Consider the following 144,179-nt stretch of genomic DNA (forward strand, 5'->3'; position numbering starts at 1 on the left):
TGTACACCAATGGTGGATTCATGTCAATGTATGGCAAAACAAATACAATATTGTAAAGTTAAAAAAATAGAAAATAAACTAATTAAAAAAAAATTAAAAAAAAATAAACATGACTGCTCATTAGAAACATATCTGGAGCTCCGGAGGAAAAAAGCAATACCTGAGCATTTGCGTTTTTCAAAGAATTTCAAGATAATTCTGATATGCATCTGGATTTTAAAAAGTGGTTACAGGTTTTTCTATTAGGTCCTAGATTTGGTGATACCGAGTTCTATTATTTTTCTGTTAATCAATCATGATACAAGGGTATTACGTGAGTAATAGTTAAATAATCACAATGGTAAAAGATGTTTATCAGTTTTCACAATCCATAGCCAGACCAAAAATAAACAATAATTATAATTGCAAGCTATAATGGGTACATGATTAACCGAACAATATAAAATAATTACATACAATTTTGGGGGGTGGGGTTCAAGCAGAGTGATATGGTAAGTGGAAGTGCATATATGCACATGTTTTCATCCACCCAGCCAGTCTATGTCTTTTGGTAGGTGCATTTAATCTATTTACATTTAAGGTAATTATTGATATGTATGATCTTATTACTGTTTTGTTAACAGTTTGGGGTTTATTTTCTGTAGGTCTTTTCCTTCTCTTGTATTTCCTGCCTAGAGAAGTTCCTTTAGCATTTGTTGTAAAGCTGATTTGGTGGTGCTGAATTCTCTTAACTTTTGCTTGTCTGGAAAGCTTTTGATTTCTCCATCAAATCTGAAGGAGAGTCTTGCTGGGTAGAGTATTCTTGGTTGTAGGTTCTTCCCTTTCATCACTTTAAGTATAGAGAGATTAAGAAACCCAGAGATTGGAGTTCCCTTGTACGTTATTTGTCATTTTTCCCTTGTTGCTTTTAATATTTTTATCTCTATCTTTAATTTTTGTCAGTTTGATTACTATGTGTCTCGGTGTGTTTCTCCTTGGTTTATCCTGCCTAGGATTCTCTGTGCTTCCTGGACTTGGCTGACAATTTCCTTTCCCATGTTAGGGAAGTTTTCAGCTGTTATCTCTTCAAATATTTTCTCAGATCCTTTCTCTCTCTCTTCTCCTTCTGGGACTACTATAATGAAAATGTTGGTGCATTTAATGTTGTCCAAGAGGTCTGTTATGTTGTCTTCATTTCTTTTCATTCTTTTTTCTATATTCTGTTCTGTGGCAGTGATTTCCACCATTCTGTCCTCCAGGTCATTTATCCGTTCTCCTGCCTCAGTTATTCTGCTATTGATTCCTTCTAATGTATCATTCATCTCTGTTTGTTTTTTCTTTAGTTCTTCTAGGTCTTTGGTAAACATTTCTTGCATCTTCTCAATCTTTGCCTCTGTTCTTTTCCCAAGATCCTGGATCATCTTCACAATCACTATTCTGAATTCATTTTCTGGAAGGTTGCCTATCTCCACTTCATTTAGTTGTTTTTCTGGGGTTTTATCTTGTCCCTTCATCTGGGACATAACTTTCTGCTTTTTCATCTTAATTAACTTTCTGTAATGTGGTTTTTGTTTTAGCCACTATGAGACTGCACTTCTTGATTCTTCTGCCTGCTCTCTGATGGCTGAGTCTAAGAGGCTTGTGTAAGCATCTTGATGGGAGGGACTGGCAATGGGTAAAATTGGGTCTTGCTCTGGTGGGCAGGGCCTTGAACAGTAAAGCTTTAATCCAATTATCTGCTGATGTGTGGGGTTGCATTCCCTCCCTGGTAGTTGTTTGGCCTGAGGAGAACCAGCCCTGGGGTCTATGGGCTCAGTGGAAGGGTTAATGGTGAACTCCAAGAGGGTTTATGCCAAGAGGAATCTTCCAGTGCCCCCGTCCTTGTGGTGAGCCCCTGCCGACCCACACCTCCACAGGAGGCCCTCCAACACTGGCAGGTCATTTTGGTTCAGTCTCCTGTGAAGTTACTGCTCCTGTTTTCTGGGTCTTGGTCTGTGAAAAATTTTGTTTGTGCCCTCCAAGACTGGAGTCTCTGTTTCCCCCAGTCCTCTGGAAGTCCTATAATCAAATCCTGCTAGTTCTCAAGGCCAGATTCCCTGGGGATTCCCATTCCCTTTGTCAGATACCCAGGCTGTTAAGCCTAACATGGTGTTCAAAACCTTCACAACAGTGCAAGAACTTTGATCTTACTATTCTCCAGTCTATGGGTCACCTACCCAGTGGGTATGGGATTTGATTTTATCATGATTTCACCCCTCCTACTGTCTCGCTGCGGGTTCTTCTTTGTCTTTGGATGTGCAGTATCTTTGTTTTGGTGGGTCTGGCATCCTTCTGTCAATGGTTGTTCAATAGTTAGTTGCAGTCTTGGTGCTCTTGCAGGAGATGAGTGCACTTTCTTCTACTCCACCATCTTAAACCGGTCTGAATGTTTCTTATTTACTCCAGGCTAGGAATGTTACAGTCCTTTTGGCTGTGCTTTACATAAAATGTTTTATTATCCTGATCATTTCATATGGACATACTCCACATAATCATTTAGCTTGCATAAAAATGTGCTCAGAGTTCTACACAGTTCACATAGAACAAATGTCCTTAACCAAAAGTTGTGTCTGAATTACATGCAGAGATTTTGAAAGTATACAAAACTGAGATATCTCTTCAAGAGATCCAGATTCAACACTTCTGGAAGTAAGCCAGGATGCATGATTTGAACAAGTTCTCCTGGAAATTATATTGTGCAGTCACAATTAAGGAATCACTTTTTGGAAAGAAGTTCATTCCTACAATATGGAAATTTTGATTCTATAAAGTCCGTAGAGTCAACAGAGTGGGAATTGCAACACAGAAGGGTAACAAGCCACTCAGACTAAAAATCATGTACTCTGGGTTTATTTGTATATGGGTTTTGAGTGAATGGGACAGTGTGTGCATGCTAAGTCACTTCAGTCGGATCTGAGTCTGTGCAACCTTATGACCTCTAGCCCACCAGGCTCCTCAGCCCATGGGGTTCTACATTCAAGAATACTGGAGTGAGTTGTCATGCCCTCCTCCAGGACTGGGACAGTAAGTAAGGACAAATGCACAAAGAAGCAAACAAAAAAAGTGTGATCTTGTACACAGAATGGTAAAGAATAAATACAGAGTGAAGCTGATAAAAGCAATTGAGAGTTATTCACGATAGCTTCTCATTTTCTGATTTCTTATTCCTTTTGGGACACCCAACTGAACTCAGACCCTGGGGTTTCCTAATATTCTCCTAAATATTGGTATTTAATTCTCCCTGTTTGGATACTTTAACCTCAGTTGGTTTCTGATGCTTGTTAATAAATAGTCTTAAGTTAAACAGTAGAATCTTCAGGTTCTAGGGAAATTATTTTTAGAGTGCCTGGTATTGATCCCTCCCAAGCTTCCCTTTTGGAAAAGACCCTGATGCTGGGAAAGATTGAGGGCAGGAGAAGAAGGGGAAGACAGAGGATGAGACGGTTGGATGGCATCACTGACTCGATGGACATAGGTTTGGGTAAACTCCGGGAGTTGGTGATGGACAGGGAGGCCTGGCGTGCTGAGGTTCATGGGGTCCCAAAGAGTCGGACACGACTGAGCGACTGAACTGACTGACCGAAGCTTCCCTTGTGGCTCAGCTGGTAAAGAATCTTCCTGCAATGCGGGAGACCTGGGTTCGATCCCTGGGTTGGGAAGATCCCCTGGGGAAGGGAACAGCTACCCATTCCAGTATTCTGGCCTGGAGAATTTCATGATCTGTGTAGTTCATGGTGGCACAGAGTTGGACATGACTAAGCAACTTTCACTTACTCCCTGGAGGAGGGAAAGCCTACCCACTCCAGTATTCTGGCCTGGAGAACTCCATGGACTGTATAGTCCATAAGGTGGCAAGAAGTTATACACAACTGAGTGACTTTCACTCACAAGCAACTTGAGCACCCATTTATAGAGAAAATGATTAATGAAAGATATATATATTTTAAAGTATATTCCACATCACTGAAGCATTTTGAGAACAACCTAAGTATGGTCAGCCTACATATGTGACTTTGAAATTTCACCTTGCTTAAATTTTAGTATTCAATCAATTGGAATGTACAGATTATAACAACATATTACTGCTTCCTAAAAGCATAGATTTTTTGAGTGACACCTTTCAATGGTACACTGAAGTATTTTGTTCTGCCTGAAATGATGTCTTCTGAAAACTTGCAACACAAAACAATACATGCAGTAGAGGAGTGGAATTAAAGAGGAAGCAGTTCAGCATATGAGTCAAGGACAAAATCTTGTTTGTATAAAAGTTTCTGTGCAAGAAAGTAAGTTGTTTGGCTGCCAAGGAATTTGAAAAAGCTAAATAAAAGTGGAAGTTGTTCTTTTTGGCACATTCAGGAGTGCAGGAAGTCTTGCATTTGCCTAGATTTAGTGACTAATAAAACATGAAAATTTAGAGAGATCCAAGATGGTGGAGTAGGTGGACATGGAGTACATCTTTCTCCAGGGATACATCAAGAATACACCTCCAGATATAGAAAATTTTGCACAACACCAGCTGAGAGTGGGCAAGAGTACCTGACCACCAGAAAAAAAAAATATATATATATAGAATCACACAATACTTGGTAGAACAAAGGAAGGAAGATGAGAAAGAAGAGAATAAGTAGGACTGGGTTTGCACCTGAGGGGTTGGGGAACTAAGTAGGGGTCAGATCCCCAAATCAGGACAACTATTTGGGACAGAGGTAAAGCAATATGAGGCTGTTGGAGAGTGCAGCAGCTGATCCGTAAATGGAGTGAGACTCACACAGACAATTCTTGCTGCAGCCGTACATACCCTGGACAGGACACAAGTACCCTAGAAAGCACAATGGTTGGGAGCTGGAGCACAGAGATTAGAGAGTAATTCCAGAGAAAGTATATTGTTGACTACAAGGAGATGACCTGAGGGGACCCTAGGGAGGAGTTCACAGTAAGAAATGTTTGTGAAAGAAAGCCAGGCAAACACGGAGGCAGGGTGATGCTCCTGGGTCACACATAGGGGTGGAGCCATCACTAGAGCCTCTCTCTCCCCACACGTCAGCCAAGCAGCTGAAAGACCTTGGAGAAGGTGGTCCTTTAAGCATCTTACGCACCAAGTGGTCTTTCTGACTTACCTCACTTTGTATACTAGGCTCTCAGTTCATCCACCTCATTAGAACTGACTCAAATGCATTCCTTTTTATGGCCGAGTAGTATTCCATTGTATATATATATATACACGACAGCTTCTTTATCCATTCCTCTGTCAATGGACATCTAGGTTGCTTCCATGTCCTAGTTACTGTAAATAGAGCTGCAATGAACATTGTATGATATTGTACGATATTTTTTATCTTAAATGAGTGTTGAATTTTGTCATATTTTTGTGCATATATTGAGATACTCATATGATTTTTATCTGTTTTATTAAAACAATATATCACATTTGGTTGATATATGTGTGTTAAACCATCTTTGCATCACAGAATAAATCTCACTTGATCATAGTGTATAATACTTTTTATGTACTGTTGAATTCAGTTTGCTTGTATTTTGATAATTTTTATATCTACCTTCATCAGAGATACAAGAGAAGTGTTCCCTCCTCTTCAGTTTTTTTGGGAAGAGTTTTGGTAGAATTTACCAGTGAAATCATCTGGTATTAGGCTTCTTTGATGAGAGGTTTGTGATTAGTGATTCAATCTCCTTACTCATTAGTCCACTAAGATTTTCATTTCTTAAAATTGAGGGCAGTGGCTTATTTTTTCCCACAAGTTAAATTATCATCTTTACAAATAAAAACTGAAAAACTGTAACTGCAGGATTAGGAAAATGCCAGGAATAAGGAAAGGAATTATGCTTATAAAAGAACAGTATTTATGTATCCTTCCTTTTTATGATCATTCTTACATTTTTCAGCTTTTATTGGCAGGAGAGCTAGGGCCAGTGGTATTTGTGAGCTATCTGTATGGATCCAGTAAGCTAAGAGAACACCCTCTCCTGTTCTCCTTTCTTGGTATTGTTACAAGCTCTATATAAATTTACAATATTCGTCTATAATAAATCCACAAGAAAGAAAATTGTTCATTCTTTCTCCTTTGGGTGAAAATTTTTAAGATTTGGTCTTTATAGATTGTATATTTCTAGAAATTCATCCTTTAATTCTAGGTTATCCATTTTGTTGGTGTATAATTTTTCATAGTAGTCTCTTGTGATTTATTGTATTTCTGTGACATATGTTCTTCATTTCTGATTTTATATATTTGAGTCTGCTTTGTTTTCTCAATTAGTCTAGCTAAAGATTTGTTGATTTTGTTTATCTTTTAAAAAAAACAGATCTTACTTTGGTTAATCTTATACTGTTTTTCTAGTCTCTATTTCATTTACTTCTTATCTAAAATTTGCTATTTTTACCTTCTGCTAACTTTGAGCTTAGTTTGTTCTTTATTTCTAGTTCCATGAGTTGTAAAGTTAGGTTGTTTATTTGAGATATTTCTTTTTGTAATGTTGAAATTAATACTACTAGTAATTTTATTATTAACAATATAATACATTTCTCTCTATTACCCTATCTTACTGACATCACCCTTGACTAGTTGATAGACATTTGAGCTGTTTCCACATTTTAGCCATTTTAAATAGTGCTACAATTAAAATTTGCAAGTGTTTATATAAACACCTGCTTTCAATTATTTTTGTTACATACCTAGAAGTGGAATTGCTGGAATTGCATACAATAATACCAAATTTAAACTTCTGAGGAACTCTTAACTATTTTCCATACAGATATACCTTTCTATATTCCTACCTAAAATTTGTAAGGCTTATAATTTTTCCACATCCACCTTAACAGTAGCCATTTTTCTTTGTTGTTGTTGTTGTTGTTATTATATACCCATCTTAGTGAGTATAAAGTGGTATCTCATTGTGGTTTTGATTAACATTTCCCAAAGGACTGATGATACTGAGATTTTTATTCGTGTGCTTATTTGTCATTTGTGTATCTTCTGTGTATTTATATTTTTTGGCTGCACCCTGTGGCATGTGGGATCTTAGTTACCTGACCAGGGATCAAACCTCTGTCCCCTTTAAAGCATGGATACTTAAACATTGGACCACCAAAGGAAATTCCTATATATATTAGTGTTTTGCTAATATTTTAATTGGTTATTTTTTGAGTTTTGAGTATTTATCTTCATTTTTAATGTACTTTATCTAACATTAAGTTTATATAGTTTAATTTTTTAATTAATTTATTTATTTTAATTAGAAGATAAATACTTTACAATACTGTGGCAGTTAACTTTGTCTTTTTTGCTGTTGAGTTGTAAGATGTACTCTGGATATTTGACTATAGAAGGTGGACATTTGAGTATTAGCAGATATATAATTTGTGAATATTTTCTCCTATTCCATAAGTTGTGTCTTCACTTTCTTGAGAGTGTTCTTTGATACACAAAAGTATTTAATATTGAAAATGTCATATATATATATATATATATATACATATATATATATATTTTTTTGTGTGTGTGTGCTTTTGATATCACATCTATGAATGCATTGCCAAATCCATGCTCATGAAGATTTACCCCTCAGGTTTCTTATAAGATTTCAATAATTATAGCTTTTACACTTAAGTCTTTGCCAACATGAGTTAATTTTGTATACAGTATAAGGTAGGGGTGCAATTTCATCCTTCTGTCTGTAGATATCCAGTTGTCTCAACACAATTTGTTAAAAAGAAAATTCTTATTCAATTGAATGAAAATTGAAAAGCAAATAACCAGAAATGTATGAGTTATTTCTAGAATCACAGTTCTATTCACATGGTATATATGCCTATCATTATGCTATTATTACACTTTTTTGATTATTGTGACTTTCTTTGTATTATGATTTGAAATCTTGAAGTGTGACTACTCCAAATTTGTTTTGCTTATTAATGTTTGCTGTAGCTATTTCTCGTCCCTTGAAAATCCATACAAATCTAAAGAATTCTTTTACATTTCTGCGGGAAACAAAGGCTGTTAAGATTTTGATAAGAATTGCATTAAATCCATAAATCATTTTGGGGAGTATTGCGATATCAACAGTTCAGTTCATTCAGTCACTCAGTCATGTCTGACTCTTTGGGACCCTGTGGACTGCAGCACGCAAGGCTTCCCTGTCCATCACCAACTCCCAGATCTTGCTAAAACTCATGTCCATCGAGTCGGTGATGCCATCCAACCATCTCATCCTCTGTCATCCCCTCCTCCTTCTGCCTTCAATCTTTCCCAGCATCAGGGTCTTTTCCAATGAGTCACTTCTTCGCACCAGGTGGACAAAGTATTGGAGTTTCAGCTTCAGCATCAATCCTTCCAATGAATATTCAGGACTGATTTCCTTTAGGATTGACTGGTTTGATCTCCTTGCTGTCCAAGGGAATCTCAAGAGTCTTCTCCAACACCACAGTTCAAAAGCATCAATTCTTCAGTGCTCAGCTTTCTTTATAGTCCAACTCTCACATCCATGCATGACTACTGGAAAAACCATAGCTTTGACTAGATGGACATTTGTTGGCAAAGCAATGTCTGCTTTTTAATATGCTGCCTAGGTTGGCCATAGCTTTTCTTCCAAGAAGCAAGCATCTTTTAATTTCATGGCTGCAGTCACCATCTGCAGTGATTTGGAGCCCAAGAAAATAATGTCTGTCACTGTTTTAACTGTTTCACCATCTATTTGACATGAACTGATGGGACTGGATGCCATGATCTTAGTTTTTTGAATACTGAGTTTTAAGCCAATTTTTTCACTCTCTTCTTTCACTTTCATCAAGACACTCTTTAGTTCTTTTTCACTTGCTGCCATAAGGGTGATGTCATCTGTATCTGAGGTTATTGATATTTCTCCTGGAAATCTTGACTCCAGCTTGTGCTTCATCCAGCCTGCCATTTTGCATGATGTACTCTGCACATAAGTCAAACAAGCAGAGTGACAATATACAGCCTTGATGTACTCCTTTCCCAATCTGGAACCAGTCTGTGGTTCCATGTCCAGTTCTAACTGTTGCTTCTTGACCTCCATACAGATTTCTCAGGAGGCAGGTAAGGTGGTCTGGTATTCCCAACTCTTAAATAATTTTCCTCAGTTTGTTGTGATCCACATAGTCAAAGGCTTTGGCATAGTCAGTAAAGCAGAAATAGATGTTTTTCTGGGATTCTCTTGCTTTTTAGATGATCCAGTTGATGTTGGCAATCTGATCTCTGGTTCCTCTGCCTTTTCTAAATCCACCTTGAACATCTGGAATTTCACAGTTCACATACTATTGAAGCCTGGCTTGGAAAATTTTGAGTAATATTTTAGTAGTGTGTGAGATGAGTGCAATTGTGTGGTAGTTTGAACATTCTTTGGCATTATCTTTCTTTGGGATTGGAATGAAAACTGACCTTTTCCCAGTCCTGTGGCCACTGCTGAGTTTTCCAAATTTGCTGGCATACTGAGTGCACCAATTTCACAGCATCATCTTTTAGGATTTGAAATAGCTTAGCTGGAATTCCATCACCTCCACTAGCTTTGTTCATAGTGATGCTTCCTAAGGCCCACTTGACTTCTCATTCCAGGATGTCTGGCTCTAGGTGAGTGATCACACCATCGTGGTTATCTGGATCACGATGGTATTTTTTGTATAGTTCTTGCCATCTCTTCTTAATAATTTCTGCTTCTGTTAGGTCCATAACATTTCTGTCCTTTATTGTGCCCATATTCCCATGAAATGTTCCCTTAGTATCTCTAATTTTCTTGAAGAGATCTCTAGTCTTCCCATTCTATTGTTTTCTTCTATTTCTTTGCACTGATCACTGAGGAAGTCTTTCTTATCTCTCCTTGCTATTCTTTGGAACTCTACATTCAGTTAGGTGTATCTTTCCTTTTCTCCTTTGCCTTTAGCTTCTCTTATTTTCTCAGCTATTTGTAAGGCCTTCTCAGACAACCATTTCGCCTTTTTGCATTTCTTTTTCTTGGGGATGGTCTGCATCACAGCTTCTGTTACAATGTCATGAACCTCCGTCCATAGTTTTTCAGGCACTCTATCAGATCTAATCCCTTAAATCTATTTGTTACTTTCACTGTATAATCATAAGAGATTTGATTTAGGTCATACCTGAATGGTCAAGTGGTTTTCCCTACCTTCTTCAATTTAAGTCTGAATGTAGCAATAAGGAGTTCATGATCTGAGCCACAGTCAGCTTCAGGTCTTGTTTTTGCTGATGCTCCATAGAGAGTGTCTCCATCTTTGGCTGCAAAGAATACAACCAATTTGATTTCGCTATTGACCATCTGGTGATGTCCATGTGTAGAGTCATCTCTTGTGTTGTTGGAAGAGTGTGTTTGCTATGACCAGTGCGTTCTGTTGGCGAAACTTTGTTAGCTTTTACCCTGCTTCATTTTGTTCTCCATGGTCAAATTTGCCTGTTACTCCAGGTATCTCTTGACCTCCTACTTTTGCATTCCAGTCCCCTATGATGAAAAGGACATGTTTTTTGGGTGTTAGTTCTAGAAGGTCTTGGAGGTCTTCACAGAACCATTCAACTTCAGCTTCTTCAGCATTAGTGGTTGGAGCATAGACTTGGATTACTGTGATATTGAATGGTTTTCCTTGGAAATGGACAGAAATCTTTCTGTTGTTTTTGAGATTGTACCCAAGTACTGCATTTCAGACTCTTTTGTTGACTATGAGTGTCACTCCATTTCTTCTAAGGGATTCTTGCCCACAGTAGTAGATATAATGGTCATCTGAGTTAAATTCGCCCATTGCAGTCCATTTTAGTTCACTGATTCCTAAAATGTCGATGTTCACTCTTGCCATCTCCTGTTTGACCCCTTCCAATTTTCCTTTATTCATGGACTTGACATTCCAGGTTCCTATGCAATAGTGTTCTTTACAGCATTGTACTTTACTTCCACCACCAGTCACATCCACAACTGGGCATTGTTTTTGCTTTGGCTCCATCTCTTCATTCTTTCTGGAGTTATTTCTCCACTCTTCTCCAGTAGCATATTGGGCATCTGCCGTCCTGCGGAGTTCATCTTTTCGTATCATATCTTTCTGCCTTTTCATAATGTTCATGGAATTCTCAAGGCAAGAATACTGAAGTGGTTCTCCAGCGGACCACGTTTAGTCAGAATTTTCCACCATGACCTGTTCATCTTGGGTGGCCCTATACAGCATGGCTCATAGTTTCTTTGAGTTAGAAAAGGCTGTGATCCATGTGATCAGTTTGATTAGCTGTTTGTGTTTGTGGATAAGGATACAAGGCTTATGGATGCTTCCTGATGGGAGAGACTGTGTGGGGGAAATTGGCTCTTGTTCTGGTGGCAGGACCATGCTCAGTAAACCTTTAATCCAATTTTCTGTTGATGGGCGGTGCTGTGTTCCCGCCCTCTTGTTTGACCTGAGACCAAACTGTGGTGGAGGTAATGAAGATAATGGAAACCTCCTTCAAAAGGTCCCATGTAGGCACTGCCACACTCAGTGCCCCCAACCCTGCAGCAGGCCACTGCTGATGCACAGCTCCTCCAGAGACTCCTGGACCCTCACAGGCAAGTTTGGGTCAGTCTCTTGTGGGGTCACTGCTCCTTTCTCCTGGTGTGAACAAGGTTTTTTTTGTGCCCTCCAAGAATCTGTTTCCCCAGTCCTGTGTAAGTTCTGTAATCAAATTCCACTGACCTCCAAAGTCAAATTCCCTGGAGGTTCTCGGTCTTTTTGCCAGATCCCCAGGTTGGGGAATCTGTTGTGGGTCCTAGAACTTTCTCAACAGTATTAAGTCTTAAAATTCATGAACATGAGATGTTTTTCCATGGACTTGGTTCTTCTTTAATTTCTTTCAGAAATGTTCTTGTAGTTTTCAATGCACAGTTCAGTTCAGTCGCTCAGTTGTGTCTGACTCTTTGCAACCCCACGGACTGCAGCACTCCAGGCTTCCCTGTCCATCACCAACTCCCAGAGCTTACTCAAACTAATGTCCATTGAGTTGGTGATGCACAGATCTTGCACAAATAACTTCAGTGAACAAATAACTTCCTTGGTTAAATGTATTCCTAAGCATTTCACTCTTTTTAATGTTATTATAAGTGGAATTGTTTTATTACTTTTTCTGAGTTGTCTATTGATACTATATAGAAATGCAAGTGATTTTTTCCCCAATATTCTGCTATTTTTCAAATTGATTTATTAATGCTAATAGTTACTTTGTAATTCTTTATGATTTTATGTACATAAAACCTTGGCATCTGAGATAGAGATAATTATACTTCTTTTCAAAAGTAAATGGTTTTTACTCCGTTCTCTTGTCAAAATGCTCTGCCTAGAAAGAACTTACAGTACTATAATGAATATAAGTGGTGAAAGCTACACCATTGTATTGCTCCTGATCTTGAGGGGAAAATTTTCATTCTTTCACCATTCAGTATAATGTCAGCCATAGGTAAGTCCATATGTGTGGTATGTCATAATGAGGCATTTCCTTTCTAATTCAGGTTTATTAGTGTTTTGTTTCTTGTCATGAAATGATACTGGGTTTTGTGAAATGTTTTTTATGCATCAGTCGAGATGATCATGTAGGGCTGCTTGCTGTGGGTTTGTCATATAGGCTTTTACTATCTTAGATAGGTTCCCTCTATGTGCATTTTCTGGGGAGTTTTTAATCATAAATGGATGGTGAGTTTTGTTGAAAGATTTATCTGCATCTATTTAGATGATATATCTTTTATTTTTCAATTTGTTAATATGGTATATCACATTCATTGATTTGTATATAGTGAGGAATCCTTGTATCCTTAGGATAAACCCCACTTGATCATGTTGTATGATACCCTTAGTGTGTTATTGGATTCTGTTTGCTAGTATTTTGTAGAGGATTTTTGTATCTATGTTCTTTAGTGATATTGATCTGCAATTTTCTTTTTTGTGATATCTTTTCTTGCTTTGGTATCAGGGTGATGGTGGCCTAATAGAATGAATTTGGGAGTGTTCCTCCCTCTGCCATTTTTTGAGAGTTTGAGAAGGATAGATGTTAGCTCTTCTCTAAATATTTGATAGAACTCACCTGTGAAGCCATCTGGCCCTGGGTTTTTGTTTGCTGGAAGATTCTTAATCACAGTTTCAATTTCAGTGCTTGTCATTGGTCTCTTCATATTTTCCATTTCTTCCTGGTTCAGTCTTGGGATACTGTACTTTTCTAAGAATTTGTTCTTTTCTTCCAGGTTGTTTCTTTTATTGGAAAATGGTTGCTAATAGTACTCTCTTATGATATTTCTGCAGTATAGTTGTAAGTTCATAAGTTCTCCTTTTCATTTCTGATTTTATTTGTTTGAGTCCTCTCCTTTTTTTTTTCTTGATCGGTCTGGCCAATGGTTTATAAATTTTGTTTATCATCTCAAAGAACCAGCTCTTAGTTTTATTGGTCTTTGCTATTATTTTCTTCATTTCCTTTTCATTTATTTCTGCTCTGATCTTTATAATTTCTTTCTAATAACTTTGCATTTTGTTGTTGTTGTTGTTGTCATTCTTTCTCTAATTGCTTTAGGTGTAGGGTTAGGTTGTTTGAGATTTGTCTTGTTTCTTGAGGTAGGATTGTATTGCTATAAACTTCCCTCTTATAACTGCTTTTGCTACATCTCATAGGTATTGAATCATCATGTTTTCATTGTCATTTGTTTCTAGGTATTTTTTATTTCCTCTTTGATTTATTCAGTGATCTTTTGTTTACTTAGTAGCATATTGCTTAGCCTCCATGTGCTTGTGTTTTTACATTATTTTCCTGTAATTGATATCTAATCTCATAGCATTGTGGTCAGAAAAGTTGCTTGATATGATTTCAGTTTTTTTAAATTTACTAATGCTTGAGAAAATGAATTTCTTCAAGAAAGCAAAAACTAAAAGAACTCAACAATATGAAATATATAAATGCATGTGTGTATAACAGAATCATTTTGCTGTATACCTGAAACTAACACAATATTGCCAATTAACTATACTTCAATTAAAATGGATATATTGTAGAATTCAGTGAATATCCCCTCTATTTTATAATAATTATAAATGGAATATTACCTTTAAAATTGTGAATCACTACATGTTTACCTGAAATATATAATGTTGTACATTAACTACACTTCAATTTTAAAAGTAAAAGAAATACCATATATATGAGGAAGTAATAATATGCATTTAGAATGCACTCAAATTTAAGAGACCATTATCGTCTAATAGACTGCTATATAAGTAGATCATTATATCAATATATAAACCACATGGTAAACACAAAGCAAAGAAACCTATAATAGAGACACATAAACTTAGAGAGAAAAGAATACAAACATAACACTTAAGAAATTCATCAAATCACAGGGAAAGGAACACAAGAGAAAAAAGGAGCATATAATAACTACTAAAAATAGAAAGCAATTAACAAAATTACAATACATATAATACATGCCTAGCAATAACTATGATAAATATAAACACACTAAAGGCTTCCTCAAGGCATATATTTATGCTGTCTACAAGAGACTCACTTTAGATCTATAGAAACACACAGTCTGAAAGTGAAGGGATGGAAAAATACATTTCATGCAGGTGAAAACAACAACATAAAAGGTCTGAGATAGCAGTACGTATATGAAACAAAATAGATTTTAAAACAAAGACTGTAACAAGAGACAGAAAAGAAAAGATCTTGCATAATAATAAAGGTATCAATTAAACAGAAGGATGTGCCAATTATAAATATCTCTCATTATCGGAGCACCTAAATGCATAGAAAATATTAACAGACAGAAAGTGAGGAATTGACAATACTACAATAATTAACAAGGGATTTTAACACTTCACTTTAATCAATTAATGAATCCTGGAGGCAGATAAGAAATAAGGAAACATTGGCACTATATGATACCTTAAAGCATATGAACTTAATATATATACAAAGAGTATTCCAGCCCCCAAAAGCAGAATACACATTCTTTTCTAGTGCACATGTAGTACTCTCCATTGTAGATCATATTTAGGACATGAAAGAATTTTCAATACATTGAATAAGACTGCAATCATGTTAAGCATCTTTTCTGACCAAGGAAGTATTAAACTAGAAATTAATTTTTTAACAAAACTCTGGAAGAAATAATCATAGAGAGGCTAAATAACCTGCTCCTATATAACTAATGGGTCAAAGAATTAACAAAAAATACCTGAGATAAATAAAATATAAACACAATGTTACAAAATCTAGGAGACACAGCAAGAGCAGTTTTAAGAGGGAAACTAATAGTAATAAAGGCCTACCAGAGAAACAAGAAAAATCTCAGTAAACATTATTTCTAGAAAGAAGCAAATAATAAAGATCAGGGTGGAAATAAATAAATGAAAACTAAAAAAGAACAGAAAAGATCAATGAAAGTAAGACTTGGTTATTTGAAAAGATAAACAAAAGATATAACTTTAGGTAGACTCAAGAAGAAAAAAGAGAAAAGATTCAAATAGATAAAATGAGAAATAAAAGAGAATTTACAATTGATACTATGGAAATAAAAAAGACCATAAGAGATTATTAGCAAAAATTATACACTGCTAAAATGAACAGGTTAGAAGAAATGGATAGATTCCTAAAAATATACAATCTCCAAATACTGAATCATGAAGAAATAAAAACTATGAGCAGACTAGTTACCAGTAATGAAATTGAATCAGTAATGTAAAAAACATTTTCAAGAAACAAAAGTCCAGGTTGTGATAGCTTCACAGTTGAATTCTACCAAATAGTTAAAGAACAGGTAACACCTATCCTTGTCAAACCATTACAGAAAATTAAAGAGGATGAAATGCTTCCAAACTCATTCTATGAGGCCAGCATTACTCTGACACCAAACCAAAGACATATGAGAAAAAATTATAGGTCAATATGCCTGATCAACTGGGCTTCCCAGTTAGCTTAGTGGTAAAGAACTTGCTTGCCAATGCAAGAGACAAGAGACATCGGTTCAATCCCCGGGTTGGGAAAATCCCCTGGAGGAGAGCATGGCAACCTACTCCAGTATTCTTGCCTGGAGAATCCCATGGATAGAGGAGCCTAGCGGGCTATAGTCCATAGAGTTTCAAAGAGTCAGACACAACTGAAGTGATTTAGCATGTATGCCTGATCAACATAGATGCAAAAATCCCCTATAAAATATTAGCAAATAAAATTCAACAATACATTAAAAGTTTCATATGTCATAACCAAGTGGGATTTGTTCCGTGGATGCAAATATGGTTCAACATGCAAAAGTCAGGCAATCTGATACACCACATTAACATACTGAAAAATAAAATTCATATGGTCATCTGAATAGATGCAGAAAAATATTTTGACAAAATTCACCATGTGTTTAAGACACACAAAAAAATTCAACAAAGGGGGTATACACCTCAACATACTTTCATGCACAACAAACTCACAGCTAACATCATACTAATTGATAAGAAACTGAAAGCTTTTTGTCTAATATCAGGAACAAGACAAGGATGCTCACTCTCACCACTTTTATTAAACATAGTATTGGGCGTACAGTACCCAGCAAACAGAGAAGAAAAAGCAACAAAAAGAATCTAAATTTTAAAGAAAATAAATTTTCCACTATTTGCTGATGACATATTATATATAGAAAATGCTAAAGACTTTACAAAATAGCTAATAGAACTAATAAGTGAATTCTGAATAGTTGTGAGATACAAAATAAATCTGATGTGTTTCTACTCACTAAAATAAACTATTGGAAAGAGATATTAAGTAACTTTCCTTTACAATTTCATTGTAAAGAATAAAATACCTAGGAATAAGTTTAACCAAGGAGGTTTAAGACCTGTACACTGATAATCATAAGGTACTGATGTAAGAAATTGAAAAAAAAACACAAATAAATGATGAGTTATTCTGTGTTTATGTATTGGAAGCATTAACATTGTTAAAAAGTCGGTACTACTCTAGACAATATACAAATTCAATGCAATACTTATCACAATTCTAATAGCATTTTCACAGAAATAACAAACAGTCCTAATATTTGTTAATACATGACCAAACAATACCCACAAAAACCAAAGTTACCTTGTGAAGGAACAAAGTTAGAGGTATAATAATTCCTGATTTCAAACTATATTACAAAGCTGAGGTAATCAAAATAGCATGGCATTGACATTAAAACAGACACACAGATCAATAAAATGGAATAGAGAGCCCAGAAATAAACCCACGCATATGTAGTGAATTAATTTTTGAGAAAGAAAACATAATTATACAATAGGGAAAGGACACTCTCTTCAATGAATGGTTTTGGAAGACACATACAAAAGAATGAAACTACACAACTTCCTCAAACTATACACTAAAAAAACCCCTCAAAATTGTTTATAGACTTAAAGGTAAGACTTAAAACCATAAGAAACCTAGAAGAATGCATCAGAGACTCTTGATGAGAAGACTCTTAAGAGTCCCTTGGACAGCAAGGAGATCAAACCAGTCAATCCTAAAAGGAAACCAACCTTGAATATTCACTGGAAGGACTGATGCTGAAGGTGAAGCTCCAACTCATTGGAAAAGACCCTGATGCTGGGAAAGAATGAAGGCAAAAAGAGAAGGAGGCAACAGAGGAAGAGATGGTTAGATAGCATCACCAACTAAATTGACATGAACATGAGCAAACTCTGGGAGATAGTGGAGGATAGAAGAGCCTGGCATGCTGCAGTCCATGGAAACGAAAGAGTTGGACACAACTTAGAAACTGTACAACAACAAACTTTGTATAGGGACAGATGGTTACTAGACTTACTGTTGTGACCAATTCTGTGTATGTGTGTGTGTGCTCAGTTGCTCAGTCATGTCTAACTCTTTGCTGCTCCATGGACTGCAAGGCTCCTCTTCCATGGAATTTTCCAGGCAAGAATACTGGAGTGGGTTGTCATTCCCTACTCCAGGGGATCTTCCTGATCCAGGGATTGAACTGACGTCCCTTGCATCTCCTACATTGGCAGGCAGATGCTTTACCACTAGCGCCACTTGGGAAGCCCCGTGATATCAATGTATGCAAATAAATCATTATATCATACACCTGAACCTACATTTCAGTAACAAAATAAATAAAAATTAAAATATTTTTACAGTATGTAAAAAGAAGGAAATTTAAACACATCCCACAACATAAATGAACCTTGAGAACATTATGCTAAGTAAAATAATTCAATAAGACTAATATTTTATTATTCTATTTATATGAATTAATACTGTAGTGGTATGCATGTAGACAGATTGTAGAATGGTGGTTTCCAGGGGCTGTGGGCAGTAGGGAATGGGAAGTTGTTGTTTAATGGATGTAACATTTCAGTTTTGCAAGCTGAAAACAGTTCGAGAGATTGGTTGTATAAAAATGTGAATGTACTTAACACTACTACTTTTTAAATGGTTAAGATGGCAAACATTACCTCAAATGAAAAAGCAAAAAAAATATAGTAAACTTTATGTTATGTGTATTTTTATCATAATAAAAATATAAAAATAAAAGAGGATGAAGTACATTGCATAGCATCATGAACCTTGGAAATATTGTGCTTGGTGAAAAAATCAAGAAATGTAAGACCATATGTTGTATGACTCCATTTGTATGAAATGTTCAGAATAGACAAATCCATTGAGACTGATAATAGATTAGTGGTTTCTAATGGCTGTGGTGAGGGAGGATTGGGAATAACTGCTAATGGGTACATGGTTTCTTTTTGGAGTGATGAAAATGTTCTGGAATCAGTGGTAACAGATGCACAATTTTGTGAAAATACATTAAAATACTGAACTGTATGTTATTAAAAGGTGAATTCATGGTATATGAATTAATTTTTAATTTAAAGAATCAGAATAACCAAAGTGTTCACAAACATACACAGAGAATTAGTTAAATAAAAAAATATGGTAAGTCCGTACAATAGGATTGTGTGCAGTTATTACAAGGACATTTATAAACGAGAACAAAGACCATGTTACATGGAAAATTCACCAAGCTATATGGTTAAGTTGGGAAAAAAAAACTACAAAAATGGTGACTATATGATCACTTTTGTGAAATGAAAAACAACAGCTATGCAAGTAGATGGAACTCTCACACATATCTGTGTGTATGTGTATGTTTGTGCAAACATATACAAATTTATATTCTGCCCCTCTCCCACCTAGTAATTACTGAAATGCAGCTAAAATGACCAACTTTGGATATTTTTACTTTTTATTTGATCTTTCAGAAGTACTAATTTTTTTCTAAATTTATACTATTTTATCTCTTATACTTTAATGTTTTGAATGTTTAGAGCCTATTTAGGCAGAGAGATAATAGATATTCTTACTTTCTTTGTATTTCATAGAATTCTAAAATATTCTTAGTGACATATTGCATCAAAAACCTGAACTAAAACACACATTAAAAAAATACATGTCATCTTCCTCCAAATCATTCTTATTTTTCATTTTATGAGAATGTTATAGGAACTCCATGGTTCTTATCCTTAGATTTGTAGTTTAAAACAATTAACAGACAAATCCTTTATATTTGTATAAGGAAAAGAAATTGGCCTTAACACGAAAGCTAATTTCCAGAAGAAACACAATGAATCAACCAACTTCTCAATTAAAAAACCCTAAATGAAAACAGATTACTACTACTCAGAGGCAGATTCAGCTTTGTTCTCTGTTGTCATCCTTTGCGCTCTTGAGATTATGAAAGGAATTCACATCTACACTACTCAAATTTGATACAATAGTCCTTCAACTTAACAGTGCCCTCTTCTGGTGCCATGTTTCACATGCAGCTACTTGTTTAGTTGCCAGTGGTGTCTGACTCTTTGCCACCCTATAGACTGTAGCTCCTCCAGACTCCTCTGTCCGTAGGATTCTCCAGGCAAGAATACTGGAATGGGCTGCCATTTTCTTCTTCAGCAGCTACTTAATCAATGTTAATAAAGAGGGAGGGGGGCTGAACTTGGAAAAGATGTTTGAGAAAAATCATTTTGAAACCTAGAAGTAAAAGGTTTTATTTTTCTATTCTAATATAACAAAAATAAACAAAAATCCAGTTGTGAGTATAATGGGGGTTGACAAGGCTGGGGAGAGAGGAAAATGGGAAGTTGTTTGCAGTAGTATTGCAGTGCTAGTTGCTCAATCATGTCCAGGGATCAAATCCAGGTCTCATGCACTGCAGGCAGATTCTTTACCATCAGAGCCACCAGGAAGATCCCAGAAAGTTGTTTAATGGGCATAAAAAATTCTCAACTTTGGTTGTACAACACTGTGAATATACTTAGCATTACTGCACTGTACACTTAAAGTGGTTAAGTAGGTAAATTTTACGTTATATGCATTTTAACACAATTAAAAATAAATAAATCCATTTGAAGTATAAATAGCTTGGGTTGATGTCAGCAGCTCTAAGTTGAGACTGTTTTCACCTCAAGTCAAATCTTTACCATAAACCAAACCTATGTGGATTTGATACAATTTTTTGATACAATTTTTATTTCTAGTCATTTTACTAAAATATGCACACATTTCTCTTAATTTACTGAGATATAGCTAATACCAGACCATCTGACCTGTCTCTTGAGAAACCTGTATGCAGGTCAGGAAGCAACAGTTAGAACTGGACATGGAACAACAGACTGGTTCCAAATAGGAAAAGGAGTACATCAAGGCTGTATATTGTCACCCTGCTTATTTAACTTATATGCAGAGTACATCATGAGAAACGCTGGGCTGGAAGAAACACAAGCTGGAATCAAGATTGCCGGGAGAAATATCAATAACCTCAGATATGCAGATGACACCACCCTTATGGCAGAAAGTGAAGAAGAACTAAAGAGCCTCTTGATGATGAAAGTGAAAGAGGAGAGAGAAAAAGTTGGCTTAAAGCTCATTGTTCAGAAAACTAAGATCATGGCATCTGGTCCCATCACTTCATGGGAAATGGATGGGGAAACAGTGGAAACAGTGTCAGACTTTATTTTTTGGGCTCCAAAATCACTGCTGATGGTGATTGCAGCCATGAAATTAAAAGACGCTTACTCCTTTGAAGGAAAGTTATGACCAACCTAGATAGCATATTTAAAAGCAGAGACATTACTTTGCCAACAAAAGTCCGTCTAGTCAAGGCTATGGTTTTTCCAGTGGTCATGTATGGATGTGAGAGTTGGACGGTGAAGAAAGCTGAGCGCCGCAGAACTGATGCTTTTGAACTGTGGTGTTGGAGAAGACTCTTGAGAGTCCCTTGGACTGCAAGGAGATCCAATCAATCCATCCTAAAGGACGTCAATCCTGGGTGTTCATTGGAAGGACTGATGTTGAAGCTGAAACTCCAATACTTTAGCCACCTCATGCGAAGTGTTGACTCATTGGAAAAGACCCTAATGCTGGGTAGGATTGGGGGCGGGAGGAGAAGGGGACGACAGAGGATGAGATGGTTGGGTGGCATCACTGACTTGATGGACATGGGTTTGGGTAGACTCCAGGAGTTGGTAATGGACAGAGAGGCCTGGCATGCTGCAATTCATGGGATCGCAACGAGTTGGAGACGACTGAGCGACTGAACTGAACTGAACTGGTAGCTATAAGACAACTTAATTTCCACTTTAACGCTTGAAGTCTTTAATCTTTCAAGATAAAAAGTTTGTGAAAATGGAATGGTTTTTGCAGTAGTCTTGTATGGATGTGAGAGTTGGACTATAAAGAAAGCTGAGCACTGAAGAATTGATGCTTTTGAACTGTGGTGGTGGAGAAGACTCTTGAGAGTCCCTTGGACAGCAAGGAGATCAAACCAGTCAATCCTAAAGGAAATCAGTCCTGAATATTCATTGTAAGGACTGAAAACTGAAGCTTTCAGTCCCGAAGCTGAAACTCCAACACTCTGGCCACCTGATGTGAAGAAGTGACTCATTGGAAATGATCCTGATGCTGGGAAAGATTGAAGGCAGGAGGAGAAGGAGACAACAGAGGATGAGAGGGTTGGATGGCATCACTGACTCGATGGACATGAGTTTGAGCAAGCTTGGGGAGTTGGTGATGGACAGGGAAGCCCGGCATGCTGCAGTCCATGGGGTCGCAAAGAGTCGGATATGACTGAGCAGCTGAACTGAACTACTTCATTTATTTCAGGAAATAATAAAATAGTGATATATATGTTTACATATATATATATATATATATATATATATATATGCATGCATGCTCAATCACTTCATTCATGTTTGAATCTTTGCAACTCCATGGACTGTACTCTGCCAGGCTCCTCTGTCCATGGGACTCTCCAGGCAAGAATACTGGAGGAGCCTGTCTGCCAATGGAGGAGACCTAAGATACTCCAGTTCAATCCCTGGATCAGAAAGTTCCCCTAGAGGAGGGCATGGTTACCTACTCCAGTATTCTTGCCTACAGAATCCCATGGACAGAGGAGCCTGGTGGGGTACAGTCCATGGGGTCGCAAAGAGTTGGACATGACTGAAATATACACACACACTCTAAGGTTTGAATTGTATGACTGGGTAGAAGGTTTAACATTCACTGAAATGAAGACTAGGAAAGGAGCAAGTTTGGAGGATCAGGGATAGACCAATTGTTCTCAAAAGGTATTATCCTACCACCCTTCCCCCACTCTCCCACCCTGTCCAGGGGATATTTGAGAGTACCTGGAGACATTTCTGGTTATCACACCAAGAGGCAGTTGGGGCAGGGTTGGAGGACATGCTACTGGTCCGGGTTGGCACACTGCTAAACATCCTACAATGCACAGGACAGGGTCTCACCACAAAGAACGATCTGGCCCCAAATGTCAATAGTGCCAAGAACGAGGAACCTTGGGTTGGAATCCTCTCTTCTGAATTTGTCCATTCGTTCTCAGCCTTTGCAGCAGGCTTCTCCTCTTCTGACCCTAATTACTCAATAGTCTGTCCTTAGCAGCCCACTTTTCTTTTCTCTACATTTTCTCTTTGGAATATCACCCATAACCTCAACTACCACATCTATGTTACTGACTCCCACAACTTTGTCTAGTCCCAACTGTTCTTCTAGCTCTCAAGCATTGTTTCTTTTGATTTCCCTTTACATTTTTTTCATTAACTTACTGCTACATCTCTTGTCTTTATAAGTAGCATCTGAAAGAAAACCACAGGGTCATTTATTTCCCAAACTGGGTATCTAGCTTGTGCAAAGGGCAACACTAGTACTCAGAGTAAGGTAGTGATGGTGGAGATGAGAGGTAATCATGGTAATTGCTTTAAATGCATTATCCTTGTAAAGCAATTATCCTCCAATTAGAAAAACAAATTAATGCATTATCCCTGATTATGACAATAGTTTTACAAGGAAAAAAATATTATCTCCTGGGAAGGAAAGGTATAAGTGTTTAATTAACTACTTGAATATAACAGTGTTTGTAAACAGCAGAGTATTTTAAAAGTCAGTTCTATTTTGACATTAAGGATTGCACTCTCTCCATTAAAAAAACACTGGGAACAGAGCTGGAAAAGTGTGTCCATAGTCACAGGGAGGTGGATGTGAATGATAAAGGTCTAAGTAGTTCTGCCTGCCTGTTTAGTTGCATCTGACTCTTTGTGAACCCATGGACTGTAGCCCCCAGGCTCCTCTGACCACGGGATTCTCCAGGCAAGAATACTGGAGTGGGTAGCCAATCCCTTTTCCTGGGGATCTTCCCCACCCAGGGATCAAACCAGTGTCCCCTGCATTGCAGGCAGATTCTTTATCATCTGCGCCACCAGGGAAGCCTTAAGACATCCTAGTAGCCTTTTATTCTAAGCGACAGTTTACCTGCTTGGTTACTTACCATATATCACAGAATATAATACACCAGCCATAGTAGGATGAATCATTATTTTCCTTAACTGTAGAGAAGGAAACAAATGACAATGAAAGTATGACATATTGTCAATTGTCAGAGATTCCTTAGATGCTGAAATATTTTTTCAAAGATAAGCCTTCAGAGATTTCTAATTTGTTAAAATATGAAGAAAAAACGTGATCTTAGATTCTATGACATACGGTGAATTTGTTTCCCATATTCAATTTCCATGGTCAGTGCCGGTTTGCAATCTGCACTTCAGTCAAGTAAGACGTTTGTATATTGCTTTCTAAAGGGTCGTAGGTAGTTTCATGACTCTGTTGTGCTTCTACAACTAGAACGTAAAGCTTTTAGCATTTCAATCACCTTTGTTCTCCACACAAACACTCCCGCCCCCACACGCAGCGCCTTTCCGCAATCTATGCAGATGTTGGCATTTAAGAGTAAACCTGTATTTGTTCTAATCTTAGAATTGCATAGATAGTATAAGACTGTTCACAGATTTAGTTACACTGGGGGCGAGGGAGACATTCTATTAAATAAACGCTTCTTTTTTTTTTTTAAGACCCATCCTTGCAGAAACGTTAAAATAGGGTGGGGTAGGGAGCGAGGGCGGAGGCAGAGAGGGGATATACGTCTCAGGATACAGGAAATACGGAAAGAGCGAAACCCAGAGGAAGATCTGTGCCTGGAGGGGACCCGCCGCCATCTCAGGTCTCTTGGCCTCGCCAGGGCCCACTGGAGAGAGCTGACACCCAGGTCCTATAATCCTTATGGGGGACCAACCTTGTACCTCCGGGAGATCCACGCTCCCACCTGGAAACACGCGGGAAACGAAGCCTCCAAAAAAGCGCTGCCTCCTAGCTCCACGTTGGGATTATCCAGAAGGAACCCCTAACGGAGGTAACACCACTCTCCCTTCCACACCTCCTCCAGCATCACCGGGCCTGAAGTCTCATCCACCTCCTCCGGAGAAGTAGTACAATATACTTCTTCCATCCTAAACCAGGTCAGATTCTTTCTCATTTGGGACAACCAGGCTCTCTCAAACTTAATTATGCATTTCCTCAGATCTCCCTCTCCCTTTCCCTATTCTTTTCACGATTTCAAAATTGAAAAAAAAATGCAGGCATTAAATAGCCCTTTCACAAAATACGTGGGGGTGAATTTATGGATATTTAATAACATTAAGTAATTATTTTTAAATATATTTTTCAGTAGACGTATCTGTTGATTTGCTTAAAAGTCAGTTGGGCCCAGGTGAGGGGTACAAATGTTAATGACTTGATAATTGTTAAAGCTGAGTGATATATACATGGGGATTCATTAAACTATTCTTGCTACTTTTGTGTATATTTGAAGCTTTTCCATTCAAAAAATGCCTGGTTCAAGATCAATAACGCCATTGTATTGAAGGCCTAATTCCTATAGCCATAGGTTTGTGCTAACAGAGTATTTTAAAGTGAGCCTTCAGAGTTGTATATTTCTCTGTGTATAACAGGAGAATTTAATGATTTAAAAAATATAATATAGTAAATCAAACCCAAGTACCATAATATTTGCTTGCTCAAGTTATTCAGGAAGCTTGGGGGATGGACCTTGAGCCATCAAAGAGGAAGGGGTAACTTTGGGTGGGCCTTAAAGGATGAGTGACATCTGCCTTGTGGAGGGGGCGGGAATGCTTTTCTGGCCTAGCTTTTCCAGAACAAAAGCCCCAAGGCAGGCTTGTGCTAGGAAAAGCTTGTCTATAATTCTGAGTGTATGAGAAAAACTAGGAGGTGAGATAGTGTTGCAGGGGTTGAATATTTATGCTAAGGGGTATGCAGTTTAATCCATAAGCAGTGGAAACCATTGAAGATTTTCAAGGAAATGGTATATTTTAGGAGTCCGGTTTTTACTATCAGGAAAACAATCCTCAATTTAGATGAGTTTACAGAATGCGAAAAATAAGGTCTGACTCAAAACTCATAGATTCTTATACTCCAGATGAGACATGGCATACTTTCTTCATTTATACAATAAACCTTTAAGGAGCTGTTGCAGTGGACTAAAGCATTATGCTGGGAACTGTAGGGGTTAGATAACTAAAGCACATAGGAGGGAAACAGCTATTGAATGAATAGGTCAATGTTTGATGGGATTACAGTGGCAACTAAGGAAGTTCTGGACTTGGGGCTTGATGGTAGTGCATAGTAAAAGAATGAGCTCCATTGTGCTTGAAAGCTTCACTCAGTCATTCCTTACTACCTGATTTCCCTCAACTTTACCTCTGTTCAAAGGGGTAGAGTTGGGGTAGAGGGGAACCATAGGAATAGGAGTGCTTAAACAGAAAACAAAGGAGGTTGTATAGGGCAAAAAATGCAAGAAATATGTAATTTCCTCCAGTGATTCAAATCATTGAAATTATAATAACAAACATTTACTGAACATCTTTATGTGCCAGACACTGTTCTACAAAACTTCCCAGAGACTATGCTCTTAATTGCTGTGCAATAGATCCCTTCTAATACTGTCTGTATAACTGTTTTTCAGGGATATATAACTGAAATAACTGAAATGGGGGTGTGGTAGAACATAAGGACTCGAGGAGGCCATGGGAAAGAGAGGGACAGTAAAAGAAGAAATGATTTAACCTTATTTTATTATTTTTCAGGCTATGAGGGATTTCAGTATGACTCCATTTCCTCGGTGTATTCATAAAATAGTTCACTCAGTGAAGACAATGAAGATTATTGACATTGCCACCCTGCTTTTTCTGATGTCCTGCACCAGGAAGTTGTGATTTTTAAGGTAATCTCTTTACCAAAAACTTACTAAAGAAGGAGGAGGAATAAGAGTTGATTATAACACATTAAAATTGTTAGCCAAACAAAAAGCTAGCACCAATGATAAATTGAAACCATTTTCTACATTATGTGAAACCATATATACCATATAATAATAATGCTATCTATAAGCTGTTTTGTTATATTCACTCTTAATTACCTTATAGTTTCTGGTATCACTGTGAAATGTATCTTTTAAACCACATTTTCAGATTATTGCTGGTAAATGGGAATATGATTGATATTGTAACATACTGATTTTATATGCTGTGAACTTTCTTATTTATGTTTGTTCTAACATTTGTAGATTCTCTGTATTTTCTGTTAATTAATTATATTATAAATAATGGAAATTTCTTCCTTTCCAATATTTATTTTTTAATTTGTCCTACTGTGTTAGCTAGGATCTTTGGTATAATAAGATATAGTAGCAGTGATCGAGGATTCTTTTTCTTGCTCCTGAATTTACAAGGGAATTTTATAAATGTTTCACCATTTTTAGTAGATTTTCTTTGTCAGGCTATGTAGTTCCTTTATATTCTTAGTTTGTTAAGAGCTTTTATTATGGATGAATATGGAGCTTCTTCTCCAAATACTGATCACATGGAGTTTTTTTCTCCATAAACATGAGACTAAGACTGTGTGATAAATTACAGTATTCAGTTTTCTAATATATTTCTTGCTTCTGGTTTCATCAGGCCCTACCATTGAATATTCTGTCTCTTATTTTAATAACTTTTCCTTTTATTTTCTTTTTGTTTGCTCTTTTTCTAATTTATTTGGACCATTAGCTCAGTAATTTTAAATATTCTTTTCTAAAATAAGAATGTATAACCATAAGTTTTCTACTATGTACTACTTTAGAATAATTTCACAGGTTTTTATATGGAGTATTTTTATTATTATTCAATTATTATTTTATAATTGCTCTTAAGATTTATTTTTTGACTCATGAGTTATTTGGGTTTTTTTAATTTACAAACATGGATATCTTTTTTAGAAATCATACTGTGAAATCATTAATCCAATTACAGTTAAACTTCACTTTATTTTCTATTTTAAAATATTTAATGTTTTTTATTCTTCTGGTAACAAAAAGCAAAATTATACACTGACTCCTCATCTCATTAGATTTCAGCAATATAAGACTTTTTATTTCATTAAATACTTAGGAAAACTGTGATTATGCTGTTCAATGATGGAGTTATTGTTGATATTTATACTTGTGGTTTTAAATCTTTTTTTTATATATGATCTATATGATTTTTTTAATTAGTTCATTTTCTATTTTTTAAATTTACAATATTGTATTTGTTTTGCCATACATTGACATGAATCCACCATGGGTATACATGTTTTATTTTGATCTAATTCTACACCTAAAGAAAAATTGTAAGAATATTACAAAGAACTCCCATACACTCTTTATCCAGGTTCACCAATTACCATTTTGCCACGTTTTCTTTATAATTCTCTATTTCTGCTTCTCCCTCTCATTCCCCTTTTATCTTTCCCTTTACTGTTGTCTCCCTCCCCTGCCCCTTAGCCTGTCTTCTACCTCCCCATCTTCCTGTCTCCTTCTTTCTCTTTGAACTGTTTAAGAGTAACTTGGAGACTTCAAGCTCTTTACTTGTAAATACTTCAATGTGTATTTTATCAGAATAATACCTTTCTCTTACATAACCTCAGTACCTGTATCAAAATAGAAATTGGATATTGTTCCAAATTTTTGTTTCATAAACCTTTATTATCAAGATTATCCACTCATACTTATTGAAAAAGGGATGACTTTGGGAGAACATATATTTCAAATGGACAATGTAAGCTCTATTATAGTTCTTTTTTCCCCCTAGCTTTATTGAAATATATTTGACATATAACAGTGTAAGTTTAAAGTGTACAGTACAGTGTGATGATTTGCTAAATGTATATATTACAAAATAAGATCAGATAAGACATCAGTCATATAATATAATTAGTATTTTTTGTGTGATGAGAACTTGTAAGATCTACTGTCCTAGCAACTTTTAAGTATACAACACAGAATTGTTAACTATACTCACTATACTATAGTATTAACGATACTATAACTATAGTTATGTAACTATATATTGATATTGTAACTATAGTGTTGTAGTATAATATACATCATGCTGTAGATTAGCTCCTCGGAATTTATTTGTGTTACAACTGAAAGTTTATATCCTTTGACCACCTTTATACATTTCTCCTACCCTCCCATCTCTGGAAACCACCAATGTACTCTCTGTTTCTATGAGTTCAGTTTTTTTTTTTTTTTTTTTTTTTAGATTCCATGTATAAGTAAGAGCATTCAGTATTTATCTTTTTCTTCACTTAGCCTGATACCCTCAAGATTTATCTACTATATCATAAGTCCCTTCTTTTTATAGCTGAATAATGTTCCTGTGTGTGTGTATAACATTTTCTTTGTCCATTAATCTGTCAGTGACACTTAGATTGTTTCCACATCTTGCTTATTGTAAAGAATGATGCAGCAAAATAGGGATTGCAAATATCTCGTGATTGTGATTTCATTTCCTCAGACATACCCAGAAGTGGAATTGATGGATCATATGGTAGTTCTATTTTTAATTCTTTAAGGAACCTCCATACTGCTTTCCATAGTAGATATTTCACTTCACATTCCCATCAAGGAATATGCAAGGGTTCACTTCTCTCTGTATCATCACAGGCATTTTTTATCTCCTGTCTTTGTTAACAGCCATTCTAAAAAGTGTGAGATATCTCACTGTGGCTTTGATTTCCTTTTCCTTGATGATTAATGATGTTTAGTACCTTTTCATGTACCTGTTGGCAATCTGTATGTCTTTGGGAAAATGTCTATTTAGGTCTTTTGCACCTTTTTGAATTATAGATTATTTGTTTTTCTGATACTGAGTTGTATGAGTCCCTTATATATTTTGGATATTAATTTCTTATCAGATGTGTGTTTTAAAATGTTTTTTCCCCATTCCACAGATTGCTTTTTCATTATTTATTTATTTATTTTTAATTTATGTATTTTAGTTGGGGGCTAATTATTTTACAATATTGTAGTGGTTTTTGCCATACATTGACATGAATCAGCCATGGGTTTACATGTGTTCCCCATCCTGAACCCCCTCCCAATCCCATCCCTCTGGGTCATCCCATTGCCCCAGCCCTGAGCATTTGTCTCATGCATCGAACCTGGAATGGTGTTCTGTTTCACATATGATAATATACATGTTTCAATGCTATTCTCTCAGAATGTCCCACCCTCACCTCCTCACTCAGAGTCCATAAGACTGTTCTATGCATCTGTGTCTCTTATTCTGTCTCACATATAGGGTTATCATTACCATCTTTGAAATTCCATATATATGCATTAGTATACTGTATTGGTGTTTTTCTTTCTTGCTTACTTCACTCTGTATAATGGGCTCCAGTTTCATCCATCTCAATAGAACTGATTCAAATGTATTCTTTTTAATGGATGAGTAACATTCCATTGTGTATATGTACCACAGCTTCATTATCCATTCATCTGATGATGGACATCTACGTTGCTTCCATGTCCTGGCTATTATAAATAGTGCTGCGATGAACATTGGGGTACACGTGTCTCTCAATTCTGGTTTCCTCGGTGTGTATGCCCAGCAGTGGGATTGCTGGGTCATATGGCAGTTCTATTCCAGTTTTTTAAGGAATCTCCACACTGTTCTCCATAGTGGCTGACTAGTTTGCATTCCCACCAACAGTGTAAGAGGGTTCCCTTTTCTCCACACCCTCTCCAGCATTTATTGCTTGTAGTCTCTTGGATAGCAGCCATTCTGACTGGTGTGAAATGGTACCTCATTGTGGTTTTGATTTGCATTTCTCTAATAATGAGTGATGTTGAGCATCTTTTCATGTATTTGTTAGCCATCTGTATGTCTTTGGAGAAATGTCTGTTTAGTTCTTTGGCCCATTTTTTTGATTGGGTCGTTTATTTTTCTGGATTTGAGCTGCAGGAGTTGCTTGTATATTTTCGAGATTAATTGTTTGTCCATTGCTTCGTTTGCTATTATTTTCTCCCATTCTGAAGGCTGTCTTTTCACCTTGCTTATAGTTTCCTTTGTTGTGCCAAAGCTTTTAATTTTAATTAAGTCCCATTTGTTTATTTTTGCTTTTATTTCCAATATTCTGGGAGGTGGGTCATAGAGGATCCTGCTGTGATTTATGTTGGAGAGTATTTTGCCTATGTTTTCCTCTAGGAGTTTTATAGTTTCTGGTCTTACATTTAGAACTTTAATCCATTTTGAGTTTATTTTTGTGTACGAATCCTGAGCTTTAGCTCTTGACCAATATCCTCTACTGATCACTATTGAAAAAGCAAAACAAAACAAAACAAAATCTATTTTATAAGAAACTGAGATCAATTTGCAGGTATTCTAACTCAAGATGTTGAGTCATCTTTATCGTGTTAGAAAGAGTTCTAGGTTCATTCTTTTACAAGTGGTTGACCAGTTTTCCCAGCTCCACTTGTTAAAGAGATTGTCTTTTCTCCATTGTATATTCTTGCCTCCTTTGTCGAAGATAAGGTGTCCATAGGTGTGTGGATTTATCTCTGGGCTTTCTATTTTGTTCCACTGATCTATATGTCTGTCCTTGTGCCAGTACCATACTGTCTTGATGACTGTGGCTTTGTAGTAGAGCCTGAAGTCAGGTAGGTTGATTCCTCCAGTTCCATTCTTTTTTCTCAAGATTGCTTTGGGTATTCAAGGTTTTTTGTATTTCCACACAAATTGTGAAATTATTTGTTCTAGTTCTCTGAAGAATACTGTTGGTAGCTTGATAGGGATTGCATTGAATCTATAGATTGCTTTGGGTAGTATACTCATTTTCACTATATTAATTCTTCCGATCCATGAACACGATATATTTCTCTATCTGTTTGTGTCCTCTTTGATTTCTTTCATCAGTGTTTTATAATTTTCTATATATAAGTCTTTTGTTTCTTTAGGTAGATATATTCCTAAGTATTTTATTCTTTTTGTTGCAATGGTGAATGGTATTGTTTCCTTAATTTCTCTTTCTGTTTTCTCATTGGTAGTGTATTGGAATGCAAGGGACTTCTGTGCGTTAATTTTATATCCTGCAACTTTACTATATTCATTGATTAGCTCTAGTAATTTTCTGGTAGAATCTTTAGGGTTTTCTATGTAGAGGATCATGTCATCTGCAAACAGAGTTTTACTTCTTCTTTTCCTATCTGGATTCTGCTTTTTCATTTTGATCATTTCTTTTGCTGTGCAGAAGCTTTTTAGTTTGATGTAGTCCCATTTGTTTATTTTTTGCTTTTGTTGCTTATGTTTTGGGTGTCATTTCCATAAAATCACCGCAAAGACAAATGTCAAGAAGCTTTTTCCCTGTTTGCTTCTAGGAATTTTAAGTCTTTAAGTCTTTCCTTGTCTTTAATCTGTTTTGAATTAATATTTGCCAGTGGTGTAAGATTGGGCTCCAGTTTTATTCTTTTTCATGTGAATATTCAGTTTTCTCAGCATTATTTATAAAATAGACTATCTTTTCTCCATTTAGTACCCTTGAATCCCTTGTCAAACATTAGTTGACTGTATATGCAAGGTTTTATTCTGGACTCTCAGTTCTGTTCCAAGGTCTATGTGTCTGTTTTTGTCAGCACCATGCTCTTTTGATTACTATAGCTTTGTAGTACATCATAAATTAGTGTTCCAATATTATTATCTAGACCATATTGCACTTTGACCAGTTTGTCCAAATAATGTATTTTCTTGATCAAAGTTTCAATCGAGGATGATGTGCTGCATTTAGTTTCCATGTTTCTTCAGTTTTCTTTAACCTGGAACAGTTCAACCTTTCTTTGTCTTTGATGACAATGACAGTTTAAAGATTTCTGGACAATTGTAGACAATTGTTTTATAGGTTGTTCCTAAACTTAAATCTGTGTGCCCATTCCTCATTATTGTATTTATATTATGGAATTTGGCAGGAATGTCAGAGAAGTAATGTATTGTTCTTAGGGCAGCATATCAGTGGCACATAATGCTGATTTGACCCCTTAGAAGAAATGTTAACCTTCATTACTTGGTGAAGATGATGTTTACTAAATTAATCCACTCTAAGTTTCCATTTTCTGCTTTATAGTTAATAAATTTGCTTGGGGTACTTTGAAACTGTGTAGGTATCCTATTCCTCATCAAACTAAAATCCACTGGCTTTAATATCCATTGATAATTCTTGACTGAATCAGTTATTACCTTAATGGCTGCAAAATGGTCATTTTCTTTCTTTCTTTCTGGCCGCACTGGGTCTTTGTTGCTTTTGCATGAGCTTTCTCTAGTTGCGATGAGCGGGGGCTACTCTTCATTGAAGTGCCTGGACTTCTCACTGCCGTGGCTTCTCTTGTTACAGAGCACAGGCTCTAGGCTCACGGGCTTCAGTGGTTGTGGCACACAGGCTCAGTAGTTGTAGCTCTTGGGCCCTAGAGCTCATGGGCTTCAGCAGTAACAGCACATGGGCTCGGTAGTTGAAGCTTGTGAGCTTTAGAGTGTGGGCTCAGTGGTTGTGGTGCACAGGATTAGTTGGTTTGTGGCACGTGGAATCTTCCTGAACTAGGGATCTGACCTGTGTCCCCTGCATTGGCAGGTGGATTCTTACCCACTGCGCCACCGGGGAGATCCTAAAATGATCATTTTCAAATGTCATCGTTTTCACTACGTTTATTACTTTGTATTCTGCGTCAAGGAAGAGGTTTTTTCCTCCTCCATTTATTTATTTATTTGTTTATATTGGTTTGGACACATAGATTTTTATTTTATTTCATGAGTATGCTATTGCTATCATTATTTATTTTAATGCTCAAATTGACCCAGTGGCAGCCTATTCAAGCTGGATTCTCTGTCCATTTGACATATTCCCATGATTTTTTGATACATACTTGACTTCAGCATTTTCTTACTTTTTAACTTTTATGCTTGTTTTGTATTCCCTGCTTCATTGCCAATTTCTCTATGGATCTCTGGTACCATTTTGCGGGAGATGGTATTTGGAAACCAAGATGTGGGTACATGGATATATTTTGAAAAAAACTTTAAACATTTTAAAGATACTTTCCAGTTACAGTCATTACAAAATATTGGCTATACTTGCCATGTTGTATGATACATCACTGAATCTATCTTACACCCAATAATTTGTACCTCCCCTTTCTCCCTACTGGTAACCACTAGTTTGTTCTCTATATTTGTGAGTCTATTCCTTTTTTGTTATGTGCGTGTGCTAAGTCACTCAGTTGTGTCCAACTCTTTGCAAACCTATGGACTAGCCCACCAGGCTCCACTGTCCATGGGATTTTACAGGCAAGAATACTAGAGTGGGTTGCCATGCCCTCCTCTAGAGGATCTTCCTGACCTAGGGATTGAAGCCACATCTCCTGCATTGGCAGGTGGATTCTTTGCCACTAGTGCCACTTGAGAAGCCCCTTTTTTTGTTATATTCACTAGTTTTTTTTTTAATTTCACATATAAGCGATACCATACAGTACTTGTTTTTCTCTGTCTGACTTATTTCACTTAGCATAATACCCTCCATGTCCATCCATGTTGCAGTAGATGGCAAAATTTCATTCTTTTTTATGGCCAAGTAGTAGTCCATTGTGGGCTTCCCTGGTGGCTGAGTAAAGAATCTGCCTGCCAATGCAAGAGATACTGGTTTGATCCTTGGTTTGGGAAGATCCCCTGAAGAAGGAAATGGCAACTCACTCCAGTATTCTTGCCTGGGAAATTTGGACAGAAGAGCCGGGCGGGCTACAGTCCATAGGGTCGCAAAAGAGTTGAACAGGGCTTAGAGCCAAAACAACAGCAACAATGGTAGTTCTATTTTTAGTTTTTTGAGAAACTTTCAGACTGTTTTCCACAGTGTCTGTGCCAATTTCTGTTCCTACCAACAGTGTACAAGGGTCCCTTTTCTTCACATATTCTCCAATATTTTTTGTGTTTCTTTTTGATGATAGCCCTTCTGGCAGGTATGAGGTGATATCTTATTGTGGTTTTGATTTCCATTTCCCTGAAGGTTAGCAATGCTGAACATGTTTTCTTGTGCCTGTTGGCCATCTGCATTTTCTCTTTGGAAAAATGTCTATCTTATTCTTCCCATTTTTAAGTTGGGTTGTTTTTATGATGTTGAATTGTATAAGCTGTTTATATATGTTGGATATTAATCCCTTATTGGTCATATCATTTGCAAATATTTTCTCCCATTCAGTAGGTTGTCTTTTCATTTTATTGATAGTATCCTTGGTTGTTCAAAAACTTTTAAAATTTGATTAGGTCCTATCTGTTTATTTTTGCCTTTGTTTCTTTTAAGAGACAGATTAAAAAAAATGTTGTACAATTTATGTCAGAGTGTTTTGCCTAAGTCTTTCTCTGGGAGTTTCATAGTATCCAGTGTTACATTTAGGTCTTTAATCCATTTTGAGTTTATTTTTGTATATGATGTTAGAGAATGTTGCGATTTGATTCTTTTACATGTAGCTGTCCAGATTTCCCAGCACCACTTATTGAAGAGAATGTCTTTTCTCCACTGTGTATTCTTGCCTCCTTTGTCATTGATTAATTTATTGTGACTGTGGGTTTGTTTTTGGGTTTTCTGTCGATCTACACCTCTGTTTTTGTGTTACACATAGTTTTGATTACTGTAGGTTTGTAATATAGTCTGAAGTCAGGGAGCATGTTTTTCTCTGTTCTTTCTCAAGATTGTTTTGACTATTTGAGACCTTTTGTGTTTCCATACAAATTTTAAGATTTTTTTGTTCTAGTTTTGTGGAAAATGCCATTGATATTTTGATAGGGAAATGCATTGAATTTGTAGACTGCCTTGGGTAGTATAATCATTTTAATAATATTTATTTTTTCAATCCAAGAACATGGTATATCTTTCCATCTATTTGTCTTCAGTTTCATCAGTGTCATAGTTTTCAGAGTACAGGTCTTTTGCCTCCATAGGTGGGTTTATTCTAGGTATTTCATTCTTTTTGATGCAATAGTGAATGGGATTGTTTCCTTAATTTCTGAGAGTTCATTGTTAGTGTATAGAAATGCAACAGATTTCTATATATTTATTTTGTATCCTGCAACTTTACTGACAATTGATGAGCTCTAGTAGTTTACTGACGGCATCTTTAGGATTTTCTACATGTAGTATCATGTTATCTGCAAACAGGGATAGCTTTATTTCTTCCTTCAGTGCACATGGATATTTTTTAGCTTAGCATTTTGTTACTTTTCTATTTAATTGCACATGTTTTAAAGAGCATGATCAATTTGTGTTTCATGTGTGCTCGAAAATATTTTGTGTATTCTAATTGTTTCATGTAGTATTCTGTAAATGTCTGTTAAACTTATTGATTGTATTGAATGTCTTCTATATCACTATTAATTCTCTTTACTACATTTATCAATTATTGAAACCAATTTAAAATCTTCCACTGTAGTTGTATAAATTCTTGTAGTTTATATATATTCAAGGATTTATTATTATGTTCATACAAGTCTAAAATAGATACACCTTTTATCATTTTTAGTGACTCACTTGAATTTAAGTTCTATTTTGTCTGATAGACTTCCTTTTGGGTGATATTTCTTTTTTCCATTCTTTTACTTAATTCTTTTTTTCCCTTTCTTTTATTTTTCAGCAAATATTCTGCCAAAAAATTGAATACACTGGTTTACTTCTGAATTTACCAGCAGGATTATAATTAGAATTAAGAATAAGCTTTATAGCTTCAAACATTATTTTCTTCACAATTTTTTTTTAAATTTTATAATACTCCAACTCTTCAGGAATGTCAAAAGACATCCTTTGTGTAGATACATCATTTGTTTTTCTACATATGTTTTTCTTTCTCTTTGTAGATACACACACACACACACACACACACACACATACACACACTTTTTTGCTAAACCATTTGAAAGTAACTTGCAGATATCCTGACACTTAAGCCTTAAATACATCAAAGAGTATCTCTTAAGAACAAGGACATTACATTCAGAAAAATTCAACTTTGATACAATTATCTGATATACCATTGATGTCAAAGTTCCCCAATTGTCTTAACAATATCTTTTATATCTTTTTATTTGTTTTGATCCAGGATCCAGTCAAGAATCATACACTGTATTTAGCTGTCACATCTCTTTAGTCTTATAAAATCTAAAATAGTGCCTTCTCATTCTTTTCTTTTTGGAGAAGGAAATGGCAACCCACTCCAGTATTCTTGCCTGGACAATCCCATGGACAGAGGAGCCTGGCAGGCTACAGTCCATGGGGTTGCAAAGAGTCAGACACAACTGAACGACTAAGACAGACAATTTTTTTCTTTATATTTTTCATAACATTGGCAGTTTTGACAAATCCAGGCAGTTATCCTGCATTCATCCCACAATCTGAACATGTCTGCTTCACCAAGATTAATTTAAACATTTTTAGTAAGAAGACTGCATAGGTGATGCTGTGTCCTTGCTATTGCATCACATCAGGGGACACAAAATGCCATTTGGTCCCATTCATTATTGATGATGCTAAGTTAGTTGATTTTATTTAAAGACATTTTTAAGAACAGTTTTAAGTTCACAGCAAAACTGAGAGGAAGGAACAGTGATTTCCCATATGCTCACTGCCCCTACACATGCATAGCCTTCTCCATTATTAACATTTAGTACCAGAATGGTACATTTTCACAACTGATGAACCTACATTGACACATCATTTGCATTCAAAGTACATAGGTACATTTTTGCTCTTGAATGATATATATTCTTGGTGTTATATATTCTGAATTTGGACAAATGTATAATGACGTATTCATCATACAGAGTATTTTCAGTGCCTGAAAAATTCTCTATGCTGCACCTATTCATCCTGCCCTCTGAACCCGTAGCAAACACTGGTCTTTTTATTGCCGCCATGGTTTTACCTTTTTCAGAATATTGTGCGGTTGGACCCATATAGTATGTAGCCTTTTCAGATTGACCTCTTTCCCTTAGTAATATACACAGGATTCTTCCATGTCTTTCCATGGCCTGATAGCTCATTTATTTTCAATGCTGAATAACATTCCATGGTCTAGATGTACCAGTTTATCCATTTACCTACTGTAGCTGGCATCCAAGTTTTGGCAAGTATGAATGAAGCTGCTATAAACAGCCATGTGCAGGTTTTTGTGTGGATATAAGTTTTCAGTTCCTTTGGATAAATATTAAGAATTATGATTGTTTATGTTTTATAGTTATGGTTATACATTTATCTCTATACGTGTACACATATATTTTTGAAACATTTGACAGTAAGTTGCCTCATGACTCCTAAACACTTCATTATGTCTTTCCTAAACACTATTGATTTTTTACCAATTATGCCAATAAATGTACTATAGATAAAAAACAAGAAAAGAAAATCTGGTCCAGGATCCAAACTAGAATCTTATGGTTGCATTTAGTTGTTATGTTTGCTTGGTTTCTTTTAATCTGCAATAATTTCTTAGACTTCCTTTGTTTAAAAAAATGTTTTTGAAGATAACAGTTATTTTATAGAATGTCCTTCAATTTCAGTTTGTCTGATGTTTCTCATGAGTAGATTCAGCTTATGTACTTTTGTCAAGGAATATCACTGAAGTGAAGTTTTATTCTTCCCAGTGTCTTATACTAGGTGGTTCATGATGTCAAATTGTTCTTGAACTTTCTTGTTAAAGAATGCTGTCAGGAGATTTCAGAATACAAGGCTTTGATGCCCTTCGGTGATTTTATAACTAGCCATGTGGATACTTGTTACTTTCCCTTTGGGAAATAGTCACATTTTTTGGACACAGGTGGAACTACAGTTTATAAATAGCATCTTATTCTTTGTCTAAATTATTTGTTTGTAGAAGCTCTCAGCATTAAAGGGAGTTCTCATGTCTATTCTACCATGATATTTTCTTGCCTCAGAGAATTTACCTAGCCTGGCTAGTTGTTCATTTCTCGCCCTCTCAGAAGAGGTGTTTTTTGTTTTGTTTTCAAGTAAAAGGTTTATTTAGGGAGATACATACTTCATAGAGAAGAAGCCCTGAGGGAAACGCACTTCACAGATAGAGTATGGGCTATTTCAGAAGATGAACGACTCTGAAATATGGCGTGGTTGGTTTTATGGGCTGGGTAATTTCATAGACTAATGACTGAAATCATTATTCCAACTATTTAGGCGAAGGGGCAGGAATTTCCAAGAATTGGGCCACTGCACACTTCTGGCCTCTTATGGTCTGCCTCAGAACTGCCATGGCATCTGTGGGTGTGTCATTTAGCATACTGATGTGTTACAGTGAGCATATAGATGAGCTCAAGGTCTACTGGAAGTCGAATCTTCTACCATCATGGACCTAGTTGGTTCTAACCAATTTATGTTGTACCCTTAAAACACATGGTTAAACATCTGATTACAGTGTAATTGATAAAGAACCTTGGTTACTGCTGTGACATACATTTCAAGATAACAGCTAGAGCTATAGCATTATGATAGGACGTGTCCAAGTTTCAGAAACTTTACATAATTTTTAAAATGTCTACATTAATACCATTCATCCATATAATATATTTTAAGTAGGTTTATTGCTCGTATGATAATGTTCTTCACATGATTTAACATAGCAAATAATACTAGTTAAATATTTTTGTTAAGATACCTCAGGGGCCCTGTAAAGCATCTCAAAGTTAGCTGGAAGTCAAAAGAAATTTAATTAAATTCATTATTTGGGAAGTTCATCAGAAAGTTTCAAAACACTTGGTCAAATAAGATCATAGGTCACTGTGAGATAATACTTATTCTTTATACAAAATTAAGATCTCAAAAGCAAATACAGATCACTTAAAGGCAAAGAAACTCATACAATCTGTTATTAAAAACAGCATTTCAAGAGAACTTTGGAGAGAGAAACTAACTCCATTCTTGCCCCAACCTATTCCCAGCAAAATCCATTTATTCAATTAAATTTCCTTTTCTTTTTCCACAAATCTTTTACAACTTTTTGTATCTATATTACTTTGTCCCTTTTCTTTCCATTTAAGAGCAACCAACTGTAGGACAAAAATGTAGTTCCCCTCCTCATACCTTCTTTTGTTCAAAACACACACCCTACTTTCCTTAAGCAACCATAAACTATCTTTTACACCAGTATTCTATAGATTAGTAAACATAAATACCAAAGATTTCTAAAAACATGTGCTTTCTCAAAGAGAATATCTCAGGGTGGCACCAAACTCTGTTTAGTAATTGATACTTCAGTGTCTTATTTCATTCGGGAATGACCTAGCTATTCAATAAATTTCCATCACTTAATTTAGAACAACTCTAAATATCAAGTACATTTTCAAATACCTAGAGATTATATTCGAAAAAAAATTTTATTGGCGTATAGTTGACTTAAAATGTTGTATTAGTTTATGTATAGCAAGGTGAATGAGTTTTACATACACATATATCTTCTCTTTTTTAGATTTTTTCCATATAGATCATTACAGAGTATTGAGTAGAGTGCCCTGTGCTATACAGTATGTATTTGCTGGTTATTTGTTTTATATATAGTAGTGTGTATGTGTCAATCCCAATCTTGCAGTTTAACCCTCCCCCCACAGCCCTTGGTAACCATAAGTTTTTTTTCTACATATGTGACTCTATTTCTGTTTTGTAAATACATACATTTTTACCATTTTCATAGATTACACAAATAAGCAATGTCCTATGATATCTTTCTTTCTATGTCTGACTTACTTAAGCCAGTAGGACAATCTCTAGGTTCATCCATGTTGCTACACATGGCATTAATTAATTCTTTTTTATGGGTGAATATTATTCCATTGTACATATGTACCCCATCTTCTTTATCCATTCCACTGTTGATGGACATTTAGGTTGCTTCCACATCCTGGCTATTATAAATAGTGCTGCAGTGAACACTGGATAGCATGTATCATTTTGAATTATGGTTTTCTCTAGATATATGCCTAGAAGTGGATTACTGGATCATATGATAGTTCTGTTTTGTTTTGTAAGGAAATTTCATACTGATATCCATACTGGCAGTACCTATTTACATTCCCACCAACAGTGTAGGAAAGTTCCCTTTTTTCCACACCCTTGAAACCGTGCACCTCAGACTGGGACTTGAACCCGTGTGCTGGGACTTGAACCTGCCCAAAACCCTGATTGATACTTGACTCCATGGTGTTTTAATTAGAATCACTCACCTGGTGTCTGGATGAACTGAGCTCAGGTTCTTTGTTTCTCAGTGCAGAACAAATTCAGCAAGAGGCAAAGTGATAGGCATGAAGTAGGTTTATTAATATAGAAGGCTTGGGAGAGATGCAAGCTGACAGGCGAGTATACTCTGTCCTGAGGATTGTGTGGGCTGCAATTTTATAATCAAAGGAAAATGGAGAAGAGAAAGACCGCCTTCAAATAGACCTGAGAATAATATCACTAGCTTCTCTGTTATAACAGGCAGAAGAGTGTCTGACCCCATGAGATCAAACAGTTCACTCGCTCAGTCATGTCTGAGTCTGCGACTATATGGGCTGCAGCACGCCAGTCTTCCCTGTCCATCACCAACTCTTGGAGCTTGCTCAAACTCATGTTCATCAAGTCAGTGATGCCATCCAATCTCTGTCTTCCCCTTCTGTTCCTGCATTCAGTCTTTCACAACAGCAGGGTCTTTTCTAATGAGTCACTTCTTCACATCATGTGGCCACAGTATTAGGGGTTCAGCTTTAGCATCCGTCCTTTCCAATGAATATTCAGGACTGATTTCCTTTAGGACTGACTGGTTGGATCTCCTTGCAGTTGAAGGGATCTCAAGACTCTTCTCTAAAACCAAAGCATCAATTCTTCAGCACTTAGCTTTCTTTATGGTCCAAATCTCACATCCATACATGACTACTGGGAAAGCCATAGCTTTGTTGGTACAGTAATGTATCTGCTTTTTAATATGCTGTCTAGGTTTGTCATAGCTTTTCAACCAAGGGGTTTTAACTTCATGGATGCAGTCACCATCTGCAGTGATTTTGGAGCCCAAGAAGATAAAGTTGTCACTGTTTTCATTGTTTACCCATCTATTTGCCATGAAGTAATAGCACTGGACGGCATTATCTTAGTTTTTTGAATGTTGAGTTTTATGCCAGCTTTTTCACACTCCTCTTTCACCTTCATCAAGAAGCTCTTAAGTTCCTCTTCACATTCTGCCATAAGGGTAGTATCATCTGCATATCTGAGGTAATTGCTATTTCTCTTGGTAATCTTGATTCCAGCTTGTGCTTCATTCAGTCCAGCATTTCTTATGATGTACTCTGCATCTAAATTAAATCAGCAAGGTGACAATAATTAACAGCCTTCAGATACTCCTTTCCCAATTTGGAACCAGTCTGTTGTTCCATATCCAGTTCTAACTGTTGCTTCTTGACCCACATACAGGTTTCTCAGGAGGCAAGTAAGGTGGTCTGGTATTCCCATCTCTTGAAGAATTTTCCACAGTTTGTTGTGATCCACATAGTCAAAGGCTTTCGCATAGTCAATAAAGAAGAAGTAGATGTTTTTCGGGAACTCTGTTGTTTTTTCAATGATCCACCGGGGGTTGGCAATTTAATCTCTGGTTTCTCTGCCTTTCTAAATCCAGCTTGAACATCTAGAAGTTCTTGGTTCACATACTGTTGAAGGCTAGCTTGGAGAATTTTGAGCACTACTTTACTAGCTTGTGAGGTGAGTGCAGTTGTGCAGTAGTTTGAACATTCTTTGGCATTGTCTTTCATTGGGATTGGAATGAAAGCTGACCTTCCCACGCCTGTGGCCTCTGCTGAGTTTTCTAAATTTCCTGGCATGTTGAGTGCAGCACTTTTACAGCATCATCTTTTAGGATTTGAAATAGCTCAGCTGGAATTCCATCACCTCCACTAGCTTTGTTCATAGTGATTCTTCCTAAGGCCCACTTGACTTCACACTCCAGGATGTCTGGCTCTAGGTGAGTGATCATGCCATCATGGTTATCTGGGTCATGAAGATCTATTTTGTATACTTCTTCTGTGTATTCTTGCCACCTCTTCTTAATATCTTCTGCTTCTGTTAGGTCCATACCATTTTTGTCCTTTATTGTGCTCATCTTTGCATGAAATGTTCCCTTGGTATGCCTAATTTTCTTGAAGACATCTCTAGTCTTTCTCATTCTATTGTTTTCCTCTATTTCTTTGCATTGATAACTTAGGAAGACTTTCTTATCTCTTCTTGCTATTCTTTGCAACTCTGCATTCAGATGGATATATCAAACTAGGATTATCTTAATGCTGATTCAAATCAGTAGAAGGGGGTCGACATTTTTCTGTCACCTAATGGCCTGGGGCAAGTCTCATAATTTTATTTATGGTTTTATAGATAACAAAGCCTGCCTCATTCCATGACATTCCAATAGCTTTCCTGATCCATCATTAACTTACAATGGTCTTCCAAAGTTTCCTAGGTTTCCCTCTCTATCAATAATCCCCTACTGGGACCTGTATAACTATCTGTTTCTTGTTACTGACTCCATACTCACTGTGCTCACTGCACAACAGGCCAGTGAATCTGAGAGATGGCGTGTTGAGGCAAGGATTATGACTTTATTTGGGAAGCCAGATGACCAAGAAGATGGCAGACTAATGTCTCAAAGTAAGCATCTTGTCAGGGTCTGGATGCCAGGTTCATTTATAGAGTAAGAAGGAGCAAGAGAGAGACAAGCAATGAGGAACTAAAGTCAAAAGGCAGAACAGAGAAGGAGAGGCAGTGAAAAGTAAAGTAAAAAGGGTCTTCAGTCTTACAAAACATCTCCAAGAGTCAGTCTCTAGAAAGGATGTGTTCAGTTCAGTTCACTTGCTCAGTTGTGTCCCACTGTTTGTGACCACATGGACTGCAGCATGCCAGGTTTCCCTGTCCATCACAAACTCCCAGAGCTTGCTCAGACTCCTGTCCATTGAATCGGTGATGCCATCCAATCATGTCACCTTCTGTCATCCCCTTCTCCTACCTTCAGTCTTTCCCAGCATCAGGGTCTTTGTCAATGAGCCTGTTCTTCACTTAAGGTGGTCAGAGTATTGGAGTTTAAGCTTCAATATCAAGATGTGGTAACAGGTCGGCAGGGTCTGATTATCTCTCTATGAGCTGAACAAAGGCACATTAGTTTACATTCAGGCAGTGGTACACTCAGTATACTAGCAATTTTTCAAAATTCACCATTGGCCACAGGACTTGAAAAGGTCAGTTTTTGTTCCAATCCCAAAGAAAGACAATGGGAAAGAATGTTCAAGCTACCATACAGTTGCACTCATTTCATATGGTAGCAAGATGGCGCTCAAAATCTTTCAAGCTAGGCTTTAACAGTATGTGAACCAAGAAATTCCAGATGTACCAGCTGAATTTAGAAAGAGCAGAGAAACTAGAGATCAAATTGCCAACATCCACTGGATCATAGAAAAAGCAAGGGAATTCCAGAAAAAAAATCTACTTCATTGACTATGCTAAAGCCTTTGACTGTGTGGATCACAACAAACTGTGGAAAGCTGTTAAAGAGATGGAAATACCAGACCACCTTCCTGTCCCTTGAGAAACCTGTATGTGGATCCAGAAGCAGCAGTTAGAACCAGGCATGGAACAGTGGACTGCTTCAAAATTGAGAAGGAAGTACATTGAGGCTGTATATTGTTACTCTGTTCATTTAAGTTATATGCACATTTTGTCATGTGAAATGCTGGGCTGGATGAATCCCAAGCTGGAATCAAGTTTGCTGGCAGAAATATCAAAAACATCAGATATGCAGATGATACCACTCTAATGGCAGAAAGTGAAGAGAAACTAAAGAGCCTCTTGAAGGTGAATAAGAAGAGTAAAAATGCTGGCTTGAAACTCGACATTCAAAAAACAAAGCTCATGGCATCCGCTCCCATGACTTCATGGCAAATAGATGGGGAAAAAGTGTAAAAAGTGAGATTTTATTTTCTTGGGTTCCAAAATCACTGTGGACAGGGACTGCAGCCACAAAATTAAAAGACCTTTACTCCTTGGAAGAAAAGCTGTGACAAACCTAGACAGCATATTAAAAAGCAGAGATATTACTTTGCCATCAAAGGTCCATATAGTCGTAGCTATGCTTTTTCCAGTAATCATGTATGGATGTGAGAGTTGGACCATAAAGAAGGCTGTGTGCTGAAGAATTGATGCATTCTAATTGTGATTCTAAAGGAGACTCTTGAGAGTCCCTTGGACTGCAAGGAGATCAAACCAGTCAATCCTAAAGAGATCAGTCCTGAATATTCATTGGAAGTACTCATCCTGAAGAAGCTCCAGTACTTTGGCCATCTGATGGGAAGAGTCAACTCATTGGAAAAGACCCTGATGCTGGGAAAGATCGAGCACATGAGGAGAAAGGGGCCACAGAGAATGAGATGGTTGGATGGCATCACCAAATAAGTGGACCTCTGTTTGAGCAAACTCTGGGAGATAGTGAAGGACAGGGAAGCCTGCCGTGCTGCAGTCCATGGGGTCAAAAAGAGTCAAACATGAGTTGGTGACTGAACAACAACAACAGTTATGTATGATTGTAATAACAAAAGCAAGTCAAAGAAATATTTCCATTTTGGAGTCTGAATTGGCTTCTTTGCAACAATTCCGCACTGTCAAAGTCCATTCCACAATCTTGTGGAAAAAAAGGGTGACGACCATTTTGCTTCATCAGATGGATCTTTCTGGGACTGTCTGCCATTAGTGCCAATGTTTCACATGTTAAGATTTGTCTTCCTTTTGTTCCTCTTTGGAAAGTGTCTACTTTACAATTGTAGACTTTAGAAATACTGATCTTCAAACCCAGGAGGCAGCATTTCATATTAAAGGAATGTAGTACTATTGTAAATATAGGAAGATGCAAGAGTCAGGGCTCATTAAAATTATTTCCTTTATATGTACCTCAGCTATCTGGGGGCTTCCCTGGTGGCTCAATCTTTACAGAATCTGCCTGCAATGCAGGAGACCTGAGTTTGATTCCTGGGTTGGGAAGATCCCCTGGAGAAGGGAACGGATACCCATTCTAGTATATTCTTGCCTGGAGAATTCCACAGACAGAGGAGCCTAGCAGGCTGCAGTCCATGGGGTCACAAAGAGTTGGACAAGACTGAATGACTAAGGACAGCACAGCACAACTGCCTGGGGGTCTGTAATCTTGTATTCTCAGAATTTCCTCAGGGTTCACCATAGGAAGCGGCAGCAGTGTGATGATTGCTAGATGACAGGTATCTTCCTCGGGTTTCACTGGCTCATGTTGAAGGGCTGCAATTGCCAATTCAATTCCTCAGGTCTTCCCTTCTTGGTCATGAATTTGACCAATGTTTGGAAGACATTTCATGATCAACTTTTGTCCCACAGCACTGGGAGCCTTATCCTAGTTCAGGCAAAATTCTTGATGTGTCCCTCCAGGTGTTAAGTCTTGGAACAGGCCCCATCAATAATTTAAAATTGTCTGGATTCTGTCTAACTATAATCCAGGAGACATTTTCCCTTGTTGCTTCTTTCCATACCTAGAATCACACTATTGCAGTTATTTCACACAAATATTTTTGGACGTCTGATTATACATTGGTTACTGCAAGAGACAACAGTCTTATAAATTAGACAGGACATAAGTAATGCAGCTAGTAACATTGACAGTGACATAGTGCAGCAGGGAGACACAAAGCACTATTTGAAAACAAAAAAATTTAAACAATGATTTGTATAACTAGTTGTAATCCAGTTGTAGTAATTGAGTGGCCAAAGGAGCTATAACTGATTTAATGACCTATTTGCAGTTCCATTGTAGTGGCCATGCACATTTATGCTTGGCTTAATCTTTTGAGACAAGCATATATTACTGGCAGGATCAACTAGGTAGAGATAAAAAGATAAATGTTCCAATTCTGCTCACAAAAGGCATAATCTACCAAATTACTACAGTTCAGTTGCTCAGTCGTGTCCGACTCTTTGCGACCCCATGAATTGCAGCACGCCAGGCCTCTCTGTCCATCACCAACTCCCGGAGTCTACCCAAACCCATGTCCATCGAGTCGGTGATGCCATCCAGCCATCTCATCCTCTGTCGTCCCCTTCTCCTCCCGCCCCCAATCCTACCCAGCATTAGGGTCTTTTCCAATGAGTCAACCCTTCGCATGAGGTGGCCAAAGTATTGGAGCTTCAGCTTCAACATCAGACCTTCCAATGAACACCCAGGATTGATCTCTTTTAGGATGGATTGATTGGATCTCCTTGCAGTCCAAGGGACTCTCAAGAGTCTTCTCCAACACCACAGTTCAAAAGCATCAATTCTGCGGCGCTCAGCTTTCTTCACCGTCCAACTCTCACATCCATACATGACCACTGGAAAAACCATAGCCTTGACTAGACGGACTTTTGTTGGCAAAGTAATGTCTCTGCTTTTAAATATGCTATCTAGGTTGGCCATAACCTTCCTTCCAAGGAGTAAGTGTCTTCTAATTTCATGGCTGCAATCACCATCAGCAGTGATTCTGGAGCCCAAAATAATAAAGTCTGACACTGTTTCCACTGTTTCCCATCTATTTCCATGGAGTGATGGGACCAGATGCCATGATCTTAGTTTTCTGAATGTTGAGCTTTAAGCCAACTTTTTCACTCTCCTCCTTCACCTTCATCAACAGGCTCTTTAGTTCTTCTTCACTTTCTGCCATGAGGGTGGTGTCATCCGCATATCTGAGGTTATTGATATTTCTCCCAGCAATCTTGATCCCAGCTTGTGTTTCTTCCAGCCCAGCATTTCTCATGATGTACTCTGCATATAAGTTAAATAAGCAGGGTGACAATATACAGCCTAGACGCACTCCTTTTCCTATTTGGAACCAGTCTGTTGTTCCATGTCCAGTTCTAACTGTTGCTTCCTGACCTGCATACAGGTTTCTCAAGAGACAGGTCAGATCGTCTGGTATTCCCATCTCTTTCAGAATTTTCCACAGTTTATTGTGATCCACACAGTCAAAGGCTTTGGCGTAGTCAATAAAGCAGAAAGAGATGTTTTTCTGGAACTCTCTTGCTTTTTCGATGATCCAGCGGATATTGGCAATTTGATCTCTGGTTCCTCTGCCTTTTCTAAAACCAGCTTGAACATCTGGAAGTTCACGGTTCACGTATTGCTGAAGCCTGGCTTGGAGAATTTTGAGCATTACTTGACTAGCATGTGAGATGAGTGCAATTGTGCGGTAGTTTGAGCATTCTTTGGCATTGCCTTTCTTTGGGATTGGAATGAAAACTGACCTTTTTCAGTCCTGTGGCCACTGCTGAGTTTTCCAAGTTTGCTGGCATATCAAGTGCAGCACTTTCACAGCATCATCTTTCAGGATTTGAAATAGCTCAACTGGAATTCCATCACCTCCACTAGCTTTGTTCATAGTGATGCTTTCTAAGGCCCACTTGACTTCACATTCTAGGATGTCTGGCTCTAGGTGAGTGATCACACCATCGTGATTATCTGGGTCGTAAAGATCATTTTTGTACACTTCTTCTGTGTATTCTTGCCACCTCTTCTTAATATCTTCTGCTTCTGTTAGGTCCATACCATTTCTGTCCTTTATCGAGCCTATCTTTGCATGCACATGGACCACAGCCTTGTCTATCTCAGTGAAACTAAGCCATGCCGTGTGGGGCCACCCAAGATGGATGGGTCATGTTGGAGAGGTCTGACAGGAAGTGGTCCACTGGAGAAGGGCATGGCAAACCACTTCAGTATTCTTGCCTTGAGAACCCCATGAACAGTATGAAAAGGCAAAAAGATAGGACACTGAAAGATGAAATCCCCAGGTCAGTAGGTGCCCAATATGCTAATGGAGATCAGTGGAGAAATAACTCCAGAAAGAATGATGGGATGGAGCCAAAGAAAAAACAATACCCAACTGTGGATGTGACTGGTGATAGACGCAAAGTCCGATGCTGTAAAGAGCAATATTGCATAGGAACCTGGAATGTTAGGTCCATGAATCAAGGCAAACTGGAAGTGGTCAAACAGGAGATGGCAAGAGTGAACGTCGACATTCTAGGAATCAGCGAACTAAGATGGACTGGAATGGGTGAATTTAACTCAGATGACCATTATATCTACTACTGTGGGCAAGAATCCCTTAGAAGAAATGGAGTAGCCATCATGGTCAATAAAAGAGTCCAAAATGCAGTACTTGGATGCAATCTCAAAAACGACAGAATGATCTCTGTTCGTTTCCAAGGCAAACCATTCAATATCACGGTAATCCAAGTCTATGCCCCGACCAGTAACGCCGAAGAAGCTGAAGTTGAATGGTTCTATGAAGACCTACAAGACCTTCTAGAACTAACACCCAAAAAAGATGTCCTTTTCATTATAGGGGACTGGAATGCAAAAGTAGGAAGTCAAGAAACACCTGGCGTAACAGGCAAATTTGGCCTTGGAGTACAGAATGAAGCAGGGCAAAGGCTAATAGAGTTTTGCCACGAGAACGCACTGGTAATAGCAAACACCCTATTCCAACAACACAAGAGAAGACTCTACATGTGAACATAACCAGATGGTCAACACCGAAATCAGATTGATTATATTCTTTGCAGCCAAAGATGGAGAAGCTCTATACAGTCAGCAAAAACAAGACCAGGAGTAGACTGTGCCTCAGATCATGAACTACTTATTGCCAAATTTAGACTTAAATTGAAGAAAGTAGGGAAAACCACTAGACCATTCAGGTATAACCTAGATCAAATCCCTTATGAGTATACAGTGGAAGTGACAAATAGATTTCAGGGACTAGACCTGATAGACAGAGTGCCTGATGAACTATGGACAGAGGTTCGTGACATTGTACAGGAGACAGGGATCAAGAAAATCCCCATGGAGAAGAAATGCAAAAAAGCAAAATGGCTGTCTGAGGAGGCCTTACAGATAGCTGGGAAGAGAAGAGAAGCGAAAAGCAGAGGAGAAAAGGAAAGATATTCCCATCTGAATGCAGAGTTCCAAAGAATAGCAAGGAGAGATAAGAAAGCCTTCCTCAGCTATCAGTGCAAAGAAATAGAGGAAAACAACAGTTTGGGAAAGACTAGAGATCTCTTCAAGAAATTACTACAAGTCATAATTAAATGAAGAAGAAAATTTTTCTTACACCTAGAAAACACAGATGTAAACTGGTAGTCCTTTTAGATAGAAACCATAAAAATTACAACCATAATTACCTATTTACTCATTCCTATGTAACTAATCCTTTTTGTTAAGGGCTTTATGAAGTCATCAGGTGTTCTATTAGAATTCTTCAATTTTCAGTTCAGCATTATGTTTGGAAAGTCAGAAACTTGTATTTCTCCAAAAGTCCTTTTTAACAAATTTTTAAGAGGAGGCATTTTTGCAGTAGCATTAGAGTGAAACCGTAACTGTCTTCAAAAAGACTTAAGAAAGCACATTTAAATCTGATTACAATGCAATTGATAAAGTAACCCCAGTTGCTGCTGTGACATACGATACTTTCAGAAAATAACTACAATTATTACTGATAATATTCCACCTGTACATATTAGACTTTTGGGAACTCCATATAATCTCTAGAATATCTGTACCATTTACCATATAATGCAACTTAAAATTTATTACTCACTTGACAATACCTCTCTATTAACATACCATGTGAACCTAATTAGTTTAATATCTCCCTTTGGGGTGCCTCAGGGGCCCTGTGAAGCACCCCAAAGTTAGCTAGAGGTCAAAGGAACTTTATTATAATTTAATTTGTGAAGCCCTATCAAAGGAACACCAAAAATTTTTTAAAATACAACAGGACCATAGGTCACTGTGAAACTTAGCCAAAGTGACTCTACAAAATTTCGAAGGCAAATACATTCTTTAAAAGGTAAACTTAAATATCAAAGGCAGTTTAGCATGTTAAGAAAACTTGTCTGTTTTCACAGAGAAAAAAGCCAAATTTACATTTTGCACCGGCTTACTTTAAAGTTTCGTTTACTCAGTTAGACTTGTTTTAAACTTAGTCAGTCCTGATTGATCATGTGCAAAACCCTTTTTGGGGTCCATTTTCCATAAGCCTCTCGTTACTTGTTTTAACAAATTTTACCTTTTAAGTTGTAGAATATCTGGAGAGATCCTAAAACATGTATATCTAAAAGTTCACCTAAAGCTCTTATCTCATTTGTATTTTCTTAAAGTTTATCTAAAAAGCTGTTGTTTCATTTACGTTTCTTTATCTAAATGTTTCTTTACATTGAATTGGGTCACCACCCAGTTGTGGGTGCCTCACTTAGCATGTATTGTGGCTCAAAGTCTAGTGGAAACGGACTAGTCTACCATGTTGGACCTGTTTGCTTATAATCAGCCTTGTAATGTCCTAGGGTTATGTCATTCTTTCAAAGGTTGTTCTGTGCCCTCTTGCCTCCTGTTTCATTTCCCCTCTCAGAGATTTTACTCCCATATTCTTATGGGAAGCAGAGGGGGGATGGTCTTCTGTAACTGCTTCAAGTCTGAGTAGTGTCATGGACTCTGCTGGTCAGGGAATAAAAGTCTTTGGATACCTGATATAGGGGCCCCAGGGGCAGGACAGCTCCTTGTTTTAATCTGGATGGGTTCGAATCCTCGAATAGCCATCGTTTTGATGCGGAACTATTTAAAGGTCTTCCATAGCCTTCCTGTGAATCTCCTTGATAATAAAGCCCATTTTGTAACAGCATCAGAGTACAGATGTATCTATAAATGACAAAAGACTTAAAAGTCATAGTTAAACATCTGGTTAATTGATAAAGAAAGTTGGATAACCCTTATTCCTTAAGCAAAGTAAGCCGAGATCTCAAAGGCAAATAAAAAGCACTTAAAAGCAAAGAAACTCATGTAATCGGTTATCAAAAATGGCATTCCAAGAAAACTTTTTTCTCTGAGCAGAAAGAAAAAGCCAAATCCAAGTCTTAGCTTATTCCCAAAGCGATTCATTTACTCAGCTAAATTCAATCTAGTCTTAGGAAATCCTGATCATGCATAACTCTTTTCAGTATTTTGTTTAATTCCTGACACCTTCTTCTACTGAAAACGCATATCTTGATTTCCTTAAAGTTTTTTTCCACATTGAAGTACTTTTCTTGCTGACAAATTTTTGACAGATATAATACCTTATTTAGCTTATGTTAAGCCTAGGCACAATGAACGTGTTACACTTAATATTATAGTTAATTTGATGATGACTCAGGGCATGTCTGGAGAAGGCAATGGCACCCCACTCCAGTACTCTTGCCTGGAAAATCCCATGGATGGAGGAGCCTGGTAGGCTACAGTCCATGGGGTCGCTAAGAGTCGGACACGGCTGAGCGACTTCACTTTCACTTTTCCCTTTCATGCATTGGAGAAGGAAATGGCAACCCGCTCCAGTATTCTTGCCTGGAGAATCCCAGGGACGGGGGAGCCTGGTGGGCTGCCGTCTATGGGGTCGCACAGAGTCGGACACGACTGAAGCGACTTAGCAGCAGCAGCAGGGCATGTCTATATTATTAAAATTAGATCAACAAACTTAAACATTAATACCAGCCTCCAATTTAATATTTCCCAGTTCACGTGAGCCTGAAAGTCATTTAATTTCTCTTGTATTTAGAGTTGATTGGTTTGTCAGTATTTATTACTTTTATTTAAGCCAATTAAATAGAGCACTTTTTACAAATCAACCGCAGCAATGTTATCCAAAAACAAAGATATATGTAAATGTACATTGAGGCCTCAGTTCTTCAAGGTTTCTGTCCTGAATCAGGTACAGCAATGTAAAACCCAGTTTACAGAAGACGTTGGATTAAAATTGGGTTTCTCACAGATGGAACAAATCAAGTTCACTTGGCTAGATGGCTAAATATTAATATTTGCATAAAAAGCAATTTCTAATTACCTTGGACGAGACAACTTTTGAATTACTTTACCCTCTCTAAAGAAAGCCATTGCAAGAGAATGTTCAAATTACCATACAACTGCACTCATTTCACATGCTAGGAAGATTATGCTCAAAGTCCTTCAATCTCAGCTTCAGCAGTACGTGAACTGAGAACTGCCAGATGTACAAGCTGGATTTAGAAAAGTCAGAGGAACCAGAGATCAAATTGCCAGCATTAACTGGATCATAGAAAAAAGCAAGGGAATTCCAGAAAAGCACCTACTTCTGCTTCATTGACTATGCTAAAATCTTTGTGTGGATCACAACAAATTGTGGAATATTCTTAAAGAGATACCTGACCACCTTTCCTGCATCCTGAAAAACCTGTATGCAGGACAAGAAGCAACAGTTGGAACTCAACATGGAACAACGGACTGGTTCCAAATTGGGAAAGAAGTACATCAAGGCTGTACATTGTCACCTTGTTTATTTAACTTATATGCAGAGCACATCATACGAAATGCTGGGCTGGATGACTCACAAGCTAGAATCAAGATTGCCAGGAGAACTATCAACAACCTCAGATATGAAGATGATACCACTTTATTGACAGAAAGTGAAGAGGAACTAAAGAGCCTCTTGATGAACGTGAATGAGGAGAATGAAAAAGCTGGCTTAAAACTCAATATTCAAAAAAGGAAGATCATGGCATCTGGTTCCATCACTTCATGGCAAATAGATGGGGAATAAGTGTCAGATTTCATTTTCTTGGGCTCCCAAATCACTGTAGATGGCGACTGGAGCCATAAAATTAAAAGATGCTTGTTCCTTGGAAGAAAAGCTATGACAAACCTGAACAGTGTGTTAGAAAGCGGAGACATCAATTTGCTGGCAAAGCTCTGTATAGTCAAAGCTATCGTTTTTCCAATAGTCATGTATGGATGTGAGAGTTGGACCGTAAAGAAGGCTGAGTGCTGAAGAATTGATGCTTTCTAACTGTGGTGCTGAACAAGACTCTTGAGAGAGTCTCTTGGACAGCAAGGAGATCAAACCAGTCAATCCTAAAGGAAATCAACCCTGAATATTCATTGTAAACACTGATAATAAAGCTGAAGCTCCAGTACTTTGGCCACCTGATGGGAAGAGCCAACTTGAAAAAGACTCTGATGCTGGGAAACATTGAAGGCAGGAGGAGAAGGGTGCCATAGAGGACAAGATGGTTGAATAACATCACTGACTCAGTGGACATAAGTTTGAACAAACTCAGGGAGATAATGAAGGACAGGGAAGCCTGGCATGCTGCAGTTCATGGGGTTGCAGAGTTGGACAGGACTTAGGGACTGAACAACAATAACTCTAAAATTTACATTTAAAAAAAAAAGGCAAAGATAATGTTTTTTGAGAAGACCAGAGAAGACATTTGCTTCTCAGTGATACAGGCAATTTCTTCCTAGGATGACTTTGTTTCCCCCTTTTAAAAATATTTACATGACTCTTATGATGAATAGGCAAGATTTTAGAAGTGGTAAAAGGACTTTTTAAAGGATCCTCCCTTCTGGTGCTATAAAGACTACATTATAAAACAAGTTTTGTTTTTTCCTTTTTATTTTTATTTTTGAAAGAATTGAGTGGCTAACTTAGGAAAGTTTCACCCCTCCTTCTCTCTCATAGGGGAGAAGGCCTCCTGGGATGGCCAAGAGACAGCACTCAGGCTTCTACAAAATTAATCTGGACTGAGGGAGAAAGAGGTGAAGGCAACAGGGAAGACAGGCTGAGGAATCTGCCTTGTAATCCTACTGGGAACTTGTCTGTCAGGGGAGTGGGCTCGGTGTTTTGCTTGAACCAATATGTATCTGAGTCTTATGGAAGTTGTCTTGTTGGGGACAGATACTCTAAAACTGTGGTCCATTCCATGGTTCCTTTATCCTGTCACTGGAGTCTGCAAGTGGCAGGCACCTTAATGGCTTTTCTGTGCCTGACTTGTGCCCACATGATATTACTTGGCCTGGTCTTCAGCTTAAGGGAGGGAGAGGAAAGTCGAGCCCTCACCCGCTTAGGTGGCAGCTACTTGGGCACAGTGAGCTTTGGGCCTTCAGAACACACCAGAGAGTAACCCTGGCCAGAGTTCCTCAATTGCTTCCATAGCCACTCACCTGTTTGCAGAGGGTTCGAGGAGAAAGAAGCAAGAAGATGTAGAGGAAGCCTTAGAGGAAACAGGACCAGATGTCTATGCATTACCAAAGCACCAGAATAAACCAAAACCTAGCCAACCAGAAAGTCACATTAACTTCCAGTTCCATTAACTTCCCAGTTCCATTAGACCTGTGACCTTTGTCCAAATAGTCTTGAGTTTTCCCTCACAGGGGGAGCTCCCTAAAGTGGAGCTGATGCTCCCCACTGTCAAAGTTTCCTGGGGCTCCTGTAGGGAAACTAGAATCAGATGCCTCAAGTCCAAGGGAGCCCTAGGGCCTCTTCATTTTCAGGGTGTTCCTCTCCTTTGTGCTTCTATCTGAAAGACTGTGTAATTGTGAGCCATTCTGGGGCCATTGCTCTTCTGATCTTAACATATCTAATATATGCCCTAAAGAGCTTTCCTTAGGGATAATTGAAATATTTCCCATTTTTATAAGTTTGATAACAGCAAAACACAAAAGACATGTGCAAATTCCAAGAAAGATGGCACAGACAAATTCCAGCATCGATGCACAGAAGAACCGGTTCCCAAATCAAGTAGATACATTTACCCTATGAAACAAATGAACTAATTCCAACAAGGGTAGGCTTGTCTTACAAGAAGTAATTCCCCAATGAACTGGTTCAAGGTAGAGTCCAACAACACTTCCCCTTTCCAACAGGGTACCCCAACCAAATTGGCTTTTCCCATAAAGGAAAAGCCCAAATTGAAGTGAGGAATATATTCCTGGTGTGTACAGCAGAGCGACTTAACCTCCAAAATTGAACCCACTGACTCATAACACAAAACAGCAGACAAACAAGCAAACTGGCTGAACTGGCTATCAAATTGGGTAGACTTACCCTCGAACAAAATGGAGTCTGTTGACTTGTAGAAGTTTGTTGGTTCCTTGTTTCAACTGCCAAGTGCTGGGGCAGCTGGTGCCGCTTCAGGGAATCTTGAAGAAAAGGTCCTCAGGACAAATGGTCCCAGAAGCTGCTTAGGGCCTTGTCTCAATAGTCCCTGATCGGGGCCAGCTAACCATGAGCAGTAAGGCTCCTGTGCTGCCTCACTAAATTTGTTTCCATGTCCAAGCTTACTGTACTTGCTGCATAACAGGCCAATGAATCCAAGAGAGGTGTTGAGGCAAGGAATACAACTTTATTTGGAAAGCCAGCTGACCAAAAAGATGGCAGACTAATGTCTCAAAGTAACCATTTTGTCCGTGTCTGGATGCCAGGTTCTCTTATAGAGTCAGAGAGAAGCAATGAGGAACTAAAATTAAAAGGCAGAGTAGAGAGGGAGGGGCAGTGAGGAAGTAAAGTAAAAAGGGTCTTCAGTCTTATAAAACATCTGCAGGAAGGGTCAGCCTTTGGAAGGAGTGTGTTAATCTCTTCTATTCACAGTTGGACAGAGTCTGATTGTTTCTCTATGAGTTGAACAAAGGCACATTAGTTTATAGTCAGGCAGAGGAACAGGGTCCTTTGAAGAAGGCCGTTATGTATGATTGTAGTAACAAAAGCAAGTCGAAGAAACAGTTCCAACATGGAGTCAGTATTGGCTTCTTTGCAACATTCTATCCCTATCACTCAGGAGAGATGATTTTTAAGTAGATATTCCTAAAACATAATTACTCCTAAAAAGTTCACCTAAGAGCTCTTACTTCACTTACATTTAATTCACTTATAAAAATTTCATCATACCAAGTTATTCTTCTTGCTTTCAGATTTGCAACAGATACAGAAAGGTCTCATTTGAGCTCAAGTAAACCTAGGCACAACATTTTATTTTTTAATTAGAGGAAAATTGATTTTACAGTGTTGTGATGATTTCTGCCATACAACAACAAAAATCAGCCATAATTACACATATATCTCCTTCCTCTTGAGCCCCCCTTCCCCTGCCCATCCCACCCCTCTAGGTCATCACAGAGTGCCAGGCTGAGCTATCTGTTATATAGCAACTTCTCACCATCTATTTTGCACGTGATAGTATATAAAGACATTTATATTAATCAAACTAAAAAGTTCATACTAGGTATTGATATAATACTGAATATTTTTTAGATCACATGAACATGAAATGTACTCTCACTAGTTTCCTTCATATTTATGAGTATTTTATCAGTATTTATATACAAATCAAGATCACCTGTCTAGGTTAAATCTTTTTTTACTGGCATTTATGAAGAATACACTGAAGACTTTTATTTGTCCTCAACAAGTTCCAAATTACCTACCCCTTTTTCAAAATTTTTATTTTAAAAAGATGGCATAGATAAGGTTCTTCTAGAAAAACAGGTAGAATATTTTCATTTCAAAAGCATGAGAGGAGAAAGGCAAGTTCCTCCTGGATGATTTTGTCCCTCTTTTGTTCAATACTTACAAGCTTCTGAAGACAGATAAGGAAGGTTTTGGGAGTGGTAAAAGAATTGATGGGCTTTGGATTATTTTTGGAGCCACCCACCTGGTTGTTTTTTCCATTCTCAGATCTCTGTTCCCATACCCTGGTTTGGACCATTACCATTTTTCTCCTAAATGACAATAATAGTTTTCTAACTGGTCTCCAGCCTGTTCCACTACTGCCTGTTGACCCGTGGCACAGCCTCTAGAATAAATATTTAACCATATTTTTCCCTACTAAAAATCCTTTAATGACTTCCTGTTTTATATGATAAAATATTAGAATGATCTAAGATTCTCTATGATAAGCCTCTTACTCTAGCATTGCTTATTACTTTTAATTCCTACACTCCATCCCGGACTTCTCCAACCCTCTTCTTGTATATTATATTCCACTAGGCTTTCCTTGAATGTATTTTGTTATTCCATTCCCATCTTTTGTATATTTGGCTCTCTCCAATACCTTTAGACCCTTGTCTACCTCATGGACTTTGTTCTTTAAGCTCTGTTCAGTTGTGCTAGTCTCAGGGAAATATTTCCTCATTTCCTTTCCTCTGCATCTAGAAGTGACTAATTCCTCTTTGCTACTTCTCTGCCTGGTATTCGTCCATTACTCTACATATCATGTATACACTTGGTAGGTGCACATTGATTTCAATTGAATTCTCAGTGTAGTATCTTGTCATCTGGTTGATTAGGAATGTAAAAAGAAATAAAGTACACAACAGGAATTCATAGGTTTGTTGTATTTGTTTTACTTATTAATTGAGATATAACTCATAGAATATATCTTAAGTATATAGTTCAGTCAATTTGTATATATATATATATATATATACGCTTGTATAAATATCACAACTTAAAACATAGAACATTTCCAATAACTCTAAAGGCCCATTTGTGCCTCTTTCAAGTCAATGCCCTTGGGAAATACCCATTATTGTGACTTCTATCACCATTGGTTAGTTTTGCCTGTTCTTGAACTTTGCATAAATGGAATCACAGAATATGTGCACTTTTGTCTGACAGGTTTTTATGTGAACCCTTATAAAAACCATAATGGTGCCTATGAGGGCACAATATACTGAAATAGCCCATTGGGTAATGCTCAAAGAGGGAAACAAAGACTTTAACAACTCTTAAATCAGAAGAATCAAAATGTCTAAGAACATTTGGATGGGTATCCTCACACTGAAATAAAATGGTCTGACACATGGCTTCCCAGGTGGCGCTAGTGGTGAAGAACCCACCTGCCAATGCAGGAAACATAAGAGATGCGGGTTCCATCCCTGGGTGGGGAAGATCCCCTGGAGGAAGGCATGGCAACCCACTCCAGTATTCTTGCCTGGAGAATCCTATGGACAGAGGAGGCTGGTGGGCTACAGTCCATAGGATCACAAAGAACCAGACATGACTGAAATGACTTAGCACAGCACATATATTATCTATGATAATGCAAAATTAAATATCAAAAATTTTGAAGAAACTATAGAAAAGTTCTTCGCATTTTTCTGGGGTAGAGAAGATATTAATTTTAAGCTAACTCAGTTCTATTTAATCAATACTTACTGAGAACTTACTGTGTGTTGGGCACACAGATCACTTAACCATGCATCTGCCTTGAAGATCATACAGTCTAGTGCTGGAGAAAAAATCATCTTGTAAGGGAGAAGATAAAGATAAGAAGCACAAAGGAGGGATCATAAGCTCAGATAGAGAAGGGTTCTTGGAAGAGATAATGTTTGAATTAAACTTACTTTATCATTGAGGGACACCCAGGCGAAGAAGGTTGACAAGTTATTTCATTTTCATCCATGATGAATTTGAGATACCTGTGGTATATTCAAGTGTGCATGTTCATTAGAATGTCAGCATTATAGGCAAGGGATGTATATTTGGATGTTATCAGCATATGATGGAAGTTGTCAGCATATATATGGGAGACGCAGTCATGAGGAATGTATATTGTGAGAAGAAAGCAAGAATTGAATTCTGAAAAACACCAATGACGAAATGACTGACAGAAGATCCTACAAAGGAAACTGAATAGCCAAAGAAGTAAGGGAGGAAAGCAGGAGATGAAGTATCCTGAAACCTGAGGGAAGAGATTACCCCAAGGGAAAAAAAAATCAACAATGTCAAATATTTTTGTCATTTTGCTTAGTCACTCAGTCGTGTTTGACTCTTTGCAACCCCATGGACTGTAGCCTGCCAAGCTCCTCTGTCCATGGGGATTCTCCAGGCTAGAATACTGGAGTGGGTTGCCATGCCCTCCTCCAGAGGATCTTCCAATCCCAGGGATCGAACCCAGGTCTCCCACATTGCAGGTGGGTTCTTTACCATCTGAGCCACCAGGGAAGCCCAAGAATACTGGAGTGGGTAGCCTATCCCTTCTCCAGGGAATTTTCCTGACAGGAACTGAGTGGGGAATCTCCTGCATTGCAGGTGGATTCGTTACCAGCTGAGCTATCAGGGAAGCCCACTTAAAAGTGTCCATTGATGTTGGGGAAGAAAGGAGAAAACAGTCATTGAATTTGTCAAAAGAGGTTTGTGACTTTGTTAAGAGCAGATTCACTGAGGAGACAGAAAAGATTGTAATAGGTAGAGGAATTTGTGGAGGGAATGTGAGGAAGTGGTCAAAGAGAGGGCTGACAGTGCTTTCAAAAAGCTGAGCTATGATACATAGGAAGAAAGAGAAAAAGTTATAACTGGAGGGGAATATAAGGTAAAGGGAAGTTTTTTTTTAAGAAGGAAAAGATGAGCATATTTAAATGTTTATGGGAAAGATCAAATAGAAAGGGAGCTAGGAGAAAGTGGCTATAATTAACAGTCTGACAGAAGTGAGATCATATGAGATCAAGAGTGGAGATGGGAAAGTATGCTGTAAGAGAGGAGAGAATTGAAGGGAGGAATAGACAATAATAGTTAAAGACAAATACTTTTTCAATAATTAATAAGACATGTAGACAGAAGACCAATAAAGAAATAGCAGACTTACCACTATAAACAAGTAGACCTAACAGACAAGTATATCACACCCATGCAACAATAGCAGTGTACGTATTTCTCTCAAGTGCCAGGAACATTCTCTAGGATCAGCCACATGTTACTTCACAAATTTAAATCATACAGTGTATCTTCTCCCATGACAATGTAATAAAACTAGAAATCAATAACAGGCAAACTTATGCAGACAGAGAGAGAGAAATAGATTTATTATACACCATGACCCAAAGAAAGACAATCCCAAAGAAAAGGGATTCCAAAAGAAAGGCAGTGCCAAAGGATGTTCAAACTACAACACAATTGCACTCATTTCACATGCTAGCAAAGTAATGCTCAAAATTCTCCAAGCTAGGCTTCAATAGTACATGAACCAAGAATTTCCAGATATTCAAGCTGGATTTAGAAAGGACAGAGGAACCAGAGATCAAATTGCCAATATCTGTTGGATCATAGAAAAAGCAAGAGAATTCCAGAAAAAAACATCTACTTCTTCATTGACTACGCTAAAGCCCTTTGACTGCATGGAACACAATAAACTGGAAAATTTTTCAAGAGATGGGAATACCAGACCACCTTACCTGCCTCCTGAGAAACTTGTATGCAGATCAAGAAGCAACAGTTAGAACTGGACATGGATCACCGACTGGTTCCAAATTGGGAAAGAAGTACTTCAAGGCTGTATATTGTCACCTTGCTTATTTAACTTATATGCAGAGTACATCATGAGAAATGCCAGGCTGGATGAAGCACAAGCTGGAATCAAGATTGCTGGGAGAAATATCAATAACCTCAGATATGCAGATGACACCACCCTTATAGCAGAAAGCGAAGAGGAACTGAAGAGCCTCTTGATGAAAGTGAAAGAGGAGAGTGAAAGAGCTGGCTTCAAACTCCACATTCAGAAAACTAATATCATGGCATCCAGTTCCACCACTTCATGGCAAATAGAAGGGGGGAAAATGGAAACAGTGACAAACTTTATTTTCTTCCAAAATCACTGCAGACTGTGACTGCAGCCGTGAAATTAAAAGACACTTGCTCCTTGGAAGAAAAGCTATGACCAACCTAGATGGCATATTAAAAGGCAGAGACATTATTTTGCCAACAAAAGTCCATCTAGTCATGTGTGGATGTGAGAGTTGGACCATGAAGAAGGCTGAGCACCAAAGAATTGCTGCTTTTGAACTGTGGTATTGAAGAAGACTCTTGAGAGTCCCTTGGACAGGAAGGAGATCAAACCAGTCAATCATAAAGGAAAGCAATCTTGAATATTCATTGGGAGGACCGATGCTGAAGCTTGAAGCTCCGATACTTTGGACGCCTAATGCAAAGAGCTGACTCATTAGAAAAGACCCTGATGCCAGGAAAGATTGAAGGGGAGGAGAAGGGGATGACAGAGGATGAGCTGTTTGGATGGCATCACCTACTCAATGGACATGAGTTTGAGCAAGCTCTGAGAGATGGTGAAGGACAGGGAAGCCTGGTGTGCTGTAGTCCACAGGCTCACAAAGAGTCGGACGTGGCTGAGTGACTGAACAACAATATACCATGACAAAGTGGGATTTATCTCAGAAATAACGAAGGGTGGTTCATTACAAGAAAATCAATCATCGTAACACATCACACTAACAAAATGAAGAAAGGAAGCAATAATCACAATTGATGTAGAAAAAGCATTTGACAAAGTCCAATACTATTTCACGATTGGAAAAAAAGTCAGAAAACTAGGAATAGCAAGAACTTCCTCAATGTAATAAAAGGCGTCTATGAACCCCAGGTGGCTCAGTGGTAAAGAATCTGCCTGACAATGCAGGTGACATGTGTTTGATCCCTGGGTCAAGAAGATTCCTGGAGGAAAAGGGCAATCCACTTCAGTATTCTTGCCTGGAGAATCTCATGGACAGAGGAGCCTGGGGGCTACGGTCCATAGGGTTGCAAAGAGTCGGAAGTGACAGAGACTGAGCATGCACACACATATGAACAACAAACAACTAACATTCTTAATGATAAGTGAGGAAAAACATTTCTCTTTAGATCAAGAAGACAAGGATGCTGCCTTTCACCACTGCTGTTCAACATTGCACTGGAAATTTTAACCAAAGCAATTGTGAAGAAAAAAGAAATAAAAGGAATCCAAATTGGAAAGAAAGAAGTAAGACTGTCTCCATTTGCAGATCACATAATCCTATATAAAATCCCACAGGATTCTCACACCAACAAAAACCCTGCTAGAGCTAATAATTCAGTAAAGTTGCAGGATACAAAATCAAAATCAGCACACAGTGTTCAGCTAAGTTTCTATACACCAGCAACGAACAATCCAAAAGGAAAATCGAGAAAACAGCCCTCTTTACAATAGCATCCCCCCAAAATAAATACATAGAATAAATTTAACCAAGTAGGTGAAAGACCTGTATACTCAATGCTACAAAATATTGATAAAAGAAATTAAAGAAGACAAATGGATAGACATTCTATGTTCATGGGTTGGAAAACTTGATATTGTTAAGATATCCATGCTACTGAAAGTGATACACAGATTCAATCCAGTCTCTATCCAAATTTGAATGGCATTTTTTTTTTTGCAGAAATAGAAAAAATTCATCCTAAAATTTGTATGGACACTTAAAGGAATCCTAAACAGCTTGAAGAGTTTTGGAAAAGAACAAAGTCGTAGGACTCACACTTCTTGATTTTAAAACGTATTACAAAACTACAGTAATCAAAACAGTGTAGTACTGGCATAAAGATAGACAAATAGACTAATAGTATAGACTAGAGAGTCCAGAAATAAACCTATATGGGTCAAATGAACTTCGACAAGGGTGCCAAGACCACTTAGTGGAGTAAGCACAGTCTGTTGAACAAATGATGTTGGGAAAACTGGATATCCATGTACAGATGAATATAAGAAATTCAACTCAAAATGAATTAATGACCTAATTACAAGACCTAAAATATAAAATTTTTAGAAGCAAATATAAATCTTCTTTACCTTGGTTTTGATAATGTTTGAATAGGACACCAAAAGCAGTAGCAATAAAGGAACAAAAGTAGATGGATTTTATAAAAAATGAGAACTTTTGTTCAGCAAAGTCTATAAAAAAGAGAAGACAACCTACAGAATGGCAGAAAATATTTGCAAATCATATATCTGGTAAGGGCCCATATCCAGAATATGAAAAAAAAAAATCTTACAACTCAACAACAGAGCAGTGAACAGTACAGTTTTAAGAAGGATGGAAAAACTTGAATAGACATTTCTCTAAAGAAGATATACAAATGATCAATAAGACTTTAAAGCATGCTGAACATCATTAGTCATAAAGGAAATACAAATCTAGACCAAAACTTTACATACCCACTAGGATGGCTATAATTGGGGGGAGATAAAGGAAATAAGTGTTGGGGAGGACATAGAGAAATTGTAATATTGATAAAATTGCTAATAGAAAAGTGAAATGATGCAGGTGCTATAGAAAAAGTTTTCCTGTTTCTCTAAAAGTTAACATAGAATTGCTATTTAACCCAGAAATTCCATTCCTAGATGTAAACCCAAAAGGGTTGAAATAGATACTGAAACAAATTTTTTCACATTAATGTTCAGAGCAGCACTATTAACAATAGCTAAAAGGTGGAAACAACTCAAATGAAGAAACGAATTGATAACGAAATTGTGGTATATACCATAAAATCAAATATTATAGTTTGTGCTCACTTGCTTCAGTTATGTCCAATTCTTTGGGACCCTGTGGACTGTAGCCCACCAGGCTCTTCTGTCCATGGGATTTTTTCTTGCAAAAATACTGGAGTGGGTTGCCATGTCTTTCTCCAGGGTATCTTCCTGACCCAGGGATCGAACCCATGTCTCCTGCATCTGCAGGCGGATTCTTTACCGCTGAGCCACTGGGGAAGACCCAAATATAATATTCAGCTGTAAAAAGGAATGATGTTCTTACACATGCTACAACGTGGATGAACCTCAAAAACGTAAGTGAAAGGATGTAGACAGAAAAGGTCACTTACTGTATGATTCCACTGATATGAGATGTCCAGAATGGGTAAATTTGTAGAGATGGAATGCAAGTAGGGGTGGGTGTTGAGTAGGGAAGTGGAAAACTGCTTAATGGATAGGGAATTTCCTTTGTCTGCTAAAATGTAGAGATGGGGAGGGAGGTGGGAGGGGAGTTCACGATGGGAAACACGTGTACACCCATGGCTGATTCATGTCAATATATGGCACAACCACTACAATATTGTAAAGTAATTGGCCTCCAATTAAAATAAATAAATTTTTAAAAATAAAATAAAAATAAATAAATAAACAAAAAACAACAACAACAAAAAAGAAAGTAGATACAGGAGGAGGTCGCACAACATTGTGAATGTGATAGATGCCACTGTTCACTTCAGAAGTAATTACTTTTATGATACATGAATTTCACCACATTGAATAAAAAAGAAATAAAATAGTAACTCTTTATTTGGAAAAGTATACTCTTCAGTAAGAGGAATATATAAATCAGAAGTCAAAAAAGAAAAAAAGCAACATTTAACAAACTAAATCATGAGAAGACTTATTCTACAAAACACCTAAGAAAAGACAAGCAAGTAGGAAAGAGATAAGGTCATGTCAAAGCCGGTAGGGCCCAGGGCTCCTAGACCTCTTGTCTTTCCCATGGCAGGGAGGGGGTCCCTTTAGGCTTCTGAAAGTTACTTAGGCTTTTACTTCTCCTAAGAGCAGGCATGAAGAAAAAAAACGGGTTGGAGGCAAAGAAGGGGGAAAGGCCTGCAGGACATCCAGCCTCCTGGCCAGTGGTCATTCTGTCCTTTTCTCCCCTCCTTCAAGGGGTTGTCTGTGTTGGTCTGATAGTGGTTTTGCCTTGGAAGGGGAGTAGGACCAAGGCCTGATGGCAAGATGGGGGCAGGGTCCAGCCCTTGGTTGGCATTTGCAGAGCCATGCTGCCATCAAGCGGAGATTGTTTCTGTCAAAGCCAGTTACCTGGGCTCAAGTGATGGAGACAGCCATGGAGTGGGAAGAAACTGGCCCAGTGGGGGTTGCGGGGGGGTGGGGATGGATGTTGTGTCATCCTGAGGGTGTGCCTGGGCAATGGGCTCCTGGCTGTCCCTTTATCTGTGCACTCCATGGGAGACTGGACTGTAGTTCTGCAGCTGCAGAAGGCCCTCAGACGCCCCAGGGGCAGCCCGAGATGGCTGCCACTGGGGTTGCCAAGTGTAACTGGCCCTGGTCCCAGAACCTCTAAGCCCCTCAGCTCCTGGTGAGGAAAGGGGATGCCCGACCCCCATTGTGGTCCCAGGCAGGGCACCCCGGCACTCCTCAGCAGGGATACCACAGTAAAAGTTGCAGAATCCCTCTAGGTCCAGCCCCAGATGGCGGGCTGGGGAAGCTCCGCCCCCTGAGCTGGTCGTTCCCGGCGCTGTCGGCAAGGTCCAAGGCTCCTAGAGCTCCTGTCTTTCCTATGGCAGGGCAGGGGTCCCTTTAGGCTTCTGAACTTGCAGGGGTGGGGGTGGGGTGGGGGAGGAGAACCTCCAGCTTGGGCAGAGCTCAGAAGGCCCAGCACAGCCTTGCTGATCCCTAGAGGCCTGGCAGAAGACAGGTGTCTGCTGCATGGACTTTTGAGATACACGTTCCGCTGGATGGCACTGTGGCTCCAGAAATAGCAGTCGCCCCTTTCCCAGCCCCCAGCAAGCCTTCCTCTCCTTCCTTTAGCCACTAGACAGAGTATGGGATGGGGGTGGAGATGGGGAAATGCTCAGGTCCCCTTCCTCCTCCTCTTGCTTCTCCTCCCGCCACCCCTCCTCCTCCTCTCCCCCATCATGAGCAGCAGCAGGACCAATATCCCAATATCCTCATCACCATCGATAGTCCAGCTCACACAGCACCCAGCTCCATTTCAGCTGGGCTCCTCATAACCTTGGCCACTTTGGGATAACCTGCAGGTGTAGCTAGGCTGTTCTTGACTGCCTTCACGTGAACACCGACAACCCTGCAGAGATCCCACCAGTAGGCTTGCAGTTTCTTCTTTGTATCTTCGGGCTCCTCCCAGCCTCTCTTGCTTGTCGGCACCGCGCCTCTTCCTAGGCAGCAACCCCTGTTCTCCCAAGGATCTGGTGGGACAGAAGCAAGCAGGTCCCAGGGAGGTCCAGAAGTTTTTGATCCCTTCTGTAATAAGGGGGAATCTTTCCAGGAGTCTTGAGAGACCTGCAGAGGCCACCAGGCTGCCTCCCTGCATGGTACCTCTGAACACTCATTCTGTGCCTATGGGTGGGACTTTGGGGGATGGCATGGATCACACAGGTGGGATCTTTGGGAATGCCCCACTTGGCCTCACCTCTATTTCTCCACAGGTTTGCCATCGGGGTCTTTTCTGCCCACAGGCCTTGGTAGCCAGGCTCTCGCAGGCTTCAGTTCTGCACCAGGAGCCCATCTGTGTATCACCTTCAATCTTTCCAGGTGCCCTCCCCCTGCTAGCAATGCTATTACTTTTTATCCTCTGGGGAGTAGGTGGAGTTTAGGGAGAAGGGAGAGAGGAGGCAGGCTTGGGGATTGCAGGGGTCAGGTGGCAAGAAGGGAGCTTGGTGGATTGGTTTGCCGTGTAGATCTCTCAGCTTCTCAACCTAATCCCTGACACTAGCCTAGTATTCACCCTGGAAGCCCACCCCTGCCCCTGGGGAATTATGGATCCCCTTTAAACACATGCACAAGCGGGCACAGCAAACACGACAGGGAATCAGGGCCTTTATCCAGAGCGTTTTGGGATGTGTGCAAAGAAGGAAAACACACAACCTGAAAGCTGACAGTTTCCTTTCATTCGGGGACCTTCCTGAGGGGTACAGCCACAGGGCCACAGCCTCTCCGATAGCTCTGAGGAAAGGTTTCCCCAGAGGTAAGGAAGGAAGGAGCCAGCCTATTTTAGGAGTTTTTGTTGAAAAAAAGCGAGGAAAAAATTAAAACGTGGGGGAACACTGAAAGGTTACTGCTAGTCCACTGCCCATCCCCCCCATTCCAACCCTCCTCCCACCCCGGGCTAGCAAAAGCCAGCAAACATACATATGCACATACATATATACACAGAAAACAGCCAGACATCTCATTCTCTGTGTGGGAAGGTTCCAGAGTCTGGGCCCATTGAAATCATTCCTAGATCCACATCTGAACTATCCAGGCCACGTATCCTGCTCTTCCCCATCCTGAATCCCTCTCAGGGGGACACCTTTGGGGGCAGCTGCAGTGGCTGAGGGCAGGGCCACAGTCTTTGTTCATGGAAAAGGCCAGGGACATTGTTTTGGTCCGCGGGTGCAAGGGAAAGCAAGTGGTCACCGTGGTGTGAGTGTTTAAGGATGTCGTGCCCATGCCACCCAGTGCCTCACGAGAGACCAGTGTGGAAGGTGATCCCGAGTCTCTTTTGTAAGTTCCTCATTGGTTCCTTTCTTTGCTCCTTTGAAGTCTTCCTAGGTGTGTAACCCGAATAGGAGGGAGCTCCAAAGGAAAGCAAATCCACGTCCCAGGGATTTCCCACTCTGATAAGTATCTTAAGGACTCTTAGAACTGAGGAGTGGCAGTTTCAGACATTCTTCTACTTATGCCAAGCTGTCCCAGGAAGTAGGCCAAGATTTGAAATTGGTGAGAGAAACCAAACACACAGCAAACAACCCACGAAAACCAAAGTCACCACCTTTCTGTCAGGTAGACCTGAGGTGGATCTTTCCCAGGCATTAAACATCAGGACTCATGGGACACTTGGGGAAGAAGCAGGGAGGAAGGAAGGAGGGCAGGGATTGGGACCAGCAAGTGGTAGAATCCATACTCTCAGCATCACTTCACACCTTCCCCTGCCTTTGCCCGGGCTTACTGTCCTGAACTGGGGCACCACTCACACACAGGGTTGCATTCCTGAAGACACGCCTGCGCAGGCCCCACCATACCCGCAACCCCCATGCTGGCACCCACTTCACCAAGTCTCGGTGGACCCGATGGTTGCCTTTCCTTCCTTGTTCCCTGTCCTTCCTCCTTGCCCCTTTTCTGTTTGTCTTTCCACTTCCCAGTTGGGCACTAGGGCATCACAAAACAGGCCTCTGTCTGGACGGGGTTCGGCCCCTTGCCTACATGGCTGAGGCTCTGCCCTGGCTGATGGCTCTTCTCTTAGGAGGCCACGGCTGGTTCCACCTGCCTACTTGGGACACAGTGCACTGGAGACCCCCCTTCACACTTCACCTCCACTGCAGTTCTTTCTTGTGCTTTCACTTTGCTCTCCACTTTCAGCTCCTTCCTTTCAGTTCTTCCCTGTGTCCTGAAGGCAGGGTTGAGCAGGTGCCTGGGATCATCAACCCCACCAACACTTTTACTTTTCCTGTGAGAGTGGGGGGCATTCCCTCACAACCATCCCTTAATTGCCATCGAAGCTTATTACCTCATCCCTCTTGTGTGTGCCCTTCACCTCCCGCTTTTAACCTACAGTTCCTGGAGTCCTCCCAGCCTTTCTGAGCCCCACATGCATGCCCCAGGCTCTTTAGCATTATTCACCTTGAAGTTCACCTTGAACTTCATTTGGAACACTCTATCATCCATTCCTAGCATTAATTAATATCCTATAAATAATCCCTTCTCCATAAAGCCATTGAAAGAAGTTTACAGTGTTGAAATCCTCATTATCCCTTGCACTTGCTAGGGTAACACTCATTTTACAGTTGATAAAACCTAAGACCTGAGTCTTGAACTTTGCTTGCAACCTTTATGGAGATAACAACATTGTTATTCCTATGATCTATAATCCTCATACATTACTAAAGTCCATTCCTACTGGAAGTAAATTCTTTACCATAATGTATTTATCCAGTGTATTCTTTACTTTTCCAGCTAATAAAGGTATGTACTCAATAGCTTTTTGACTTTACTTGGGAGCGGAATCAATTTTCTGGACAGTAATGCTTCAGGGTTATACTGAGTGTCCTTATTCCTCACACATCCTGTTGGCTGTTCTGGAAGACATAAAGTTCCAAAGAGGTTTTACTTTGTTTTAATGTATAGATGATATGCTTCTTTGCTCTCTTTTTCGTGCTTCCTCACAGAAAGACAGCATCCACTTGCTAAAGCTTTTAACCTTAAAATGTCATAATGCTGCGAAAGAAAACCTGCAGTTTTCCCAAATCCATGTTTGAGAAAGCTATCTTAAATGCTGCCTCCGAGGCTTAAATTCCCCAGAAAGGGTTTCTGATGTCAGAAAAAGGGTTTCAGGTAGATTTAGATAGACTTTATGTTGCCCTAATTTTTCTAAAACCCTGTACAATGCACCAACACCAAGGTTTTCTCTGGTTAGTTATTGCTGATATTGGATTGCAGTTTCTCTCTTGTGGCTAAATGTCCATATTTTTACTCAGCTGTAACAATTTGGACCCAGTTTTATAGGAGAACTGGATCATGAAGCTTTCAAGGCCTTAAGGTAGAATTTGAGGAACCCACCTAAACTTGGGCATCCCAATTATCATATACTTTTTCCCTTTCTCTATATGAAAAGATAGGGGATGCCCTTGGGGTACTCACCTATAAACAGAGGATTCACCATAGATCCACAGGGTATTATAGCCAGCATCTGGATCCTGTAGCAAAGGGATACCCCATTTGTGTTAGAGTAATCATGGTCACTGCTTTTTTGGTGAACACCAATGAGAAAATTGTGAATTCCTCTTTAACCTTTTTTGTACCTCTTGCAGCAGAAGTGCTCCTGAAATCTAATCAGACTCAACCTTTTCTCAAGTAGCTGCTTCACCTCCTTTGAAGTCCTTTTGTTACCTGCCCTTCACCTAACCGTTTTACATTGTGAGAACATTAATCCAACTATTCTTCTCCCCTGCATCACCAACGTATTCCTTCACAATCGTTTGATCCCTGGATCAGGAAGATCCCCTGGAGAAGGGCACAGCAACCCACTCCAGTATCTTGCCTGGAGAATCCCATGAACAGAGGATCCTGGCGGGCTACAGTCCATAGGGTCGCACAGAGTCAGACATGACTCAAGCAACTTAGCATGCACATATGTCTTTTGACATAAAATAATTATTGATATTATGTACTTATTGCCATTTAATTACATGTTTTTCCAGTTGTTTTTTTGTAGTTCTTCCTTTTTCTTTATTTTGTATTCCAATGATTTTCTTTAGTGGTATGTTTGCATTCCTTTCTCATTTGTTTTTGTGTATGTATCATAGATTTTTGATTTGTGGCTACCATGGGATTCATATGTGTTGATCTATTACTATATCTACTTGTTTTAAACAGATAGTGCTTGAAGTTCAAGCAAGTCCTAAAGGACCTAAATTTATTAATATTACTACCTTCCACTATACTTTGTTTTTGATGTTATATTTTACATCTTTATGTTTGTCCCTTTACTGATTATTACAGTTATATTTGATTTTGCATTTTATTTTTACTTTTAATTTTCATACTGGCTGATTTAAGTGGTGGAATCTCAGTCTTTGCCATATATTTGCCTTTAGTAGTGGGATTTTTCATTTTGTCTAGGTACTTCTTGTTAAAGCCTTTTCTTTTCTGCTTAAATAATACACGTTAACATTCTTGTAAGGTGGGTTTAGTATGGAAGAAATCTTATTTCTTCTCAGAGAAGTTCTTTACCTCTTCTTCAGTTCTAAATCATAATCTTTCTGGGTAGATAATCCTAGGTTGCAGTTTTTTTTTTTTTTTCGTTTTAGCACTTTAAATATTTCATGCCACTCCTTTCCACCTTGTAAAGTTTGTGCAGAAAAATCAGCTGGTAGCCTTATGAGGGGTTCCCTTGTATATAAATCTATTTTTTTCTCTTGCTACTTTTATAATTTTTTTCTTTTTAAAAACTTTTATTTTATATTGAAGCATAGTTGATTAACAATGTTGTGTTTCAGTTGGATAGCAAAGTGATTCAGTTATATATAAACATGCAGTTATTATTTTTCATTTTCCCCCATTTAGGTTATTACAGAATATTCAGCAGCATTCCCTGTGCTATACAGTAGGTCCTTGTTGGTTATCTATTTTATATATTGTAGCGTGTACATGTCAATCCCAAATGCCCAATCTATCCCTGTCCCACACCCTTACCCCCTGGTAACTATAATGTTGTTCTCCAAGTCTGTGAGTGTATTTCTGTTTCATAAATAAGTTCATTTGTATCATTTTTTTTTAAGATTCCTCATATAAGCAATAATACTAATATATATTTGTCTTTTTCAGGCTGACTTACTTCATTTAGTATGATAATCCCCAGGTCTTATTGCTTAAAATGGCATTATTTTGTGCTTTTCAATGGCTACTTAGTATCCCGTTGTATATGTGTACCACATCTTCTTTATCCATACCTCTGCTGATGGACATTTAGGTTGCTTCCATATCAGGGCTGCTAAGAACACTGTGTGGATGTATCCTTCCAAACCATGTTTTTCTCTGGGTATATGCCTAGGAGTGGGATTGAAGTAGCATGTGTTGGCTCTGTTTTTAGTTTTTTGAGAAACTTCCATATTATTCTCTACTGTGGCAGAAACAATTTATATCCCCTCCAGCAGCAAAAGAAGGTTCCCTTTTGACCACACCCTCTCCAGCATTTAATGATGTAGACTTTTTAATGATGGTCATTCTGACTGTTGTGAGGTGATATGTCATTGTAGTTTTTTTTAATTTATTTATTTTTAATTAGGGCATAATTGCTGTACAATATGGTGTTGGTTTCTGCCATACATAAACATGTTTCAGCCATAGGCCTACATATGTCCCCTTCCTCTTGAACCTCCCACTACTTCCCACTCTATACCACCCCTCTAGGTTGTCACAGAGCATCAGGTTTGAGCTCCCTGGGTCATACAGCAAATTCCCCCTGGCTATCTATTTTACATATAGTAAAGTATATGTTTCAATGCTACTCTTTATTTGTCCTACCCTCTCCTTCCTCCTTTCTGTCCAAAAATCTGTTCTCTATGTCTGTGTCTCCATTGCTGTCATGGAAATACGTTCATGAGTACCATATTTCTAGACTCCACATATATGTGTTAATATACAATATTTCTTTTTCACTTTCTGACTTACTTCACTCTGTATACTAAGCTCTAGAATCATCCACTTCATTAGAACTGACTCAAATGCATTCTTTTATGACTGAGTAATACTCCACTGTATATGTATGTACCACAGCTTCTTTGTCCTTTCATTTGTCAGTAGACATCTAGGTTGCTTCCATGTCCTAGCTATTGTAAATAGTGCTGCGATGAACATTGGAGTACATGTGTCTTTTTGAATTATGGTTTCTTCAGTGTATATTCCCAGTACTGGGACTGTTGGTTCATATGGTAGTTTTATTCCCAGTTTTACTGGTGTAAAGTGATACCTCATTGTAGTTTTGATTTGCATTTATCTAATAACGAGCAGTGTTGAGCATCTTTTCATGCATTTATTAGCCATCTGTATGTCTTCTTTGGATAAATGTCTGCTTATCTGCTTAGGAATTTTGCCTACTTTTTGATGAAGTTGTTTGTTATCCTGGTGTTAAGCTGCATGAGCTGCTTGTATATTTTGGAGGTTAATCCTTTGTCATTTCTTTCATTTGCTATTCTTGTATTCTGAGGGTTGTGTTTTCACCTTGTTTATAGTTTCTTTTGCTGTGCAAAAGCTTTTAAGTTTAATTAGGTCCTATTTGTTTATCTTTATTTTTATTTCCATTACTATAGGAGGTGGGTCATAAAGGATCTTGCCATGATTTATGTCAAGGAATGCACAGCCTATGTTTTCCTCTAAGAGCTTCATAGTTTCTGGCCTTACATTTAAGTCTTTAATCCATTTTGAGTTTATTTTTGTGTATGGTGTAATATTAGGAAGTTCTAGTTTCATTCGTTCACATGTAGCTGTCCAGTTTTCCCAGCACCACTTATGGAAGAGGCTGTCTTTTCTCCATTGTATGATCTTGCCTTCTTTGTCAAAGATAAGGTGCCCATAAGTGCATGTTTATCTCTGGGCTTTCTATCTTGTTCCATTGGTGTATACTTCTGTTTTTGTGCCAGTACCATACTGTCTTGATGACTGTAGCTTTGTACTATAGTCTGAAGTCAAGAGAGTTGATTCCTTCAGCTCCGTTTTTCTTTCTCAAGATTGCTTTGGCTTTGTTGTTGTTGTTCGTTTGCTCAGTCTTATCTGACTCTTTGTGACCCCATGAACTGCAGCATGCTTTGCTTCGTTTGGGGTCTTGTGTTTTTCCATACAAATTGTGAAAAATTTTGTTGTAGTTCTATTTTGGAAGTCCTAGCCATAGCAATCAGAGAAGAAAAAGAAATAAGAGGAAGCCAGATTGGAAAAGAAGTAAAACTCTCACTGTGTGCAGATGGCATGATACTATACATAGAAAATCCTAAAGATGAAGGAAACCAAAAAATTACTAGAGCTAACCAGTGAATGTAGTAAAGTCACTGGATACAAAATTAATGCACAGAAATCCCTTGTATTCCTATACACTAACAATGAAAAATCAGAAAGAGAAATTAAGGAAACAATCTAATTCACCATTGCAACAAAAGAATAAAGTACCTAGGAATAAACCTACCTAAAGACCTGTATGCAGAAAACCATAAGATACTGATGAAAGAAATAAACGACAACACTAATAGATGGAAAGATACACCATGTTCTTGGATCAAAGGACTCAATATTGTAAAAATGAATATACTACCCAAAGCAATCTACAGATACAATGCAAACCCTATCAAACTACAAATGGTATTTTTCCCATTGTAGTTTTGGTTTGCATTTCTCTAACTGTTAGTGATGTTAAGCATCTTTTCTGTGCTTCTTGGCCATCTGTATGTGTTCTTTGCAGAAATATCTATTTAGGTCGTCTGCTCTTTTTTTTTTTTTTTTTTAAACTGAGCTGTCTGTGTATGAGATTTATTGAGCCACATGAGCTCTTTGTAAAGTTTAGAGAATAATCCCTGTTAGTTGCTTTATTTGCAAATATTTCTCCCATTCTTTGGTTTGCCTTATCAGTTTGTAAATGATTTCCTTATCTGTGCAAAATTTCCTGAGTTTAATGAGGTCCAAATGTTTCTTTTTATTTTTCTTTTCATTTTTCTAGGAGGTGGGTTCACCAAGATATTACTGCAGTTTATGTCAAAGAGTATTTTGCTTGGGTTTGCTTCTAAGAGTTTTATAATATTCCACCCAACCTTTAGGTCTTTCATCCATTTTGAGTTTATTTTCATCTAGGGTGTTAGTGAGTGTTCGTTCTAATTTCATTCTTTTACATGTAGCTGTCCAGTTTTCCCAGCACTTATTGAAGAGATTGTCTTTCCTGCATTGTATATTCTTAACCTTCTTTGTCATAGATTAATTGGCCATAGATGTGTGAGTTTATTTTGAGCTTTCTCTTTGTTCCATTAATCTATTTTTCTGTTTCTATGTCAGTACCATACTCTTTTGATAGCTGTAGCTTTGTAGTAGGGTCAGAAGTCAGGGAGCCTGATTTCCTCCAGCTCTGATTTTCATTCTTAAGATTACTTTGGCTCTTCAAAGTCTTTCATATCTCCATACAAATTTTAATGTTTATATTCCAGTTCTGTGAAAAATGCCATTGATAATTTGATAGGGATTGCAATGATTCTGTAGATTGTTTTAGGTGGTATAATTATTTTGACAATGTTGATTTTTCTGATTCAGGAGCATGGTATATCTTTTCATTTGTTTGTATCAGCTTTAGTTTCTTTCATTGGGATCTTATGGTTTTTAGAGTACTGGCCTTTGCCTCATTAAATCGGTTTAATCCTAGACATTTTACTGTTTTTGATGCGATGATAAATGAGGTTGTTTCTTTCATGTCTCTGTCCGATCTTTCGTTGTTAGTGTTTAGAATAGCAACAGATTTCTCTATTAATTTTAAATTCTGTGGCTTTACTCAATTCACCAGTGAACACCACTAGTTTTCTGGTGCCACCTTTTGGGATTTTCTGTGTATAGTTTAAAGCCTTCAACAAACAGTGACAGTTTTACTTCTGATTTTCAATTTGCACTGCTTTTATTTCTTCTTTTTCTCTGATTGCCTTGGCAAGGACTTCCAAATCTCTGTTGAATAAAACTGATGAGGGTGATCATCCTTGTCTTGTTCCTCATCTTAGAGGAAATGCTTTCAGCTTTTCACCATTGAACATGATGTTAGCTGTAGGTTTGTCATACATGGCCTTTATTATGTTGAAGTAGGTTTCCTCTATGTCCACTTTCTAGAGAGTTTATCATAATTGGGTGTTGAATTTTGTCAAAAGGTTTTTCTCTATCTGTTTGCATGATCATATAGTTTTTACTTTTCAATTTATTGATACAGTATATCACACTGGTTGATTTGCAAATATTGAAAAATCTTTGTATCCCTGAGGAACATTCCACTTCATCATGGTGTCTGATTATTTTAATGTATTGTTGGATTTGGATTGCCAGTATTTTGTTGAGAACCTTTGCATCCATATTCATCACTGATATTGGCCTGTGATTATCTTTTTGTGTGTGTTATCTTTGTCTCGTGTTGATATCAGGGTGATGGTGGCTTCATAGAATGAATTTGGAAGTATAACTTGTTTTCAAATTTTTGGAATAGTTTCAGATGGGTAGGTGTTAACTCTTTCATAAATGTTTGATAGAATTAACCTCTGAAGCCACTTTTGTTCATTGGAAGTTTTAAAGTCACACTTTGAATTTCAGTACTTGTGATTGTTCTGTTCATATTTTCTAGTTCTTCTTGGTTCCGTCTTGGGTAACTATACCTTTCTAAGAATCTGTCCATTTTTTCCTGGTTGTCCACTTTATTGACGTATAGCTACTCGTAGTATCTCTTATGATCCTTTGTATTTCTGTGATGTCCATTGTAGCTTCTCCTTTTTCATTTCTAATGTTATTGATTTGAGCCCTCTCCCTCTTTTCTTGATGAATCTGGCTATAGGTTTCTCAGTTTTGTTTATCTTTTCAGAGCCAGATTGTAGTTTCATTGATCTTTTCTATTCTTCTCTCCATCTCTCTTTCTTTCATCTCTTCTCTAATCTTATGATTTCTTTCCTTTTACTAATTTGGGGTTTTGTTTTTTTTCTCTTCCCCTAGTTTCTTTAGGTATAAGGTTAGGTTGTTTATTTGAGATTTTTCTTGTTTCCTGAAGTAAGGATGTATTTCTATAAACTTCCCTGTTAGAACTGCTTTGCCACATCCTATAGGTTTTGGATCACTGTGCTTTCATTTTATTTTGTCTCTGTGTATTTTAAAAAATTTCCTTTGATTTCTTCAGTGATCCATTGGTTGTTTAGTAGTATATTGCTTCCCCTCCACGTATTTGTGATTTTTACAGTTTCTTTTTCCTTGCAGTTGATTTCTAATCTCAGTAATTCTGTGATCAGAAAAAGATTCTTGATAAGACTTCAGTTTCCCCACTGAGTCCAAAAGCCTTTTCTTTACATCTGTGTCTCCTTTGCTGCCATGTAAGTAGAATCATTGGTAACACCTTTCTAGCTTTCATATATGTGTGTTAATATATGGTATTTGTCTTTCTCTGTCTGATTTATTTCACTCTGTATAATAGGCTCTAGGTTCATCCACCTCATTAGAATTGACTCAAATGCATTCCATTTTATAGGTAAGTAATCCATTGTACAGGAGACAGGGATCAAGAAAATCCCCATGGAAAAGAAATGCAAAAAAGCAAAATGGCTCTCTGAGGAGGCCTTACAGATAGCTGGGAAGAGAAGAGAAGCGAAAAGCAAAGGAGAAAAGGAAAGATATTCCCATCTGAATGCAGAGTTCCAAAGAATAGCAAGGAGAGATAAGAAAGCCTTCCTCAGCGATCAGTGCAAAGAAATAGAGGAAAACAACAGATTGGGAAAGACTAGAGATCTCTTCAAGAAAATTAGAGATACCAAAGGAACATATCATGCAAAATAGGCTTGATAAAGGACAGGAATGGTGTGGACCTAAAAGAAGCAGAAGATATTAAGAAGAGGTGGCAAGAATACACAGAAGAACTGTACAAAACAGATCTCCATGACCCAGATAATCACGATGGTGTGATCACTCACCTAGAGCCAAGACATCCTGGAATGTGAAGTCAAGTGGACCTTAGAAAGCATCACTACGAACAAAGCTAGTGGAGATGATGGAATTCCAGTTGAGCTATTTCAAATCCTCAAAGGTGATGCTGTGAAAGTGCTGCACTCGATATGCCAGCAAATTTGGAAAACTCAGCAGTGGCCATAGGATTGGAAGAGGTCAATCTTCGTTCCAATCCCAAAGAAAGGCAATGCCAAAGAATGCTCAAGCTACCGCACAATTGCACTCATCTCACATGCTAGTCAAGTAATGCTCAAAACTCTCCAAGCCAGGCTTCAGCAATACGTGAACCGTGAACTTCCAGATGTTCAAGCTGGTTTTAGAAAAGGCAGAGGAACCAGAGATCAAATTGCCAATATCCACTGGATCGTCGAAAAAGCGAGAGAGTTCCAGAAAAACATCTTTTTCTGCTTTATTGACTATGCCAAAGCCTTTGACTGTGTGGATCACAATAAACTGTGGAAAATTCTGAAAGAGATGGGAATACCAGACCATCTGACCTGTCTCTTGACAAACCTGTATGCGGGTCAGGAAGCAACAGTTAGAACTGGACATGGAACAACAGACTGGTTCCAAATAGGAAAAGGAGTACGTCAAGGCTGTATATTGTCACCCTGCTTGTTTAGCTTCTATTCAGAGTACATCATGAGAAACGCTGGGCTGGAAGAAACACAAGCTGGAATCAAGATTGCCGGGAGAAATATCAATAACCTCAGATATGCAGATGACACCACCCTTATGGCAGAAAGTGAAGAACAACTAAAGAGCCTCTTGATGAAGGTGAAGGAGGAGAGTGAAAAAGTTGACTTAAAGCTCAACGTTCAGAAAACTAAGATCATGGCATCTGGTCCCATCACTTCATGGGAAATAGATGGGGAAGCAGTGGAAACAGTGTCAGACTTTATTTTTTTGGGCTCCAAAATCACTGCAGAAGGTGATTGCAGCCATGAAATTAAAAGACGCTTACTCCTTGGTAGGAAGGTTATGGCCAACCTAGATAGCATATTTAAAAGCAGAGACATTACTTTGCCAACAAAAGTCCGTCTAGTCAAGGCTATGGTTTTTCCAGTGGTCATGTATGGATGTGAGAGTTGGACGGTGAAGAAAGCTGAGCGCCGCAGAACTGATGCTTTTGAACTGTGGTGTTGGAGAAGACTCTTGAGAGTCCCTTGGACTGCAAGGAGATCCAATCAATCCATCCTGAAGGAGATCGATCCTGGGTGTTCATTGGAAGGTCTGATGTTGAAGCTGAAACTCCAATACTTTGGCCATCTCATGCGAAGGGTTGACTCATTGGAAAAGACCCTAATGCTGGGTAGGATTGAGGGCGGGAGGAGAGAGGGACAACAGAAGATGAGATGGTTGGATGCCATAACCGACTCGATGGACATGGGTTTGGGTAGACTCCAGGAGTTGGTGATGGACAGAGAGGCCTGGTGTGCTGCGGTTCATGGGGTCGCAAAGAGTCAGACACGACTGAGCAACTGAACTGAACTGAATATTCCATTGTGTATATGTACCACAACTTCCTTATCTATTCACCTGCCAATGGACATCTAGGTTGCTTCCATGTCCTAGCTTTTGTAAATACTGCTGGAATGAACATAGGGGCACATATGTCTTTTTCAATTCTGGTTTTCTCAGGATATATGCCCAATAGTGGGATTGCTGGGTCATATGGTAGTTTTATTCCTAATTTTTTAAGGAATCTCCATACTGTTCTCCATAGTGATTTTATCAGTTTGCATTGCCACCAATAATGTAAAAGAGTTCCCTTTTCTCCACACCCTCTCCATCATTTATTGTTTATAGACTTTTTGATTATGGCCATTCTGACCAATGTGAGATGATTCCTCATTGTAGTTTCGATTTGCAATTCTCTAATAATGAGTGATATTGAGCATCTTTTCTTGTGTTTATTAGCCATCTGTATGTATTCTTTGGAGAAATGTCTGTTTAGGTCTTCTGCTCACGTTTTGATTGGCTTGTTCATTTTTCTGGTATTGAGCTTCATGAGCTGCTTGTATATTTTGGAGATTAATTATTTGTCAGTTGTTTCATTTGCTGTTATTGTCTCCTATTCTGAGGGCTGTCTGTTCACCTTGCTTATAATTTCCTTCTTTGTGCAAAAGCTCAGTGATAGAAGGAGAGTGTGGGATGATTTGAGAGAATAGCATTGAAACATAGACATTACAATATGTAAAATAGATGACCAGTGCGAGTTTGATGTGTGACGCAGGGCACCCTAAGCCAGTGCTCTGTGACAACCTGGAAGGATAGGGTTGGGAGAGCGGTGGAGGGGGTTTCAGGATGGCGGGGACACATATATACCTATGGCTAATTCATACTGATATATGGTAAAACCATCACACTATTTTAATTATCCTATAATTAAAATAAATAAATATTTTTAAATGATTTCAACTTTCTTAAATTTACCAATGCTTGATTTGGGTCCCAAGATGTGATCTATCGAGGAGAAGGTTCTGTGTACAATTGAGAAGAAAGTGTATCCCTCTCCGTTTAGATGCAATATGTTATAAATATCAATTAAGTACATCTGATGCAGAGTACATCATGAGAAACTCTGGACTGGAAGAAACACAAGCTGGAATCAAGATTGCCAGGAGAAATATCAATAACCTCAGATATGCGGATGACACCACCCTTATGGCAGAAAGTGAAGAAGAACTAAAGAGCCTGTTGATGAAGGTGAAGGAGAAGAGTGAAAAAGTTGACTTAAAGCTCAACGTTCAGAAAACTAAGATCATGGCATCTGGTCCCATCACTCCATGGAAAATAGATGGGGAAACAGTGGAAACAGTGTCAGACTTTACTTTTTTGGGCTCCAGAATCACTGCTGATGGTGATTGCAGCCATGACATTAAAAGACGCTTACTCCTTGGAAGGAAGGTTATGGCCAACCTAGATAGCATATTTAAAAGCAGAGACATTGCTTTGCCAACAAAAGTCTGTCTAGTCAAGGCTATGGTTTTTCCAGTGGTAATGTATGGATGTGAGAGTTGGACGGTGAAGAAAGCTGAGTGCCGCAGAAGTGATGCTTTTGAACTGTGGTGTTGGAGAAGACTCTTGAGAATCCCTTGGACTGCAAGGAGATCCAATCAATCCATCCTGAAGGAGATCAATCCTGGGTGTTCATTGGAAGGTCTGATGTTGAAGCTGAAACTCCAATACTTTGGCCACCTCATGGGAAGGGTTGACTCATTGGAAAAGACCCTAATGCTGGGTAGGATTGGAGGCGGGGGGAGAAGGGGACGACAGAGGATGAGATGGTTGGATGGCATCACCGACTCGATGAACATGGGTTTGGGTAGACTCCGGGAGTTGGTGATGGACAGAGAGGCCTGGCGTGCTCCAATTCATGGGGTCGCAAAGAGTCAGACACGACTGAGTGACTGAACTGAACTGAACTAATATGTCATTTAAAGCCTGTGTTTCCTTATTAATCTTCTGTGTGACTAATCTTCCATTGATGAAAATGGGATGTTAAAGACAAAAATGCCACTATTATTGTGTTACTGTTGACTTGTTTTTTAATGGCTATTAGCTTTTGCCTCATACACTGGGATTCTATGCTGTGTGCATGCATGCATGCTCAGTTGCTTCAGTCATGTCTGACCCTTTGCGATCCTATGGACTGTAGCCTGCCAGGCTCTTCTGTCCATGGGATTCTCCAGGTAAGATTACTGGAGTAGGTTGCCATGCCTTTCTCCAGGGGATCTCTCCCACCCAGATATCAAATCCGGTCTCCTGCGTCTTTTTCATTGCAGGTGGATTCTTTATGTTGAGCCACCAGGGAAGCCCATATTGAGTGCATATATGTTTTCAATTTGCAATCTTCTTCTTGAATTGACCCCTTGATTTTTATGTAGTTTCCTTCTTTGTTTCTTATGACAGTTTATTTTAAGGTCTATTTTGTCTTATGACAGCATATATATGGGTCTTGTTTTTGTACCTATTTAGCCAGTCTGTGTATTTTGATGGAACATTTAATCTATTTACATTTAAGGTATTTATTGATATGTATGTCTCTACCACCATTTTGTTAATATATATGTTTGCATTGCCATTTTGTTAGTTTTGTTAATTTTTTTCTATTTGTTTTGTAGGACTTTTTCTTTCCTTCCTCTTTTGTTCTCTTCTGTTTTGATTTGATGATTAAACTGAGTTTTGTGTTTGGAGTGTTTGTTTTCTTTTTTGTATGTATATCTAGTGTGGATTTTCAGTTTGTGGCTACCATGAAGTATTAATATAGCAGTCTATATATAAACAGGATTGTTTTTAATTATTGGTCTTTAATTTATTTTTTAATTGAAGGATAATTGCTTTACAATATTGTGTTGGTTTCTAACATACAACAATGCAAATGAGACTTAACTATATATATATATAACTTCTACAATGCAAAAGATGCAGGAGACCCAGATTTGATCCCTGAGTGGGGGAGATCCCCTGTAGAATGGCATGGCAACCCACTCGAATATTCTTACCTGGAGAATCCGATGGACAGAGGAGCCTGGCAAGCTACAGTCCATAGGATGGCAGAGTCAGACATGACTGAAGCAATATGTGTGTGTGTGTGTGTGTGTGTGTGTGTGTAATCTCTTGAGCTTCCCTCCAACCCCATCCCCCATCCCACTCCTCTAGGTCATCACAATGCCAAGCTGGACTCGCTGTGTTATATAGCAGCTTCCCATTAGCTATCTATTTTACACATGGTAGTACATATGTGTCAATGCTACTTTCTCAATTTGTCCTATTCTCTCCCTCCCCCACTGTGTCCACAAGTCTGCTACATGTCGATTCCTTCCATGCAGATAGCTTCATCAGTACTGTTTTCTAGATTCTACATGTATGCTTTACTGTATGATATTTGTTTTCTTTTTCTGACTTACTTCATTCTGTGTAACAGGCTATATGTTCACCCATCTCAGATCAACTGATTCACATTTATTCCTTTTTATGGCTGAGTGATATTCCACTGTATATATGTACCACAACTTCTGTATCCATTCATCTGTCAATTTACATCTATGTTACTTTCATGTCTTGGCTATTGTAAATAGTGCTGCAATAAACACTAGGGTACATGTGTCTGAATTGTGGTTTTCTCAGGGTATATGCCTGGTAGTTTTTTAAAGAACTCCCATGCTGTTTTCCATTGTGGCTGTATCGGTTTATATTCTTACCAACATTGCAAGAGTGTTCCCTTTTCTCCACATCCTCTGCAGCATTTATTATTTGTAGATTTTTTTGATGATAGTCATTATGTTTGTCTTTTAGTTTTAAACGCATTTCCAGTATCCTGCATTTGTACTCTCCTCACAATTGCTTGTTTTTATATCATATTTTTGTGTAGTTAATTTCTTACCTTTATTCTTGTCTGTATCCATCAACTTTTTTATTTGTAATGGTCTTGTTTTTTGTATTGGACTTTTCTACTTAGAGAATTTCCTTTAGCATTTGTTGCAAACGTAGTCTGGTGTTGCGGAATTCTCTTAACTTTTTCTTGTCTATAAACTTTTGAGTTCTCTGTTGCATCTTAATATGAACCTTGCTAGGTAGAGTATTCTTGGTGTGTAGCTTCTTCCCTTTCATCACTTTAAATATACCATGCCATTCCCTTCCGACCTGCAAAGTTTCTGCTGGGAAATCAGCTGATTACCTCATGGAGTTCCCTGATATGGTATTTGTTGCTTTTCCTTTGTTGCTTTTAATATCTTTTCTTTGTTTTTAATTTTTGTCAATTTGATTGAAATGTAACTCTTTGTTCCTCCTTGGATTTATCCTGGCTGAGATTCTCTGTGCTTCTTGCAATTGGGTAACTGTTTCCTTTCCCATGTGAGATAAGTTTTCAGCTATTATCTCTCCAAGTATTTTTTCAAGTCCTTTCTGTCTCTGTTCTCCTTCTGGGATCCCTATAATGCAAATGTTCATACATTTAATGTTGTCCTAGAGGTCTCTTAGACTGTCTTCATTTTTTTCTCATTCTTTTTTTTTTTCTTTATTCTGTTCCACAGCAGTCATTTCCACCATTCTATCTTCCAGCTCATTTTTCTGTTCTTCTCCCTCAGTTCCTCTGATAGTGATTCTTTCCAGTGTATTTTTAATTTAGCTATTGTATTTTTCATCTTTGTTTTTTATTTATTTTTTATTGAAGGATAAATTGCTTTACAGAATTTTACTGTTTTCTGTCAAACCTCAACATGAATCAGCCATAGGTATACATATATCCACTCCCATTTGAAACTCCCTCCCATCTCCCTCCCCATCTCACCCCTCTAGGTTGATACAGAGCTCCTGTTTGAGTTTCCTGAGCCATACAGCAAATTCCCATTGGCTATCTCTTTTACATATGGTAATGTAAGTTTCCATGTTACTCTTCCCATACATCTCACCCTCTCCTCCCCTCTCCCCATGTTCATAAGTCTATTCTCTATGTCTGTTTCTCCACTGTTGCCCTGTAAATAAATTCTTCAGTACCGTTTTTCTAGATTCCGTATATATGTGTTAGAATACAGTATGTATCTTTCTCTTTCTGACTCACTTCACTATGTATAATAGGTTCCAGGGTCATCCACCTCATTAGAACTGACTCAAATGCATTCCTTTTTATGGCTGAGTAATATTCCATTTTGTGTACATACCACAATTTCTTTATCCATTCATCTGTCGATGGACATCTAAGTTGCTTCCATGTTCTAGCTATTGTAAATAGTGCTGCAATGAGCAATGGGATACACGTGTCTCTTTCAATTTTGGTTTCCTCAGGGTATATGCCTAGGAGTGGGATTGCTGGGTCATATGGTGCTTTTATTCCTAGTTTTTTAAGCAATCTCCATACCGTCTTCCGTAGTGGCTGTATCAATTTACATTCCCACCAACAGTACAAGAGTATTCGCTTTTCTCCACACCCTTTCCAGCATTTACTGTCTGTAGACTTTTTGATGAGGGACATTCTGACTGGTGTGAGGTGATATCTCATTGTAGTTTTGATTTGCATTTCTCTAATAATCAGCATCTTTTCATGTGTTTGTTAGCCACCTGTATGTCATCTTTGGAGAAATTTCTGTTTAGGTCTTTTTCCCACTTTTTGACTGGGTTGTTTGTTTTTCTGGTATTTTCTGTTTTTTGCTTGTATATTTTAGAAATTAATCCTTTGTTAGTTGTTTCATAATCCTTTGTTAGTTGTTTCATTTGCTATTATTTTCTCCCATTCTGAGGCTTGTCTTTTCACTTTGCTTATAGTTTCCTTTGTTTGCTTTTAGTCCTTCCGCATCTTTGTTAAACATTTTTTGCATCTTCACAATTTGTGCCTCCATTCTTTTCCTGAGATCTTGGATTATCTTCACTTTCATTACTCTGAATTATTCTTCAGCATATTCCCTATCCCCATTTCATTTAGTTGTTCTTCTGGGGTTTTACCTTGTTCCTTCATTTGGGATATATTCCTCTTTCATATCTTTTTGTCTAATTTTCTGTGATTGCAGTTTCTTTTCTGCAAGCTGTTGGATTGTAGTTCTTGCTTCTGTTGTCTGCATTCTGTTGGATGAGGCTGTTTAAGGGGCTTTTGCGGGCTTCTTGGTGAGAGGATCTGGTTACTTCCTGCTGGTGGTTGGAGTTGGGTCCTGTCTCTCTGGTGGGCAGACTCTGCTCAGGAAGGCTTTACCCAGCCTGTGAACTGATACGTGGGACTCTGTTCCCTCCCTGTTTGTTGTTTGGCCTGAGACATCCCAGCACTGAAGCCTACAGGCTGTTAGGTGAGGCTAGGTCTTGAGTAGAAAATGGTGTCCTCCAGGAAGTCTCATACCAATGAGTACTTTGCAGAACTGTCATCTACCAGTGTCTTTGTCCCTGCAGTGAGCTACAGCCACCCCCAGCTCCACAGTAGACCCTCCAATACTAACAGGTAGATATGATCTAGTCTCTTATGAGGACACTGATTTTTTCCCATGGGTGCTGATGCTCACAGGGTCTTGTTTTCCCACTCCAATAGTGCAGTTTTTCTTTCTTCCTACCCTGTGGAATTCCTGTGATCACCCTCACTGTCCATCAAAGCCAGATTCTCTGGGGTCTCCTTCTCTTGTTGCCAGAACCCCAGGCAGGGAATCCTCATGTGAGGCTCAGGACTTTCACTCTGTCTCATTGCCACTTCTGTTTTGTCTTTGGATACTGGGTACCAATTTTTCATAGATTCCTGTGTTTTTTTTGTCGATTATTCTTTAGCAATCAGCTGTGGTTTTCATGTTTTAATGAGCAGGCTTTGCTTATGTCCTTCTACTCTATCATTTTGTCAGCCATCTGTATAGCCTTTATCAAGGTCACTTTGGCAGTACAAATGAGGCTTGTCTTGGGCACTACATGATGAACAGACCACACTGGCTGCCAGAATTTTATAATGTATAAAAAGGTTTTAATTGGGTTCAGTCCTGTATATAGATCATTCAGATAGTCCCAGAAACATATTACCCATATCCTTGGAGTAGCTTCTAGTGGAGGGATGACAGTTCAGTTCAGTTCAGTTCAGTCGCTCAGTCGTGTCTGACTCTTTGTGACCCCAAGAATTGCATCAACACCAGGCCTCCCTGTCCATCACCAACTCCTGGAGTCCACCCAAACCCATGTCCATCGAGTCGGTGATGCCATCCAACCATCTCATCCTCTGTCGTCCTCTTCTCCTCCTGCCCCCAATACTTCCCAGTATTAGGGTCTTTTCCAATGAGTCAACTCTTCACATGAGATGGTCAAAGTATTGCAGTTTCAGCTTCAACATCAGTCCTTCCAATGAACACCCAGGACTGATCCCCTTCAGGATTGACTGGTTGGATTTTCTTGAGGTCCAAGGGACTCTCAAGAGTCTTCTCCAACACCACAGTTCAAAAGCATCAATTCTTCGGCACTCAACTTTCTTCACCATACAACTCTCACATCCATACATGACTACTGGAAAACCATAGCCTTGACTAGATGGACCTTTGTTGGCAAAGTAATGTCTCTGCTTTTAAATATGCTATCTAGGTTGATCATAACTTTTCTTTCAAGGAGTAAGCGTCTTTTAATTTCATGGCTGCAGTCACCATCTGCGGTGATTTTGGAGCCCCCAAAAATAAAGTCTGACACTGTTTCCACTGTTTCCCCCATCTATTTCCCATGAACTGATGGGACCAGATGCCATGATCTTAGTTTTCTGAATGTTAAGCTTTAAGCCCACTTTTTCATTCTCCTCTTTCACTTTCATCAAGAGGCTCTTTAGTTCTTCTTCACTTTCTGCCATAAGGGTGGTGTCATCTACATATCTATGGTTATTGATATTTCTCCCGGCAATCTTGATTGTAGCTTGTGTTTCTTCCAGCCCAGCATTTCTCATGATGTACTCTGCATATAAGTTAAATAAGCAGGGTGACAATATACAGCCTTGACGTACTCCTTTTCCTATTTGGAACCAGTCTGTTGTTCCATGTCCAGTTCTAACTGTTGCTTCCTGACCTGCATACAGGTTTCTCAAGAGGCAGGTCAGATGGTCTGGTATCCCCATCTCTTTCAGAATTTTCCACAGTTTATTGTGATCCACACAGTCAAAGGCTTTGGAATAATCAATAAAGCAGAAATAGATGTTTTTCAGGAACTCTCTTGCTTTTTTGATGATCCAGCAGATGTTGGAAATTTGATCTCTGGTTCCTCTGCCTTTTCTAAAACCAGCTTGAACATCTGGAAGTTCACAGTTCACGTATTGCTGAAGCCTGGCTTGGAGAATTTTGAGCATTACTTTACTAGCGTGTGAGATGAGTGCAATTGTGCGGTAGTTTGAGGATTCTTTGGCATTGCCTTTCTTTGGGATTGAAATGAAAACTGACCTTTTCCAGTCCTGTGGCCACTGCTACGTTTTCCAGATTTATTGGCATATTGAGTGCAGCACTTTCACAGCATCATCTTTCAGGATTTGAAATAGCTCAACTGGAATTCCATCACCTCCACTAGCTTTGTTCGTAGTGATGCTTTCTAAGGCCCACTTGACTTCACATTCCAGGATGTCTGGCTCTAGGTGAGTTCTCACACCATCGTGATTATCTGGGTCCTGCAGATTTTTTTGTACAGTTTTTCTGTGTATTCTTGCCACCTCTTCTTAATATCTTCTGCTTCTGTTAGGTCCATACCATTTCTGTCCTTTATTGAACCCATCTTTGCATGAAATGTTCCCTTAGTATCTCTAATTTTCATGAAGAAATCTCTAGTCTTTCCCATTCTGTTGTTTTCCTCTATTTCTTTGCATTGATAGCTGAGGAAGGCTTTCTTATCTCTCCTTGCTATTCTTTGGAACTCTGCATTCAGATGGGAATATCTTTCCTTTTCGCCTTTGCTTTTCACTTCTCTTGTTTTCACAGCTATTGTTAAGGCCTCCTTGGACTGCCATTTTGCTTTTTTACTTTTTGTTTCCATGGAGATGGTCTTGATCCCTGTCTCCTGTACAATGTCACGAACTTCTGTCCATAGTTCATCAGGCATTCTGTCTATCAGATCTAGTCTCTTAAATCTATTTGTCAGTCCCACTGTATAATCATAAGGGATTTGATTTAGGTCATACCTGAATTGTCTAGTGGTTTTCCCTGCTTTCTTCAATTTTAGTCTAAATTTGACAATAAGGAGTTCATGATCTGTGCCACACAGTCAGCTCCCAGTCTTGTTTTTTCTGACTGTATAAAGCTTCTCCATCTTTGGCTGCAAAGAATATGATCAGTCTGATTTCGGTGTTGACCATCTGGTGATGTCCATGTGTAGAGTCTTCTCTTGTGTTGTTAGAAGAGAGTGTTTGCTATGGCCAGTGCGTTCTCTTGGCAAAACTCTATTATCCTTTGCCCTGCTTCATTCTGTACTCCAAGGCCAAGCTTGCCTGTTACACCAGGTGTTTCCTGACTTTCTACTTTTGCATTCCAGTCCCCTAGAATGAAAAGGACATCTTTTTTGGGTGTTAGTTCTAAAAGGTCTTGTAGGTCTTCATAGAATCGTTCAAGTTCAGCTTCTTCAGCATTACCGGTCGGGGCATGGACTTGGATTACCGTGATATTGAATGGTTTGCCTTGGAAATGAACAGAGATCATTCTGTCGTTTTTGAGATTGCATCCAAGTACTGCATTTCGGACTCTTTCGTTGACCGTGATGGTTACTCTATTTCTTCTAAAGGATTCCTGCCCACAGTAGTCAATATAATGGTCATCTGAGTTAAATTTACCCATTCCAGTCCATCTTGGTTTGCTGATTCCTAGAATGTCAACGTTCACTCTTGCCATCTCCTGTTTGACCACTTCCAATTTGCCTTGATTCATGGACCTAAGATTCTAGGTTTTATGTGATATTGCTCTTTACAACATCAGACTTTGCTTCTATCACCAGTCACATCCACAGCTGGGTATTGTTTTTGCTATGGCTCCATCCCATCATTCTTTCTGGAGTTATTTCTCCACTGATCTCCAGTAGCATATTGGGCACCTGCCGACCTGGGGAGTTCCTCTTTCAGTGTCCTATCTTTTTGCCTTTTCATACTGTTCATGGGTTTCTCAAGGCAAGTATACTGAAGTGATTTGCCATGCCTTTCTCCAGTGGACCACATTCTGTCAGACCTCTCCACCGTGAGCCGTCTTTCTTGGGTGGCCACAGACGGCATGGCTTAGTTTCATTGAGTTAGACAAGGTTGTGGTCCGTGTGATCAGATTGGCTAGTTTTCTGTGATTATGGTTTCAGTTTGTCTGCCCTCTGATGCCCTCTTTCAACACCTGTGATCTTACTTGCGTTTCTCTTACCTTGGATGTGGGGTATCTCTTCACGGCTGCTCCAGCAAAGCACAGCCGTTGCTCCTTACCTTGGACAAAGGGTATGTCCTCATGGCAGCCCCTCCTGACCTTGAATGTGGAGTAGCTCCTCTCGGCCCTCCTGTGCCCACGTAGCCCCCATTCCTTGAACGTGGGGTAACTCCTCTCAGCCACCGCCCCCGACCTCGGGCACGGGGTAGCTCCTCTCGGCCGCTGCCCCAAGTGGATGCATATTCCCGGGATAGGGAGAAAGAAGGGACCTCTAGCAAGATCTTCCAACAGTTTCATCCACTCCATGACCTAGAATTGTTTATCTTTGACTTTAGACATTTTAATTATGACTGTGTCTTGCTGTGGGTCTGTTTGGGTTCAACCTTTGTTTTCCTATAACTGAATATCTTTCCCTTTCCAGGTTTGGGAAATTTTCTGCTATAATTTTATTAAATGCATTTTTACCTCCTTATCTATCTCTTCTCTTTCTGGGACCCCTATAATGTGAGCGTTTGAATGCTTGATGTTATCCCCAAAATCTCTTAAACAGTTTCCATTCTTTTTTAATTTGTTTTTCTTTTTCCTGTTGTGCTGGTGATTTCTATTCTATCTTTCAGATAGAATGCAATGCATTCTTCTATATGCATTCTTCTGTATCACCTAGTTTGCTCTTCACTCCTTCTGGTGTGTTTTTTACTTGTTTTATTTTTACTTCTTTTAAAAAAATAATTTTATTTATTTTTGTTTGTGCTAGGTCTTCATTGCTTTATAGGCTTTTCTCTAGTTGTGGTGAGTGGGGGCTACTCTAGTTATGGTGCACAGGCTTCTCATTTTCATGGCCTCTCTTGTTGCAGAGCATGGGCTCTAGGGTGCATGGGCTTCAGTAGTTGCAGCATGTGGGCTCAACAGTTGTGGCTCTGGTTTCTAGAGCACAGGCTCAGTGGTTGTGGCATGCAGGCTCAGTCGCCCTGCAGCATGTGGGATCCTCCCAGACCAGGGATCAAACCCATGTCTCCTTCATTGGCAGGTGGATACTTTACCACTGAGTCACCAGGGAAACCTTATTCTTTACTTCTGACTGATTTATATATATATATATTCTGCTTCCTTGTTAAAATTTTCATTGTGCTCATCTATTCTCTTACATAATTTAGTTAGCATTGTTATTACTAATGCTTTGAATTCTTTATCTGGTAAATTGTTCATTTCTGTTTCGTTGGTTCCTTTTTTTCTTTTTCAATTGAGAAAAATTCCTGTCTTCTCAATTTGCTTATTCTTCTCTGTCTCTATGAAATTAAGTAAAACAATTATCTATGGTGATCTTGAAGAGATGTCCTTATGTGTGAGTCTATGTGTGCTCAGTGACTTTGGTGATAGAGCTAGATTTGATGTGAACAGAAGTCACATCTTTCCTCAGGGTGTGCTAGCATCTATCATCATGGTAGAAGATGGGGCTGGAGAGTCAGGGGCTAGGGCAGAAGGCAGATGTGAGGAGGGACTTTTCCTCTGTTCAGTGACTGTCGCCACCCTATTGGGGGTTGGGTCAGATCTCAAGCGGCTGGAACAGAAGCCCTGAGGGTTGAGTCTGAAGTACCTCAGTTCCCTTGAAGTGTGTATTCTTCTGCTTTCCAGCACGGTCTCCCTTAGCCCCAGAGAAGAGCAGTGCTGAGGCAAGAGGTAATGGTGTGGGTACTGAACAAGGGTCAGGGAACAGAGTATGGTATGGCAGTCTGGCCACTTTCAGAGATCTGGTCTTCCAGTTTAGTGTCTGAGTCACTGTGGCATCTTATGGCTGAGCTCTTTCTTCACTTCTGACTGCTTTTGCTTTAGTGGGGAGCTTCAGTGTGAGGTAAGTGGGGCTAGAGTGTTTGCTTGATTCAGGCTGGGGCACACACCATATTGGTCACAGGAAATGCGTCAACGACCTATGTGGTTTCAATTCAACCTTTCCTGCCCATGTTTGGGAGCAAGCAAGCATTCAAGTGCTCGTCACAAAGAGAGTCAAGGCTTCCCACAGCCCTCTTGTTAGTCCCACTGAGCCTCCAATCAGCCAAGGGGTGCTTCCTTTTGTCAGACTCCAGGGGTGGGTCATCCAATATGTTGCTCAAACTACGCACTCTCCGGTGAGTATCTATGTCTGTATAGTCTCCCTTTTCCTCTGAATCTTCTCCCAGAGGCACAAGTCCTAATCTGATAATTTCTTTTCCCTTCCTACCCAATGCTTCATGTATCTTTTTTACAACCTTGATTGTACAGGAGTCTTTCTGCTAGCCTTCAGTTGGTTTTCAGTGAGAATTTTTTCCACATGTAGATGTATTTTTGATATGTTCATGGGGGGAGTTCCACATCCTCCTCCTCTGCCATCTTGATTTGAGTCCTTAAAACACTTTTATATATAACACAAAAATACAAATAACTTGATAGAAAAATGTTCAAGGAATAGACAGTTCATAGAAGGCAAAATATTAATGACCAATAATGATAATTAATTAACTTCCGTATTAATCATGGAAGTACATTTCAAGATACCATTTTTGTCACATCATATTTGCAAAAATCAAAAATCAATGTAATCTGTTTTAGAAAGGATGTGGTGATATATACACTGGTTATGATGTGTGTATTTTTATATTAGCAGCATTAAAATTTTGAAGTGTGTACTCTTTGACACATAATTTACTTATGGAATCTATGGGAAAATTCTTACATATGGACAAATATGTCTTTTTATTATAAAGAAAAATTTCAAAGATAGAAATACCTTTTGAGAGAGGAATGACTATTCTGTCATACAGTATAATATTGTGAGGCTGTTGAAATATGTAGATAAATCTATTTTGATAAAGAAAAATCATTAATATTTTATTAAGTGGATTAAAATGAATTGCAGAATGAGCTAATTTATATTCAAATTCTGTCTAAAATTTTATATTACTGTAAGTACTATCTGTATGAACATTTAAATGCATAGAAAAGGATTTAGAAAGAACTGATACCTGTGATTTCTTTTAGAAATAGAACTGAAGAAAAGTAGAAGTTTGGTGACAAGGGTAATTTTGTTTATGTTGTTTGAATCATATACTATTCAATTATAAACATATATTATTTCTGTAAATAAATACAGATTTTTCTGGAGAATAAAAGAATGTGTTGATGGGTAATAGGGTCAGAATGGGGCCAGTTGATCAATTATGGCAGTCTAGAAAAATAAGAAAAAGTTTCTTAGAACTTTTCTCAGGGAAAAATGCCTTGGGTAATGGAAACATCTGGTCTATGTGTCAGATAAATCTTCATTATGCAGGCAGATTTACACCAGGTATAAATAAGATGCCAGTTATCAGCATCTTATGACTTTGATTAAATGTTTATGAAGAAATACACTAATAATTTTGCTTCCCTTATAATCTGCCTAGAAGGAAAAGTGGGGTGTTACTTTCTCAAGAGACATATCTAATCTGTATGATTATTGCATTTCTCAATATAAATGAATAAATTGCCCTCTTTTATATCTTTCAGTCTTATGATATAATCAGTGAAATTTCACCTCCTGAATTTGGATGGATTCTAGGACATGACCAGTATCAAGCTGTAGATCTCTAAAATTGAAGACCCCAGCCTGGATTGTGGTGACCTCACCAAAGCAAATAATGCCTGTGAGGTGGTCCTGCAGCAGCCAGTCAATGCTCTCTTTTGGTGACACTCAGTCTTTGCTGTATAACTTTGAATTCTTATAAATCCATTAAGTTTCCAATAAAGTTTTTCTCTCATTTGCTGTCAGTTCTATATGACTATGATCTAGTAAATTGTGAATTTTCAGTAAAGGTTTCATAGTAATTCCAAACATCAGTAAAATTGGTATCAAACTATGACCTTCTTCCTAAGAATGAGCATTCACTCATTCTTTGTAGTGTGAAAATACCAGAAGAATGGGGAAGATTGTGGGGAGATATGAACAATAATTAAATTCCTGGCACATTCTCTTTACTGTCAACTTTTCTATGGTATCTTATCTATTCTATGGGATTCCTTATTCTTCTACATCTTAACTGCTTTCTTAGTCAAGATGGCTGCTGTGCTTTTTATTTGCTATTTTCCAATTTACTTCTAAAACACTCAGTATTAAACAAATAGGTTATCTTAATTAAAAACATTAATAAAAATTATGATAAAAATAAAAGGAAAAAGGGAAAATTTCAGTCAGCAATTTTTAGTATTTTCACATTGTTTATGTATTTTTCATAAATCATAGAAAAAAATCAAAGTTACATTTTGGGAGATCTTTATGTACATTAAATAATATAGAAACTATACAATAATTAAAACAATCTATTATTTATGTAGAAATGTGTACACAAGTCAATATAACAGGATATAAACCCCAGAAATGGACACATGTAAGACTTTAAAGGTAGTATTTCAAATGAGTGAGGAATGGCTGAATCATTCATTAAATTGTGTAAAGAATATCTGGCTGATCATATGGGGAAAAAACAGATTAGATAGATCTCCCCCCTCATACCACAAATTTAAATTAAATACATTAAATCACAAAAATATTAGAAAAAACTTTGGTGAATATTTATATTATTGTGCAATGAGCATACCCCATAGATAATAATTTAGTTTTTCAAAAGGTGGTGTTTAACTATTTATGATGTAATAAACGCTACAAACTATGGAAATATGAGGGTGAGTAAGACAGTAGTCAGTGTAGCTTGCAGTCTAACAGGAAAGGCAGTTAATTAAACAAATTTATAAAGCAACTCTGAATCTACATACTGAAGCTGCCTTCAGTGATCTCTCCTCATTTTTCAGTTCAGCATTCCTTTGCTTACTTCATTTTCAGCCTTTTTCTTCATATTGAGAAAGATGGTACCTCAGTACCTTCAGAATTATATTACATTAAGCTCACACACTCAGAGGAGAGATGATCTCTTTTCCAAGTCCCCATATCAATAGCTCCAAAAGTACTCAGTTTGACCTTGCTTGGATCACATGTGAATTTACAGACGAATGACTATCCACTAGAATGGGTGCTCTAATTGGCCAGTTTAAAGATTATATTCTTACTTCTATGGAGAGAAAGGTAGGGCTCCTGACTGACAGTCTCACCAGAGTCATACTGAATCAGGAAGTGGCAATTCCCGAAACGAAGAGACATAAGACAGATATATATATACATATACATATATATATATATATATATATATATCCACTAAGTAAGAAAACATTTCCTACTTGACAAATTAAAAAACAATTTAGCTAAACTATAAAGTAGATGGGGTGGTGAGAGATCAGACAGGAGTGATAGGTAGCAGCGATCAGGAGGATTTATATAAATTGTATTACAGAATTTAGACTTTTACCTATGGGTTTTTTTTTAATTGCAATAAAATATACATAATATAAAATTTATCACTTAAATTAACTTTTTTAATTAAAAAATGTTTTTGACCATGCCACGTGGCATGTGGGATCTTAGTTCTCCAACCAGGGATTGAATCTGTGCTCCCCACAGTGAAAGCATGGAATCTCAACCACTGGACCACCAAGGAAGTCCCTAACCATTTTTTTTTAATTGGAGGATAATTGCTTTACAATAATGTGGTCTCTGCCATACATCAACATGAATCAGTCATTGTACATTTATACATAGTTAATATGCAATTGTCACCACCACCCATTCTCAAGAACTTTTCATCTTCCCAAACTGAAATTCTATATTCATAAAGCAGTAACTCTCCATTCCTCCCTCCCCCCATTTCCTGAAAACCACCATTTTACTTTTTGTTTCTATGAATTGAACTACTCTATGTACCTCATATCAGTGGAATTATACAATATTTGTATATAGCTTATTTCACTTGGTATAACCTCTTCAAGTTTCATCCATGTTGTAGCAATGTATCAGAATGCCTTCCCTTTTTTAAATTGTGGTAAAATATGCACAACATAAAATATAATTTCTAACTGTACAGTTTAGTAGTGTTGAATATATCCATATCATACAATCCATCTCAAATTCTTTTTCATCTTGCAAAATAAAAATTCTATGCATGTTAAATAATAATTCATTTACCTCTATACCAAGCTAGTGGCAAGCAACATTTCACTTTCTGTTTGTATGAGACTGACTACTCTAGATACCGCATATAAGTATAATAATACAGTATATGTATTTTTGTGATGTGATTGGCTTATTTCACTTAGCATAATGTCCTCAATGTTCATTCATGTTGCACCATGTGACAGGACTTCCTTCTTTAAAAGGTTATTTTTCTGTAAACACTATTTCTTTAGAACAGTTTAGGCTCACAGAAAAATTAAGTGTAAAGTATAGAGTTCCCATGCATTCCCACCCCAATAGGTGCATAAACTCCCTCATTATCAGCATCACCCACTACAGTGGTGTATTTGTCACAACTGATGAACCTAAATTGACCCATTGTAATCCACAGTTTACACTAGGATTCTCTCCTTGTGTTTACACCCCATTCTGTGGGTTTGGACAAATGTATAATGATACTCATGCATCATTATAGTATTGCACAGAGTATTTACACCACACTAAAAATCCTCTGTGCTCCACTGATTCATCCCTCCTCTCTCTATCACCAAATCCTGACAACCACTTATCTTTTTGCTGACTCCATAGATTTGCTTTTTCCTGAGTGTTATGTCCCTGGAATCATACAATATGTACTCCATTCAGATTGGCCTTTTTCAGTTAGTAATATGCATTTAAGTTTCTTTCATGTCTTCATGGCATGATAATTCATTTATTTTTATTTATGAATAATATTCAAATGTTTTGACGTACGACAGTTTATACATCCATTCACCTATTGAAAGACTTCTTGGGTGCTTCCAAGTTCTGGCGATTATGAATAAAGCTCCCATAAACATCCTTGTGCAGATTTTTGTTTGGACATAAGTTTTCAATTCTTTGGGTAAATATCAAGAGTGCAATTGCTGAGCTGTAGGAAAGGAATTGGATTAGTTTTGTAAGAAATCACAAACTGCTGACCAAAGTGGTGGTACAGTTTTGCATTCCAACAAGCAATGAATTAGAGTTCCTATTGCTCTTCATATCCTAGCCAGCATTAGCTACTTTCAGTGTTCTGTGTTTTGGTCATGCTAGTAAGTGTGTAGTGATATCTTAATGTTGCTTAAACTTATATTTCCCTGATGACATATGATGTGGAACACTTTTTCATATGCTTCTTTGTCATGTGTATATCATCATTGATGCTATGTCAGATAAGGTTTTTGGCTCATTTTTTAACCATGTTTTTGCTGTCTTATTGGTGAGTTTTAATTATTTGTATTGTTGAATAACATTCCTTGAGCACGTGTTCTTTTTTCTTGTGGTGAGCTCTAAATTTCTTGTATTAGTTTCGTGTATACAATATTATATTTCAACTTCTTTATACACTATAGCCTGATCACCACAAAAAGTTTAGTTTCCATTTATCATCATATAGTTGACCACTTTACCAATTTCATCTTCCCCCACAACCCTCCCCAACTGGTAACTATTAATATGTTCTCGTATCTGTATGTCTAATTTTGTTTGTTCATTCAGAAGCAGGCCAATCATCCTGTGCTCAAGCTGCAGCTCAGCCAATCAGATCACGTGTCTCTGAGGGTGTTGGTGTGGCCATTTTCCATAATTTAGGAGATTTACAACACAATAGAGTCCAGTTCTCAATTGAAGGCCTGTATTAGATGGACAATCTCTCAGCCTGGGGAAGGGGTCGAGTCTAGGGGCCATGTCCCATGCCTGGTAGTTCCAGTGATTCTCAACTGGAAAAATGCCTGGGAAGGTCAGAATCAAAGTAAGTTTATTAGTCCTCATCTACCTCTGCCATCCCAACCTCCACCTATTGATTCAAGGGCAAATATATTCTTTTCTTATTTTGTTAACTCTTTGGGAATAGGAACTCCTTTAAAACATCCAAGGAAAGCATGGACCTTATCCCTTGAAAAGCACCCATTCTGCTTCACCTTCACAAGGATGTCTCCTGATCCTTCTCCCCCTTGGAGGCCCAAACTTCACCCAGGTTCTGATTCCCTAGTGAAAGGTTGCAGGTGGCCCCCATCCAAGCACCACTGCATTTCTCAGTTTTATTCACTGTGCTGGTATGATGAAAGAACCTGTAGGAAAAGAGGACCTCAGGGCCTGCCAAAATCCTAGGGAAAGAGCAGAGCAATCAGGGGAAGGCAACTGGGTTCTGAACAGTCTTTGTGAGGAAAGGCACATTTAAAAGACTAGTGCTTCAGGATATCTCATTCTTTAATGTGACAAATAATCAAGCTCTCCCTTTTCCATGCTTGGGCTCTGCTGAATCCACTCTTTTACAGTCCAGGCTCAAAACCATCGCCAAGAAAAATGCAAAAAGGCAAATGCTTGTCTGAGGAGGCCTTACAAATAGCTGAGAAAAGAAGAGAAGGGAAAGGCGAAGGAGAAAAGGAAGTGAAAGTGAAATGTGAAAGTCACTCAGTCATGTCCGACTCTGCGAACCCATGGACTGTCCATGGAATTTGCAGGCCAGGATACTGGAGTGTGTAGCCTTTCCTTTCTCCGGGGGATCTTCCCATCCCAGGGATCAAACCCAGGTCTCCTGCATTGCAGGTGGGTTCTTTACCAACTGAGCCACAAGGGAAGCCCATTTGAATGCAGACAAGATACGTCTTGGTTTACCTAGAGACTTCCTTTGTGTTGAACTGTCCTGAGGCAGTACTACTGTAAATGACTGTGTGGAATATCTTTGGGCACAAACCTGTTGTGCTTTTCAGAATGATTTTTGCTTTCATTTTGTTTTTGTAAAATAGAACTCCCTAAGGGGCCTTATTGGGGAAAAGTCTGTGATTGTTTTTGAGGTACCTGGTTTACAGGGTACTTTTAACCTAGGCCTGTTTTTAACTTCCTCTATTGTCCTAAGACTTTTATAGGGCTAGTTTGTAGTAATTTGCATTTATTGGTCTTAGATCCATTGTCTTGCCTGCTCTTGTGATTGAAATGTAATGAAGTAGTTAAAGTACATTCTTTCACATTTGACCAATTGTGAAAAAGCTTTAACTCTATTGATATGGACTCTAATAATAGATAGTGTGGCAAAACAGAGAAAAGAGAAAGTGTTTGAATTCAGTTTCTAGGTGAGAGTGTGGCTTAGGAAGACTCTGACCTGCAGGACACTCATAAAATGGCACCCCCAGTCTTGAATGAAGACTACTTTCTCAGCCTGACATTTAATGCTCTTGATGACCTGCTTTCCAGCTTCACTATTTAGTACTCTTGAACCATTTACTACCATTTCTTGCTCCTTATGCTACAGACCATTTCCCTCAGAATTCCAAGTTATCTCAGTGTTTTTATTTTGACAGTGTATTTCCTTTTTGCTTTCTTTTCAATTTCCTGTCTCATTCTGAACTGGTAGATAAAATGTCAGCTTGTTAATTAGATACATAGAAAAGTATTATTACTAACTGGGTACATGGAAATTAAGGCATTAAGCATACACAAACAAGGACTCTTGGTGAGAACAGAACAATAGAATTCTAGAGCTGTTTAGGCCTTTGCAATTATCTTGTTCAAATCCTTATTGTACTGAGTACTAAACCAATCCAGAGAGACAAAAGGATTTAGAACACATAGTACTATCTTTAAGAAAAAAAAGTGAAAGTTTGTCTCACATTCATGTCTGACTCTGCGATCCCATGGACTGTAGTCTGCCCAGCTCCTCTGTGCATGGACTTCTCCAAGCAGTAGTGATGCAGTGCATTGCCATTTCCTTCTCCAGAGAATCTTCTCAACCCAGGGATTGAACCCAGGTCTCCTGCATTGCAGGCAGATTCTTTATCAACTGAGCCAGGCCTTAAATGAATATTTCTTGATTCCTGGGCCTAGGTGCTACTGCTGCTACTTTTCTTCTCCCTCATTTTTTTTTCCAAAAGGAAATAAAATGTTTGAGATGTATTGTAGCCCTTATTATGTCCCTTACCCATTTTTTTCCCTTTGACCCTGAACTGAAGTCAGTGTATGCCCTTTCTACTAATGTTTCTAATTTCACTACATATGTATCCCAAAAATGTGTATAATAGTACTTTTTCTGATACAATAATGATTCCCATCATTAATTCATTCAGGGTACCCCTTTCATGATTTTTCCATACTCTTATACTACTTATACTGCATTTTTTTCTTTAGAAGATGCATTTAACTATTAAATTATTTCCCAGAATAATGCACCATCTAGTGACATGTGGGCAACTGCTCTGATATCTTTGAGATAGCTTATGCCTTAGATCATCTACAATCATCTAACAGTCTACCATTGGTACTGCAGTTTAGAAACCATTACACTACACTTCACATGGGTTAAATGTGTATCAATACAGTGGTGTTTATCTCTAATTAATAGGATTTTTATCTGTCATAGTTTTAACAAGGAAATTTTCTACCTGTAACTTCATCTTTAACATGACACTCTTTTGACCTGTTGACAAAGATTCTCTCCTTGACCAAACTCTACTCAGGCTCTTTTGATCTCTCTTCTCAACTAGACCTTGACTTTTGGGCTTCCATATTTATCTTTGTATTATCATTTTTAGCAAGAATCTTGCTAATTAAGTTTAGCCAGAACTCCCAGCCTCAATATCTAAGTGGGTTCCTCTTCTTACACTATCTCACATGATGTCTGATCACCCTGGCCTGCCTTCAACAAGAATCCTGTTCAGTCAGTTTAGCCAGAATCCTCTCCTTACCTCTGATGTTTCGTCTTAGTGATTTTACATCCACTGACCACTCCCCTCCCATCATCACCACCACCATGTTCCTTGGCTTAAAATTCACATTTTTCCTTGCTGTATTCAGAGTTAAGTCTGATCTCCCTCCTCCACTGCAAGACACCATTACCGTGATCCCTATACTTACCACAATAGTCGTCCATTGAATGAAGTTTTTCTTACCATCTATAACAAGGGCCATGAATAATTTTTTCTTTAACAGTTATGGTGCCCAAACCCAGATGGGATCAGATTTATCATTGGATCCCCAGATCTCTCACTCAGGACTCTAGGTGAGTATGTTTGCAGACTTTGGCTTCACTTCTGACTGACTGGTCAGGTGTCCATTGGTCAATCTGACACCTAAACCATTGCTCTGGACAAATATCTATTGAAGTTGGTAAGGACAGATTTTGATCTTAACATTCTGAGTAATACTCTAGAAGTCGAGGTAGAAGTCCCAGACAGAGGTTGCATTTAAGTACTAGGATCTCTATAATAAACAGGTTAGAATCCCAGGCTTCTTTGTTTAAAAGATACCTGCTGGGTTAAAAGTCTTTCTTCCTGGCTCTCTTCTTAATTGGAGGATTATTCCCTCACTCACTGGACTGGAAGTTCTTCTTCTGGCTCCTTTTTTTCAAATTAATTTATTTTAATTAGAAGCTAATTACTTTACAATATTGTGAGTTTTGCCTTACACTGACATGAATCAGCGATGAGTGTACATGTGTCCCCCCATCCTGAACACCCCTCTCACCTCCCTCCCCACCCCATCCCTCTGGGTTGTCCCAGAGCACCGGCTTTGAGTGCCTTGCTTTCTGTATCAAACTTGCACTGGTCATCTGTTTTACATATGGTAATATACATGTTTCGATGCTATTCTCTCAAATCATCCCACCCTTGCCCTCTCCCACATAGCCCAAAAGTTTGTTCTTTACATCGTCGTCTCTTTTGCTGTCTTGCATATAGGGTCATCATTACTGTCTTTCTAAATTCCATATATATACGTTAATATACTGCATTGTTTTTTCTCTTTCTGACTTACTTCACTCTGTATAATAGGCTCCAGTTTCATCCACCTCATTAGAGCTGACTCAAATGCTTTCGTTTTTATAGCTGACTAATATTCTATCATGTATACATACCACAACTTCCTTATCTATTTGTCTGCCAATGGACATCTAAGTTGCTTCCATGTCCTCGCTATTGTAAACAGTGCTGCAATAAACATTGGGGTACATATGTCTCTTTCAATTCTGATTTCCTCGGTGTGTATGCCAAGCAGTGGGATTGCTGGGTTGTATGGCAATTCTATTTCCAGTTTTTTAAGGTATCTCCACACTGTTCTCCATAGTGGCTGTACTAGTTTGCATTCCCACCAACAGTGTAAGAAGGTTCACTTTTCTCCAAACCCTCTCCCGCATGTATTGTTTGTAGACTTTTTGATGCCAGCCATTCTGACCAGCAAGAGATGGTACTTCATTGTGGTTTTGATTTGCATTTTTCTGATAATGAGTGATGTTGAGCATCTTTCCATGTGTTTGTTAGCCATCTGTATGTCTTCTTCAGAGAAATGTCTAGTTCTTTGGTCCATTTTTTGATTGGGTTATTTATTGTTCTGATATTGAGCTGCATGAGTTGCTTGTATATTTTTGAGATTAATTATTTGTCAGTTGTTTCATTTGCTATTATTTTCTCCCATTCTTAAGATTGCCTTTTCACCTTGCTTATAGTTTCCTTCATTGTGCAAAAGCTTTTAAGTTTAATTACGTCCCATTTGTTTATTTTTTGTTTTTATTTCCATTACTTTGGGAGGTGAGTCAAAGGGGATCTTGCTGTGATTTATGTCAGAGAGTGTTCTGCTTATGTTTTCCTCTAAGGGTTTTATAGTTTCTGGTCTTACATTTAGATTTTTAATCCATTTTGAGTTTATTTTTGTGTATGGTGTTAGAAAGTGTTCTAGTTTCATTCTTTTATAGGTTGCTACCTTTGCCCCTTTGTGTCTGGCTTCTTGTTTTGATTAGGGTACTTTCCCTGACTCCTGGACAGGAAGGCTTTCCCCTTAGTTCCTTGCTTCAAGTGCAGTTCTCTCCCTCCTTCCTGGGTTGGATTTTTTTTTTTCCTGACTCTTTGTGAAACCATTCTGTTCTCTCATTGATACTTCTTTGTCAGCCAATGGGAACTTCCCAGTTAATTGAAACCCCTTTCGTGATTCTCTGCTCACTATATGTTCTGCCAACTCTGTCCACCTCTTTCTTGTTGGCATGATTTTGCTGATGATAATTTGGAAGTTTTTTACCTCCTTGGGAATTTTGCAATCTCCCCCAGATTTCTCTTCTAAGATCTCTCTCTTCCTGTTACTTCTGCTCCTCCTTCTTCCTCTTATCACCTTCAATCTCCCTTCCAATTCCTTTGAATCCTTTGACATGTTCGCCTTCAAAGTCCTCCCCTCTTCATCTCTCTTGTCCATCCATCCCCGACAGACTTATCCCTTCTCAGTTCAGCTCCTTACAATCACTTTTGCCCTGTACTCTTCATTGGCTACTGTCTAAGCATTCATGTATCCCTGCTGGCAACCATCTGAGGCTTCTGAAAAGAGCAAAAAGGGTTAACTGTAAATAGAACTGGATGTTTTCTTCACTCATGAGCTTTGGAGATATCTAGGCAACTGGTATGTGTTTCTCCTTTCAGTCTCTTAAAATTTAGTCCACATCCTCTATATTGTTACCCTCCATGGCAAAAGAAAATGGTGAAATCTACTCCACAGTTTTTGATAAACATGTAATTTTTTGTTATTTGCTTAAAGCAATTCAAGTAAAAACTAAAGGCAGATATAAACTAGTGAATTTTTGTTACTATATTTTGCTGACTGATCACTAAAATTTCATAATGAAAGCTACAAGGCGTCAGCATGGATCACTGTGTATGTTTTTACTTATGTCCATATATATGTTATGTATTTGTTATATTTTTCTGTCTCTGGATGGTAGTGTGAAAATAATGTATAAATTCTCTTAAAGAATATCTGTTTCAATTTGTTTACAAATAAATAAAAACTTATATAAATTACGTTTTCCTAAAATTCTCAGAAAGATAAAAATAGTCCCAGTATTTTAAAAATTATTTCACATCTGGGGTAATATTATATCACTATAACCTACTCTATGTGCAAAAGATTAAAAAATTATAACCTCAGAACCAAATGTACAATAAAAATTAATTGCTCAATGCCTATGAAGCACAGAAGAAAAAATAAGGTGGACAATTCATATGTTTAAGTTTTCAAGTTCTTTGGTTGTGTAAAACTGTTTTATTACTCACCTGCTTTGCCACCAAGAAAAGTAACTAAAGATGACGACAATCTTCAATATCTCATGAAATTTTCATGATCAATTCAGGCATAATTATTAAAAATAAAGTAAAGATATGTAAGTGATATAAAAGTTTATAAATGAATTTTAGCAATAATTATGTTTTATAATATCTGTACTGTAAAATAGTTCAAATTTATTTTTATAACTTGAAACTTTAAAAATATAATAATTATGGGATTGTAAATTGGTGTAGCCACTATGGAAAATAGTATGATTTCCTCAAAAACCTAAAAGAACTACAATAAGATCCAACAATTTCACTTATGGGTATATGTTCAAAGAAAACAAAAATTTCAATTTTAAAAGATATATGCATAGTATTATTTACAATAACCAAGATATGGAAGCAACCTAAGTATCAATAAACAGATGAATGGATAAAGAAGATGTGGTACATATATACAATAGAATTCTGCTCAGCCATAAAAAGAATGAAATTTTGACATTTGTAACAACATGGATGAACTTGGAAGGTATTATATTTAGTGAAATGAGTCAGATAGAGAAAGGCAAATAGTGTATGCTATTCCTCACATGTGGAATCTAAAATATTAAACAAATGGATGAATATAGCAAAACAGAAACAAACTCACAGATATACAGAAGAAACTAGTGGTTATCAGTTGGGAGATGGAAGTAGGGGTCAGTTAAGTGTAGTGGAATAAGAGGTACAAACTACTATACATAAAATGAAGAAGCTATTGATACAATGATACATTGTTCAGCACAGGAAATTTAGCCAGTATTTTATAATAACTTTAAGGGGTGTATAACCTATAAAGATATTTCGTACACCTGAAGCTAATGTACTACCAACCATTTCCATATAAGATAAAACATTGATATATTAATTGTTTCAATGCTATCCTCTCATATCATCTCACCCTCTCCTTCCCACACTGTGTCCAAAATGCCTGTGTTTCCTTTACTGCACTGTAAGTAGCACTGTCAGTATTATCATTCTAGATTTCATATATGTGCATCAATATACAATATTTGTCTTTCTCTTTTTGACTTACTTCCCTCTCTATAAAAGACTCTAGGTTCTAGAGGAAAACATAGGCAAAACACTCTCCGACATAAATCACAGCAGGATCCTCTATGACCCACCTCCCAGAATATTGGAAATAAAAGCAAAAATAAACAAATGGGACCTAATTAAAATTAAAAGCTTTTGCACAACAAAGGAAACTATAAACAAGGTGAAAAGAGAGCCTTCAGAATGGGAGAAAATAATAGCAAACGAAGCAACTGACAAAGAATTTATCTCAAAAATATACAAGCAGCTCCTGCAGCTCATTCCAGAAAAATAAACGACCCAATCAAAAAGTGGGCCAAAGAACTAAACAGACATTTTTCCAAAGAAGATATACAGATGGCTAACAAACACATGAAAAGATGCTCAACAGCACTCATTATCAGAGAAATGCAAATCAAAACCACAATGAGGTACCATTTCACACCAGTCAGAATGGCTGCTATCCAAAAGTCTACAAGCAATAAATGCTGATGAGGGTGTGGAGAAAAGGGAACCCTCTTACAGTGTTGGTGGGAGTGCAAACTAGTATAGCCACTATGGAGAACAGTGTGGAGATTCCTTAAAAAACTGGAAATAAAACTGCCATATGACCCAGCAATCCCACTACTGGGCATACACACAGGAAAACAGAATTGAAAGAGACTCGTGTACCTCAATGTTCATCGCAGCACTGTTTACAATAGTCGGGACATGGAAGCAACCTAGATGTCCATCACAGACAAATGGATAAGAAAGCTGTGGTACATATACACAATGGAATATTACTCAGCCATTAAAAAGAATACATTCGAATCAGTTCTAAAGAGGTGGATGAAAGTGGAGCCTATTATACAGAGTGAAGTAAGCCAGAAAGAAAAACACCAATACAGTATACTAACGCATACATATGGAATTTAGAAAGATGGTAATGATAACCCTGTATGCGAGACAGCGAAAGAGACACAGATGTATAGAACAGTCTTTTGGACTCTGTGGGAGAGGGCGAGGATGGGATGATTTGGGAGAGCGGCATTGAAACATGTATATTATCATATGTGAAACGAATCGCCAGTCCAGGTTCGATGCATGAGATGGGGTGCTCAGGGCTGGTGTACTGGGATGACCCAGCGGGATGGGATGCGGAGGGAGGTGAGAGGGGTGTTCAGAATGGGGAACACATGTACAACAGTGGCAGATTCATGTCAATGTATGGCAAAACCAACACAATATTGTAAAGTAATTAGCCTGCAATTAAAATAAATGAATTTATATTAAAAAATAAAATTAAAATTGTCATTAAAGTGTAAAAAAAATAAAAGACTTTAGGTTCATCCCCCTCATTAGAACTGACTCAAATGCATCCCTTTTTATAATGGAGTAATATAGTCCAATGTGTATATGTACCACAACTTCCTTATCCATTCATCTGTCAGTGGACATCTAGGTTGCTTCGATGTCCTAGATATTGTAAATAGTGCTGCATTGAACGTTCGGGTACATGTGTCTTTTTCAATTTTGGTTTCCTCAGAATGTATGGCCAGTAGTGGGATTGCTGGGTTGTATGGTATCTTTAATCCTAGTTCTTTTAAGGAATCTCTATAGTATTCTCCATAATGGCTCTATCAGTTTGCATTCCCAACAACAGTTAAGAGGGTTCCCGTTTCTCAACTCTCTCTCCAGCATTTATTGTTTGCACACTTTTTGATGATGGCAATTCTGACTGGTGTGAGAGGGTACTTCACCGTAGTTTTTATTTGCATTTCCCTAATAATGAGTGATGTTGAGCATCTTTTCACATGTTTACTAGACATCTGAATGTCTTCTTTGGAGAAATGTCTCTTTAGATATTCTGCCCGCTTTTTGATTGGGTTGTTTGTTTTTCTGGTATTGAGCTGCGTGTGCTGCTTGTATATGTTGGTGATTAATCCTTTGTCAGTCGTTTTATTTGCCATTGTTTTCTCCCATTCTCAGGGGTGTCTTTTCACCTTGCTTATAGGTTCCTTCACTGTGCAAAAGTTTTTAAGTTTAATTAGGTCCCATTTGCTTATTTTTGCTTTTATTTCCATTACTCTGGGAGATGGGTCATAGAGGATCCTGCTGTGATTTATGTCAGAGAGTGTTTTGCCTATGTTTTCCTCTGGGAGTTTTATAGTTTTTGATCTTACATTTAGGTCTTTAATCCATTTTGGGTTTATTTTTGTGTATGGTGTTAGAATGTGTTCTAGTTTCATTCTTTTACAAGTGGTTGACCAGTTTTCCCAGCACCACCTGTTAAAGAGATTGTCTTTTCTCCATTGTATATTCTTGCCTCCTTTGTCAAAGATAAAGTGTCCATAGGTGCGTGGATTTATCTCTGGGCTTCTATATTGTTCCATTGGTCTATATTTCTGTCTTTGTGCCAGTACATACTGTCTTGATGACTGTAAATTTGTAGTATAATCTGAAGTCAGGCAGGTTGATTCCTTCAGTTACATTCTTCTTTCACAAGATTGCTTTGGCTATTCCAGGTTTTTGTATTTCCATACAAATTGTGAAATTATTTGTTCTAGTTCTCTGAAAAATATCGTTGGTAGCTTGATAGGGATTGCATTGAATCTATAGATTGCTTTGGGTAGTATACTCATTTTCACTATATTGATTCTTCTGATCCATGAACATGGTATATTTCTCCATCTATTTGTGTCCTCTTTGATATCTTTCATCAGTGTTTTATAGTTTTCTGTATATAGGTATTTTGTTTCTTTAGGTAGATATATTCTTAAGTATTTTATTCTTTTCGTTGCGATGGTGAATGGAATTGTTTCCTTAATTTCTCTTTCTGTTTTCTCATTGTTAGTGTATAGGAATGCAAGGGATTTCTGTGTGTTAATTTTATATCCTGCAACTTTACTATATTCACTGATTAGCTCTAGTAATTTTTTGATGGTGACTTTAGGATTTTCTATGTAGAGGATAATGTCATCTGCAAATAGTGAGAGTTCTACACCTTCTTTTCCAATCGGATTCCTTTTATTTCTTTTTCTTCTCTGATTGTTGTGGGTAAAACTTCCAAAACTATGTTGAATAGTAGTGGTGAGAGTGGGCACCCTTATCTTGTTCCTGACGTTAGGGGAAACACATTCAGTTTTTCATCATTAAGGATAATCTTTGCTGTGGGTTTATCATATATGGCTTTTATTATGTTGAGGTATGTTCCTTCCATGCCTGCTTTCTGGAGGGCTTTTATCATAAATGGATGTTGAATTTTGTCAAAGGCTTTCTCTGCATCTATTGAGATAATCATATGGTTTTTATCTTTCAATTTGTTAATGTGGTGTATCACATTGATTGATTTTTGAATGTTGAAGAATCCTTGCATCCCTGTGATAAAGCCCACTTGGTCATGATGTATGATCTTTTTAATATGTTGTTGGATTCTGTTTGCTAGAAGTTTGTTAAGGATTTTTGCATCTATGTTCATCAGTGATATTGGCATGTAGTTTTCTTGTCTTTGTCACAACTTTGTCTGGTTTTGGTATTAGGGTGATGGTGGCCTCATAGAATGAGTTTGGCAGTTTATCTTCCTCTGTAATATTCTGGAAGACAGTAGGATAGGTGTTAGCGCTTCTATAAATTTTTGGTAGAATTCAGCTGTGAAGCCGTCTGGTCCTGGGCTTTTGTTTGTTGGAAGATTTCTGATTACAGTTTTGATTTCCGTGCCTGTGATGGGTCTGTTAAGATTTTCTATTTCTTCCTGGTTCAGTTTTGCAAAGTTATACTTATCCATGTCTTATATTTGTCTGCATACAAGTTTTTTGTCTCTTTAGGTATGCTTATTCTGTGATATTTTATTCCTTTTCATTCAATAGTAAATGGGATTGGTTCCTTAATTTCTCACTTTATAATATTTCACTGCTAGTGTATAGGAATGCAAGTGATTTCTATGTTTTAATTTTATATTCTGCACCATTACTTTTTTGGTGTCGTCTTTCGGGTTTTCTATGTATGGTATCCTGTCACTTGCATATCAGTTCAGTTCAGTTCAGTCGCTCGGTCTTGTCCGACACTTTGCGACCCCATGAATCGCAGCACGCCAGGCCTCCCTGTCTATCACCAATTCCCGGAGTTTACCCAAACTCATGACCATCGAGTCGGGGATGCCATCCAGCCATCTCATCCTCTGTCATCCCCTTCTCCTCCTGCCCCCAATCCTTCTCAGCATCAAGGTCTTTTCCAATGAGTCAACTCTTTGCATGAGGTGGCTAAAGTACTGGAGTTTCAGCTTTAACATCAGTCCTTCCAATGAACACCCAGGACTGATCTCCTTTAGGATGGACTGGTTGGATCTCCTTGCAGTTCAAGGGGCTCTCAAGAGTCTTTTCCAACACGACAGTTCAAAAGCATCAATTCTTTGGCACTCAGCTTTCTTCACAGTCCAACTCTCACATCCATACATGACTACTGGAAAAACCATAGCCTTGACTAGATGGACCTTTGTTGGCAAAGTAACATCTCTGCTTTTTAAAATGCTATCCAGGTTGGCCATAACTTTCCTTCCAAGGAGTAAGCGTCTTTTAATTTCATGGCTGCAGTCACCATCTGTAGTGATTTTGGAGCCCCCTCCCCAAAATAAAGTCTGACAGTTTCCACTGTTTCCCCATCGATTTGCCATGAAATGATGGGACCAAATGCCATGATCTTTGTTTTCTGAATGTTGAGCTTTAAGCCAACTTTTTCACTCTCCTCTCTCACTTTCATCAAGAGGCTTTTTAGTTCTTCTTCACTTTCTGCCATAAGGGTGGTGTCATCTGCATATCTGAGTTTATTGATATTTCTCCTGGCAATCTTGATTCCAGCCTGTGCTTCTTCCAGCCCAGCATGTCTCATGATGTACTCAGTATATAAGTTAAATAAGTAGGGTGACAATATACAGCGTTGACGTACTCCTTTTCCTCTTTGGAACCAGTCTGTTGTTCCATGTCCATTTCTAACTGTTGCTTCTTGACCTGTATACGGGTTTCTCAAGAGGCAGGCCAGGTGGTCTGGTAGGCCCATCTCTTTCAGAATTTTCCTCAGTTTATTGTGATCCACACAGTCAAAGGTTTTGGCATAGTCAATAAAGCAGAAACAGATTTTTTCTGGAACTCTCTTGCTTTTTTGATGATCCAGCGGATGTTGGCAATTTGATTTCTGGTTCCTCTGCCTTTTCTAAAACCAGCTTGAGTATCTGGATGTTCTCGGTTCACGTATTGCTGAAGCCTGGCTTGGAGAATTTTGAGCATTACTTTACTATCGTATGAGATGAGTGCAATTGTGTGGTAGTTTGAGCATTCTTTGTCATTTAAATAAATGCCAAGTAAAACTCTCACTTGCAAATAGTGAGAGTTTTACTTCTTCTTTTCTAATCTGGATTACTTTTATTTTTTTTCCCTTTCCTTTTGATTTCTTCAGTAACCTGTTGGTTATTCCAAAACGCATTGTTTAATATCCATGTGTTTGTGTTTCTTATAGTTTTATTCTTGTAATTGATATCTAGTCTCATAGTGTTGTGTTCAGAGAAGATGCTTGATATGATTTCAATTTTCTTAAATTTACTGAGGTTTGATTTGTGACCCAAGATATGGTCTATCCTGGAGAATGTTCCATGTGCACTTGAGAAGAAGGTGTATTCTTCTGTGTTTGGACAGAATGTCCTGAAGATATCAATAAGATCTATCTCATCTAATGTATCATTAAAGACTTGTGTTTCCTCATTAATTTTCTATTTTGATGATCTGTCCATTGGTGTGAATGGGGTGTTAAAGTCTCCTACTATTATTGTGTTACTGTCAATTTCTCCTTTTATGTCTGTTAGTTTTTGTCTTATGTATTGAGGTGCTCCTATGTTGGGTGCATAGATATTTACATTTGTTATGTCTTCCTCATGGGTTGATCCATTGATCATTATGCAGTGTCCTACCTCATCTCTTCTAATCTTCTTTATTTTAAGGTCTATTTTGTCTGATATGAGGATTGCTACTCCAATTTTCTTTTGCTCCCCATTTGCATGGAATATATTTTTCCCTACTCTCAGTCTGTATGTGTCTTGAGGTCTGAAGTGGGTTTCTTGTAGACAGCATATATATGGGTCTTGTTTTTGTATTCATTCAGCTAGTCTGCATCTTTGGTTGCAGCATTTAATCCATTTACATTTAAAGTAATTATTGATATATATGTTCCTATTGCCATTTTCTAATTGTTTGGGGTTGATTTTTTAGATCTTTTTTCTTCTCTTGTATTTCTTGACTATTTAAGTCCGTATAACATTTGTTGTAAAGCTGGTTTGGTGGTACTGAATTCTCTTAACTTTTGCTTGTCTGAGAAGCTTTTTTATTTCTCCATCAATTTTGAATGAGATCCTTGCCAGGTACAGTAATCTTGGTTGTATATTTTTCCCTTTCAGTACTTTAAATATATCCTGCCATTCCCTCCTGTCCTGCAAAGTTTCTGCTGAAATATCAGCTGTTAAGCTTATGGGGTTTCCCTTGTATGTTACTTATTGCTTCTTCCTTGCTGTTTTGATATTCTTTCTTTGTGTTTAGTCTTTGTTAGTTTGATTAGTATGTGTCTTGGCATGTTTCTCCTTGGGTTTATCATGTGTGGGACTCTTTGTGCCTCTTGGACTTGATTGGCTATTTCCTTTCCCATGTTGGGAAAATTTTCAACTATAATCTCTTCAAAAATTTTCTCATACCCCTTCTTTTTCTCTTCTTCTTCTGGGACCCCTATAATTCAAATATTGGTGCGTTTGATATGATCCCAGAGGTCTCAGAGACTGTCCTCAGCTCTTTTCATTCTTTTTACTTTATTCTGCTCTTCAGAAGTTATTTCCAGCTCATGTCTTCCATCTCATTGATTTTTGTCTTCCAGATCACTGATTCATTCTTCTGCTTCAGATATTCTGCTATTGACTCCTTCTAAAGTATTTTTAATTTCAGTAATTGTGTTGTTTGTCTCTGTATGCTTATTCTTTAATTCTTCTAGGTCGTTGTTGATTGATTCTTGCATTTTCTCCATTTTGTTTTCAAGGTTTTTGATTATCTTTACTATCATTATTCTGAATTCTTTTGCAGTAATTTTCCTATTTCCTCTTTATTTATTTGGACTTTTGTGTTTCTAGTTTGTTCCTTCATTTGTGCAGTATTTCTCTGCCTTTTAATTTTTTTTAAGTTATTGTGTTTGAGTTCTCCTTTTCCCAACCTTCAAGGAAAGTTGAATTCTTTCCCTGAAGAAGGTTGAATTCTTTCTTCCTTTTTGTTTCTGCCATCCTAAGTTTGGCCCAGTGGTTTGTTTGAGCTTCATATAGGGTGAGATTTGTGCTGAGTATTTTTTTTTTCCTCTGATGGGCAAGGCTGAGTAAGTTGGTACTCCTGTCTGTTGATGATTTGGTTTGTATTTTTGTTTTGTTTGTTGTGTAGACGAGGCATCCTTCACAGGTAGTTGTGTAATGCTGGGTCTTGTATTCAAGTCATTTCCTTTGTGTGAGTTCTCACTATTTAATACTCCCTAGAGTTAGTTCTCTGGTAGTGTAGTGTCGTGGAGTCAATGCTCCCAGTCTAAAGGCTCAGGGTTTGATCTCTGGTCAGGAACGAAGATTCCACACGTGGTTTGTCATGGCATTTAGGGAGAGTAAAACAAATATCCAAAAATGAGAAACCAAAGATGAACATCAGACAAATGGCAGTTACAAAATCAGGCAAATGAGAAGTTAAATAATGGAATATACACGTATACACCCATGATGAAAGTGAAAACAGTCCAACAATAATAAAATATAGTAGATTGATCTGGTGAACAAAGGAAATCAAAAATTATATTTACCTGTTAAGAACAAAGCTAACGTAAGCACAAACTGGAAAACAAAACTAAAGCACGGTGCCAAGTGGGGAATAAAGCAATTAAAACAAGACTAACAAACATGTTGAGAGGAAAGGAAAGAAAGAAAAGAAAGAATAGATATGCAAAGTTAAATAGAGGTAGATGAAGAACATTTATATACATTAAAGATTAACTACAAGGGGAAAAGAACAGTAGGAAAGGCAAACAAAGGAATAAATGTAGAAAAAATATAATAAGTTAAAAAAATAACATTAAAATTATAAAAAAGAGAAAAGAGAAAAAACAAAGAAAGAGAAAAGGGGGAAAGAAGGAAAACTCCACAGAACTACAAAAGCCCAATGTAAAGGCAGATGTTTATAACAACAATAGAAAATGTGACTGAATATACACATCTACGTATACATCCATAAGCAAAATCAAAAGAGTCCAACAAAAATTAAGTACAATAGATTGACCGGTGAAGAAAGGAAACCAAAAATGATATCTACCAGAACAAAACTAATTAAAGCACTGGAAAACAAAACTAAACAAAACTAAAGCAAAGTGACAACTGGAGAATAACTCAATGAAAATAAAACTAACAAATATGTTGAGAGGAAAGGAGAGAAAGAAAAGAAAAAAGAATAGATATGCAAAGTTAAATAGAGGTAGATAAATAAGATTTATATACATTAAAGATTAACTGCAAGTGTAAAAGAACAGTAAGAAAAGCAAACAAAGGAATAAATGCAGAAAAAATAATAAGGTTAAAAAATTATAATTTAAAATTTAAAAAAAGAGAAAAGAAAAGAGGAAAACTCCACAGAACTGCAAAAGCCCAACGTAGAGGCAGAGGTTTATGACAACAATAAAAATTGTGACTGAAGAAAAAGAAAAAGAAAAAAAGCTCAAAAGCTTAATTGGATTTATCAGTGCCAATAAAATCGACAACTACAACAGAAGGGAGGAAAAGGGGAAAAAATCCAAAATAATCTATAGAACAAGTCAAAAAATAAGAAAAATAAATGTTTTTCTTGAGTCACTGCTGTCAGAGTCCTTTCCCACGCTGGGAATCACAGTCCACCTTACCTCTTTAGGATGCCCTCCAACACTGTACTGATCTCTGGAGCTGAGTGGGGGCTGCTCAAATTCTAATCTGGTCCTACTTCTATGTGTTCTTGCCTCCAGTGTCTACAGCTATCAGAGCTAGTGTGGTTTCTTTTGTGGGAGCTCTCAGTGGCCTTTCATATATTCCATAGACACAGAATCCGCCTAGTTGATCATGTGGATTTAATCTGCAGTTTGTACAGCTGATGGGAAGGTTTTGGGTCTTCTTCCTTTGTCACACTGGTCTTGGGTTTCAACTGTGGTTTTATTTCCACCCCTACAAGTTAGTCGTCCGCTGGGGTTTAGCTCCTGAGGCTGCCCTGGAGGGCTTGGGTTTTCCCCTGTGAGGGCCAGGTGTGGAAGTGGTGCAGCTGCTTGGGTCACAGGGGTTCTGGCAGCATCAGATACTCAGGGGGGTTGACAGCTAGGGCAGCAGGTTATGGCAGCTAGGGCAGCTCTAGAAGGGTATGGCAACCAGCATATTGGCCAATATGCTCCAGTATTCTTGCCTGGAGAACCCTTTCTCTGACAGAGAAGCCTGGCAGACCACAGTCTACAGGGTCGCAAAGAGTTGGACAGGACTGAAGCGACCCTGCGCGCATAAACACAAGACTTTTTAAAAATTTTTTTTGCTTGTGGCATCTCTGCCCCACTGAGAGTTGAGCGTGAAGGTAGTGTAGCTGCTTAGCTTGCAGGGACCTTGGCGGGTCAAGTGTTCAGGGACAGACTACCTCCGCAGCAGGAGTTATGGCCCTATCAGAGTCTTTTTCAAGCCTCTTGTAGCTGATGATCAGAAGGCCTCTTTGGCCTGTCTTTCTCCGTAGCTCTGCCCGTTCAGGCTCTTAGAGGGATCCCTTGCCTGGGGTCCTTCTGTATTGTTCGGCGCTTCAGGCACATAAAGGAGCCCCCCCGATTGGGATCCTACTCTGTGGATCGGTGCATCAGGCACTTAAAGGGGCACCCTGGGTGGGGTCCAGTGCATCAGGCCTTTGATGGGCCAGCCTATCTATTGTTCAGCTGCCGATGCTGGTGTGTGGAGAGAGAGAGGCTATGGTGATGGCTCCACCCCCTACGTGTGACTCAGCAGTATCCCCTTGCTTCCATGGCTGCCTGGCTTTCCTCCACAGGCATTTCCCACCATGATCCACTCGCTCACATCCTCTCAATCTGTCTTTCCACAGTCAACAGCAGCCCTCGCACTGGGATTGCTCCACAATCCCTAAAGTCCAGCTCCCAGCCACTGCCCCTTCCAGGAGACCATGTTCCTGAACAGTGTACCTATGGCTGTGGCAAGGACTGTCTGATTCTCATTCCATTTAGGCTGCCACAGATCAGCTGTTTCACTCTCAGCCTTAAATGTTTCTCCTCCGACTCAGACAATTGCCCTGCTGTGGGGATCAGACTCCCTGCTTCAGTTCCCCCACCTGCCAAGGGCAAGTACAGTCTTACTAACACTCCTGTTTCTCCCCCTAGTTCTTTCATCCTGCCGAATTTTGCGTGGTTCCATATATTCTTTTCCACTGGTCAGGTACTCCTGTCTTCTCGCAGCTGGTGTTCTGTATGCACTTCTGTGTCTGAAGGTGTATTCTTGATGTATCTGTGGAGAGAGATGTACTCCACGTCCACCTACTCCTCCTCCATCTTGTTCTCCCTCATGTATCTTCTTGATCCATGTCTCCAGTCTCTTTATCTGTGCTTCCATTTTATTTTCAAGATTTTGAATAGTCTTTACTATCATTACTCCGAATTATTTTTCAGGTGGACTGCCTATTTCCTCTTCATTTGTTTCATGTTGTGGGTTTTTACCATATTCCTTCATCTGCGACATGTTTATTTTCTTTTCATTTTGTTTAATTTAGTGTGTTTCTGCAAGGTGGAGGGCCACAGTTCCTCTTAATTGTAGTCTGTCTTCCATGGATCTGCTGGACCAGTGCATTGTGAACATTTCTTGGTTTGGGGGACTTGTGACACTGTTCTCATGGATGGAGCTGGATCTTGTCTCTCTGAAGGACAGCTGTGTCCAGTAGTGTGTTTTTGGATGTATTGGGGCTTTATATGGCTTTAGGCAACCTGTCTGCTAATGTGCAGTTTTGTATTCCTGTTTTGCTGAAAGGTTGGCATGAGACATCAGGCACTGGAGCTTGCTAGCCTTTGGATGGTGTTTGGTCTTAGTGTTGAGATGGAGGCCTTTGGGAGAGGTCTTTCTGGTTAATATTCTATGGGGTTGGGAGTTGTCTGTGGTCCAAAGTCCTGGACTTGGTTCTCCCATCTTGGGGATTTAGGCCTGATTGCTTACTGTGGCAGCAAGACTTCACAGGCCACATAGCACAGAAGACAAAACCCCAAGACTAGTGGTGAATGCAACAGTCAGCAATCTAGAACCCCAAAGAAACTCACACTCAGATGTCACTTTTCCTTTGCTCTTTACTCTCAGGTTGATGTACTGGAATCTTTATTTCTTTCAGATTGGGTCATTTGTGCCTAATTCTCCTTCCAGCATGTTACCATGCCTTTCTAATAACCTACTGAGGTGATTTTCCTTTGTGATCAGTCTGGTTTCACTTGCTCACAGGTACTGCATGCAGAGGCCTGGCATTTGGTACTTCAGAACCATTTATTTATCTTTTAAGCTACCTGCCTGAGAAATCAAGTTTTTATGGTGTAGAATGGTTTTCTGTGCTTGATGTAATCTTCCTTAAGTCTTAAGAAAATTGGGTTTGTTTAATATTAAAAGAGCTAAGGATTTTTTGTTTGCCTTATAAGCACATAACCTTCTAAGAGAAGCAGAGAATATTAAGATGAGGTAGCAAGAATACACAGAATTATACAAAAAAAAAAATCTTCATGACCCAGATAACCATGATAGGTGATCACTCACCTAGAGCCATGACCCAGATAACCATGATAGGTGATCACTCACCTAGAGCCAGACATCATGGAGTGTGAAGTCAAGTGGGCCTTAGGAAGTATCACTAGGAACAAAGCTAATTGAGGTTATGGAATTCCAGCTGAGCTATTTCAAATCCTAAAAGATGATGCTGTTAAAGTGCTGTACTCAATATGTCAGCAAATTTGGAAAATGCAGCAGTGCCCATAGGACTGGAAAAGGTCAGTTTTCATTCTAGTCTCAAAGAAGGGCAATACCAAAGAATGCTAAACTACCACACAGTTGTACTCATTTCACATGCTACCAAAGTAATGCTCAAAATTCTCCAAGCTAGGCTTCAAAAGTACATGAACTGAGAACTCCCAGATGTTCAAGCTGGATTTAGAAAAGGCAGAGGAACCAGAGATCAAATTGCCAACATCTGCTGGATCATAGAAAAAGCAAGAGAGTTCCATAAAAAACATCTATTTCTGCTTCATTGACTATGCTAAAGCCTTTGACTGTGTGGATCACAACAAACTGGAAAATTCTGAAAGAGATGGAAGTACCAGGCCACCTAACCTGCTTCCTGAGAAACCTGCATGTGGGTCAAGAAGCAACAGTTAGAATTGGACATGGAACAACAGACTGGTTCAAAGTTGGGAAAGGACTACATCAAGAATGTATATTGTCACCCTGCTATTTAACTTATATGCAGAGTACAGCATGCAAAATGCCAGACTGAATGAAGCACAAGCTGGAATCAAGATTGCTGGGAGAAATATCAATAGCCTCAGATATGCAGATGACACCACACTTATGAGAGAAAGCAAAGAGGAGCTAAAGAGCCTCTTGATGAATGAAAGAGGAGATTGAAAAAGATGCTTCAAACTCAACATCCAGAAAACTAAGATCATGGCAACCAGTCCCATCATTTCATGGCAAATAGATGGGGAAAACAATGGAAACGTGACAGACTTTATTTTCTTGGGTTCCAGAATCATTGTAGATTGTGACTGCAGCCATGAAATTAAAGACCCTTGCTCCTTGGAAGAAAAGCTATGATAAACTTAGACAGTGTTTTAAAAAGCAGGTGCATTACTTTGCTGACAAAGATCCATATAATAAAAGCTATGGTTTTTCCAGTAGTCATGTATGATGTAAGAGTTGGACCATAAAGAAGACTGAGTGCTGGAGAACTAATGCTTTTTAACTGTGGTGTTGCAGATGACTCTTGAGTGTCCCTTGGACTGCAAGATCAAACCAGACAATCCTGAAGTAAATCAACCCTGAATATTCATCAGAAGGACTGATAAGCTGAAGCTCCAATATTTTGGCAACCTGATGCAAAGATCCAACTCATTAGAAAAGACCCTGATGTTGGGCAAGATTGAAGGCAGGAGGAGAAGGGGATGATAGAGGATGAGATGGTTGGATGGCATCACCGACTCAGTGGACATGAGTTTGAGCAAGCTCTGGGAGATAATGAAGAACAGGGAAGCCTGGTGTGCTGTGGTCCATGGAATTACAAAGAATTGGATACAACTGAGTGACTGAATAACAACAACAAACTTCTATATTAATGTTTGAAATTTTGTTGTAACTTTTATTAAATTGATAGCCATTTACCTGTGATTCTATTTAGTCAACTGTTCAATCTTTTTGGCAATTTTTAAGCTTCTCAAAATAAAATTCTGAATTGAGCTTTTTCATCTGCAAACTAACTTTGAAGTTTCCCAGAATCCCCTGGAAAATCTTGAAGGATTTTTCTCTCACCTTGTAAAACAGAGGTGTTTTAGGTTTATCTGTCAAATTACATGGAGAGCATTGTCAAAAAGGAAGTAATGATGAACTCTCTTTCATTATATGTGTACGGATATATATTTTAATGTAAATATTTCAGAATTAATATGAAGTTCATAGAAACATGTTGAAATTCTTGTTGTTCAGTTAGTATGTTAACATGTTGTATGCCACAGAAATAACTAAATTTCCTCCACAAATTAACTTACATCATATCTTTAGCCATGGTCATTTTTTTATCTTTCATCATTTTCAGTTACTGCTATATTGTAATTATTCTCTGAAAGTATTTATAATTAGCTGCAAATAAGATTGCTCCATGATGGCATGCCTTCAATAACTTTAGGACCATACCACTGAACTGTGTAAGAATTTCCAGAACCAATGAAGATACTCATGAATTCATATATTTTCCCAGCCTGCGATCAAGAAAAATAAGAATTAATTACGTTTGACTAAATGAGCTGATATGTATTTTTGGAATTTTTAGAATATGACTTCTTGTTTGAAATATTGCTGGTTAAAGCATTATATATTTTATTTTCCAAATTTAAGGGAACATTTTTTCCTCTTAAGCTATCTATCTGCTGTGGTGTCCTTAGTCGCTCAGTCATGTCTGACTCTTTGTGACCCCATGAACTGTAGCTCATCAGACTCATCTGTCCATGGGGATTCTCCAGGCTAGAATACTGGAGTGGGTTGCCATGCCCTCCTCTAGGAGATCTTCCCGACCCAGGGATCCAACTCAGGTCTCCTGCATTGCAGGCGGATTCTTTACCATCTGAGCCACCAGGGAAGCCCAAGCATACTGGAGTGGGTAGCCTATACCTTCTCCAGGGGATCTTCTCGACCCAGGAATCAAACTGGTGTCTCCTGAATTGCAGGTGGATTCTTTACCAGCTGAATTACCAGGGAAGCCCAAGCTATCTATAACTTAGAGTAATTTGGTAAATTATATCTTTGTAAACAAAATTCAACCTTTTATCATTTCCTCTTAACTGATACCTCAAGAATTTGGAAACTCTTAGTGAATATTCTTATTTTAATGGAAATATAGTTATTTGCATCAATTCAATTAGAGTCTGTTCTCCTTGTAACAGAACACAATTGTAAACATTAGTTTATTACCAATGCTTTGAATGGAATGTTATATTTTAGAATAAAGTACAATAAATCAGACGACCATTGACTTTAAGGCACCAGTGCTTATAAAGCCAGGCTACCCAGGTGGCTCAGTGGTAAAGAATCCACCTGCCAGTGCATGAGACAGGGAGAACTGGGTTCGATCTCTGGGTCAGGAAGATCTGCTGGAGGAAGAAACAGCAACCAGCTCCAGTACTCTTGCCTGTAAAATCCCATGGAAAGAAGAGCCTAGCAGGCTACAGTCCATTGGGTCACAAAAGTTTGGACATGAGTGACTGAACAACTAAGCACACAGGCACACTTATGAAGTCACTCCTTAGAAAAACTGTCTATACCTGGACTATAGGCTTTCTTGCCTTACAAATGAGTAAGGAATGTCACTTCCTGGCAGTTTAGGAAGCTCAGGATATTTCGAAGACCTGAAGACAGAGAAATACACTTAAATCTATAGGTATTTCAGGCAAAATCTGGTGATGAGTTTTTGCCTTGTTTTCCTAGTTTTAAGAGGCTTTTAAAAGCCAAATCTGAGGTTCCATATGTAAAGTTCCAGCAAAGCAAACTTAAAAAGGGCCCAAGTGGGCAATTGGTGTGCCTCACTTATATAAAGAGTAAAACCGAGTTTAATGAAACTAACTTATTTTGGAAACAAATTAGTCTTATGAATACTTTGATTATCTTTGATAAAAATGGAGGTGATTGCAGAGGGAACTTTTTTTAAATTGAAAACTATGGTGTACCCATGTGGGTTTCATCTTGCACATTTTGTCAGTCCTTACCAAATCCTTCTTTTCTCCTGTATCCTGCTACAACTGTCCAAATTTAAGTTTCCTCTTTTCCCCCCTTCTGACTTAGAATCATTCAGGACTGAAACTGTCCTTTGCTTAAAGTCTTGCAAGCTGAAACTGATGACTTGTCATAAAGTTAAATAATTGCCACATCATTTTTTTAATAGGCAGCCTTTGAGCCTACTGCTGTATGGACAACTCAGAAAGTTTACCAGAACACCTGATCTTTCCTCACAGTATTTTTCTCTTTCACAGACTACTTCTTGACTATAAATACCCACTTTTTTATCCTGTGTTTGGAGTTGAAACCAATCTCTGTCCCTCATTGTAAAAACCCATTGTAGTTGTTATAATACCTATCTCAACTGTCCTGAATAAAGTCTGCCTTACCATCTTTAACAAGTGTCATTGAATATTATTTTCTTTAATGTTATCAAGACACCTTGTTTGGTATTTTAAAACTGACTTGAAATTGCTTTGCTCCCTCTTTTATTGTCTTAACTCTTTTACAGGGGCAGTCAGTAATAACTTGCATTTCCTTTTGTCGTAGATCCATTGCCCTATCTGCTTTTGTGATGCATTCCTTTACATTTGTCCAATTGGATATGCTGAACTTATATAAAATTAATATTTGGTATGCCAATGCATGTGAAAATCCAACCTTATACTCCTTCATTTTTTTTTTTTTTTTGGTTTATGCAACTTTATTGAAGAAAAATAAATCAATTACTAGCAGAGCTATTTGTTGATCACTCATCCATTGACAACTCGCATCATTTATTCAGTGCTATATTAAACAGTGTATTGGAAGATAGATTAACTAAGAGCTCCGAGACTCCTAACAATTAAAGTGAAAATTACAAAATGTTTGAGACGCGATTTTGGGATAGAAAGGGTGTTTGACTTCCAATTTCTATTCTCTGTAAAACAAGAACAGTTCAGTTCAGTTCAGTCAGTTCAGTCGCTCAGTCGTGTCCGACTCTTTGAGACCCCATGAATTGCAGCACACCAGGCCTCTCTGTCCATCACCAACTCCCGGAGCTTACCCAAACCCATGTCCATCGAGTCAGTGATGCCATCCAACCATCTCATCCTCTGTCGTCCCCTTCTCTTCCCGTCCCCAATCCTACCCAGCATTAGGGTCTTTTCCAATGAGTCAACTCTTTGCATGCGGTGGCCAAAGTATTGGAGTTTCAGCTTCAACATCAGTCCTTCCAATGAACACCCAGGACTGATCTCCTTTAGGATGGATTGATTGGATCTTCTTGCAGTCCAAGGGACTCTTAAGAGTCTTCTCCAACACCACAGTTCAAAAGCATCAATTCTTCGGCACTCAGCTTTTTTCACCATCCAACTCTCACATCCATACACGACCACTGGAAAAACCATAGCCTTGACTAGATGGACTTTTGCTGGCAAAGTAATGTCTCTGCTTTTAAATATGCTATCTAGGTTGGCCATAACCTTCCTTCCAAGGAGTAAGCATCTTTTAATTTCATGGCTGCAGTCACCATCAGCAGTGATTCTGGAGCCCCAAAAAATAAAGTCTGACACTGTTTCCACTGTTTCCCCATCTATTTGCCATGAAGTGATGGGACCAGATGCCATGATCTTAGTTTTCTGAACGTTGAGCTTTGAGCCAACTTTTTCACTCTCCTCTTTCACCTTCAACAAGAGGCTCTTTAGTTCTTCTTCACTTTCTGCCATAAGGGTGGTGTCATCCGCATATCTGAGGTTATTGATATTTCTCCCAGCAATCTTGATTTCAGCTTGTGTTTCTTCCAGCCCAGCATTTCTCATGATGTACTCTGCATAGAAGTTAAATAAGCAGGGTGACAATATACAGCCTTGACGTACTCCTTTTCCTATTTGGAACCAGTCTGTCATTCCATGCCCAGTTCTAACTGTCGCTTCCTGACCTGCATACAGGTTTCTCAAGAGACAGGTCAGATGGTCTGGTATTCCCATCTCTTTCAGAATTTTCCAGTTTATTGTGATCCACACAGTCAAAGGCTTTGGCATAGTCAATAAAGCAGAAAGAGGTGTTTTTCTGGAACTCTCTTGCTTTTTCGATGATCCAGCGGATATTGGCAATTTGATCTCTGGTTCCTCTGCCTTTTCTAAAACCAGCTTGAACATCTGGAAGTTCATGGTTCACGTATTGCCGAAGCCTGGCTTGGAGAATTTTGAGCATTACTTTACTAGCATGTGAGATGAGTGCAATTGTGCGGTAGTTTGAGCATTCTTTGGCATTGCCTTTCTTTGGGTTTGGAACGAAAACTGACCTTTTCCAGAAGCGAGGCGGCTGCGATGGCTTGGCGCAGAAGCAAGGCGGCTGCGACGGCTCGGCTCGGCGCAGAAGCGTGTCTGAGAGGAGCTAGGCCGGGCCGGGGGCTGGGGGCTGGCGGCGGCGAGAGGAATTACCCAAGGCCCAATGTAAGAGAAACCCAAGTAAGACGGTAAGTGTTGCGAGAGGGCATCAGAGGGCAGACACACTGAAAATAAAATTACAGAAAACTAGCTAATCTGATCAAACGGACCACAGACTTGTCTATCTCAGTGAAACTAAGCCATGCCGTGTGGGGCCACCCAAGATGGATGGGTCATGGTGGAGAGGTCTGACAGAATGTGGTCCACTGGAGAAGGGCATGGCAAACCACTTCAGTATTCTTGCCTTGAGAACCCCATGAACAGTGTGAAAAGGCAAAAAGATAGGACACTGAAAGATGAACTCCCCAGGTCAGTAGGTGCCCAGTATGCTACTGGAGATCAGTGGAGAAATAACTCCAGAAAGAATGATGGGATGGAGCCAAAGAAAAAACGATACCCAGCTGTGGATGTGACTGGTGATAGAAGCAAAGTCCGATGCTGTAAAGAGCAATATTGCATAGGAACCTGAAATGTTAGGTCCATGAATCAAGGCAAATTGGAAGTGGTCAAACAGGAGATGGCAAGAGTGAACGTCGACATTCTAGGAATCAGCGAACTAAGATGGACTGGAATGGGTGAATTTAACTCAGATGACCATTATATCTACTACTGTGGGCAAGAATCCCTTAGAAGAAATGGAGTAGCCATCATGGTCAACAAAAGAGTCCAAAATGCAGTACTTGGATGCAATCTCAAAAACGACAGAATGATCTCTGTTCGTTTCCAAGGCAAACCATTCAATATCATGGTAATCCAAGTCTATGCCCCAACCAGTAACGCCGAAGAAGCTGAAGTTGAATGGTTCTATGAAGACCTACAAGACCTTCTAGAACTAACACCCAAAAAAGATGTCCTTTTCATTATAGGGGACTGGAATGCAAAAGTAGGAAGTCAAGAAACACCTGGCGTAACAGGCAAGTTTGGCCTTGGAGTACAGAATGAAGCAGGGCAAAGGCTAATAGAGTTTTGCCAAGAGAACGCACTGGTAATAACAAACACCCTCTTCCAACAACACAAGAGAAGACTCTACACGTGGACATCACCAGATGGTCAACACCGAAATCAGACTGATTATATTCTTTGCAGCCAAAGATGGAGAAGCTCTATACAGTCAGCAAAAACAAGACCAGGAGCAGACTGTGGCTCAGATCATGAACTGTTTATTGCCAAATTCAGACTTAAATTGAAGAAAGTAGGGGAAACCACTAGTCCATTCAGGTATGACCTAGATCAAATCCCTTATGAGTATACTGTGGAAGTGACAAATAGATTTAAGGGACTAGACCTGATAGACAGAGTGCCTGATAAACTATGGACAGAGGTTCGTGATATTGTACAGGAGACAGGGATCAAGAAAATCCCCATGGAAAAGAAATGCAAAAAAGCAAAATGGCTGTCTGAGGAGGCCTTACAGATAGCTGGGAAGAGAAGAGAAGCGAAAAGCAAAGGAGAAAAGGAAAAATATTCCCATCTGAATGCAGAGTTCCAAAGAATAGCAAGGAGAGATAAGAAAGCCTTCCTCAGCGATCAGTGCAAAGAAATAAAGGAAAACAACAGATTGGGAAAGACTAGAGATCTCTTCAAGAAAATTAGAGATACCAAAGGAACATTTCATGCAAAGATAGGCTCGATAAAGGACAGAAATGGTATGGACCTAAAAGAAGCAGAAAATATTAAGAAGAGGTGGCAAGAATACACAGAAGAACTGTACAAAAAAGATCTTCACGACCCAGATAATCACGATGGTGTGATCACTCACCTAGAGCCAGACATCCTGGAATGTGAAGTCAAGTGGGCCTTAGAAAGCATCACTACAATCAAAGCTAGTGGAGATGATGGAATTCCAGTTGAGCTATTTCAAATCCTCAAAGATGATGCTGTGAAAGTGCTGCACTCGATATGCCAGCAAATCTGGAACACTCACCAGTGGCCACAGAACAAGAACAGGTCATTCTTTTATTGACATGCATAAAATACATCACATTTTCTGTTCTGCTGATGCTATAAATTCAATACCAATTCTCCAGCCACATCAGTTATGAGCATAATGTATATCATATAACCTCAAACCTTTAACAGTGGAAGGCTTAAATGGATGCTGCTAGAATAATGCTGCTTCCTATGATGTGACAACTCAGCATCCATCTCCTTCCCTCTCAGATGATTCTTCAGCATGTTAGAACAATTAGGAATGGTTTTAGTCTCACAACCAAGACACTGGCTACATAATACACATGCTCCATTTTTAAAAAAAACAAACAAACATCTGAATCTTTGGCAACTGTTCTCTTGTAACTACTTTAGTTTCTAAAAGCAGTTATTATCCAAAATTGGAAGAACTTAAATCTTCTCAGGTGAGCATGTGAATGAATGGAGGGTGGTAGACAAAAAATAAAATTAAAAAAGATGAGGTCCAAAAGGGGAGCAGCCAGATAAGAAAATTAAAAAAGGAACAGTAATTTACAAGTTTACTACAGCTATAATGCAGGTTATTCTGACGTTAAGGTAGCATCACATGTCATACTGCTGACTCCATTCCTGAGATATTCTGTTGAACCTATCTCTGTTTTATATATCTGTGCAGTCTCTGGCACTAGGGGGTCATTTGGGTTTCAATCACATAGCAGTGAATAAATGGATAAAAGAACTTTAGAAATAGTTAAAGCAGAAGACCATTGTGATTTTAGAATATCAAGACAAATGCTGCCATTACTGTTCATATTTGGATGATAAATTCTTGTTGTAAATGCAACCTTAGATGGTTTGAAAGGGTAGTCTGAAGGAAAATGAATTGTCAAAAATACACTGCCTTGAAATGGCTGTCATTAGGTCCCATAATTGTGGCTTGCCAATGAAATGTATCATCTCCAAATGGACGTGCATGTGTTAGAGGGTCACGGGCCAAATCACCAAGTTCCTTATTAATCCATTTCAGCACCATAGTCTGTGCCATAGTCTGGCTCCTATCTCAGTGCATGCTCAAAGGCCCTGCCAAAACCCTTGATTATATCGGCAGCTGGGAAGGATTGTCTCTTGATCTCCCATCGGCTCTGCCAGACACAGGCACTTGGTATTAAGGAGGTGGAACTCACGAGAATCTCAAGGCTGGTTAACAGGAGCTGTCACGCTGCAATGACTTAAGGGCAGTTTTATGCCCATCTCCTTTCTTCAGTTTTATTATAGTAATTGAGAAAAGTATTAAACTTTTCCCTCAAAATGTAGCCTTTAAAAACATGAGCAAATATCAAATCTGACTTTTGAAAAAATATATTTCATAATGCTATCTCTTTTATACTCCTCTTAATTTTCTTCAGCACCACTCCAGCCTTTCTAAACACACACCATATATAGATAGTCTTATTCCTTTAGGAAACATTTATAGACAGGAAGCTGGAAAATAAGACCAAGAAATCTAATCCTGCCTACCATCTATTTTCATAAATAAAGTTTTATCAGAACACAGCCACATACCATCGTTTACATGTGTCTATAGTTACTTTTGCTACAAAGACAACTGAGCAGTTGTGACTGAGGCCTTATAGCCTACACAGCTTAAAATATTTACTATTTGCTCATTTTAAAAGCTTTTCAGATCTATTATAGAATACTGAGATATTGTTAAGTCTTCTTTATCTCTAAGAATATCCTTTGTAAATAATTTTTATATTCATAATTTTATTGGGTTGCCTGTTTTCTTTTAAAAATTTTAATAGCATATCACAATGTAAGAAAAACTGAAGAACTAAAGTTTAAGAACTATGATAATGCCTACCTAAGATTTGTTTTAAGAATTAAACAAATATGAAATGTCTAGAGCATAAAGGTTAGATTATCACAAATCTAGAGATAAAATCAGGTCTTCCACTGGAGAGGAATTTAGATTGTAAATGGGCAAGTCACCCTTGTTGGATCTTTAAGGATTATTCCAGCACGGTAGTGAAAAATACACTCAGAAAAGAGTATAAAAATAAAGGATTTATTACATATAGGTCCTAGAAAAGAGAGATATGGCACATCACACAGGATATGAGAGGAGTGACAAAGGAAAGAATTCAACTAAGCAGACAGGGAGCTGAGAGAGAGTAAATACTGCTGGGCAAGTGCCTTTAGGGTCGAGGTGTAGTATACAAGCAAAAGGCATGAGAAAATTTCACTGGTGTATTTATATGTCCTGAGATCACAGACAGGGGAGGGCAAAAAGGGGAACTTGCAGCTAGAAACAGTTTTGGTGCACCCGAATATCTAGAAGTGTTCACAGCCCAATGCTGAGGAACCAGGATAATGTGACATTTTAAAAATGTACAATATGAAATTAGACTTTGGAAAAACAATTTCATAGTAAGAAAGAAATACAGAAGAGGTCTAGGCCTACCTACCTAGAGCTTCCATTTAGATTTACTTGGCAATGTGACTGGGTGCTGAAAGTGAATGGCCTGTATTACAGAAAAACAACAGCAACAACAACAACACTATTCATTCAAGGCACTTTTTAAGGACAGTAAGGCAGAGCCATTGAGATAAGTATCAGGACCACTGCCAATGGGGTCTTGTGGTGGGGGAGAAAATAAAGCAAGGAAAACTGAGAAGGTATAACCGAGGAGTGAGTTAAGGAATCTGTGGATGGAAAATTATTAAGAGAAAACATCAGGTGTAAGGGGATATTCTGGTTAAACTGACCTAACAGGATTCCTAGTGAAGACAGGTGAGGGTGCTATCACCTGAGGGATAGTGGAGGATGAGGAACCCAATTAGATATTAAGGGTGATCAGATATCAAGAATAAGGGAATTCTAGCTAATCTTACTTAGCTAAAATTGCTAATCTTACTTATTGCAATCTTTCTAACATTGACAACGCAGAGACAAACACAGAAGCCCAAAAGTCAGGGCCTAATTGGGAAGAAAGAAAAAATTGGGAAGGAAGAACGTCTGAAGAACCTGAGTAGAGTTTGGTGAAGGAGTTTTGTCAGTCCCTCTTCTTGTTCAAAGAAAGAAAAAACATCCTTCTTTGCTCTGAACAATATAACTCCATTTCTTATAAGTTGTCTTTGTTCATTAAGGGTGAGCTGAATCATTTATTGCAACTTGGTAGGAGAGGTGTTTGCTGGATGGTTCAGTTAGGTATTTAGTGAAAGGGTAGTCTATGAAAACAAAACCAAAGATTAAGAGTTGAAAACCTAGTTGCTGAGTCCAGAAGGTAGACTATACAGAAAATTTCTAGACGTGAGATGGAAGCATGTTTTGATGATACAGTTAAGAATGGTAGTGGCAATCTGACAAATTTCTTGATTTGCAGTTTGAATTTCTTTGGTGATGGCAGAGATATCAGCATTGTTGTCATGGTAATTTGTAGGAGCAGAGCATAGACGTATCTAACTTCGGTTCAAATGAGCTTCCTTAGATGGTTCTCATAAGTGTCTAAGTGGGCACATTTCAGTCATCAGTGGTGCTAAGTCAAAAAGATGGAAGAAAATATGGAAATGTTAGTTTAGTGAGTTGTAGGCCAATGTAGGAATAAACTAGAAGAACTGAGAACCCATAAGGGTGTGACATAGTTTTAACTGAAAAAAAAAACCTGTATACAGTCACTTCACTTTTGATTTTCGTTTATAGAATAAGTCGACTCATTAAATTTAGCCTGATTATTTGCATAAGGCATAAAGTGAAGAAGAACTAAAGAGCCTCTTCTTGAAAGTGAAAGAGGAGAGTGAAAAAGTTGGCTTAAAACTCAACATGCAGAAAACAGATCACGGCATCCAGTCCCATCACTTTATGGCAAATAGATGGGGAAACAATGGAAACAGCAAGAGACTTTATTTTGGGGGGCCCAAAATCACTGTAGATGGTGACTGAAGCCATGAAATTAAAAGGCACTTACTCCTTGGAATAGGTGGCACGGATACACAGAAGAACTGTACAAAAAAGATCTTCATGACCCAGATAATCACGATGGTGTGATCACTCACCTAGAGCCAGACATCCTGGAATGTGAAGTCAAGTGAGCCTTAGAAAGCATCACGACGAACAAAGCTAGTGGAGGTGATGGAATTCCAGTTGAGCTATTTCAAATCCTCAAAGATGATGTTGTGAAAGTGCTGCACTCGATATGTCAGCAACTCTGGAAAACTCAGCAGTGGCCACAGGACTGGAAAAGGTGTTTTCATTCCAATCCCAAAGAAAGGCAATGCCAAAGAATGCTCAAACCACTGTACAATTGCACTCATCTCACACACTAGTAAAGTAATGCTCAAAATTCTCCAAGCCAGGCTTCAGCAATACATGAACCATGAACTTCCAGATGTTCATGCTGTTTTTAGAAAAGGCAGAGGAACCAGAGATCAAATTGCCAATATCCGCTGGATCATCGAAAAAGCAAGAGAGTTCGAGAAAAACATCTATTTCTGCTTTATTGACTATGCCAAAGCCTTTGACTGTGTGGATCACAATAAACTGTGGAAAATTCTGAAAGAGATGGGAATACCAGACCATGTGACCTGTCTCTTGAGAAACCTGTATGCAGCTCAGGAAGCAACAGTTTGAACTGGACATGGAACAACAGACTTGTTCCAAATAGCAAAAGGAGTACGTCAAGGCTGTATATTGTCACCCTGCTTATTTAACTTCTATGCAGAGTACATCATGAGAAACGCTGGGCTGGAAGAAACACAAGCTGGAATCAAGATTGCCGGGAGAAATATCAATAACCTCAGATATGCAGATGACACCACCCTTATGGCAGAAACTGAAGAAGAACTAAAGACCCTCTTGATGAAAGTGAAAGGGGAGAGTGAAACAGTTGGCTTAAAGCTCAATGTTCAGAAAACTAAGATCATGGCATCTGGTCCCATCACTTCATGGCAAATAGATGGGGAAACAGTGGAAACAGTGGCAGATTTTATTTTTTGGGGGGGCTCCAAAATCACTGCTGATGGTGACTGCAGCCATGAAATTAAAAGACGCTTACTCCTTCGAAGGAAGGTTATGACCAACCTAGATAGCATATTTAAAAGCAGAGACATTACTTTGCCAACAAAAGTCCATCTAGTCAAGGCTATGGTTTTTCCAGTGGTCATGTATGGATGTGAGAGTTGGACGATGAAGAAAGCTGAGTGCCGAAGCATTGATGCTTTTGAACTATAGTGTTGGAGAAGACTGTTGAGAGTCCCTTGGACTGCAAGGAGATACAACCAGTCCATCCTAAAGGAGATCAGTCCTAGGTGTTCATTGGAAGGACTAATGTTGAAGCTGCAACTCCTATACTTTGGCCACCTCATGCAAAGAGTTGACTCATTGGAAAAGACCCTGATGCTGGGAAGGATTGGGGGCAGGAGGAGAAGGGGGCGACAGAGGATGAGATGGTTGGATGGTATCACTGACTCGATGGACATGGGTTTGGGTAAACTCCGGGAGTTGGTGATGGACAGGGAGGCCTGGCGTGCTGCAATTCATGGGGTTGCAAAGAGTCGGGCACGACTGAGCGACTGAACTACTCCTTGGAAGAAAAGCTGTGACTAACCTAGACAGCATATTAAAAAACAGAGACATTACTTTGTCAACAAAGGTCCATCTAGTCAAAGCTATGGTTTTTACAGTAGTCATGTATAGATGTGAGAGGTGGATTATAAAGAAACCTGAGCGCAGAAGAATTGATGCTTTTGAACTGTGGTGTTGGAAAAGACTCTTGAGAGTCCCATGGACTGCAAGGAGATCCAACCAGTCAATCCTAAAGGAGATCAGTCCTGAATGTTCATTGGAAGTATTGATGCTGAGGCTGAAACTCCAATACTTTGGCTAACTGATGTGTATAACTGACTCATTGGAAAAGACCCTGATCCTGGGAAGGATTGGGGGCAGGAGGAGAAGGGGACGACTGAGGATGAGATGGTTGGATAGCATCACCGATTCAATGGACATGACTTTGAGCAGGCTCTAGGAGTTGGTGATGGACAGGGAAGTCCATGGGGTTGCAAAGAGTTGGACATGACTGAGCGACTGAACTGAACTGAATTTGCATAAGTGCAGCAAGAATGGTAATTGATAACATAAGCCCCTTTGAGTTTGCTTTACTGGAGCATTTATAAAGAATCTCAAATTAGCTTTTTAAAAAGCCTCTTGATGGTAGGAAGCCAAGCCAAGAATATACCACCAGATTTCATTTTCAGTGCCTATAGATTTGAGTGAATTCTTCTCTTATTGAAGTTTCCCACATACCTTGTGTTTCCTATATCTTTCAGGAAGCAACATTTCTTACTCACCTATAAGGCTGTGGACACTGTAAGTCAAGAGTCATTGGTTCCATAATATCAATCTTGGTTTCTTAAAGCTGTCTAGTCATATCCAATTCTATTCATCATTCTCAAATATCACATTTTAGTGAAAGTTTTGGTAATATAAACAATGTTTCCAAATATGTACTATTACAAGGAGAACTGTTTTTTCTTGAACTTATGCAAATAAATATATTGCCATGAAAATAAATACACTCAGTATGAGTTTCTGAATTCTGGAAAGATCAGGTAAGGAGAAAAGATAAATGTTTCATTTTATTTGCAAGCATTTTCAGAAAAGCATCAGAGTAAAACAAAAATTATATTTGGATGACAACAAAGCATTTTAATACATGTCTATGGTTAAACAGAGAAGCCTGGCAGGCTACAGTCAATAGGGTCGCACACAGTCGGACATGACTGAAGTGTATTAGCACGCACTCACACTATGGTTAAATATCTAATGAGAATTCATTAGACAAGAAAATTTAGTTATTTTTGACATATTAAGATAAAAACTGGTATCATTACTGAAAAAATTATACAAAGGATAATCATGTATTAAAAAGTATATGACATATTTCTGTGGACTTCATACAATTTCTGAAATATGTTTAGTAGTAATGTTTACTATATGAACATAATCTAGAGTAGTTGAAGTTCTCTACTTATTTGAAAATGCTTCCCATGCAATTAAATATATCAAATAAACCCAATTACTTTTTAACTTACTTTTTTCTCCTTTCAAGATGAAAGAACAATCCCTCCAAGATTTTTCAGGGGCCTTCTGGGAAATCTTAAAGTCAATTTGAGAAGAACAAAATTTCTTTTAGCTTTTCCTTTGGAGAGGTTATCAAAAAAGTCAAAAGATTTGAACATCTGATTAAGTTGGTTCACAGATCACTATGACACAAAAGTTCCATTCTGTTAAGAAATCTAGAACATGATAAATGTTAGCATAAGGTGGAGGAAATTATTCTGTTAAAACTAAAAATATTTCCTAAGCAGTTTATTTTAAAGTTAAAGAGAAACCTTTTACAATCTCTTATTAAGAAAAGACCAATAATCCAATAAAAGAGTCATTCTACTTTTGTATCAGTACACTTTTGATATTAAGGCTCATTTGAAAGCATATAAATCAATGCATTCAAGCATTAAAACAGCACCACACATAAAATTCCATAACCAAGTTTCCTTTTTCCACAAGCTTTGTACAATTAAAAAAAAATCAGTCGTGTTTTTCCCCTATATTTTCCTTTTTCTTATTCTGGAAGAAGAAATCATGCTAGTTAAGAATAAAACTACATTCTTGTGGAAAATTGATGTTGCAGAGAATTATAAGGACATGGAGTGCATCTCTCTCCATGGATGAATCAGGAATACATCTATGGATGCAATAGCTCTCACAGAACACCAGCTGAACACTAGCAGAAGACTTTGGTCACCAGTAGGAACTATAATCATTCTTGTATAACTGGGTAGGAAGAAAGAAAGAAGAGAAGAGGAGAAGAACTGTAACAAAACCTGGACCCTGTACGGGGGCATGCTGAAGAAGAGGGGAGATTCTCACATCAGGGGAAGCCCCCTTACCAATGTGGAAATCAGTTGATCAGGACAGAAAGGAAGATTTTGAAGTTGTTGGAGGATGGTGAAGTGGCTGATCTGTGGCAGAGGGAACAGAGTAAGAACTATACAGATGGTCCATGTTGTGGCCCTATGTGCCCTGGACTGGGGTGTGTGTCTACCAGAGCACACAGGGGCTTGGAGCTGGATTGTGAGGACTAGGGACCAAAGCCAGGGCAAAGACTGCTTTTGGTTGTGGCAACATGAAGGGGCATGAGGGAGGAAATTAACAATGGGGAATGCCTATGGAGGAAAACCAGACTGCCATAAAGCAGGGCCCTACTGCTGAGTAACATGCAGGGGGTGGAGCGACCTGCATTTGTAGCCTTCTTTCCTCATATGCCAGCACCTGCTGCTGAGCGATAGAAAAAGGCTGGTCAGAGCTGGCCCTCAAGCGCCTGCCATATGGTGCTAGAAAATGCTCCCAGTAGGGCCACATCTCTTGCAACTGTGGCCACTGGCTTCCCTACACACCTAGCACACAGGGGCTCTTGCAATTTAAGCAGCCATGCCACCTCTGCACCCTGTCCTCCCCAGGGCAGACTCAGTTGCTCCAGGGCAGCCTCAGGAGCAGAGTATCATGGATGGCCCAAATACAGAGGTGGGGATAAAATCACAGTTTAGCCCTAGGGGTAAGGTGATTAAGGAAGAGGATAGAAAGTCTTTCCATCGGCTGCACAAGCTGCATATTAAATTTCTGCAGTCAGTCAGTAGACCCTGCATCTATGGAAAATCTGAATGGACAATGAGTGATCCCAAAAATGAAATAGTCTAGTTATGGCAACTGTGGACCTTGAGGGCAAGCACACGTGGGAGTTGGGCCAGACCAGAGTCTGAGCTGTCCCTACAGGTCCCACAGCAGGTCCAGAGACCAGCCTAGAGGCATTGGAGGGCCTCCTGTGGAGGCAAAGGTGGTGGGCTGTGACTCATGGTGGGGGCAAAGAAACTGAAAACTGAGACACTAGGAAAACATTATTACTGTTGGTTTTATTAAGCTTTGATACATTCGGTTGTTGGTTCTGTTTTGTTTCTTTCTTTTTGTTGTTTATTATTTTTATTTAGTCTTTTGGGGTTTAAAAAAGTTTTTTTTTAATATTTCTACTTTTACTTTACCTTTCTGTTGTTCTGTGAAGTATTTCTTTGTTTTTAATTTCTTTATATTTCCATTTTTATTTGCTTTCTGTTTTTCTTTGTTTTTCTCCCTTTTAAAAATAATTTTTGTCTGGTTTGTTTTCTTTGCTTTACTCTTCAATTTTTACTTGCCTTGACTTTGTTTTCTGCTTTTGCTAGTTTTGTTTTCAATGGTATGATTTCATTTGGGGCTTCTTTTGTCTGGTTGGTTGTTCTCTTGTATGGTTTTGTTTTTTTCTTTTGTTCTGTTTTTCTTTCTTATGTGTGTGTGTTTCTGTGGTTTTGTTTTTGTTTGTTTGATTTTGATTTCACCATTTGGTGTTTTGTTTGTCTTTTCTTTCTTTTTCCTCTTTCAGTTCAATTCAGTTCAGTCGCTCAGTCGTGTCCGACTCTTTGTGACCCCATGAATTGCAGCATGCCAGGCCTCTCTGTCCATCACCAACTCCCGGAGTCTACCCAAACCCATGTCCATCAAGTTGGTGATGCCATCCAACCATCTCATCCTCTGTCGTCCCCTTCTCCTCCTGCCCCCAATCCTACCCAGCATTAGGGTCTTTTCCAATGAGTCAACTCTTCGCATGAGGTGGACAAAGTATTGGAGTTTCAGCCTCAACATCAGTCCTTCCAATGAACACCCAGGATTGATCTCTTTTAGGATGGATTGATTGGATCTCCTTGCAGTCCAAGGGACTCTCGAGAGTCTTCTCCAACACCACAGTTCAAAAGCATCAATTCTGCGGCGCTCAGCTTTCTTCATCGTCCAACTCTCACATTCATACATGACCACTGGAAAAACCATAGCCTTAACTAGACGGACTTTTGTTGGCAAAGTAATGTCTCTGCTTTTAAATATGCTATCTAGGTTGGCCATAACCTTCCTTCCAAGGAGTAAGCGTCTTTTAATTTCATGGCTGCAATCACCATCAGCAGTGATTTTGGAGTGCAAAAAATTAAAGTCTGACACTGTTTCCACTGTTTCCCCATCTATTTGCCATGAAGTGATGGGACCAGATGCCATGATCTTAGTTTTCTGAAGGTTGAGCTTTAAACCAACTTTTTCACTCTCCTCTTTCACTTTCTTCAAGAGGCTCCTTAGTTCTTCTTCACTTTCTGCCATAAGGGTGGTGTCATCTGCATATCTGAGGTTATTGATATTTCTCCCGGCAATCTTGATTCCAGCTTGTGTTTCTTCCAACCCAGCATTTCTCATGATGTACTCTGCATATAAGTTAAATAAGCAGTGTGACAATATACAGCCTTGACATACTCCTTTTCCTATTTGGAACCAGTCTGTTGTTCCATGTCCAGTTCTAACTGTTGCATCCTGACCTGCATACAGGTTTTTCAAGAGACAGGTCAGATGGTCTAGTATTCCCATCTCTTTCAGAATTTTCCACAGTTTATTGTGATCCACACAGTCAAAGGCTTTGGCATAGTCAATAAAGCAGAAATAGATGTTTTCCTCTTTAATCACCTTTATTGCTGTGATGAGAGACTTGTGGGGTCTTAGTACCAAATTGGAAGTCAGGCCTGAGCCTCTGGGGTGCGGTGAGGATGCTGGAGTGCTATGAAATTTCCAGCCTCAGAGAATTTAATCAGCAGCAGTTTTCACAGAGGCCTCTGTCTGAATCCATGACTTGGCTCTACCCAACTGCCTTCAGCCCCAGTGCTGGACATCTCATGCCAAACGATAAGAAAGACAGGAACACACCCTACCCATCAGCAAATAGGCTGCCTATAGCACAAAGATCACAGACACCCCAAAATGCACCATCTGACATGGCCTTGACCATCAGAAGGAAAAGACTCAGTTCCACCCACCACAACACAGGCACCAGTGCCTCCCACCATGAAGCCTCCTCAAGTCACTTGACCAGCCTCACCCACTGGGAGCAGGGACAACAAGCAAGAGAAATTATGACCCTTCAGCCTGGGAAATGGAAACCTCAGACACAGTAAGCTAGACAAAATGAGAAGGCAGAGAAAGATCTCACAAAGGAGCAAGGTAAAACCCTACAAGACCAAATAAACGAAGAGTAAATATGCAATCTATATGAAAAAGAACACATTGTAATGATAGTAAAGATGATTCAAAATCTCAAAAATAGAATGAAAAAATAAAGAAATGATTTAAAAGGACCTAGAAAAACTAAATAACATATAGTGCTGAACAACACAATAATTGAAATAAAAAAGATACTAGTAGGAATCAATAGCAAAATACTTGAGGCAGAAGAATGGGTAAGCGAAGTGAATGCTGGAATGGTAGAAATAATGTTGAGGAGGAGAATAAAAAAGGTGAAAAAAAGTGAGGACAGAGTTAGAGACCTCTGGGACAAAATTAAATTCACCAACATTTGAATTATAGGGGTCTAACAAGAAGAAGATAAAGTGTCTGAGAAAATACTTGAAGAGATTATAACCAAAAATTCCCCTAACGTAGGAAAGGAAATAGTCGATCCAGTCCAGGAAGCACAGAGTCCCATTCAGAATAAACAGAATAAGAATAAACACAAGGAGAAGATACAAATAAGAAGATACAAATTTGTATCTTATTTTTGGATATAAAAGTAAGGCCCATATATATGCTGTCTATAAGAGACCCACTTCAGATCTAGGGACACAAAACAGACTGAAAGTGAGGGGATGGAATGAGATATTACATGTAAATGGAAATAAAAAAAAAGCCAGTGTAGATATTCTCATATCAGATAAAATAGACTTTAAAATAAAGTCTATTACAAGAGACAAGAAGAACATTACCTAATAATCAAGGGGTCAATTCAGAAAACATAACAGTTATAAATATTTATACATCCAACCTAAGTGCACATCAATACATAGGCAAAGGCTAACAGCCATAAAAGGGGAAATTGACAGTAACACAGTAATAGTGGGGGACATTAAAACCCCACTTACACCAATGTAGTGATCATCCAGACAGAAAATTAATAAGGAACTCAAGCCTTAAAGCACATTATACCAGATGGCTTAACTGATATTTATAGAACATTCCATCCAAAAGCAGCAAATACATTTTCTAATGTGCACACTGAACAGTCTCCAGGATAGACCACATCCTGGGTCATAAATCAAAGCTCGATAAGTTTTTTTTTTTTTTCCCTGCTTTTTTTTTTTTTTTTAAATCATATCAAGCATCCTTTTCCAACTACAATGCTATGAAATTAGATATCAATTACAGGTAAAATAATGTAAAAAACATAAGCACATGGAGCATAACCAATACAATACTAAATAACCAAGAAACTACTGAAGAAATCAAAGAGGAAATAAAAACTACATAAAAACAAATGACAATGAAAACTCAGCCATGCAAATCCTATGTGATGCAACAAAAGCAGTTTTAAGAGGGAAGTTTATAGCAATACAGTTTTACCTCAAAAAAATCCCCAAATCTCAAATAATCAACCTAACCTTACAACCTAAAGCAATTAGAAACACAAGAACGAGCAAAACCCAAAGTCAGTGGAAGGAAAGAAATCATAAAGATCAGAGCATAAATAAATGAAAAAGAAATAAAAAACAGCAGCAAAGATCAATAAAACTAAATGCTGGTTCTTTGAGAAGAGAAAAAAAATCAATAAACAATTATCCAGACTCATCAAAAACAGGGAGAAGACTCAAATCAATAAAATTAGAAATGAAAAAGGAGAAGTTACAACAGACAACACAGAAATGCAAAGGATCATAAGAGGGTATTACAAACACCTATATGCCAATCCTCGAATAAATGGACAAATTCTTAGAAAAGTACATCTCAAGACTAAACCAGGAAGGAATAGAAAATATGAACAGACAAATCAGATGTACTGAAATTGATACTGGAATTTAAAATTTTCCTGAAAAAGAAAGCTGAGGGCCTGATGGCTTCACAGGTGATTTTTTTAACACATTTAGTGAAGAGCTGTCACCTGTCCTTCTCAAACTCATCCAAAAAAATAAATAAATAAATGAAAGGAACACTCCCAAGCTCATTCTACAAGGCTCTGATCATGCTAATATCAAAACCAGAAAAATATATCAGAAAAAAAACCCCACAGGCCAATATCACTGATGAACATACATGCAAAAATTCTTAACAAATGCTAGCAAGTAGAATCCAATAAGATATCAAGATAACATACACCATTATCAAGTGGGGTTAATCACAGGGATGCAGGATTCTTTAATACATGCAAATTAATCAGTGTAATACACCATATTAACAAATTGAAGGATAAAAGCGATATGATCATCTCAATAGATGCAGGGAATGCTTTTTAAAAAATTCAATACCCATTTATGATTAAAAAAAAAACTCTCCAGAAAGTGGGCAGAGAGGGGAACATACCACAATCTAATAAAGGTCATATATGAGAAACCCACAACAAATATTATTCTCAATGGGTGAAAAACTGAAAGCATTTCCTCTAATATCAGGAACAAGACAAGGGTGCCCACTGTCACCACTATTATTCAACATAATTTTGGTTGTTCTTGCCATAGCAATCAGAGCAGAAAAAGAAATAAAATGGATCTATATTGGAAAAGAAGAAGTAAAACTGTCACTGTTTGCAGATGATATGATACTATACATAGAAAATCCTAAAGATGTTACCAGAAAACTACTAGAACTCATGAATGGATTCAGTAAAATTGTAGGATACAAAATTAATATACAGAAATCTCTTACTTTCCTATACACTAACAATGAAAGATCAGAAGTTAATGAAACAATTCCTTTTATCTTTGCAACAAAAAGAATAATATACCTAGGAATAAACCTATGAAAAGAGGGAAAAGAAGTAAGGAGAAAACTGTAAGACTGATGAAAGAAATCAAAGACAACACTAACAACAGATGGCGAGATATATTATCATTGTGAAAATGACTATACTACTCAAAGCAATCTACAGATTCAAAGCAAGCTGTATCAAATTGCCAATGACATTTTTCACAGAACTGGAACAAAAAAAATGTACAGTTTGTAATGAAACACTAAACACCCCAAATAGCCAAAGCAATCTTGAGAAAGAAAAATAGAGCTGGAGTAATCAGGCCCCCTGACTTCAGCTTATACTACAAAGCTACAGTAATCAAGATAGTATGGCACTGGCACAAAAACAGAAACACAGCTCAGTTGAATAGGATAGAAAGTCCAGAAATAAACTCACAGACCTATGGTCAGCTTATCTTTAACTGAGAGGGTTAAAGCTTAGGCAGTCCAGGGCCCTTTAAGGAGAAGGTGAACATTCTTGCTCATGCTTTCAGAAGCCTTGCGCAACAATGTATCTTAGCCAAGAACTGGTCTTTCTTTAGTAGCTAATGATCACAAAGCACACAATGTCTCACTCATGGAAATGCTTTTCTTTTTTTTTAATTAATGTATTTATTTTAGTTGGAGGCAAATTACTTTACAATATTGTAGTGGTATTTGCCATACAATGACATGAATCAGCCATGGATGTACATGTGTTCTCTATCCTGAACCCCCTTCCCACCTCCTTCCCCATCCCATCCCTCTGGGTCATCCCATTGCACCAGCCCTGAGCACTTGTCTCATGCATGGAGACTGGACTGGTGTTCTGTTTCACATATGATAACATACATGTTTCAATGCTATTCTCTCAGATCGTCCCACCCTCACCTTCTCCCACAGAGTCCGTAAGACTGTTCTATCCATCTGTGTCTCTTTTTCTGTCTCGCATATAGGGTTATCGTTACCATCTTTCAAATTCCTTATATATGCATTAGTATACTGTATTGGTGTTTTTCTTTCTGGCTTACTTCACTCTGTATTATGGGCTCGTTTCATCCATCTCAATAGAACTGATTCAATTAATAACTGAGTAATATTCCATTGTGTATATGTACCACAGCTTCCTTATCCATTTGTCTGCTGATGGACATCTAGGTTGCTTCCATGTCCTGGCTATTACAAACAGTGCTGCGATGAACATTGGGGTATGCGTGTCTCTTTCAGTTCTGGTTTCCTCGGTGTGTATGCCCAGCAGTGGGATTGCTGGGGGAAATGCTTTTCTTAGACTCTATGTTAATAATTATAATTGTAACAAATCTTGCCTGAGAGCCTGTTTCTCAGCAATAATACGTCTGGCCCAGAAACACATTGCCTGGAACATGTTCCTTCTGGCTGACTAATCTTGTATAGACGTTATCTCAGGAGGTATGCCTTGGGAAAGGGTCTAATGGAACCTGTACAGCCTTGAAGTGTTCTTCTTATCTATTCTCAACAGTCAGTTGAAAAGGATATAATGCCCTGCTTAAACTAGTGAGGCAGGTAATCTTTTATCCCCTTCCAGTGCCTTTTGCTGGAGGCTTTCTCTATCCTTTTCACACTAATAAAACTTTGCTACACAAAGCCCTGAGTTACTGAGACGGTGACTTTTGGGTCCAGGAGTGAAATTTTCTCCTTCAGAGACCATGAACATTGGCACTGTTCTCCATAAGCTATCACTATCATCACAAAGAAGGCAAGAACATACAATGGAGAAAAGACAGCCTCTTCAGTAATGGTGCTGGGGAAACTGTACAGCTACATGTAAAATAATGAAATTAGAACACTTCCTAATATCATTCACAAAAAGAAACTCAAAATGGATTAAAGACCTAAATGTAAGGCCAGACACTATAAAACTCTTAGAGGAAAACATAGGCAGAACACTGTTGGACATAGATTGCAGCAAGGTCCTCTTTGATCCACCTCTTGGAGTAATGAAAATTAAAACAAAAATAAACAAATGGGACCTAATTAAATTTAAAAGCTTTTGCACAGCAAAGACAACCCTAAACCTGACAAAAAGACAAACATCAGAATAGGATAAAATAATTGCAAATGAAACAACTGACAAAGGATTAATTTCTAAAACATTCATGCAGCTCAACATGAAAACAACAAACAACCCAATCAAAACATAGGTGGAATACCTAAATAGACATTTCTCAGACCTCCCTAATGGCACAGTGAATAGGAATCTGCCTGCTAATGAAGGGGGCATGGGTGCAATTGCTGGTCCAGGAAGCTTCCACAAGCTAAGCAGGTAAAGCCAGTGCACCACAACTACTGAGCCTGCACTCTGGGGCCCACAAGCCACAACAACTGTGCCTGTGAGCTGCAACTACTGAAGCTCATTTTCTTAGAGCCCATGCTCTGCATCAAGAGAAGCCACTACAATGAGAAGCCCATACACCACAATGGATACCCAGCACAACCAATAAATAAATAAATAAGACATTTCTCCAAAGAAGATATATAGATGGCCAAGAAACACATGAAAAGATGCTCAACATCTCTAATTATTAGGATAATGCAAGTCAAAACTATAGTGAGGTATCGCCTCACACAAGTCAGAATTACCACCAACAAAAATCTACAAACTGTAAATACTGGAGAGGGTGTGGAGGTGAGGGAACCCTCTGGCACTGTTGGTGGGAAAGTAAATTGACATACCCACTATGGAGAACAGTATGGAATTTTCATAAAAAAAAAAAATTATAATTAAAACTACCGTACCACCCAGAAATCCCACTCCTGGGCACATACTCTGAGAAAACCATAATTCAAAAGGAGTACAACTCCAGTGTTCATTGCAGCATGATTTACAATAGCCAGGACATGGAAGCAACCTAAATGTCCATCTACAGATGAAGGGATAATGAAGTTGTGGCACATATGCATAAGGAATATTACTCAGCCATGAAAAAGAACAAAATTGTGTCATTTGTAGTGATGTAGATGAACATATAATCTGTGATAAAAGTTAAGTAAGTCAGAAAGAGAAAGGCAAATATCATATATTAATTCATATTTAATAGAATATAGAAAAACCGTATTGATGAACCTATTTGCTATGATACAGATATAGAGAATGGGGTCGTGGACACAGGGAGGGAAAGGGAGGGTGGGATGAAGTGAGAGAGTGGTAGTGACCTATATACACTACCATATGTAAAACAGATAGCTAGTGGGAAGTTGTACAGAATAGGTAGCTCAGCTCAGTGTTCTGTGATGACCTAGAGGGGTGGGATGGGGTAGTTGGAGGGAGGCTCAAGTGGGAAGGGATATATGTCTACATATAGCTGATTCACATTTTTTTAGCATGAATATATGGGACCTGTTTATTTTCCCACATTTGAGTATGTTTTTAAATGAAATACATGGCCAAAGAATCAGTTTCAGAGAACTTTTAGGAGAACAGGTGACTGAAAACCAAATTCTCTTTTCAAGTCAGCCACAAAATTTTAAATAATAAAGTGCACTTTGTATAACTTACCATAAAGAAATATTATGTTTGACACAATCAACCTAAATATCTTTTTGGGGGTCAGCAATCTGTGGCTCATGAGCTGAATGTGGCTCGTGATCTATTTGTGCACAACCTGGATCTGAGAATGATTTTTACATTTTTAAAGGTTTGCAAACAAAACAAAAACAGAATATGTGACGAAGAACCATATATGGTCTCAGTTCAGTTCAGTTCAGTTCAGTCGCTCAGTCGTGTCTGACTCTTTGCGACCCCATGAATCGCAGCATGCCAGGCCTCCCTGTCCATCACCAACTCCCAGAGTTTACCCAAACTCATGTCCATCGAGTCGGTGATGCCATCCAACCATCTCATTCTCTGTTGTCCCCTTCTCCTCCTGCCCCCAATCCTTCCCAGCATCAGGGTATTTTCCAATGAGTCAACTCTTCGCATGAGGTGGCCAAAGTATTGGAGTTTCAGCTTCAACATCAGTCCTTACAATGAACACCCAAGACTGATTTCCTTTAAGATGGACTGGTTGGATCTCCTTGCAGTCCAAGGGGCTCTCAAGAGTCTTCTCCAACACTACAGTTCAAAAGCATCAATTCTTCGGTGCTCAGCTTTCTACACAGTCCAACTCTCACATCCATACATGACTACTGGAAAAACCATAGCCTTGACTAGATGGACCTTTGTTGACAAAGTAATGTCTCTGCTTCTTTAATATGCTATCTAGGTTGATCATAACTTTCCTTCCAAGCAATAAGCGTCTTTTAATTTCATGGCTGCAATCACCTTCTGCAGTGATTTTGGAGCCCCCCAAAATAAAGTCTGACACTGTTTCCCCATCTATTTCCCATGAAGTGATGGGACCAGATGCCATGATCTTAGTTTTCTGAACGTTGAGCTTTAAGCCAACTTTTTCACTCTCCTCTTTCACTTTCATCAAGAGGTTTTTAGTTCCTCTTCACTTTCTGCCATAAGGGTGGTGTCATCTGCATATCTGAGGTTATTGATATTTCTCCCGGCAATCTTGATTCCAGCTTGCGCTTCATCCAGCCCAGCGTTTCTCATGGTGTACTGTGCATATAAGTTAAATATGCAGGGTGACTATATACAGCCTTGACATACTCCTTTTCCTATTTGGAACCAGTCTGTTGTTCCATGTCCAGTTCTAACTGTTGCTTGCTGACCTGCATACAGGTTTCTCAAGAGACAGGTCATGAGGGCAAACCAATCTCTTTGAAAAGAGGTGTGAAAAAAGATAAAGATGAAAAGAGACAAAGGATTTAGGGATGGAGACCCATCCTGGGGAGGGTGCTATGAAAGAGAAGTTTCCACACAATAGGAAACCTCACAGGCAGGGTCAGTGGGGAGCTTTGGAATCTCAGAAGGCAGCATAACCGAAAAAAAAAATCACTACAGAATTCACTCTGAATGGCAATTACCAGTGGAGAAGCGGCTCACATGCTCGCATCCACCCTTAGCGAGTGGGGGCTGGTTGTGGAGGCACGGCTGCATCGTCAGTCCTTAGGGTAATGAATGGTGTTGAATGCCCTGAAGACATTCTGGGGGAACTAAAATGACATAGAAACCCAAATCATAGGAATGCCAGAGAGAGAAAGAAAAACAAAGAACCTTTCCCACAGGAAGGCTCAAATGCTGCACTGTGATCTCTGGTGCCCACAGAACAAAGTATCATGCCTTAGCGAAGAGCAAAGGAGAGCAAGCTGGCTGCCCTTCACAGCCTTCTCCAGAGGCAGAGAGGAAGGTGCGTGGCAGCCAGAGGCAGAAGGCAAGGGGCCACTGCAATTTCGGCCCCAGAGACCACATCTCCCACCAAGCTGTGAGCAGGCTGCCAGTCACTAACCATGTCTTCCTGGCATACTGGATGGTTTATATCTGCCAGGAGTGTCACAGCCTGAAACCAGCTCCCCTGAAGAGATGCATGGCCCACCTGGGACTGTGCACTCATGGTGCACCTGAGAGCTTGAGTGGCTTGGATCTGGGAAGTGCAAGAGACACACAGCCCACCCAGGACTGTGCCCTCATGGAGCACCTGGAAGCCCAAGCAGCTTGGACCTGGGAAGTGCATGCTGCTTCGGGGCTGTGGGAACTCCTGTGTGGTCCATCCACAGCGAGCGCTACCCAAACATGCCAGCAGTGTTTGCAGTGTCCCTGCCTCTCCACAGCACAACTGAACAAGTAAGCCTGAATAAGTGGCCACTTTTGCCCCCTTGTGCCAGGGCAGAGGTTAGATAATGAAGAGACTTGCAAGCAAAGGAGGCCAACTGAAGCAAAGAAGGGGGAACAGCCCAGAAGTGGCAGGTACAACAGATTAAAGTCCTGAAACTAAACTGAGACTGTGCATTTGAGGGGCAATTGTAGACTTTAAGAACAAGTACAAGCCAGAACAAGGTATTATCTGACACTAAATTGATCCCACAATATTTTTTTTATTTTTGTGTTTGATTTTGTTTTATTCTTTTTATATTGTACTTTTGAGAATCTGA

General features: G+C 38.5%; 1 protein-coding gene and 1 pseudogene across 3 annotated transcripts; one reads left to right on the plus strand and one right to left on the minus strand.

The window, feature by feature from the left end:
• Window positions 1-24,364: 24,364 nt before the first annotated feature.
• On the plus strand, window positions 24,365-120,355 carry NBDY (negative regulator of P-body association). Of its 3 annotated transcripts, none has more exons than XR_014075787.1 (3): window positions 24,365-24,910; window positions 26,555-26,691; window positions 92,753-93,017. XR_014075787.1 is itself a non-coding variant. In XM_081565522.1 (2 exons), the coding sequence occupies exon 1, from the start codon at window positions 24,675-24,677 to the stop codon at window positions 24,879-24,881; it is 207 nt and encodes a 68-aa protein (XP_081421648.1). In that variant the 5' UTR covers window positions 24,588-24,674; the 3' UTR covers window positions 24,882-24,910; window positions 26,555-26,639. The 3 variants fall into 3 exon arrangements, 1 of the variants encoding a protein (XP_081421648.1); XR_014075788.1 differs by lacking the exon at window positions 92,753-93,017 and adding an exon at window positions 117,453-120,355 and having other exon boundaries at window positions 24,527-24,910; XM_081565522.1 differs by lacking the exon at window positions 92,753-93,017 and having other exon boundaries at window positions 24,588-24,910; window positions 26,555-26,639.
• A 4,542-nt stretch (window positions 120,356-124,897) lies between these two features.
• Window positions 124,898-125,327, minus strand: LOC145536019 (ubiquitin-conjugating enzyme E2 D3 pseudogene; annotated as a pseudogene).
• Between the last annotated feature and the right edge of the window lie 18,852 nt (window positions 125,328-144,179).

This window comes from Giraffa tippelskirchi, chromosome X (genome assembly GCF_054371585.1).
Source record: "Giraffa tippelskirchi isolate mGirTip1 chromosome X, T2T-mGirTip1v1.2.pri, whole genome shotgun sequence".
In the NCBI taxonomy this organism is placed as follows: Eukaryota; Metazoa; Chordata; class Mammalia; order Artiodactyla; family Giraffidae; genus Giraffa; species Giraffa tippelskirchi.

Excerpts from the sequence above, each read along its gene's own strand:
- NBDY (XM_081565522.1), top strand. The coding sequence starts at position 24,675 with ATGGGGGACCAACCTTGTACCTCCGGGAGATCCACGCTCCCACCTGGA.